Raw genomic sequence first — 144,179 nt, forward strand, 5'->3', positions numbered from 1 at the left:
TCTGTGTCGCGTGCCTCTGAATTTGTATGTTTTTTCCCTTGTATGGGGCTTTGTGGCTACATCTACAATTTGCAAAGATCAGTGTTTTCTAATTCATTAATTTGCTTGTTGCTGTTACCATGGTGCTATTATTTGGCAGGCAGGGAGCACTTTTAACAAAGTCAAGCTGGAATTAATTTCTGCTTTCTCTCTGTTTCTTTTCCTTGCCCCCCCAGTGGGGAGGTGTGGAAGGAGCCAGCCAGGAATATTTCTTCTAGTGTGATGGGAAGTTGCTGAGTCTGGAAAAGGGGCATATGCCTGTAGACCTGTTGTTGTCAAGATACTCCGTTCCTTGTACCACAGCCAGAATCTCCTGAGGCAACGAGTAGGATGAACCTTCTTACACTGACCCAATCCTGATGACCTGTGGTGATGGAGAGGGAAGGTAGGGCAGAGGTGGCAAGAAATATGTCTGTGAGGCATGGCAGAAGGGTGTGAGGCTGAGCTGGAAAGCAGAGAGGTGCCCCGTTCAGTGCCAACCGAGGGTGGGAGGTAGACACAAACCCCTGTCATCAAAGTGTGTCTGTGCAGCATCTGGGTCTGGGGTGGTTCCTTGTGAGTCGGTGGAAAGGTAAGAAGACAACCTGGCTAAGAAACCTGTTTCCTTGACACTCTTGACATCAGAGCATTTACCCTTTCCAAAGGTTATTTTACTAAATTGTGTACTAAAATATTTTATTGCACACAAATTCTGATTTTTCCAAGTACAGAACTAAATAAGATGTGATGCTGTCATACTAAAATACCCTCTGGTAAGCATACTGTAACAGATGCTTCTGAATGGTGTATACTGTGCCCAGGAACCGTGACTTTCAGGAGAGACAGCTGTTGTTGTTTCTTGAGTTTCAGCCTAATTAGAGCTACCACAGAGCAAATATGAGTGGATCAGGTCTCCAGAGCTGGTCTACTTGTATGTGTACAAGCTGTATGTGCAGTTTCAATGTCTGGTCACAGTAGGCCCGTGGTTGCTCTGACTCCTACCAGCAGACAGGAATTTGGCTTTATTTCAACAGGGCCATGTCAGATTTAAACTGTGCTGTGAACCTTGGGGCCTAGGTCCCTAGAAGCACAAGTTCAACCAAGAGGGCAATCTCAAGACCTCTCCAAAGACCTGAAGCAGGCAATGGGATGAATTCAGGAGGATCAGAGAAACATTTTTCTACTCAGCAGAGTCACTGCTGCAGGGGATAGCTCTGCTCAGGGGGAGGCTAGGGGGTGCCAGAGTTGTTTGTCCTTCTTGTATCCCAGAAAATGCTACCCAAACTCTTCTCTTCAGCATGGGGTGGATGTATACTGTAAATCCTCTCCTCTCTTGAAATGTGCAAGAAATGGAACTGCTCTGCCCAGAGGTGACACAGATGTTTGATTCAGAGGGGCTGAAGTCAGGACAAGGACCACTCTTGTCGTGCCTTGAGCTTCCTGCCTTCCTTAGGCACTGCTGCTCTCATTAGTCCTCACCCATGCTAGAAACAAGTCATTGAACTCGCCATATTGTCAGACCCCAAAATGGCCATTCCCGCCTTGTACCCACCATGATCCTGCGGGGTGAACAATCTATGTGCCTTCATCCTGACCAGCATGTATAGTTGCTGTTAAGTAATATTTGCTCTGTTTCCTCATCAGCCTTTCACATCTTCTAAATCTGCAGTTGCCATTCAGTTTTTTCAATCGGTCTTCCAGATTAATTTCTGTGATACCTGGACACAGTATCCAACCTCACAAAACCTCATATTTGGGCAGAATCTGGCCATACACTTCATCTCTTGGCTTTGTGTTGATGCTTGATGTCATTACCCTGAATTCATAGCTGGTTGATCAAGTTTCTGTGCAGGTGACAGTGTTCACATCCAAAGCAATTTGAACTAGCCTTGACAGTAAGATTTTGTGACATGGCACTAGATGCTTTGCAAAATCATTACGTATCATAGTTGCCATCATCCATGCAATTTTTTCATACTCCCTTATAGCTACTCTCCATAGTGTCCCATTCACTTGGTGCCTGCTTTCCTTCCTTCCTTCCTTCCTTCCTTCCTTCCTTCCTTCCTTCCTTCCTTTCTTCCTCTATTCTGAGACCTGCCATATGGCTATTGTAAGTCTGGGATTCTTCCTCCCTGCCTTCTGCCTCCCTCATTTGCTGTAAGACAGTGAAATAATAATGATAATTATATGCCTTGACATACTGACTTGCTTAATAAATATGTTAATAGACATTGTTAAATACACAGAACGTGTTGCTAAGTCAGTTCCACATCTTGTAGCACAATCCTTAATTATGTAAATAATCACCCCCCAAAAAGTCCCATTGTGTTCAGCAGTGGTACATGGACGAGGCATTATTAAACATTCAAAACCAGGCCAAATGCACAACATAATGAGCCTATATTATGGTAACAATGCCTACCAAGGTAAATATAGGAGAGGAGAGGTAGATGGTGAAGAAAAATGCTGAGTATTTATCCCATTAACAATTTGAACCAGTTTGAGTCTTAAAATGAGGCCAGTAAGAGACAGCATTTGTACATACTTTTCCGTGGGGAATCAGCTTCGCATTTTCTTGGTCGTTAATTCAAACAGCAGCAGTATCTATGTTTATATTATGGGTAATGTCACAGGAATACATATTGTACAGGCTCTTATTTTCAGTTTAGTTCCTATGATCAGATCTCTATTCCAGTTCCATATAGTTATTGCTGTTAAAAAACCCAAATGAATAGTGTAGGTAACCAAAGCTTCTTATTAAGAAGCTGGCAGTATGGCCCTTTCTCTTGCAAATTTAATTTTATTGATAGCAGTCTCCATTCTGCAGCCCCATTCTTGAGGAAAATTCTTTTGGGAGGCGGACCAAAGAATGACAACTCTGAAAATAATTTTCACTTTAACGTCTCATTGAAATGGGGATTGTGAAGTTATGTGATCTTCAGTTAATTTGCTGAATTAGCCAGTGTCACTCTCAGAGTAATGTTGTCTGTCATCTGGCCAAGGTAATTAGCTCTATGTGCAGGGAACGAATACAAAACTTTGAAATCCAAGCTGTAAGCAGACTGCAGGATCAGTGTGAAAAGGAGTGATGGGGATATATTATTTCACTGGACTGTATTACTTCAAACACCATTGAACAAATTGACTGATGATGAGAAATACAAAACTTAAAACAGGGCAGCCTCATGGTATCAAGATCTCAGATGGGACAGAGCAAGAGTCTTGCCTTGCTTTCTTTCACATCTTCATGACCACTCAAATGCTTGGTTCTTATTTCAGGTGCAACTCCTGTACCCCTTTTAAAGTGAGTCTTCTCCAACCCTGTGGATATTAAAGGACTGCATTGCCTTGTGCTGCAAAACACGGAAGGTGTACTCTCTTCTTGTTTCTGCCCACCATTCCTGAAGGTCAGTTCTTCCTTTCCAGTAAGCCAAGTGACTGCATTGTGGGAAGAGATAACTCGCAGCCTCAGGCAGAGCAAGTTTCCTTTTCCTATCGGGCTTTCTTGGAACCCTGTATAGAGTTTTCTCAAGGTCCAGCAAGACCTATTAAACTGAGGATGTACAAAGCAATGCAGTAATTTACATCCAACAGCCATGATACTGGAGAAGACTCAATGTGAAATTCTGGCAATGTGTGCTTGAAGCCCATAGGATCAATCTTATGTTAGTCTGCACCAAAAGGAGCATGTCCAGCAGGTCAAGGGAGGCAATTCTGCCCCTCTGCTCTCCTCTGGTGAGACCCCACCTGGAGTCTGTCCAGCTCTGGAGCCATCAGTACAAGAAAGACATGGACCTGTTGGAGAGAGGCCAGGGGAGGCCACCAAGATGATCAGAGGGCTGGAACAGCTCTGCTGTGAGGACAGGCTGAGAGAGTTGGGGTTGTTCAGCCTGGAGAACAGAAGGCTCTGGAGAGAGCTTATGGCAGCCTTTCAGTACTTAAAAGGGGCCTATAAGAAAGATGGGTACAGACTTTTTAGCAGGGCCTGTTACAACAGGACAAGGGGTAATGACTTTAAACTAAAGGAGAGGAGATTCAGGCTAGACATGAGGAAGAAATTTTTTACAATGAGGGTGGTAAAACACTGGCATGGGTTGGCCAGAGAGGTGGTAGATACCCCATCCCTGGAGACATTCAAGGCCAGGCTGGACGGGGCTCTGAGCAATCTGATCTAGTTGAAGATGTCCCTGCTCATTGCAGGGGGGTTGGACTAGATGACCTTTGAAGGTCCCTTCCTGCTTAAACTATTTTATGATTCTATGAAAGCCTAACCAGGATTTCATCTGAGCTAAAGAATGTGAAGTTGAAAGGGAGGACAATGAATAGGTATTGGGATTATTACAAGAATAATTAGAATCATTAGAAGCCACATGCAAATGAAATGATTTCACACTACACCAAAAATTACTTTTCAATCTAACTGTTTTTTAATAACAATTATCAAAAATGTATCATAAAGGAAGAGTTGTGAAACTGATTGTTGTCTAAGTATCATAAATAACTTTCAGGTATTGAAATCTACCAAGTTCCCTTAATATTCAAGTATTCACAGCTTATTACAGGGAATAAAGGTTTCTATTTTTTTGATCTCTAGCTCTGTAAGCCATATTTTCTTCTTGTTTGTGCAGGTGCAGTTCAACTGTAGTCAGAAAGACTGCATTTCATTCGGAAGTATGTAATCAAGTAGTTGTTTAAATACCTTGATATTAAGTTAAAGCTTCTGCCATGTCCAGTCTGCTTGCATTAGCTTGTGCTCTCGTCTCTATGATGAAATAATTACACTGATAACACATAGATAGACTGTAAATATCTAACATATTCTGCACTAATTTATATTTTCAGTGATCTCATTTGCTTCCAAAAGCACTTCAAGGAAAAAAAATGGATGCAGTTTGACCTACAGTTTGATTATAACTGAGTGACTTAAAGCGATCAGATTTTCAATTACCAAATATTTGTGCGAGGAAGGCAGCCAAATCAGCCCTAAATTGGTCCTCCCTGAAATCTTGCATGTCAAGATTAATCTTAGAGAAAATATTTTAAACCATATTTTAAACCATATGTGCTTTCTCTGAAGGAGAAGAGGTGGATAATATCTTGTCCCACAGCGAAGTGTGAAGTTTGACTTCCTGGAAGGGTCCAGGTAAACGGAGACTTGGAAATTTCAAGGTGAGTTGCTGGTTTTGAATTTTTTTTCAGTCTTGATAATTTGAGACATCACTTTATCTCCCTTGCTTTTTTAATTTCCTCTGGTCTCCCTGTCTTTCTCTTACATAAAAGAGAGGGAAAAGGGTCACAAAGAGCCACAGTTCAGGTTTTCCACGAGTCGTGTTAGATTAACAGGAGAAATGAAAGAGCCCTCTGCCTTTTTCATCCTCTTCATAAACAGCCGCAAATTAAATCACTCATTTTTTTGGTTTTCAATAGCCAAACCTGAAATGATGGATTACCATCATGCCTAGTTTGTTTGCTGGTGCACAGGCCACAATGTGTGGAGATTACGTTGCAAACAGACTTTTCCTTGAAACAGATGCATAACAAAGACTCGCTACTTCTTTACAGTGGAGAGATGGAAAATCAGCATTTGAATTGAAGAATGTCTTGTATTTCATGTAACCCTACCCTGTGGAGGGATTATTCTCTGTAATTCAACAGGCTGAAGGTCTGATTATTACTACTGGAGACTGCCAAGATAGTTAAGTGATTGTGGATGTGCTCCTGCTTGTCAGAATGAAAGAAGAGGACTGCGTTCAGCTTCCATTTTTTTAGGCCTGTACTATGCCTCACAGTGACAGGGATGTGACTGCAATATTTGGAAGAACAAGGTCAGGGATTGTTAGCAACAGGTCACTGGGGGTGAGAGATCATGCTGCCAAGAGCTATAATGATCAAATTCATGAAAATGTTAAGATGCAGTTAGAGATGCAAACATTTTATAAAGCTCCATGCAGAACCAGCAGCATGAACTGAGCACATAAAGAAAAACCATAAGTTATAATTAAGATCCTAAATTGAGTGTTTACGTACTACATGCCAGCATGAAAAATGTTTATGTGTCATTTGTATGCAAATATGTGAAAACCCATATGGTTGTGGTCTGTTTGATTTTAGTCCAGGGTCTCTAAGTCCCATGAATAAAAAAGGATAAGTAAAATTTCTCCCTAAGTTCCTTTGTTGTTGACCCATGAAATAGCCTCTAATAACCAATGAGCTAATTTGTCCTGTCCCCTATAATGGAAAACTAAGTATACGTATGGGTAGAAAAGCAATGATAGCCTGACTTCCCTTCCCTGGAGTCAGCATGGCTTCATGCTCTGCAATGTTCATTCTTCTTTCCCTGAAGGAGTGAAGAACAAAGTGCTGTTTAGTGGCTACTTGCTGCTCATGTCATGGTTAGCAACGTAGCATACAATGGTTATGCCATGAGAAAATGTTTTTGCCTTATTTGTACAAATTAAGATAAATCCCAACTATTAAGTAAAGGCAAGTCAATTCCATATTTTACTTATACTTAGAAATATCTCAATGAATATAGACATCGGTGTAGGTATTGCAAACTGAATTAATGTGATAAGGGAGATAGAGGATATGATAAGCATAGTAACTCAAAATCATCTTTTTTCAGTTGTGTCTCAAAGATTTCTGTCACTGTGACCCTGAAAGGAAACAGCTATTATTTTAAAGGCTTTGGGTAAAGTTCTAGTCATGATGTCAGAAATCTGTGGGTGTTTCATAGAACCAACACAATTCAAAGAACAGACATTAAAACACAACGTTTTTAACTATGTGGGACCTGCTTCCCCACTCCCATGTGTTTAGCAGATCAATATTAGCTCCTCTACAGTCAATAGAGCGCACTGATGTAAAACTGCTGTGTGCATGTTCTTAATGATTCATAGTTTTGAAGCCCAGCCAGTTCTATAATTCAACCCTCGCAAAGACAAACAACCTTCTGCCAATCTGCCCTTTCTTCTCTCATCCTGTTATTTGTTAGGCGTCTGTAGCCCATTAACTGGCTTACTATGGTATTAATATGTGGTATAATTATTCATAGCAAGATCTGCTGATAAGAAATCGAATGCTCTGGTAAACAACTGACTGCTTTTTTTCCATGACATCAACAACAAAGTCAAATGGGGTACGGGAAAAAAGATAATTCCCAGCATCATGTAAAAAAGATTACATAGTTATGTAGAGGAGGGGAAAAGCTGCTGTTAAAGCACTGATTAGGAATGTTCTGTGTCATTTACAGCGTAAACATACCAGCATGTCTTCTGCTCACAGCAGGGACACATAGACTCATATAGCTGCTCACTACATGTCAGGTCTGACCAACTTTAAGAAACAGGTGGGGCTTCATGGTTTAGTTCTTTACAATTGTTTTTTTCCAACCCTCCTTCCAGATGGCAAATTTATCTCTGTAAGACTTAGGGTAATACTTCTTTGTGTCTGTCTCCTTAAGCTAAAAGAGTAAGTCAGTGGTAGCTCCGTTAGCATAAGTCAGCTTTTCCGTCTAGTCATCGATATCTGGGATTGCAAAATGCAACTGCAAAGCTAATACACTTGGTACTACCCAAGCATTAGTCTCACTCTTGGGTTATTCAGGGTACACAGAGTAGCAGTGACAGAAACGCTTGCATGCACCTGACCTACAGGGACTGTTTATTCCCCTTGTCTCTGCTGCTGCAGGTCCACATCTGCCCAGGTCAGCAGCTGTGTCTCTGAAATAGTGGCCATGGCTCCAGGTACGGTCACATGGCTGGCCACCAAGGGAGCCTGCCTAAGCCCACCTCAGCCCCATCTTTTCCTCCATAAAACCAGTGCCTCAGGGTACAGGAGATCACAAGTGGCTACTGGATTAATGTATGGTCTTTCACTTTCATGCTGCCTTTGCAGGTGTTTGCTGTTGCTCACCATCTGGGAAAGTGGGTTTTGGGGAAGCTCTTTGCATATTACAAGATGGGCTGAGCAGGTGTCTGTCTGCACGCAAGGCTGCTTCTTAGTGCTGTTTGCTCTTGTGTCAGTCTCACTGGCATAGGTGCAACCCCCAGAGTCAGAACATGCCTTCTCCTGTATTTCACATTATTGTAGCCTCTAGCTTTATTAGGGTTGCTTTGCATCAACAACTATGCAACACCAAAACCTTTCCCTCCTCTCCTTCCCAGTGGTTGGCTGACTAATAACAGGTTTTGAGGTTGAGATTAACTGTGATTAGACAATCGAAAACTCTGACTAATGCTGCAAACATTCGGGCAGCACTTCTTGAAATGGTAAGTGCCATTTTTAAGGCTTAAAATAATTTCCACTCCTTGTTCCTGGATAGCACAATCGGTCCTTTTTGTTTCTTTGAAGTACACTCAATAACTTAGTGCAAGGATGCTTATAATGAAAGGCCTCTCAGATACTTTCAGTAATTCATTCCCATTTTATATTTCAGGTTAATAACAATGATTTTCAACAATGGTTCAGAGAGGTTAAGTTCAGACATGACCCTTAAGCCGTCTCCCACATTTTCTAGGTTATTCCTGATCTTGCGGGGTTACTGCTGTCTTGAGGCTAGTAGCTTCAGTGCTGGGTGAAGATTATTTTCCAAGCCATCTCTTCCTCAGACTGGAACTGCCATCATTCTAGTATCTTGTCCAGCCAGTCAGTTAGCCCTGCTGCTCAAAACACGGGCTTTATTTCTGATCTGAATTCATCTCCTTCATCTTTGAGTCCTTGGTGCTTTTTAATGTCTTTTTTTGGACTAAAGAACTTGTCACTGGACTTGGCCTTGCTCTCTGAAAGTAATAACACCAGGTGAACAAATTGCACAGAAACCATCCTTTTGATGAGCTTCTGAAGAACTACCTATCTGGAAGTCATTTTTGAAGTGTCTGGTATCATTTTTGATGCCTTTTCCAGCATCAGGCTTTTCAGCACCTAAATAATTGCAACTAGTTCTGTAGCTGGTGTTCATCTTATGTCTGTTGCTTGCACAAGTAACACAATGTCCCTTACAGGAGGCCACTTTTTTTTAATTTTTATTATTTCCTCAAATCTCTACAGCATCCTGCTGAAGCTTCTTTTATGCTGACTGGGAAACCTGTCTAGCTTAAATTCTTTTCAGTGAGTTTCAGTTTGCGACTATTCTGATGTGAAGCCCTGTGGTTTCTCTGTCTTAGAGCAAAACAATGTCCCTGTTCATTTTCATGGGAGAGAACTTGTGTTTGCACTTGCCAGTGCACGGCATGTTTGAATGGGTTGGCTTACGAGCAGCTAACCTCTCTGTGAGTGCCTTTTGGCATGACTTCCCAGAAAGATTAGAGCTGTATTTGTCTAGTGCTGAACTGGAACTTCAGCATCAACATTAGCAGTTCTTAATACAATTTCAATTGTGCTGAACGTACTCTGAAAATTCTCTCCAAGTCCTGACAGTCCTAGAACTTTCTCTGATATCTTCAGCATAAATTCTAAGTTTTGACATGTAGAAAATAAAAAGGGAAAATTAAAGACACTAAGAAAAAAAAATAGAATCAGTTTTTAATGCATTATAACTTGTTCCATATAAATTTCTGTTGGTTTATACTTTTCTTTCTTGTTTTTAGTATCGGCAATTACATCCTTTGTCAGAGAATCAGGGAAAGAGTTTACCAAAGTTGCACTGGACTCCTTCTGTAGACAGATACAGGGATTTGGTGGCAGACTAGCATCCTTTTGCCCAGGACGTATTGCCTCACACAGTGACTTGGAACCTCATTGTCCTTTATGAACAGTCCATAGAGTGTCACCCTCACCCATACCCTGGCTGCAGCATCCTTAGATGAGCAGATATGCACTTCATTGGATCCAGTATATTTTTTTTAAGGAATACATATGTAGGAATTCAGCTTAAAACTTATTAATTATTATGTTTCATTAATGTATCTCTTGTTGTCTTTACATTTTATGTTTTCTCCCAAATGCATTAGTCTCTGACCCCTCCTTCTCGTCCTATTCCATCCCATTTTTTTAAAAAGAAACTTGTTCTTAATCCATCTTGTTTAACCTGCTCCTGAATTCTTTTCAAAGCTAAAATACAGGCGGCGAGAGGTAAGATCATATTCTCCATGGGAGCCTTTCAGCTGACTTCAATTGAAGCAGGATTAGGATCTGTTTAATCTGACCTCCATCCTGCCATGAGCTCTTGGCAGTTAAACATTTTTGCCCACACAAAACCCCTCCGGCTCTGCCGGAGCTCGACTCACTGAGGTTGAAGGCCATCATTTAAAACCAAGGATGAAGTGTAGATATTTCACTTACTCCTCTGGGATTCCACTGTTTTCTTCAGGACAATAGAGGCTGTAGCCGGTGTTACTTTGCTCCCAGTTGTTTCAAGGGTGATTGACACTGAAGTGCTATATGCACTTGCACAAGGAAAGACTTGATCTTTTCTGTTGGCTTTTCCGTGGTATTGATGTAACAAAAGACGTCTGTTAAGTAGGAGGGTGTGTGGGTGGGCCAACACAAGATGACTTTCCTGGGCACATATATCCCACCAGTTCTGACAAGTGTTTCAGCAGCTCACCTCTAACTATGGAAAGCAGGGCAGAACAACAGAGCAAGTGGTATGCACAGTGCAAGGCTAAGGATAACAAACAATACATAAGTTGCATGGATTTAGTTTGCAATGTTATGGCAACTTGGGTGTGAAACCTTAACAGCTCTTACAATAACATCAGATTATTTTTTTGCTGGAAGGATGCCGAAGTTCTGGGAAAGCCATTATGAACTTATTGCCTTAATTTAATATGATTTAATTTAATTTAATTTAAAACCATTCACCCTCTTATAACATCAGTCTTCACTGAGATAGTAATTTTGGAAAAAAAAATGGTCCAATTATTAGCTTATGTACTTGTGTTTATCTGCAGAGCCAGAACAGGAGCAGGAGATTTGAGAGGACTGTTCCTTCTCTTTGCTCTCTGATATCTCCCCGTCCCCTCTTTGTTTTCCTTCCAGTTGCCAGATCTGCCATCTCTTCTGTTCCCGAAAGGAAGGAGCAGAGGTGGTAAAGTATGCTCTGCTCTGCTCATGCACTATGCTCTGAATGTGCATTTGCAGATATGGAGGAGTATGAAGTACTGGAAGCGACACATAGCCTTTTCTTTAAAGCAAAGCAAAGTTTGCAAAGAGATTTATTAGTTATAAGCAGTGCTTGAAATCATGTAGCACCATAAAAGACACCATCTGACAAATATGAAATTCATAGGAACAACTGCAAGACAAATTTTCAAGTCAGACTCTTAAGTAAAGAAAAAAAATGATAGGGGTGCAGTACTTACACCTGTACCACAAATATCTCTAGTGAGGGGGCAAAGCCAGACTGCAGCTTTCCTCCCGTGGGAAGGTGCATGGTTGTGCTTGGACCCACCACACCCAGGGCAGGGCTGCAGAACCCAAGTGAGAGGTTTGATGGGTGGGAATTGGGTCCCTGTGCTGAGACCGGAGTCACAGGGGAGTTGCTGCAAGTGTCTGTCCTTGCAGGCTGCAGGTGGGCAGAGCTGGCTGGTGCTCCGGGGCTGTTTATCAGAAGACTGAAAACAAGATAATGCTGGAAAACACACAAGCCTCTGACCCTCTGGCACCAACACACCTGGATTTGGTAGCAGGAGGCTTCATGCTTCACTTCTTTTAATTATCCTACACTTCCCTTGGGATGCTAGGAAGATAAGGCGTGCCCACAGCCCAGTACCAGGGGCTCGATGACAGGCCAAAGTTTATTCTGAGGCATCTCATTTATATGCTCCAGCCATATCTGCCTTTTGTATTATTTATTCCTGTGGCTTTTCCACTTTAATCTCAGTTTTCAGAAGCTCCATTTTCTCTAGTTAGCACTCTGTGTTGTTATGTATCATGAGTCATGCCCCATATACGGAACAGTAACAGTGCATGCAAAGAGAATTGTACCAGCCAGCATATCTGAAGAAAACATCATTTTTGGAAAGTCGATTGTGGCCTGTTGCAGCAGAGCTAATTTCAAGTTCCCAATCTTAATGAAGTTGCTATCTGAATATTTCATTTTTCTAGATTTATTTTCAATTTTTTTTAGATTTTGAGTTCATGTGATTACAACAGCCTTGGCATCTTAAATACAGCAGAGCAGTTCTTTTCTGAAGCCAGCAAGAATGTAATTAGTATAATGTCCATTAAATGACAACCCAGTGTGTGGGTGTTATTCTGGGTGTTATTGGACTTTCATGACTTAAACTGAACCAAATAATGCAGATATTGTGTTAATCTTGCATTACAAATATGGATGAGAGCTTATTATGAACTTCTCCAATTTCCTCAAGATTGATGCTTTAGATCAACCCGGATCTGTGTACTCCAGCTAGTAGCTGAACAGGATATTTATGCAAAACTGTCATTGCATAAAATATTGAACTTTGATTAGAAGGTATCAAAGATTTATTAAAATGAGAATAAAAAATTCATAACTGGATGCTTCACACGTGGCAAAGGGATCACTTTTCAGCTTCAGGTGAATGCTTTTTTATTTTGCCAGCTATCATAACATGAACAGTACCCATTCCAAGATATATATATTTTTTTGCCCCTCTATGTATAAAGGTGAAAGGGTGAGTTACGACTGAGAGGATGCTGATTTATCTGGAAGCCACCACTCCAGGAAAAAAGTCTGTTCCAAGGGTCCAAGGCTTAACTTTCAAGAGGCCCCAGCCTTTGGTGGCTGGATGCCAGGATTCACTAGGAGATTGACATTCTGAGCACGGAGAAGCTGAAAACTTAGTCCTGGTTACCTCTGCCCCTATTTAAAGACTATGAGTTGTTCAGTAACAACCAGGACAGAAATTTTGACTTCTGAACATGTGACTGTCTCTGAAATGCAATTTCAGTTCCGTTTCCTCCTTTATTCTACAGAGTAAAATTTGTAGCAAGCTAATAGCATCAGTAAATTTCATTAACTTTTCATCCTGGACACCTTTCCTATCTTCTGCTGCCCTCTGAGATCATAGCTTTTTTGACAGCGGCAAGCTGGGATTCTGCCTCCTCTCCCGTGTGTTTCCACTGTGTTGCACTAGACCTTGGCTGAAAACCCAAATAGGCCCAACAATGAGGCACGCCAGACCTGCCAATATACACCACAACACCCTGTAGACCTGCTGCATCTTTAAAACATCTAAGTATATAGGAAGCAGAACTCATTGTCATGTTAAATTTTTTCTAATGAAGTTTTCTTATACAAGTGGCAATGTGTAGAAACTGAAGCATTTGATTTGAGATTTTACTTATCTTGGTGAAATTCCAACTCTGAATATGCCATCAGGAAATTTTTGCATGAGTATGGAACAAAAAAATTTTTAGTAGAGAATGTATTGAGCTCAACAAAGAGGCAAAATAAACCATGTGCAAACTTATTGTGGATAAAAGGTTGTACACCGGTCAAACCGTAGCTCCCAGAGACTTTTATGAGTGCCAGCTTTTTACTGCAGAACACAATAAAAAGTGTTTCATCCCCAGTTGCCCTGACCACAGGGCTTTTCAAAGGAAAGGCCGCATGAATCTTTTAAGCATTTTTAGGTTGTGAGCAGGTTTCAATGTGTTGTGTTGGCTCTGCAGAGAAGGCTATTTCATCAGCTTTTGGCACCTCCTCCAGAAAGGAGATAAAAGCAGGAAGTATTTGGTGGTATCACCTACCCCTGTAAAACAACAGTGTGAGTCCACAACAGATCTGGGAGGGGTGAGAGGTCAGTGAGAGCTTCCTGGGGAGTCCTTCACATAGAGGAAGGCTTATGTGATGAGGAGGATGGTGGGATTGGTGATAGCTATGCAAAAAGCAAAGAATGCATAAAACCAACAATAGATATAATGAGAGCTGTTGGAACTGTAGTATTCCAGGTTATATATCTGCAGTGTCCCCAGAGCCTAACTGGGAGAGAAAACTTTGTCACAGAGATGCATAATGCAATCACTGTCTGAAGCATTCTTCTTCTGCAATCTCAAAGGTGGCTGCTGTTTGGCTCCTGTTGCTTTATCTGTGTAGTACTGACATGGCTACCATAATTGGGAAGAAAGGTAGAGTCAGAGGTTTCCAGCTGAATATTTTAAAATAATGAATAAACTGGGATCATCACTATAAACCTTTTCCCCCGTTCTTTCACCACTTTTTTATAATAGCTTATCAATCATTTTCTACTTTTCATCTTGGTCAGCTAAGATTCCTCACTCAATTTTTCTTAATACCAGTTCAAATCTGTTGCCTATCACCTGCTACTTACTTTTGAATAAAGAGTCTGTCCTCATTTTACTCATTTCAATTAATTGCCATGCTTAAATGATCTTTTCCAATCCTCACTAACCCCAAGGTAATTCTTATCTATCATCTTGATAGGTGATTAATGGTTTTCCATTCCTGCAAGCAATGTGAAAGACAAAAGAGAAATAAGACAACCCAGAAAAGATTCTCCTTCTAACCTTTCTTTCACCTCAATCATTTCAGGAAGGAAGATGCGAAGGGTAATAAATGTTTCACTCTTATTCAAGGAACATCAGCTCTGTTGGTGCCCAGTGTTAATTACCTGAAAAATATTTAAATGAGTGAACACAACTTGAAAAGTCCTTTTCTCTTGTTGAGTTTGGCTAGTGGCAAAAATAAATGTATCTGTGCCTGCTTACACTGTTAACATGCTCTCCCTTTGAATAAGGTTTTATGTTACTCCCCACAATCCAGCCAAGACTAAGAGTAATTGCAACACGTTTTGTAGCTGTGATTCTAGATCTGGCCACATGTGTCCTTGGAGTTAATCTAATTCCGTCTACAGCAATTTACAGAGCACCAGTTGGGCTCCAGTTGAATAAAATTCACAAAGCTCTTTACAGTCTTAACTCACATACCCTGTCCTAGGTTTAATTGATTTTTATCACCCTTGCTCACTTGTTCTCAGCCCTCAGTGATGTGGATGAACGTAGATCCAAGTTGTTATTAGGCCATTGCACTCAGGCTGCAGGGGTCTAAATTTTCTTCATCTTCCCTAGGGTAAAATGAGGTTCCCAAATACATCTTGCCTATTTGAGTGATTATCTATGTCAGGCCTTATTGCTTGACTGTGATTTGACATACAACTGTGGTTGCTACATACCCCAAGTCTCCCTGTGTCATTCCCACCACGGTGGGAGCTGCCTCCATTCCTCAGCACCACCTAACCTGACGGGGTGAATGTCAGCTGGGCCTTCCCTCCCACAATAACCTCAAACTCGTGGTTAGCTAGCTTGTTTCTCAGACTGCAGATGAGTAGAGAGTCACCACTCCTCTGCAGCGCTGTGCAAAGCTGATGATCCTGTTTTGGGAAGAAGGGACTTGTGGTGATGTACAAGCTTAGACTCTCAGGAAGCAGAAATGGCCCATTTCCTTTATTTAAGAGTAATTTATGTCTCTGTTTTCAACCCCTCCTGGGACTCCGACTGTTTAAGGGCAGCCTTGAGTATGGCTTTGATATCACCTAGTGTGTTTTGGTTTTACTCAGACTGTTTCATTTTCTACTAGGCTGTATCTGGTGTGGCTGGGGTGGGTATCATGCAAGCTAGTTAGCAGGTGTCACTGATCAAGCAATGAACCCTGAAAGCAACATCTGTCTCATCCTACTCAGGCTCTCAGATGATAATTGCATCACTTGCTCTATATCTCATTAGCACTGACAGTTCTTCCTTCCCTTGCTCCCAAGGCAGTGGGGGAAAGGCACTTATCCCATCTGTGTTTGGATTTCCACTAAGCAGATGCTGAATCTTCATCTGCCACGGAGAGACACAGAAGCTACAACATTAGATGCTGCTCCGTCTACTTGTCAGATTTTTCCTTGACTGGTCTGAGAACAAAGCCACAGTGATGCTAATTAAAAGAGGGTGAAGTCTTTCTTACAATGGGGCATCTTTGAAAGCTGCCTATGAAAGTGGCTTTATTCTGAAGGGCCAAGGGTTATCTGCCTGTTTTTTAAGTTAAAACATGCAAAAAGCAGTACCCGGTAATACCTGCCAGACTCTTTGGGATTGAGGATGACCTGGCTGAGTCCAGAGATGGAACCACCCTGCAGCAAAAATGACCATTCTTATTATCTCTGCTACCCATGGATGCACTGATCTGGCAGGCAGAGGAGTTCACTCACAGACACTGCACTGTGGGTGAGAGGCTTCTTTGATGCCTTTGACCTTCTACATGTTGTTTCATTAATTGTTAGCATTAAATGTGACTAGTGCGCTAAGTGTATAAGGGATTTAATCGGGGCACTGAAGCAGGAAGACTTCCTGAAGAGCTCCTAAAACTCGAGAAATTGCACACCTTCCTTTTCAATTAGCAGTTTTTGTGTAACTGAAGTCTAAGGGGTGAATAAATACAGTGCTGTCAGATGGACTGTTTGTTTACCCCAGCATCTGATCCCTCAGCCCCTCACCTGCAAGAAAGACATTGAGGTACTGGAGCGAGTTCAGAGAGAAGAACAATGAAGCTGGTGAAGGGTCTGGAGCACAAGTCTTATGAGGAGTGACTGAAGGAGCTGGGGCCTGGAGAAAGGGAGGCTGAGGGGGACCTTATTACTCTACAACTACCTGAAAGCAGGTTGTAGCATGGAGGGTGTTGGTCTCTCCTCTCAAGTAACTAACAATATGATGAGAGGAAGTGGACTGAAGTTGCCCCAAGGGAGATCTTAGATTGGATATTAAGAAACACTTTTTCATGGAAAGGTTTTTTAGGCATTGGAAAAGGCTGCCCAGGGAAGTGGTGGAGTCACCACCCTTGGAAGTGTTTAAAAGACATGTAGATGAGGTTCTTAGGGACATGGTTTAGAGGTGGACTTGGTAGTGTTAGGTTAATGGTGGGACTCAATGATCTTAAAGGTCTTTTCCAACCAAAATGATTCAATGATTCTATGTACTTTAGGCCTGGCTGTAAGCGTGAAAGAGTGCCAAGTGAGTCTTTATAAGGGATTAGGACTGATCACAGTCCCTTTAGTCATGTAATTCACCTTTTCAGAGCCCATTTGGAGTCTAGGCATTTCTGGTTAAGGGGTGTCTGGATCCAAAAAAACCCAAATATGACCCTACACTTGGTTGCAACAGGAATGAATTGCAAACTAGGTTGCTGTGCTGGCCATCTTCAGATGGCCTGGTTGTGGTACAGGTAAGGTCAATGGGCCTGGATGCTGCCCAACTGGAGATCCGGCATTTTACATTCAGTTCAGTCCAGGCACTGCCGAAAACACAAAAGTGCTCATGAGGATCATTGCCTTCCCTGCCTTTTGCTTGGGCATTGGTGTTCAGAGCATGGACAAGGGTGTCTTCATGAACTTGCTATTTACCAGGAGACACTATCAGCATACAAAGCCTGGTCCCACCATCCTGCAGAGGGGAATTTCTCACTGTACAGAAGATGCTTCATAGGAAGCATCACTTTTGGCAGAAGGAGAAAAGCTGTGGAGGGGAGGCTTCAAGAGACTGAGCACAAAGACACAAGGCAGCAGCTGATTAGAGTATGGAGTGAGTGAAAGAGCAAGCAGGAGAGATTCACATTCACTCTGCATTTCTTGAGCTGAAATGTGGAGACACAGAATAATAAATAATGTGAATGGCTGAAAACAGATGTTTTTCTCCTATGTTTAGTATGCCTCACATAATACATGGGCCTTAGAGACCCAGACCTCTTCCAAAGGGGCAATAGGTAGCATCTGCTTTTCTCCTTCCATTAATGATCATGCAGGAATGGACCTTCTCCATCCCCAGTGCTGGTGGGAATGTGTCTCACAGCAGGCTCATATCCCTTTGAATTAGGGTTTCCGACCAGTTTGTGGAAGATACCCCTGTGTGAAGGCTGCTGAGATAAGGTCAATGCCAGCCTTGCTTTTTGGGGGCATAACTTGCTTGATTTAGTACAGACAGCAAACATTTAAGAGTGGATGTTTAAGAGTGGATGCACTAGATGGGCCTGAAAAGCTTTTCCTAGCAGGACAGGGCGTGAGACTCAGTGGATGTAAAATGAGGGTGGCTGGTGTGTCGATGAGAAAGGTGTTGCAGCCTGCCCAGATGGAAAAGGACCATGAGCAACAGCGGGGAGGAACCCCTTGCAGGAAGACACAAAGAACAACCACTTTCTGCAGCGTAGTTTGCAACACCACAGGGGTGTGCAGGGAGGACAAACTCTGAGGTTTTGGGAACTGCTACCACACTGGCTGCTTTGTCTGGCTTCTTTTTGCCTGGGGTAATCTTGATTATTTTTCTCCTGCCAGACACAGGGGCAAATAGTGGCCAGCCAACAGCAAGACTGACATGATCCTTGGAAGGATGGGCAGCTGGAAAAAGGCTCTGGTGGCATGGGCTGGGCATCCCAGGAGCAGTGTGAAGGTCTGCCCTGCCATTGTGCTGGAGCACCTGCAGCTCTGCCCATGGGCAAGAGCCTGGGGTGGGAGCTGCTGCCACAGCCACCTGGACCAACCCTGCCAAGGAGAGTGGACTAGGTGGAAAAGCCAAGACACATTGAAGGGATTGCTTCAGTACCACTACTGGACCGTTTCTTTTAAAAGTCTGATTTTAACCCACAGCTACCTCTTTTTTCTTTTTTTTTTTTTTTTTTTTCTTTTTCCCTTTTTTGTTTGTGATGCAAAGCTGAAACAACTCTCGGAGTCTTCCATTTTTATGTTGTCAGCCTCTGACCCTGTCAGCTGGCAAACCGCTGGTAGCACAGTAATTACTCAGGTGTTGATTTACTTCATTCTAATGAAAGTAAATTTATGTGCCCTTCTCATGGTGTGTACGTGGTGCTAACTAGCGCTTTTTAAAAAGATATATTTTAAGCCCATAGGAATGCTCCCTGGCTTCCTCTCCTTCAAGCCTCCAAGGAGAAGTTATTCTTTATTTTCAATATCTCATTACGTGAGGCAGCCAGGTCAAAGAGGTATGATTTACATGTTGTTCTGACAATGTTTTCAGACTTCAAATTTGTATGCAGAATGCAATTCTAACTTTGCCTGATGAATGACGTGCATTTAGGAGCAACAAGTATCTTGACTGTTGACAATGTATTGTATATTTGCAGTTTAAGTGCCTGTAACTCTGAGTTTACATGTTATATGGTTTGTCTAACAGAGATAAAACTTGTCAAGGTTAGACTTCTCTGTCCGTATAGACATCTGTCTCAGTCCTTGCCAGGCACCAATTACCATCCTAACGAGGCACTGAGCACATTAAGATAAGGAAAGAAAAAATGGTCAAGACAGATCTTTTAAGGACATGTGTTCTTGCCATTGGGTTGATGTTAATGAATGTAAGATATATTTATGTATGTTTATGTGTTGCTGGTACAGTACTTAAATAAAATTAAATTAATTTAAGCTTATTTGTTTGAGTAGATGACATTAATTTAGGTTGGTGTTGTATAGAATTCCTTGAGCCACTCAGGAGATGAACATACATGCTGACCTGAAGCAGCCCTACTGTGTTTTTTCTGGGACTCTTTTGTCGAGACTCTGCCAAATGTGCATTCCCCAGGCACACACAAATTTTCTATATAAAGAATGGTTTTAAAAATAACTCTCATGTACCCCTTAGATTCAATGTTCTTTTTAGCCATGGAAAACTCAATGTTGTGATGACATATATTCCCACTGGGGAAAATATTTATTCTCCTTGCTTTACAAAATGTAGTGTGCACAAGCTGGATGATAATTTGGGACTACATTTTTATGAAATATCTCAAATATAAAATTAAACATTTGTGTTTGTGTAACCCTATTTTCAGTAGAATAATGTACAGAAGTAGTGTACACGGGAATACCATTCACAGTCCTTCCTCCTTATATTTTTAACAGAATCTGATGTACTTTGTACTTCTTGACTTTCTTTTGTGCTTCTTTTCATTGCCTTACAAACTATTGAATAACTGTATGACCAATGAACAGAAAGGACATATCTGCATTTTGCTTTTTCTTATGTATGAATGAGCATGGCAACACTGACCCTGGCCAAATTTCACAGCCCAATGCTCTTCATTCTGATGGTTTGTGGCATCTCAGAATGTTGTCCAGCAGAAACACTGTGAAATGTTAATAGAAAATAAACCATGCACAAATATACTGGCCTAGGCATACACTGTGTGCTACTGTTTCTCTGTGAACTTGTGGGCTGTTGGTATTCTTGCAGGCAGGGATAGGCCCATACTAATATTCTTCATGTTCAGTATTTTATATTAAAATGTCCCTTATAGAGTCAGTTCTACATAGTTTTAAACTTATGCCTGTATTAAAGTGCAAAATGTTATACCTAGGAAGCTAGCCTTGTCCACCAGCCAGTAAAGGAAATTCTATAGAAAGAAAACAGGATAAAAAATGCACTTGTTTTCTCATTTCTAATAATAACCATTACTAGTAACTTCAGAGGCACTGAACAGACATATGGTAGCCAGAGGTATGTGTTACAGACATGTATGTTACACCTACTCATCCAGAAATTAGGGCTAGGAATTATTTTGCTCTGATAGAGATGTTACGTCTGCAGAGGTCACCATCTAAACCAGCTACCCAATGCTCCCTTGATTGTTAACAGGTAGAAACAGGCTCTCATGAGGCACAATTTAGGTTACACAAAAGGAGCAGTCCTTGGACAGATGAATTGTAGTACTGGAGTGCATGTTACTTTCTTTCCCTGGGGAAGGGGGAAAGCAAATTGATTTAATAGTTTAGTTGTAGAAACTTACAGTTAGATCAGATAAATTACATCACAGATTTTCAGGAGACCAGTAACACTGACCAGCCTTTTCCAAGGTAACAGTTGAACTTCAATCCCTGTGGCATTCAAGGATTCTTTTTTACGGTAGACTTAGATAGTATGAGATTGATATGGTTTATTGCATTTATCTAGTATCCTTTAGGAAAAGAAAGATGTAATTTGAGTACTCAATAAATCAGACTTGTCTGCACATATTTAAAATAAGTGTGTTGCGTTCATTTTCTGAAAACATCTGTCTAGTGTCATTTTAGACAACCTACATGACCTCCGGTGGCTTCTTTAAAAGGTCATTACTCTTCCAAACTGCCAGTGTCACTGCCTGCTGGCCCTTTGTGGGTTCCTCTAACAACCCAGTCTGCCTACAATGGCACAGGATGCTATATTTAGTTAATTGAATCTCAACAAATAATTACCAAAAAAAGGGCCTGTAATAAATGCCAAAGATACATAATGTTTGTAGGAATGTCTTAATTCGCCTGGGCAATGAGTCCACAGCTGATGGTGTACTGCAGCATCTGTCTCCAAAAGAAGTCACCAAGTCCAAGTGGCCAAGTGTAGAGAAAGATGATAATAATCTGAGATATTGTATGATTTACAGGTGGGAGGAAATAATGAATCAGGCAGCTCATCCTCAACTCATGTTGATCAACTATTCCTAGCACTTATGAAAATACTCTGTAGGCAGGTTTATGCTCTGATGAGATGTTGAATGGCTTAAAATACATTCTGATGTGCCAGAAACAAATGTTCAGCATGGCCCCATCACAAAACTCCAAGTCTACACAAGTGATATACATTGCAGAAGAACTTCTTTAGAAGTGGTTTGCTAAACACGGCAAGCGCAAGTGCTGCAGATTTTAATTGAAAATGCTCTGTAACTGATGGGTTTAGTAAATGTTCTGGAAGGTGGATAACTGAAAATGATGCAAAGAAACCAAGAAACATACACTTCTATTCTCCTTCCAACCATCATGTAGTCTTTATTAAGCAGAATATTAAATTAAACATAAACAACATTCATCTCCTAAAATTCAATTTTTCTGAGCATATGTCAGATAAAGTCCATTACATCTTCTGCCTGACTTTAAACTGCTTGCTAATGCAGTATCTATTGTGAACTGCATATGGTAGGAAGAAACGATGGGATACTCATCTGGATTCAGAGTAAGGCATCCAAAATAAATTTGAGGAAAATGACCCTAATTCAGCAAAGTGCTTCAGCTTTAAGCATGCAAACAGCCAATGAATCACATGCTTAAAGTAAGACTTGTATGTGCTTCTTGCTAAATTAGTAATAAATTATGTTTCCATATCAAACAGCAGCAAAAGCCCAGTAAAAAGACAAAACAAACAAAAGAAAAACCACAAAGAAAATATAACCATGAAAGCTTTGGTTCAGAAGTAATGCTTTCTCAGGTGTAATACAGTCCACATAAGGTCTGTTTTGCTTTCACTCAGTCACTTTATTATTTATTGCTCAGTATCAAAAAGAATCAAACTGACATTGATTAAAGGCCATTGTGAGTTGTAGGTAATATAAGTATAATTCTTTGAATAGTATGACGCACATTGTAGGGATAAATTGAAATCATAGAAGACTGAAATAGGAAGGAATCACAGTATGATGCAATCATGTAAACAACAGCACATATGTATAGATTAATACAGTTTTCCTTTGCCCACTTGACAAACAGGCCTGATCAAAAGTACCAAATATTTTAATTCTAACAGACACTTGAGTTTGTGTTTTGAATGGGTGAATGTAAAAGAAAAAATCTTATAAAGTAGAGTGGACTAATATGTTTTTATTTCTCCTCCTCTTGATCTTTAAGGCTTGTCAGTATCCTCTGTCCTCCCGCTAACTTCATTTATTACTTAGGAAAATGAGCTGCGCAAACATTCATTTTTTGCACTGAAAACCCCCATGTATAAATTGCTGATATTCCCACAGAAGATATGAAATCAGATACTTTTGATCAGCCAGGAGGACTTTAATAATTGGTATTAGACCACTTGCATTACGAAGGTCCAGGTTTCAGCAGTTGACACCCCTGCAACTTCCTCTTCTGCAGTTAAGTGATACGTAAGAGCTGCAAAACGTGTTTCTGAGAGGTTGAAGACTCATCTGCCCTCTGAACATCTGGTCATGTGTAGATTTGCACTAGGTTTCATAAGGCTTTGAGTAAGATCAGCTATTCAAATTGTGGAACCCAACTATGAGGGCTGTGCAACACATATTCAGACTGCCTCAGTACATGTAAGCAGAACTGATTGCTTGTTTTTAGAAACAGTGTCAACTTCGCAAATGCTTGTACTAACCTGGCAGCATCTGAATTTTATCTTGCAGTGTCAGGATTTAAGACACCAGTTTGGGGTTAATCGCAGTAAAGACTGGCATGCAGTCTCAGGCTGGTCAAATAAGGCATGAATTCAGCAGGAGCTTTGGGATAGGACTTAATCTCTACGTCATAATACATGCTAAGCTGTTTAAGTGCATTTAGTGCAGTTACATCCAATTAAATACTTGGAAATTAGGTTCCCTGTCTTTAACCATCATAAGGCCCTTGCTCTACAACAGAATTGGCACTAGCTGACATGTACAATTTGGTCAAGAGCCACAGGTCCCACAGACTGCTCTCCAGGTACCAAGGTTCATATGCGCAAAATATGTTTGAAGATGAAGACTTCAATGGACAAAACAGACCTGTCTGTGCAGTCTCACTGGGATGGAGATGATTTATGGGATGCTCACAGTGGCTTATGCCAAGGAGGAATTCATGTCAGTGTATTTACTGCTGTATCTGCAAAACTTCTATTTAGCAAATGGAGAAGACAACTTTGGAGTGTGGACACATTGCTAAGACACTCAGTGTCTTTCTGTCACGAGTTCTGGATTTTGATAATTATAGACTTCACTTCTATATGCCGTCTGTCCTTTCCTAGCATTTTCAGTCTTCCGGAGTGTTAGTTTACTGTTTTCTTTTTTATAAATAGGATTAATATATAAAATATTTTAAGTGCAATAAACACAGAAAGTACAAAATGTTTAAGCCCGTGGCTCTCTCCCAGCATTTTGTCCATTTTCTGTATCACCAGATAAAGGTGCAGGAAACACAGAGAGATGCTTCCAAGCAGGCTTGTGAATCAGAGGGCCAGCTATTTTTGTGAGCCATGATAGCAGCCATCACACCCGACATACGCTGACAGTTTTTGTTCATATACAGAGAAAACAAAGAACACACAAGTTCGCTACTCTTCCATACAGGAATGTTGCACAGAAAGAGAAAGCTGCCGACTTCCAGGGCACAGTGCATTTCTCGGAGTGATTTTCACATGGTGTCTCCAAACTGCTTTGTTATGAGACTAAACACCAGAATTAAATGCTTAAACCAATCAGTTGATATTGGGGACAAAACTGCAGAACCACAGCCATGCTTTACTACAAGCACTGGACTGTAGTATGAGGACAGTGCTTCCCTCCCACCCCCCCCAAATACACACTCCAAACAAGAAAGCAGTCCAACAGTTTTCTAAGACACAAGAACAGGACATGAATTTAGTCCTTCGGAACAAACTGTCTGTCTCCATAAGGGCTGTAACAACCATCTTCCACCAGAAATCAGCCCAGACTTTGTTTTCCTTACCTTGTTCCTGTTAGTATCCAAGGACCTCTCATTTCCCTAGCGGTTTCTTACTATGTTTTCTTTCAATCATTCCACTTATCTTACTTCTTAGTGTTGTGGCAGTCTAAATGTCTTTTTCTTCTTGTAGTTGCAGTTTTCTCACTGTTTCCCTGAACATCTGCAAGACAGCCCATCTGGGTTGACACAGTGTGAGATGAGGCAGACAGGCATTGCCAACATAGGGCTCCTACTGCAGCAAGCGGACTGTTGAAATCAGATGTTTTCTAAGACATCTATGGGGACAAAGCCTTTCTTCTTCCCACTGTATACTTTGATAAAGCCATCGTGCTCCTTTTCAGAAGTCACACAAATCTGAATGCAAAGAAAGTATGAAAAGAATAAACTCTTTGTTGTGATCAAGTGACAAATTATTCTAGACTATTTATCAAATGGGTTAGACATTTTGCTAGTTACTTCTATAAGAAGAACAATTCTTTTCAGACTCACTGCTTTGAAAAGAAACTTAAACTCATATATTTGGAGAACTACCTTTCCCCCTGCCTTCTTGAAGTGCCATGTATACATGTGAGATGTTAAAATTGTTAAGAACTTTGTAGTGGAGCAAAGATTTTGAAACTGGAATAAAGACTTCAGCCTATTGTAATGATTGTGACTAAGCTGTCAGTGTGTGAGAGGATTTGGTATTTCAGATCATGAGTGAGCTGTCTCTGTCAACAGTTGGTGGCAAAAAGGAATCATGATGCCAAGGTGGGTGACTTGTAGCAGCTGATCTGAATGCAAACATATTCTCTTCTGGATGTTCGAGGAGCCCAAGTACTTCTCAGATGCGCAAAGGGTTATGTTATTTACTCAGCTCTTGCACCTGCCTGTGCCTGTTTGTGGATACCAAAGTATTTGATCTGAACCCAGCTCTGTGAGTCTATTTGTATAACACCTGCTCCAAATGGAGGCAATTATGGTGAAAACATATGGTCTTTACAATAGTACAAATATTGCATCATGGTAAAGGTTTGCATGTCCTGAAGACTTTTGCGATCTCAGGTATTTCCATTTTAGGGCCCATCCTGAAATACTTTCGGTAATGGCTGAGCTATTTGAAAGCTTAGTGGCACAGGTACTTTTGACTGGGCACTTGAGCAGAGAGCCACGCAAAATAAAGAATTGTTTTCAAACATCTGTGCCAAGGAATGGTGTATTTCCTACCAATCAAACAAGGCTGAAAAATAGTCACAAAAATGATGGTCCTGTTGAGGCCGACTCAGTGATTTCAGTGCCAGGTCTTTAAAGCCCTCCGTCTGGACTAACACAAAGGCTCTGTCTGATATGTATTTATTTTATTTAATTACAATAATTTAGAGGGTATAAAATGAACAAAATGGCTTGAAAATGTTCCTGGCTAAATGCATTTCAGCCTGACTCTTCTGGATTGTATGGTGACACCTAAATACCACATCTGAATTCTAGGCCAACTTGTCCTCCTGTTATTACATACATAAAATTTACTAGCAACACTGATGCTTCAGAGGGAAACATGAAGGAGGTGAAGCTGCTTAATATTTGCCACCTCCACTATTTGGAAATGGTCAGGTGCATCTCTGTACCTGTAAACAAAGGCTTGGAAAGCAAATGGACTCATTATGTCTCTTACTTAAGCTACCCACTTAACACTAACTGAATTGGATCCCTGGGGTAGAATGACTGAGCACAGAGCACAGAGTTGACATGCAATTAAAAAAATAATGTATTGTTGTTTGGGCTAAATCACACGGAAAGTGTGGGAGAGGTATGGAACTGATGTCATTTAATTTAGCTACTGTTGCAAAAGAGCCAAGCTAATTTGTGCTGTGAATCCCTGGCACAGCAGCTGCTCCCGCTCCAGACACATCACCATTTGAAGCAGAGAGATGTAAAGCATATGTACACAGGAAGGTATTCCTGACCACTGCTAGGTGTTGGTCTGCGTCTCTGAGAAAGACTACGAAAACTTCAAGAATGAGAGAAAAAGCTTGCAAAGAAGTATTAGACTAAGGATGGTCAAGACTGAGATAGTATCAAAGAGTAGGAAAATGCCCCTTCTTGGTTGATCCCTACTGCTGTGTAGGAAAATGAGCCTTTGCAGCTTCTCTATAAATAGACCTGGCTGGTTAGAAGAAATGCCTGACTCCATCACTGTGCTTTCTTCCTAACTGAAGATGTTTGCAAGACCTCTAGTTTTTTGCATGGGCCAAAGAAACCCCAAGAGTAGTCAGACCTCCAGCAGGTCTGCACTGCTCACTAGCCATATGCTGCATTTCTTACTTAACCTCTGGTGCTATTGTGAGGACCGACTGCATTTCCCTGATGTCTTGTACTGTCAGCAGAATGATTTGTGGACAAAAGAAAAAGACTGAGCTTTCTGAAAACCTTTTTTTTTTGTTCTGCTGCTGGTTTGAGTGCTACTTGACATCAGTGGGAATGCTCTGCTATAGCAATAGCTTTAGATATTCACTGGGCATGAGGAGCACAAGGCCTTTCTCCAAGAACTTATCTCACTCTACATAGTAATAAATTGGTCTGAATTCTCCCAAATTCCAGCTGAAATTCTCTCACACTAATACACTAAGCCTTGCTTGTGTCAGCCCTGGCTGGCAGAGTTTTCTCCCACTCCCTCTGAAGGAAGGGGATGTGTTGGGGGCAAAGTGAGCTCGGCTACAATATGCCACAGTTTGCTAATCCTGTGTGACTCAGGAGGTCCCCTGGGGCTGTGGCAGCTGCTGGAGCTTTGCAAAGCTCTGGAGCTGCTCCAAATTCTGCAGTTTTGGAAGAGAAGGAACACAATACCATCTTTGGCTGCTTTTGTCCTCATCTCCTTTTGTGAGTGCTGCCAAGTATTTCACCCACAAGTTGCAGCCTTTGGATTTGCTTCTTGGCTTTCTTAGGTAGGTGTAAATCAGGAGTAACCCAGGTAAGTTCAGAGTGATATCCAGAGTTTTGGGACTTCACCTGATGAATCAGCTGTCACTGAGGACTAGCCCTGGTGACAGATGGCAAACATGATGATTGTGAAGGCACAAGGTGCATGGTTTGCTGTATCAAATTGGAAACTGCCTAGAATAGCAGCTTCTTAGGCTGGCATATTTTGGGGGAAGGCTGCTGCCCTGACAAGGTAAGCGAGCCATTGGGTACCCACTCTGCAGTGAATTTGGTAGTAACACAAATGGAGACAAACAGGTGTGTGTGTGTGTTTTCTTTGTTTGTTCGTGGTTTATTTTTTTTTTGTTTGTTTTCCTGAAAAATGATGCTAGGGATTATTTTCAGGGTAGGTCTTATTTTTGGGGAAACAGGGTAGTGGAGTAAGCCACAAGAAACCACACCTCAGGTTATTTCTTAGTCATGAAGTTATCTTCAGAAACAGCTGAAAGTAGGATCTAATGTTATAAAGTCACCTCCCTAGTATTTTTTTTTTTTTTTTAAAAAACAAAACACTAAAACCAAAACAAAAAGCTGTTCACATAATTACTATTGTCTGAACTTGTCAACCTCTGCCCCGAGGATTTTTTTGTCAGTGAGCCCCAAGCAGATGGGGGAGATGCTCAATTAGAAAATAATCCTCTAAGCTGCATGTCATTAATACTCTCCTGTTCGTCTAAGTCCTGTGCTTTGAATTTGGGCTCAAGTGGCAAATTCTCTTTGTCCAGGAGTACCTTTGAGCTTGCTCTAATTTTCTGCAGCTGTTTTTTGCTTATCTTCCCTCTCCTGTATATATTTAACCCATCTGTCAGCCATGGACTGGTTCTGATGGAACAGGAATTTGGTTATGAGGACAGTACAGTTTCAAGAGCTGTCCTGGAGCCCGCAGACAGTGACAGGTCAAGAGGTCTGAAAGCTCAAGTCTTATGTTTGTCTGTAAGAATGACAGCACAGGGACACTGAGTTTCTACATCTGCTGCTCCCCGTGCACTGAAGTTCTTGCCTATGTGAGCTTTGTGGTTGGAAACAATAAGTAGTTCAGTTTTCATACCCATTCAGTCATAGTGCAAATGATGATGACAGGCTTTATATCAGCTATTTCATTAGCTTTCAGACTGACAACTGGAGCTTGTTTTACCTGCGGCAGTTATTTAGGGTTTTAAAGGTGACTAAAGATGACCTGGACTAAACTGTATGCATACCGGGCTGTGCTCACGTTTTGGTTTCTTGTGAAACCTGTGCGTCACTCGGTATCTCTGAATGAATGGGGAGATCCATCCCTGTTCAGCAAGACTAACACCAATGGAAATCAGAGATAACTGAAAAAAGATCCTTTTTGCTTTAAGCTTAGCTGTGAAGTGCAGCAATTACAGCCAGGGAGCATATAAAGAGCTGCAACACCACTTTCTACACTGGATTTGTGTTCTAGGTGATTCAGTCTGAATGCATCAGGCATCATGATGCAACTGATTTTCAAAGGCAGCTGACTCATGCTGTTAGAAGTTTGGCTGCTTTTAGAGTATCCCAGGATGAAAAATGTGGGGACAAAAAGTAATTCCAAGGCAGTGAGGTGAAAACGCAGGTAGCAACAATGCATCCAAATTAATAAGAAGATAATCTGAGCCATGAGCGTCATCTGGGCCTGGAGACCTGTGCTGCAAGCCTGCCTTGTTGAGCCTAACCTCATGGATGTGTTTAAGCTCATTCCCGGGCTCTCTTGGAGTGGCTGGATCAAACTTGCACATAGCTGCCAGTATACATGTGCCTAAAAGTCACTCTTTTTGAAATCTGTGCTACTGGGTGTTGGGGTAGGAGGGAAGTTTGTCCCCTGAGCTGTGGTGCCAAGGGGACTGCAAGGCTGAGTGTTTTGGTTTGGAGGTTGTAGTCATCACAACAACAGCAGCCTATTTGCTGTCGCTGCAGAAGCTGGTTGAGAGATGTTTTCTGTAACAGGGCTGGTTTACATCAGTGACATTTATAAAACACATCCATTGCAAAATGCACCTATTGCATTGACCTTTATGTAAACTCACAGTCCACATTTGGATGAGGCAGAGAGTTTCTGATTTCCAGTCTTGTTACAAATGTCATGGTTTGGGGTAATTTCTGTTGCACAAGATCACTTGTGCATTTTAAAATCAGTTGTATTATTTAATCACAAAAAGCCCAACTCTAAAGTGTTTTGTATTAGTGTGACCATGTGATACTGTCAATGAAGGGCATGAATAGGTTTTTTAAAAGAGGTTATTTAAGTAGGATATTGCAACAAGAGTAAAAGCAGATGTTTAAACAATAGGTTATTATGACTTATTTAAAAATAAGGATGACCAAAAATATTAGAGGCATTTTAAGAGAGATGCTTTTCCAAATTTGATGATATATTAGATGTATATTTTCAAAATCGTGACTTTTTCTATCGTGAAAAGTGGTTGAAACAGGTCCTGTAGTCATGCAAAGAAGCATTTGTAAATAGTGTGGTAATGAATTCGGGTAGGCTAGAGCAGAAGTTACAGGCTGGAGAAAACTTTACATATCCAAGTGATGGCACAGTCAATTAGAGTTGGAAATTATGCAGTCAGTATTATGTGCAAGACAGCTTAAAAGAGTGAAAAGCCATAGAAACTGCCTGGTTTTGGTTTCCCTGTTAATAATTTTGCTTTATTGATGGCAGAGGCTAAGTCTGTCTCCCTCACACAGATTCCTGACTGAGCCCTAGGTGGCACCATAGGTGCCCAGTTGTCTTCTGAATTTGTTTCAGGACTCACAAATGTGTCAGTGAACCCTAACAACCAAGATGTTGATGTCTCTGAAACAGCACACTTTTTCTCTCATAGGATGGGTTCATATTTCATAATGAAATTTTGAAGAGATCCTTTGTGAAGACCAGCTTGTGCATATTGCTCAAGATGGGTGAGCAAATTGTGTTGTGTTTCTTTCAATCCTCTCCTTGAATATTAGCTTTGCCAGAAAGGTTTGAATGAAGCTGAAATGCAAAACATTATTCCCAGGGCATAAAACTGGCAAGTGATTCCAGAGAAAGACCTCACCCACTGTGCTTCAAACTTTGAAAATATCTCTGCTTGCCTGAAATGGCTTTTCTTAATGTATTCCTGTGACGTAGTTGATGTGAATATATTGCCTTTTTCCATACAAGATTAGACGATCTACCTGGGAACATTCATATAAGGCACAAAGGGGACAGTGACCTGCAGTATAAACCGTGGATAGTATCAAGCAATATACTGAAAATTCATATTATTATCACTACATAAGCTTTCCTATTGGCATATCATCCTTGCCTTTGTTGTCAGAATCGTTGTGAACTATTATTAGACCCAGCAGAATCTGACCCGGTGAATTAACATAGTAAAATGGAGGAAGTCACACTATAGTCACAGGAATTTATTAGACCGGTTAATGAGTTTTTCTAGCTAAAGTGAGACTTGACAGGAATTAGTAGTAATGAATGATCTCCCCTTCTCACTAATCTGGAACAAGCCAGTTCTTTGCACATAGTACGTAGTTTCTATCCACAGCACTCTGGACACTGTGCCCAGAGACAGCTAAAATGATGGGTTACATCCCACAAAAATCGCCAAATAGAGAAAAAAGGAAAAAAAAAAATCTGCTAACTTTTCTTATAAGTCCCATTCAGATGACTTTTTTTTTCTTTTTATTCCTTCCTTATTGCATCCTTGTTTCTGCTTCACATGGGAAAAAAAACAGTGAAATAAAGGACAGGAAAAAAAGAGAAATGGCTGAAGAAAACATAAAAGATATTTGATTTTGGAAATATAAAATTTTAGCATGAAAAATTCCCAATAACCATTAAAATGTTTTTCATAATAAGAGTTGTTCCACAGTCAAAGTAAAGCTGTTGTGCCAAAAATAAATAAATAAATAAATAAAAAGATAGATAGATAGATACATAGATAGATAGATAGATAGATAAATGTTGCCATTAAGGCAGTGATCTCCATGGAGGGCACATGTCTCTCAGGCTGGCTTGGGGACTCCTTTTGTTCCTGCCCCCATGCTGCTGCCATGTGCTGGCCCTGTGCATGCTGGCAGTTTTTACTGGGGGCTATTATAGGGAACTCAAACCCGGTGTTGGGGGGCAGGGTGAAGTAGATAGGTGTCGGTGGCCTCACTGTGACTGTTTGGCCTGGAAATTACTCCAAATGGCCCTGAAGCTATTACATTTGAATGTTCCCTTTTTGCGTAACTTGTGCGAGGGTGGAGTGGGATCTGTTGCCTCCACTCCTCCTCTCTCCCATCTCTGTATTCATGTGTTTGTTCAGTCTGATCTCTGCCCCTTGTTGCACACCATATATTTATTTATTTTTTCCACTGAAGCCTCTCCCACACAGAGTGAGAACACCATTCACATTCAACCTCAGCATTTCTGTGGGTTTGAGATAGGGCTGAATAAGTTTCCTAAAAAAAAGAGGATGTAGTAGACAGACAGGATGGCCTCATCCCTTTGTTTACCTCCTGCCCTGCCAGAGACCATGATGAGCTCATGACTGCAAGCTCCCTTGTGAGCCTATTATGAAATAAGGACAATGTGACGTCCTTGTGCTTAGATGAAGCTGCCAGACCTGCTCACTTGGAAACTGTGCTTTTGTGAGAAATGAGACAAGAGACTGGGCCCTCACTGTTTGCAGCAGCAACCACGTGAGCAGAGAGGGTCTAGTATGCCCACTGACAAGAATCACAGAATCACAGAATGTTAGGGATTGGAAGGGACCTTGAAAGATCATCTAGTCCAATCCCCAATCCTGAGAAGGGACTCAGACCTCGACCATTCCCTCCTGTTGGCATGCCCTAATTCCCACATTACCATTTCTCCAGGCTTTGCCATCATGCATTGCTTATACTAGAGCTAAAAGGTGCAAAAACCTCTCATTTTGCTTTGCTTTGGCATTATTTTTTCCCTCTGTGTGCACATATATAAACAACCAAAAGAGGTGCTGGGTAAAAAAAAAAAAAAAAAAAAAAAAAAAAAAAAAAAAAATTAAGCACTTTTTTTCTTTTTAGCAACTTTTGGCCTGCCCAACATACTATGTGCACAGGGAAAATTAAAATATATTCAGGTTACTTTATTGCCACACCTTCTTTAAAAAGCTGTGTATATCCCAGGATTGTTAGCACTTGTATGCCACAAAGCAGCAGCAGCAAAGGTACAGGTTAACTTTATTCACCAGTGAAGTATTACAGAAATTCAGTGTGGAAAAACCTATGGCCCTGAAGACTATCCTACAGCTGAATTCTGCTCTGCTTTATTAAAATCGGTGGCTGTCCAGGCACTGTAAGGCAAACAGTTCCTGGTGATGTGACATCAGTTGCCAAAGGAAAAGAAATATCTAATGAGGTGAAGAACATTAGGCTTCACAAGATGCAATAAGAAAAATCTAGCTTTCTGTTTTATTCAGGTGTCAGAGAAAAGAGGCTGTGCCTTGCCATTCTATTTACATGGGCTTATGCCACAAACCTGACTGCCCCTTCATGTAGGTTTTGAGCCCTATCCTTCTCTTGCTTTACCTCAGCAGATATTTAAACCCCAGAATCACTGGACTTGGCACTTGATTGCATTAAATGTCTGGTAAATATTTAAAATCAGGTTTAAATTCATATCATAGGCAGGACCCCATAACGGCAGCCATGACTTTTGCTTTGTGAACCCACCTGAATGACACAAAGTAGGAGCTGCTGAAAGTGCATCAGGGTGAACAGACCTTGTGAGTCCTTACTGTACGTGGTGCACTTGAACTCACAGCAGCACTTGTAGTTTAGAATAAATTACATCCTGTAGAGAGGGTGTGTAAGTGGTGACACAAGCAATTAATAATCAGACACTTTGCAACTGGTGAATGAGAGTCAAATTTAAGATTTACGGGTTTGTTTGGTGCTGTCTTAACTCTGCTCCTGCTGAAGCCAAAACAATGAGCTGTGTGCGAGGGAGCTACCATCTTTTATTAGATTAGATTTAATAGTGAGGAAAAAGTGAGACTGTTTTTCAGGAACACAAGGTCTACCCCTAAGAATGTGTGCTTTTCAAGCTGTCCCTATGAAGTCAGTAGGAGAGTGCATAATATGTAAAGTACCTTTACAAACACCTGTGAGACTGAAAATTTAGACCACATTAGGCAGGGAGTATATATTTGCACAAGACCAACGCTGCTTTTAACTGGCTACTATTACCATACAAATAACAAATTTTGCAGTAAAATTGCAGTGAACACCATCTGCCTGTGCTCTTTTCGCACAACTTTCCCTCCAGTCAGACTGCTGGATAATCAAGTCAGGTGGGGATCTGTCACAGGGGAACTTACCTGGTTCTCTTTCAGAGTTATCTGTCCCTGTTCCTTGCAGCCAATGAATGTCCTGATACACCTGTAAATCTTCTCATCGTGTTGCACTCTTTGAACAAAGTTAGCAGGAAAAAATCCAGTTCTGTCATCAATTTTCCCCTGTGGAGGAAACACATTGATACAAGAAGGTCATTAACACTAGAAGCTTTAATACAAGTTCAGTATTGTAAATAACATATTTTTCACTTTGGAAAGAAAACAGATGGATATAAAATAATTATCACATACCTTCCACCAGTCTTCATTGGAGTCTTCCAGAAGAGTGATCATATCCCCTGGCCTGTCGTTATAAGAGGAAAAGTGGATGAAGATGACTCTTTATTATTATGCTGCACCAGCTCCTACAATTACCTTAAATAGGAAGGTGATCCTTCCTTGGTCATTTTGTGTGAGCATTCACTGCAGGTAGACTCAATGAGGCAGCAAAGTATTCTTAAATCATACATGATAATATAGAAAGTCTCTGTATATTTGGGCTAGATCTTTACTTTGAGAACATCTTGAACTGGATTTTTTGAGTCCTGTTTAATAAGAAACTGTTTAAAATACAGTCCCTATTTGTTATAGGCATTATCTTGTTACTTCAAGACATTTCACATTGTTGGGACACACCACTTTATCATCTGTGTTTTGAAGCTGTGATTGCAGAAGGAAGGCAGCAGGAAAATAGTTCTATTTAACTGACAAAGGCAATTAGTCAGCAGGGATATAATTCTGCCCAGGAATGTCTTTTTGATTTGAATGGGACATATTTACCTTTATAATGTGTAGTGTAGGGTTGTAATTGCTAAGTATCAGCATCCAGCTGACTAGTTCTTAGACAGAGCTAGAAGAATAATTTAACTGGAAATGCTAATAGCAAAATGTGCTGAGCTGATTTTGTACAGGTAGTTGAACCATTATTTGATCTCCTTAGCCCCATTGGTGGCACTTCATCAATGTTATTAGGTAATTATAACAGTGCTGCATTGTAGAAAGTAAGTGGCAGCCCATTTCCAACTGGATTAACCTCAAAAAACTCTGTTCACTTGATAAGAGGCATTTCTTTGATCTTGATAAAATAATTATTCATCTTTCGTTGCATTCTATTAGGCTCAATGCGTTGTTGAGGTATGAGCACAAGTGCTTGCAAATGCTTCTGGAGCATGTGATGGATAATGGATTCAATTTAACAGGCTCTGTCAGAGCACGCGTGGAAGATGTGAACCTGTCCATGATGCAGATGCAGGTGGGGGTGGTGGTGGGCCATTTGGTTCACTTACTCGGTGGTTATCATTGCTACTGACAGCTGGAGAAGCACGCATATATTCTTTTAACACTGCACAATCTGAACCAGAGTTTTCCAGCTTTCACATAAACCTGCTATCACTGGGGCAACAGGGTAGGTTTTTCCTCAAGCTCTCCTCAGGAAGATGATCCAATGTGGTTGGAATAATTAATAGTTGTTGAGGTGAGAAAGGAAGCTACAGGAAAAAGGTCAACTTAGTATCCCAATCATAAAAGATTTCTTCCATGGGAAAGGACATCTGGGTCTCTTATTCCAGTTAATATTTAATATAAAGCACTTAAAGAGGTTTTGAGGGAGCCCACCTTGCCATTTCAAAGTGAATAGGTTGTAACACCATTGGAGCCACTACACTGCAAGGAAGAACACTTTCAAAAATAAGGATTTAGAGAGCCACATCCTCCAAATACCCTTCAGCTTGGTGGTTAGAAAAATACTTTAGAAAACATAAATTTGACTGTCAGAGAAATGTGGCAACTGAACTTAAAGACTCCATGTAAGTGGTCTGAGAACTGAGATTTTTAGATGTGAGACCTGTAGATTTTGCTTTCTGACATTTTTAGCACAGGGCTAACATAGATTTATTTAATCTCCAAAAAGGATTCAGGAATAGAAGTCCCAGCTGGACCTATGTTACTCCTGCCTAGACAGGCTGCGAATCTCTGAAGGTGGGAAACCTGCTTGGTCTTTGCTACTTGTTGAAATCACTCTCAAGTCTCTTCCTTTTCTTCTGTGAATCACAACTCTGGATAAGCTGTCTGCACTACATCAGTGCTCCAGATTTCACTAGGTGGCAAGATAGGCACTTATCAGCCCTAAAGTGGCCAGGCAGCCACTGATGATCATTGTAGGTCCCTTCTAACTCTCTATTATTATTCTATTCTATTCTATTCTATTCTATTCTATTCTATTCTATTCTATTCTATTCTATTCTATTCTATTCTATTCTATTCTATTCTATTCTATTCTATTCTATTCTATTCTATTCTATTCTATTCTATTCTTTCATTGCAGTGTCTAAAACCTGGAGTTGCTTGTGTCCAGGACTCTCTACTTATTTTAACATAAAGGCATCTCTTATAATAAGCTTATTACTGGAACATCCTGTTTTTGTCAGATCTTTGGAAAACCTGACTGACTGCTCCTGCAGTTGAGGAAGAAACCAAAGTTGTGGCAAGTATTAATTGCTGCTGAAATCAGGGCTGGCACCTCTCTGCTGCAGTAATTTGCCATCCACTTGCAGATCCTCAGAGATGAGCTGAGATCCCCAGAAATCTCCCCTAGCTCTTCTTCCCAGCTCAGCTCTCTGCCCTGCTACTTGACTTCATTATCTTAGGGCTGAACAGTGTCCGGCTCATCCGTGACTTGGGTTCCTAAACAGGGCTTGTCAGTCTTGACAACACTGCTATGCTGAACCCATCTCCAGCAACTCAACTATGTTAAATGAAAATTCATGCAACTGAGCAGAATCCTACCTGTCTCTGTAGTGACCAAACAACATTACTAGATATTTGGCATCCATTATGAAACAGTGTTGACTGATGTACTACTAAATTTCTGGCCGTGGGACAAACAACACTGCTATAGCTGAGTAACACTAGTCTAAAACCTGGTTGGTGTCTCTGGAAAAGCCTGTTAGTCACAACAGTCCAGGTTGCAGCTCACAGGTTGCTTTTTCACCTAATATGGGAGACAGGAGAATTTTTGAGAATTATGTGGTCTCTGGTTTGCTATGTCTTGATGAGGATGGTCGCCCAGTGCAGGATTCTCTGAGTGGTGTTCCTCTTCTTGGAACAAACGCAAAAGCTGAAATATACCTCTACAGGAGCAGGACACAAAGTGGAATCCCTCAAGCAGAACAGCTTGCGAGTTGCACTAAAGGTCACCATATGCTGTGGTTATTTCCTGAAGAGCTGAAATGCCTGAAATAATGCTTAGGAAATGCCAGCAAAGCAGAGTGATAGAGAAGATTATGATTTCTGCCTTACAATCTACCCATTAGTTCCAGAGAGATGAGAAAACACAGCTGGGAACAGCCAAAAGGCTTTCAGTGAAGGAGATGCTGTTGAGAAGGGCATTTCTCTGGCAATTCCCTAAATTCTGTGGCATGTGCATGATTATTTTGATGTAGGGGATGCATTGAAGTGGGCTAACACATTTCACGACAAGAGCTCTAGCAAGACCGTACAAAATATGAGTAACATGAGTCAAACTAACTGCACTAAAAGAAAATAAATCCTTTCAATTAATTAGGCTTGGATTAGACCTTGTAGTGCTAGTAACTGACACAGAACTGAGGAAGGAAGTGTTAAAAATTATAGTTAACAAGGTTATTTTGCGAAGATCAGAATGTGTCTTTCTCATGCAAGCACACTGCCATCCAGCAGCTGGATATCATTCTCTTTTCTCACACATAATCTAAATGTGAGGGAAAATCAAACAGGACTGGTAAAACGTTCAGCATTAACATGAGAGCTGGTGAGGAATTTCTAGCCAAAAACTTCTGGCTGAAAAAACAAAGCAACTGAGAACTGAATATTTTCTAGTTGAGGGCCATCTTGCTCCTAAAGTGACATGAGTGTTTTTGGTGTCCTTGCCAAAACAGTTGTTCACCACTTTTGATGTATGACAATATATTTGTATCTACAAGTGGATACCTCTATACAAATGTTTAGTACAAATTTCAGAATGAATCCTTCCTCCCTTGAAGTTCTCTAAAGCCATATGAGCCTTGGTTTCCAAGGGTGACATCAACTAATAAATATTTTGGGGATTTACCTCATCTCCAAGTCTTCATTTTCTTGTGGTACAAATTTGTACAAGGCAACATAGGTGTTCATTTGTAATGTGCTTTTATAAAATGGTCCCTTTAGGAAAAAAAGAGAAAGAGAAAATGTAAATATCTGTCTTGTATGGAAATTTGGTTCACTTTTTTAGAGATGGAGAAACCAGTGCCTGCTCTTGAACATGAGCCAGAATCACCTCATTGCTTTCACACCTTGTGGGACTATAGCCCAGATATACTACGAACCATTAAGGTAGTAACTATCTTCATTTAGACATAAAACTCTTTGAACCCCAAGATGAAACTCCAGGCTTCCAAAGAACACAAGCAGAAATCTGCACAAGTTGCTTTTTTTGGGTGAGATCTTAAAAATGAGTCTGTCTTTTACTCTCTGTTAATGTATGACTTATCAGCCCAGTAGTGTATTAATTACTGGCACTATGTAAGGTGTCTATTATACAGTCCTTGTTAGAGATGGAGGTAGATTTGTGCAGCACACAGATCTGAAAAACAGAGTGGGAAAATCACTTTCTGAAACAGAAATCTGCTTGCACAGAGAAGGCTGCCTGCTCTCTCTCCTCCCTTTCTCTACTGGTAATCTGGAGGGGAAAAACAAACAAACAAAAACACAAAACAAAACCCAAACACCTAAAACAACCCCCACAAAATTTTCCAAATAATATCTGTAATTTTTACTGCAGTTATATTGTAATACTGTGGCCTGTGCACTGGATCTCTTGTGTTCACAATATCAATTTGTAATAAACAGATGAACATAAAAGGGACCATAATGGGTAAACCAAAGAGCCATCCAGTCCCGTGTATGGCTTCCAACTGTGGCCAGTGGCCCAGAAACAGTAAAAGAACGTAACAGTCAGATATCTGTGCTTCTCCAGAATAGTGCCACAGCAGACCTACTCCAGGTCCTCAGCTGTCCATAAAAACAAGTCTCTTATATGACATCACATTCCCATTGCATTCTCACAAAATGTATGCCCATACCGGGGAAGGTATACTTTTTGTTTCTTCTCCAAAGTGTTCTGTGCCATTTTCTGAGTATGTAAACACTGAAATAAAGAAAATACATGACATTTTAGGAATAGTTTATGACTCTTCACCTCAACAGGATCACCTTTATTTTGCTAATCTCTTTCTTTTTCCCCTTACTCTCTTTTATCCCGTGTGCTCTCCTCTGAACCCTTCTTCAGCCCCAACAAGATCATGTATACCATTGGCACATGGCACAAAACAACCTCTGTCCTGAAGAATTTACAATTGTAACAAATAAATCATTTGATCAGATAAATAAACACACATACAGCACTGGGAATAGAACCTAGGTCCCCTAATTGCATTAATATTTAAAGTCCAGCAGCCTTTTCCTCACACTGAATGGTGCATTTTCATGCTTAGGATGAGTGGTATTTCCATTTAAAAGCACTTGCAAAACCTGATGACCACATATGAGCAATATTGTGGCAAGTTTGTATGCAAAACCCCTTCTTCCCTGTTTTTGACCCTCTGTCTCTAAATGTCTGATAGCCTTCTTTGATCTCTCTCTACAGCAGTCCCTGCCTGGGTGGCACTGGCCTCGCACTCTGATTTTACAGGATGTATCTGAATTTCTTTCAAATCAGGATAGCTTATTTGAGACACAGGCCTGTATGTATGAAAGTTTGCTTCTAAGTTAGTAAATCAGAAACTCACAGAATAAGACAACAGTCACAGCACCTGACATACCCAATATCAAATCAGTTATCATCTATTTTAATTTCTTCATGAGATGACTGGTGCCTGTCCTTGGTTATCTCCCTAGAAAAACCACAGTGGCCTTATTACATTGACTGAATTCCCCCTTCACATTTTAAGAATTGCCTGCTGTTTCTTACTTCTGGATAAAGTCTGAACACAATTTTAACAGCTGGAGTCTTTGAGCAGCTATAATAGAACCATCAGCATCTTCTCCCACCATTTACCTCTGTAGGTGTTTTGAGCAGAAGCTGGATTTTGCAGCCTCTAACAATTTGGAAATCTCCAAAATGGTAATAAGTAGCAGGCTGATTGAGTGCATTTTCTTTTTGTGTCTCTGTGACAGAGTTACATGTTTTCAGGGGAAAGAAGGTGCCAGGGAACACCAAACTGCTGAATTTCTTTCCTCCTTTGCTTTTTCGCTTGCTCACTCTTTCTTCCATTAACACATACTTCTGTTGCTTTTCTACATTGTAAATGACAACCAAACAAAGACAATTTAAAGAAGTTTTATGAGTGAAATAAGAAGGATCCTTGGGGGCAGGGAGTTGTACTTAGACACTGAAAAAAATGCAGTGTTCTTGTAACACAGGAAAGATAGCTAAAATGACAGCCACAGCACACATGAGAAAGATTTTGTATGAAGTGACATTCATGCATGAGCACAGAGAAAAGCATAAGTTCTCTGATAAAATGTAAGAAAATATTGTAGTCATAAAGTCCAATGTGTGAATGTGAAGGCAGCATATGAGATGATTCCTGAAACATTTAACCTGAAAATGCCCCAGGTTGTGTCCAGCTGACCTGAGGGTCCCAAAGTGCTCCCTCACCAAACCCTGTTGTAGAAGGACTCTGACCCTGCAGAGTACCAGAGGGAAAACCTTAAAAAGTAAAATTAATTTCCTGTATCTTCTAGTATAGGGGTATATGTATATCTGACCTCTGTATAAAGGGATGTAAAATGCTGTCATTACAGTCTGGCAGTGTTTACATCCTACTCATAAAATCAGAGAATCATAGAATCATTTTGGTTGGAAGAGACCCTCAGGATCATCGAGTCCAACCATAACCTAACTCTAGCACTAAACCATGTCCCTAAGAACCTTGTCTTTGTCTAAATGCCTTTTAAACACATCCACCACTTCCCTTGGCAGCCTATTTCCAATGCCTGACAACAACCCTTTCCGTGAAGAATTTTTTCCCAATATCCAATCTAAACCTCCCCTGGTGCAACTTGAGGTCATTTCCTCTTGTCCTATTACTTGGGAGAAAAGACCAACACCCTCCATGCTACAACCTCCTTTCAGGTAGTTGTAGGCGGCGATAAGGTCTCACCTCAGCCTGCTTTTCTGCAGGCTAAACAGCCCTAACTCCCTCAACCGTTTCTCATCAGACTTTTGCTCCAGACCTCTCATCAGCTTTGTCACCCTCCTCTGCACTCTCTAATGCCCCAGTGTCCTTCTTCTAATGAGGGGCCCAAAACTGACCACAGGGTTCAAGATTGGGCCTCACCAATGTTGAGTACAGTGGCACGATCACTTCTCTAGTCCTGCTGGCCACACTATTCCTGATACGAACCAGGGTGATGTTGGCCTTTTTACTCAAATTACCATGCTTTTTAGGAAAAGGAGTTAGGGAGGCAAACAGAAAAAGTTCTGGTGAATGAGGAACTTGGTAACCAGGAGCATTTTGGACTTGCAGAGTGTCATTCACCAAACAAAGTGGAAGTATGTCAGTAGCATGTTTGGAGTAATTTCTGCTCAGTGAGAGAAAATAAAGACAAGTTACTAATGCACAGCCCCGTCAGCTGTGGAGCTGACCCAGCAGGCGGGGAGGAAGCTGGTTTGTATCTCTGTGTTTTCTGGGAAGTGCTCCCCAAACCTGGGTTTGCAGGGAGGACAGCTCATGTTTGACTCAAGGGGAAAGTGATCAAATCCCTGCTGATAACAGGTTCATACATATCACTTCAAGTACATTCTGTTACAGATTGCAATTCACAGCAGTGAAGGAGTGTGACTGGCTTAGAGGAGGCTTAAGGGCTGGAAATAAGGCATGCCATCTTACAGTTGTAAACTAGGAACCTTTATTCCATAGTATGTGTGCCAGGGCCTGAACGAAAACATCTTCCCTTGAAGTTGTTGTCACAGGAGTTCATAGGAGAAATTACACAACCACACATGTGCTGGGTTCTTTCACCCTTCTGCAGGCTGTGTCTTTTCTGCTGTTTCCTTTTAATCAAAGAGTCTCAAATGTACATTTTCCTAAAATCTTATTTGGAGAAGACAGTTTGTTAATGGGAAAAAAATAGAGAACTGGAATGGACCTGGTTCATCAAAGCACTAATGTGGAAATTCCTGCTAAATTCCAGCTGAGGAGTGGTGAATCACTCTGTAACAACATTTTAATTTACTTTATTAAATTTTTAATCTCTGGTCAGCTCATGGTCTCTGGATATTACTAGGAGGCACTTGAATCTGAAGGCCATAGAGGTATGTAGTTCACGTCTCCACGCGACAGAAATCTATCTGTTTTCATATTTGTTTGCCCTAGCAGCAGACAAAAAAAAAAAAAAATCAGGGATTTTTGCAGTCTGAAAAGGATTTTACCATCTCCATAGCTTGTGCAAACAGAGTGGGCAGTTTATTAAAAATCTACCAAGAGGAAATTTTTGGAGTGACTGATGCATAATTTATACCCTGAGCCTCTGAAGGATGGATTGTAAAAGAGCCAGTGCTGATCAAAGGAATTGTTAATGTGCCACGGAAGTTATTTGGAGGTTTGACACATGCTGAGTTTTTAAACTAATCTCTTTGAGCAAGTTCCTTGAATGCCTCTCAGTGCATTCAGTGAATGCAGATCTCAGAGAAGAAAGTTTTCTTGGGTTTCAGAAATGAAATTACTGATTGACAGTGAAATAAAAAGTTATCTGAAAACTCAGACAGGGCCAAGTTAATCTTAGGTGGGCAGAATTAAGCAGTTGTGAAGCAGACTGAATCCTTTATCTTTAACCAGGTCAGGTCAAATTGCACTTGCAAGACAGAAAACCTAAAAAAATCTAAGTAGAAAGCAGATAATACAGATGGGATGTTCACAAAGTGAGAGGGAGGAAATGATGGAACACAGCGAGGATAAGTGATAGAACTGTGAGGAAAGGAATAAGAAGGTATCATAAAATCGGGATGGACAGCTGAAGCTGGCATTTCACCTACATGAATTGCTAGCAGTATGTAAGGAGCACTAGGAGTCTAGTAGAAGAAAGCTATGCTCACTGCGATGTATTTTTGTAACACACATCTCATGTGAGATTCAGGAAAGCAATCTTCAGGTGCTGTTGGAGAAATTGCTGTGATGGTCTGGGCCTGAACCAAAGGGCCAAAACCCTTTGTACTTACTGCTTCCCTCACCATTATGGAATTCAAGAACAGGGTCAAAACCACCAACACTCAGTGGCTGAGATTTCATTATTAAGCTCTTGATTGGTATGACAGTCTCAAAACCCCATCATACCAATGCTGTAAAAACATTGCTCTTGTACTGCAAAGCAGACAAAAGAATTGGGCTATTAATATTGCTGGCCATATACTACAGTTGTACTGAGAAGCTGCAATTATAATCAGGATTCATTGTGTTGTATATTTTACAGACATATGGATATTATATGATTCGTTTCCTGTCCCAGAGGTTATGGCATAATAAATAGATACATGTAGACAAGTCAAACATATGGAAGAGAAAGGAAGTACTATTTTTGTTCCACTTTGCCAATGTGGGACTGAAGCATGTGAAGTGATTTTTTTACAGTCATGTTCATGAAGCATAGGAGAAAGGGGATGGACCTGAACCTTGTCCAGTGTCAGGTCTAGATGCAACAAATCAAGAAAACCAGTGGCTTGGATTTTATCCAAATGGCAAAAAGCATTCCCCGAATTCTTGTACTAACTATGAATACATGACCCACTCACTTCCTACTTTGAACACCACAATGCTGCTAAAACATGGACGTACTATAAAAAAACCCATCTGTAATAAGTTGTACACCTAGGTCTGTACATCTGAAGATGCTCTCCTGGCCTGGCAGCACTCACCGCTGTTGCTGCGTTTCCTGTTGATGTCAAGGGTGCTTGCAGTGCTACTGCCTTCCTCAGGGACTTCTGCCAGGTCAGCTGTCTGCAGGGACAGAAAGAGCAAATAAGATGGGATAAGGCAGAAAAAGTGAGCGATAAAGACCACACCAGAGCCCTTGGGGAATGTAGTACTTGTGTGCTATCAGAGCAGAGCAAGTCAGCCTAATGGGGTTGCAGAAAATGTTGTAACTGGAGTTGCACAACAAATACCTGCTTCACTGGGAGCAGTGAAAACCCAGAAAGAACTCCAGACCCAAGTTTTCAGTCTGGAGTGCAAAGGATTTCTGCAATATGTTGTGAAGTGAAAGTTAAGGAGCAAAGGATTATTTTAAACAATGTGGTTCTCTGTATAAAACAGAAAGGGCTTAGGGGAATTTCTAGATCCTGCAGGTGTACTAAATAGCTGTCTACCAAGAAGACTGAACATAAATTGAAAATATTGACTATTAATTTATTAATCCTGAATACTCAGTAAAATAACTATATAATGTAAAGGTGATTTTAATTCTGTTAACATGCTGTGGAAGAAGTAGCTGGAGTGTGATGGAGTTGACTGAAGTCAGTCTTTAAATAGCTGCCCTCACTTTCTTTTTAAACAGTCATCTGGCTGGTATGGTTAGGGAAAAATGAAACCCTAATGTAGCTGTTAGAATTACTATGATTTCTTATTTGTACCTTATTAATGTCAATCATGATTAAGGACCCATTGTTCTAGGGTGTAGGGGAACGCAGGATGACATAATCTAAAGCCTCAGAAGTGTACTCTGCATAAGGCACCAGATTCCTTTGCTGGGTAGTCAGCTTCTCCATGTATAGCCCAACAGGAACCTGCTCCAAACAACTCTGTCCGAATCCGACCTTGTGGAACTTCAGTTTCTGAACTCTCAACATGTGACTTTTGCGTAAAACATGTTTGACAACCATAAAAAACCCAAACATAGAACTTGAGTCAGGTGTTCTCTCTAAACTGAAAAGCTGTATATCCTTATATGCTCCTAAGGTTTATTTATTTCTTGTTAACAGGATTTTAAGACACATGGAAGGGTTCAGCTTCACTATTCTATAACACTGTAGAATTCTATTTTACACATTGCTCTGTCCACAGCTTTGCAGACATTTGCCTGCCTTACAGGAAGAAAACCTAAACAAGGAACATTCGCTGCTTTTGTTCAGGCAACATAAAACCATAAAACCTGAATTGCCTTTTTTATTTTTTGTTTGTTTGTTTTTTAATTTTACTAGTGTGAACAACAAAGCTTCTTTTAGACAGTCCTTTGACAATTTTATTCCCCCTACCTAGTACTTTCCTAGCTATGTCTCCATCCGAGGTTACTAAGGAACAAAGAGGTGAAAAGTAGATTTATGCCACAGGTATCTATTGGTTCCCTTGTTTCCCTTGCTATTTTAAGAGTTTTCTACTTTACTGCTCTGTTATGCCTTTTTTTTTGGACTCAGTCTACTGCAGCAGGTCATGCTTGTCTTGCATCTTGCACAAATAGGTCACCCCTAGATGAGAAGGCACTGGAATAGCAATGCTAACACAGAATCAGTGTGAAGCATATCTAGGGATTTCTAGTTGCTGGGTGGAGAAGGGGAAGATTTGCTTTCTTGAAACAGTAAGTCCCAGCTATTTTTCGGCGCATTGCTATGGCATGTTCTTCATAGACAGGCCTCATAACTACTGATTAGCTTCATATTTTATTGGGTACTACTGCATATGGGTTGTGCAAGCGACTGTCTCTCCAGTATATACCTTATTTAAAACCTCCTGAAGTAACCTCAGCTGCCTTTAATGATAGTCAAGAGCTATATGATAAATAGGAATGATAGAGGTACAAAGCTTTTTTTTGAGAGGAACTGATCCATGAAAAACTAAGAAGAACTGGATTTACATCACCTCAAGTGACTTTTTGTATAAACGTGGGTTGCAGATGCACATTTTTGAAGAAGCAGTAGGTAGTAAATCTGGAGCATATGGCCACTTTCTTCTATGGGAAATGCAGAATTGAGGCTGAAAAATCACAGTGGGTGCCTCCACGCTGCTCAGTCATGTTAAAAATTCCTTGGCTCGTTCAGAACAGGACAGTTCTTTCTATTCTGTGCAGACATGAACAGCAGTCCTGGAAGCTTCATGGCTGTAGAGGCAGGCAAGTTGCCTTTGTTTTTAACTACCTTCAGCAGAAGCAGTCCTTCGACAGGCTGGACACCACTTGCGAGGCGAAGCAGGATCCCAGGTGCCACCACGTCCCTGATGTTCCTGGTTTAGTGACATGGCAGAACTTTGAAGCACTCCCCAGCTCACAGGGCTGGGGCACAGCCCAGCTGCAAAGCCCAGTGCTGCTGTGACACTCACAGCTGCATTGCTGCTTCTGCTTTGAGAGGAACAGAGCATGCAGAAGCGAGGACCACTGGGGAAAGATGTTAGCCCCTCTGCATTATTAACTACATATTTGCTGCTAGCTCACATACTCGGGTGCATTTTTTTCCAGGCACTAAGGACTCTATGTCACATCCCTGCTTTGGTCACTGGTCAGTGCCTGCTCCCCCAAGTAAAGCTCCATGGCCCCACCATTTGGAGCAGGGTTGTGTCAGCCCCTGTTTTTTATCCTTGTCTCAATCACAGGATTGCGCTGGCAGAAGCTATGGTTTCACATATCTGTTTATTCAGTTCTCTAATGTTTTCTGTTTTCCGTATGCAGACACATGTTATATTCTCTCTCAGCCTTAATACCCTGGAGGAATTCCCATAATGAACTTGTGTTCCTCATTCTACACCCACACCCCAACTAGTTATGATCAGCTCCCTAGGGCAAGCTGACACAGCATTCATGATTTCTATGCTTGAGTTGCCATTCATAATTCAACCTAAGCTTTATTGATTTAGAAAGCAATAATTACATTTGTAGAATTTCTGTTTCAAAGTAAATTAAATAATTGAAAGAAAGAACTGTAATCACAATGTGTCAGGTGGTAGACTCACTTTGGTTTTTTTATAAAGAGTGGAAATTACCAAATTCCTTTTAAGGTAGAAACAAGGGTGTGGAGAGGACATGTCCTTTAATGACTTTCTTGTAGATTTCACTTAGTTCTTGCTAAAATTTGCCTGTCTTCTTTCTCATCTGACACAAATGGATGTCTGTTTAGAGGTCACCTATACCACCTGAGGTTACAGTTCAGCCATGTGAGGGAGCATACATTTAAGTGCCAGGGAGATGTTGTACCAAACAAACAGATTTTAGCACAATTTTAAATTAGATGTGTTTGCTCTGAGGGCTGAAAACCAAGTCTCATCATGTCTCTGTGCCTTGTGATCTGAATTCTGAGGTGAGTGCAGGAGAGATTGTCAGATAATGTGGGTCTGAATTTTAGACATGACAATCAGCTTTAACCTCTACTGTATTTTGGTGTGATTTTTTTTTTTGGCAAGGTAGGGAGTGGGGGGGATCTTTTGGTAAAAAAGAGAGCCCTAAGCATAAGCTTAAGTGTCTGTTCATGAGAAGTGAGAGGGTATGAAATGTTCTTTCAACACCATGAATAAGCTCCTGATCTCACAGGTCCTAATACTGTTGAAATAAGCATTTCTGTAACTACGAAACTGGTAAGCATTGTTGTTGAACTGAGCATGGATTTAGCAAGGGCACGGCTAAAAGAACTATTGTTGCCCTTGCCCTCTTTTCCAGCTCTTCTGCCATGGTTCTGAAGAAAGTGACTTTTATGACAGGACAGAGTGAATAACAACGATTAACATAAAGGTGAAAATCTCCCTGTCTGGACAGAACAAGCTGAGCACACCTGCCTGTATTTGGGTTTTGGAGAAAGAAGCCCAAAACTGTGATACCTTCCTACTGAGTATACACTGGACAGAGGTGAAGGTGCCAGTTCATTGCCTTGTTGGAGGATCAGTGGCTTAATTTTGACTTGGCTTGTACTGTGGATCTCGTACTTTTAAATTCAGGCTCAGAGGACTCCAACCTATTTCTACCACTTGTATGAAAAGTAAATGTCCACCACCACCACCAGGCAGGATGTGTTTACTCCAGCTTGACAACTAAATATCTCTGTTCCACTTTTACATAGATATGCAAAATTAAAAGAATATAATTTCCTTTTCCAATCCAATAAAGAATAATTTAATTAATTTAATTTGTATTTTTCTCTTTTTCTCAAGAGTAATCTAAAAAATACTTAAAACTCAAGTTTGCAAAAAAATGTGTTTTCTGCTCTCATTTTGGAAGCTGGGAGTGAGGTGGCTTTTTTGTTTTTATTTTTGTGTTTTTTTGTTTGTTTGTTTGTTTGTTTGCTTGTTGTTTTTGTTTGTTTGTTTGGTGGGCTGTTTGTTTGTTTGTTTTTCAGTTTGAAATACAGCTTTTGTGAACTCTGGTACAAACTCCTGTGAATGAATATCTGTTGCTCCTCCACAAAGAAAATGGAAGCAATATGTGGGATACTTACAGAGTTTCTGTTGGGAGAGTCAGACCCACTTCCAGAACTGCTCTTTTTGGTTTTCTGAGCTAAGGAAGTCCCAAAACGGAGAGTTTCATACACAGGGTCAACCTTATTTCCACAGGCTGCAAGAGAAGGAGTAAAACATGCATCAGTCCCTTGAAGATATTTCTGGTCATGTTCCTGCTCCAGTTGGAGAAACATCTGCCCCTTCCAACATGTTGGCATGTATGCTTAGAAACACAAGTTGAGAGACTATCCTGATGAAAGGTATTTGACAAACTTAGTGGAACTGGCTTTTGCTAGTGATTTTCTGCGGCCCCTCTACTCTGATACAGATCATCCTCCCCTCATTCAGGCTCTTCTTGTCCCTGTCACTGCCTTGTCTTCTCTTCATTTACCTTTTCTAATCACCACTGATGCTGCCTGCACTGAGTTAAGGAAGACATATTACCATGAGGTTTTAATCCCTGTTTGCTGCCTGTTCCTACCACTGACCATCACCTTTATCTGTATACATAATGCTGCTACTTGACTGAGTTGGATAAACAGGATGGTCTGGATCTTCCTTAAAAGGTACTGACATCCTCACTGTGGGGCCATATGGGGTCTGGAGGCAGGTGTGAGTATGTACCCGCTGTCAGGAATGAGCTCCAGGTTGCTCAGCTTGGTCTAGAGGTAGCCAGAAGTCCACCACCCTTATTGGCATATGTCTGTTGAATTCTCATTTCCATAGGTGGCCTCAAAGTCGTAGAATTATATAATAGTTTAGGTTGGGAGAGACCTTAAAAGGTCATCTAGTCCATCCCCTCTGCAATGAGCAGGGACATCTTCAACTAGATCAGGTTGCTCAGAGCCCTGTCCAGCCTGGCCTTGAATGTCTCCAGGGATGGGGCATCCACCACCTCTCTGGGCAACCTGGGACAGTGTTTTACCACCCTCATTTTAAAAAAATTTCTTCCTCATGTCCAGCCTCAATCTCCCTCCTTTAGTTTAAAACCATTACCCCTTGTCCTATCACAACAGGCCCTGCTCAAAAGTCTGTCCCCATCTTTTTTATCGGCCCCTTTTAAGTACTGAAAGGCCGCAATAAGGTCTCCCCAGAGCTTTCTCTTCTCCACGCTGAACAACCCCAACTCTCTCAGCCCATCCTGATCTCCCATGGCAAGGAAATGGATGTCTTCAATTAGCATGAGCAAATCCAGTTCAAATCCACTTCTACAATACTACATTATCAGACTTCAGGCTCCCTTGAAGTACAAGGCAGCAGACATGTAGAATACAGTACATTTGTAGCAGGGTATAGAAGCAGGGAAATTTTGTCCAAAGTACAATGAAAATACTTGAGACTTTGAATTTCGATAAGAGCAAAGCACATCTCATTTTTAGGCAGTATTTTTCAAACTGTTTCTATTACTCCCAGCAAAAAATGATGGATGGTTTTAGAAAGAAAACTTAGATGAAATCCATACAAATCACTTTTGTTTTTTTTTTTTTTTAAAAAAAACAACTTCTGAAAACAACAAAGTAAATGTCTTCAGACAAGTCATTTTAAACTGACTGCCTACTTTGGGCTTTCACTTTTTGCACTGCCAGGCTTGCCTGGTCAGAGTACTGGTGGGGAGAAATATTTTCCAGAATCAACTCAACTTCTCCATTTCAAAATGTTTATTTTCAGGAATTTGGTTTTACAGTGAGCAAAATCTGGTCCTTTAAATACTCAGACAATGTGTAGACATGGTTGATAAGGAAAGATATGAGGAAAGTAAAAAGTGGGAGTGAAAAAGGACAGGAACCTAGCAAAGTCCCTCAAAAAACAGAACAGTGCTTTGAATGCCTCCTGCTGTTTTGATCTCTTTATCTTTTATCTGGTTCTTTCCAGCTCAGACCTTCACCTCAGTATTACAGTGTTTGCTCCCTTTTTAAGTCCCTACTTTGAACTCAGGTAGTTATTATTATAAATGGGGTAATTACTAAGAGGTGATATGCACAGGGTTTTGAGTGAAACGCACAATAAACACACCCTCTCCTCTTCCAGCTTTGTATCTTTGAAGTGGTCCTTTCCTGAGATGGCAGAAGGACATCCAGTCACCGAAAGGAGCTGGAAGGCTGCTGAGGGTAAATACCATGGCTGGAAGTCTGCCGCTGCTGTTGCAGAGCACTGCCAAAGGGAGACTGAATGGAAAAGCAATCGGAACCTACCAATAGGCATCACTTCTTTGATGCAGCCAAACTGTTCGTGAATGAGTAGTGGTGAGCTGTAGTACCGTCGAAATCCCTTTGGCTGGAGGGAGAGAAAGCAAAATCAAGTGAAGTGCATTGCTGCCACGACTGACATAGTAGAAATAACCTCGGCTCTTTGGTTAGTGACGTAACAGTGTGGTCAGGCTCGAAATTTGACTCCTGTTGTTGAGTCACTGTGGGGTTTATAAATCAGGGATTTATTTGATTTTTCTCCTGGAAAAAAACAATTTCCCGTATTTATGTGGAAGGAGGAGGGACTCATTTTCAGCCCCCCTTTTTCTTTTGTCTTACACAAAAGCAGAATTAATAAATTGCAGCAGAAGTGCTGAATCATTAGAGGTTCTGGGAAGTTTCCCTCTCCCTTTCTTCTTGTGTAATGTGAATTTGCTTTGTTTCTCACTTACTAAACATGTGACTATTCTTTCCCACCGTAACTCCAAATCCTCATTATCCCATGTATGCACTTGTGAAACCCAAGGAATTTAGTGCATTTTTATAGATTTTTCTAAGGTGTGCTGCTGACTGACTGCAGCTTCCCCTGTTTTTTTGTCTTGTAAGTCAAAAAACTCCTCAAGTCCTCACCAGATGAGTACCCAAACTGAAGGTGCTAACATCGAAGTCTTTGGAAATGCCATTTAAGGTACTGGAGATTCAGAAATGATCTCTCAGATTTCTAATATTTGTGGGCAGTGAGAACTTCCAGTTACAGTAATGAGTGAAAAAGCCTCATGGGGATGTATTTTCTGTATCCTATGTTCAGTATACATCAAAAAAATCATAGATAACTAGTTCTTTCGCTAATGAGCTGCAGCATGGGTTGAGAAGGAATGAGGGCAGTGATAAATTTGGTTTATTAGAGGAACAAATTCCAGATTCCCCAGCCTCAGTTTACCCCTCAAACAAACTAGATTCAGACACAACATGAACTCATAAAACTCCCAAGACTTTGCTGGTTGACTTCCTGCTTTAAATTTAGCCTCTACTTTTCTGCTTTTCAAAACTAATCACCACAAGTGCTGAGGCTGGAATCACGAAACATGTGAAACAATTAATGTGATTTGATATTTGGTTTGTCCAAGGCTTCACAAACCAACTTCCTATACCAGAATTGCCTCACACTAGGTCTAAGATTATGCTTGAAATGCATAAATATTTGCCACAGATGTATAAACCACAATAACATCACTGAATACTCTTGAAAAGATCTTTCCAGGGAGAGGTGGGTTTTCAAGCCCTTTTGAAGCCAATGCTTGACTTTTTTCATCGTTTCACACAGTAAAGCTGTTTAGGTTTATCTCATATTTGCCTCAGGTGCCTTCAGGTTGCAATAAATCTGAGAATATCTGAAACATGAGTATATGTATTCAGTTTTCATATTCCAAATCTTCATTTTTCCAGGTTACTTTTCCAGAAGTAACCAAAAGAACCACATTCCCATAGAAGTCATCAAGCAGGGCTAGAATTTTCTCAAACACAGTGTTCTGCCTTTGCCAATAATGAGAATTTTCTTTTCAGAAGGTGACTTGTCCACTAGGGTTCTGTGTTCGTACAGGGTTAAGTCTTCTCCCAGCCTCTCCTACTGAGAGATTGCTTCAAGCTCTGTAGTGTTTCACTGTGAAAGGTTTGGGTTTTCCTTTTAAAATTAATTAAGGTTTTTCATCAACCGTGACAAGGCCTGACAGTGGAGAAAACAATAAAACATAATTTGAAGGATTTTTCATTGGTTGAACTCCACTGAAACATTTTTAACTAACCTATAGTGTTCCTTGAGAGATTTACACTACAGCAAGCACAGTCTAAATCAAGGGAATTAATTTTGATGTTCAGCTCAATTTGGATTATGTAACTATTCTCATATCCACAAAGCAGACCAGATTTGTGTTTCATTTTTGTTCAGGTTTTTGAGTAGCAATTGCCTAAATGGATAATCAGGCACCGCCTGGCTTTGCTTTTTTCACCTCAGTAAAATGACCTGGTGTCAGCTCTGTTAATACACCAGCTAAATGCCAGCCAGGAGGTCAGGCACACAGGGCAAGTGGCTCCAGCACAGGCTGGTACCTCCCACCGCACTTGCTACCCTGAGCTGCTCACTTACCAGCTTGCCCATGCAACGCTGTTGTCCAATGCTGTCTGCACACTTGTGGTGGATGCTCATCTTACATGCCTTACAGCGCAGTCCGTGCTTAGCGTTTGTCCCTGTGAAATGCATGGAAATGATTTAATGAGACAAAAATCAATAGTTTCCATGCATTTAACAAATGACCTGAAAGAACTAAAGGGGAGGTCAGTTGCAGTAGAGTAAATACTGACAACATTCTTTGCCTTGCCTGCTTCTTTTTTAATATACATTTATACATGCACATTCTTCACAGCCTTTCCATTTTAGGCACTTCTCCCCAGGTTCTTTCCTAGGCTGTTACCGCTTTTAGATATATATTGGATTATGCTCCATTGTATGATAGTCTTATCAGTGACCACTCTGCCCCATAATCAAGCAAAACCCCTTTGCTGTTTCAAAAGGGCTTGGCATGAGAGCCGTGCGTGGTTGAGGGAGCCACTGAAGGAGCACCCAGGCACCAGAGCCACCCTGGGGAGCTAGGCCATCAGTGGAGGGACAGGTTTTGTGGGTGAGAGGTAGCTCCAGGGGTGCGTGAGAGGGCTAAGTCAGCTCCCTTACCATTGCCCACCCATGTACCCAGGGATCGCTGTTGTCACCTCCCTGGGCCAATGCTCAGAGGGTGCAGGAAGGGCTCCTTGCACAACCCTGAGCGGGGCAGCAAGGATGACATGGGTCTGACTTTGCTTTCCTTCACTGGCAGTGCAAAAGTTCAGTGCCACAGGTAGGGGAGCTCCAGGAGAAATTTTGCCTTACACAAGCAAACTTCTCCTACTTGGGCAACAGTAGTTCTACATTATCTTCAATGTGGACCTACTCTTAAATGACAGAACGGAGTCTGTTTTCTTCCAGGCAGGAACAGTCACTCTTATTCACACACCCATAAGATTTCCTAAACTATGCAGAAGCAGCTTAACTGCAGCAACTCTTTTGTCCCCATAGAACTGTACAAATGGAATAAGTAAACAAAATGTCTGTTCATTATCATCTACTGTGAGAGTGAGTAAGAGCAAGGTAGTAAAAAAACCCCAAAAAACTCTTTGACATTTTAACCAGCCCTCATTAGTCAGGCACAATATGAATATTAGTCAGCAGGATCCTTCATCTGAAATTACTCATGGTTATTTCACTAGTTAATGCCACGTACACACTGCTGACTTCATTCAGTGAAACACTACATCCGAAAAAAAAGCACTTCAGGGAAGAGCTCATCAAGTTGGTGACAAAACCCAAGCCTTGGCAGGACAGCTTTCAGGAGAAGAGGTCCCTGACTTGACCACTTTCAAGCCAGACAGAGGCAGGCTGGAGGAGCTGGGGGATTACTTAAGGATTTTTTTCAGCTATAGTTTCTTTTCCATAACGCATGCTCAAAGCAATATTGACTTCTGTAGCTTTGTGCTTTTATTACTGATGATGAAATGCTGAATCACCCTTCCTGATGGTCAACAACAGACACAGTGAGAAAACAGGACTTCCTCCACATTTTTTTTATTATATTTATAGGGTGGAATGGAGAAAAAGGAAAATGACAACACACTTTGCCTGTACAACACATATTTAGCATCAGTTCTTATACTGGGTGTAATTATCCTCTCATGCTGGTCTGTACTAGCATAACTCTTACCTGCTTTATCAAGTTACTCCTGAGATTTAGCTGAAAAGGCAGTCAGTCTCACTCTCTTCCAGCCATTTTAGTGTTAACATTACAAAGTGGATATTTGTCCTTATATGTTATAACCATGTGATCACAAAATCCACACATTTATCATTATAACTGCGCATCCAAATGATGGTCAAAATGAATGTAAAGTGTCTGTGCTACTCCAGCTTCTTCAGAACAGAAATCTGTGGCCATGTGAAAATAAGTGAGACAATAAATTACAAAAGAACACTATTTTTTATAATGAATGCCATTTTTTACCTGTGGGTAAGTAAGTACTGGCTTCAAAGAGAGGCAAAGTATTTCAGTCACTCTCTTGAGCCTACAAGAAATCTTTGCAAAACAAAATACAATTCCCTATAACTACCAAAAGCTTCAATTTTTACTTCATTGTCACTTCTAACTACTTGGTTTACTGTAGGACTAGGCAGCTTGGAAATAATTTGCCGGTATCTCCCTGTTTCCCACTGTAGAATAACTGAAGGGCTTAAAGAAGCAGCATTTATTTTGTATTGACACTTTACTATATCTCAAGCTCTGAAAATGTCAATTCTACAAGAGACATTTTCTTTTTCCCCAGGATAATTCTTTCTTCTTCAGTTTCTGATCTCCGTCACACTAAATCAGAGAATCAATGGCTAAGCTATTTCAAAACTGTGTACTGGAGGTTAGACAACTACATATTGGCAACATACTTAATCATAACCGAGGCACGGCCACAGCTCACATTATGGAGAATATATCCACATTTGATATAGGTGTAAAGGAGATCAGAGTTTGACTTGTTGCATCAGTTTTTGGCCTCCTATGTAAGCAAGCTTCTTGACTTTACATTTGCCTGAGTAGAGCTAGTTTAGGAAGGCATCCTGGTAGTTTGAAATGGGGATAAAACAGGCAGAACATGGATTTTGCAAACAACTTATGTAAAGCTGAGTATGGTGAGAGTCCCACAGTAATGCCAGTATTAGAGAGGTATTTCATCATGCCTACAGTAGTGGCACAGGACATAGCAACATGTTGAAATATTATTTGCCAATAAATTCCCCCAGACAGCATGAGAGAACAAGGAATCTAGTCTGAACATATATTGAACAGTAGAAAATAAGTGGTATTAATCACTTAAAGTGAAAAATGATTATAATAATAATAGTAATAGTAATAATAATAGTAGTAACACCACCACCACAATGGGACAGACTATTTGAGGGGAATTTGTATCATTTCACTTCTCAGCCATAGGGTACCAGAGCTTGTTTGAAGCTGAAAATCTCTCTGTGGTGTGTTTATTCCTGCTGGGTTAATCTTCCTGAAGACTGAAGCATGGAGAAAGGAAAAAGTAAGGAGAGAGTTCACATTTGTAATAGTTGCAGCAGTGTCTGGAATGGGCAACTGTTCCTGCAGAAGTAGTGAAATTGGGGATATTAAAATGCTTTCCTCAGGGACTTCTGGTGAACACATTCTGATGACCTGCAAGGGTGACCGTCTCTCTTGTGTTTGCTTCCTGCCGCTCTAAATAGCTGACAGCCTGATTGCAGCCTACCATTTATTCCCATTAGTAGATATTCCCCTATGCCAACCTTAAAGAGCAGGTGGAAGCTACTGGCAGAACATACTCACTGAAATGTCGTAGCGCACCTGGAATAATTTCAGTTTGTGGTGCATCAGGAATAGAGGAACTAAAGGCTTAGAAATTAAATTTGAACTTGGAGTAGCCTAACTACTTTTTCTTCTGTTTTTTGTTCAAAAGGGGAGTAGACTAACAGCTTTGATGGACTCTTTATTATTACATTCAAAAAGTAATAATTCCTCCTACTCTCTTCTCCAACGACCTTTATTAAGGTTACTTAATCATATTGTCAAATGCTGAGCATGCCAGAGCAAAGGTTCTGCTCAGTAAGTTTTTGATTGCAATCTAGGGATGTTGTTATCACTATTTTTATTCTAGGCACACTCCTTCATTCACTGAACAGAGTGGACAGTGTTCAATGAAAGGGGAAATCTACTCAATACTTCTTTTTCACTTTCATTGGTTCTTAAGCATCATCTCTTGAGTACCATATTAACATAATTCCAAGTACAAAGTGATTAACAGCCTCATGGGCTTTCCTATGGACTCACTGTCTTTGTCTCTTTATGCCTTCCAATTTGAGCACGTTTGCCAAAACTTGGATGGGATGCTCCCATTTGAGAGACTAATGGGTAAAACTGTCAGAGGTGTCACAAATATGGTGCTATTTGACCCAGATTCTGGAACTTAAATTCTAAAAATTGAAAGCTTCTAAAACCAGGGGTTTAGAATGGAAAGTACTGGACATATTTAGTTGACTCATTGTGCCCATAAACATAACTGTCAATGTAGCAATGAAATTCAAATTGGAATAAAACCACACATATATTTGCACGTATGTTCTCTGTGTCCTGTGTATTAATGTACCTATTAATTATCTCACAATCTGTAAAGGTACTTGTTCTGCAAGTGAAAAAGCCAAAGCTGACAAAAGAAACAGTGTTTCACTGGAAACAAATGAAAAAATTTCACATCAGGATACCTGAGTAGCTCTTAAATAAACTTACAAATGAGGTTCTGTCACAGACATTTTCTTCAGATACAAGCTAATGCATTCAGACACCTGGCACTGGAAGGGCTCCTTGTTTTGAGAAGCAGGTCATGTTTAATAACACCTTGCTAGAAATACTCTATGACTGGGTCAGCTCCCATTTGAATATCTAAACTAGTGGCTGGGTTTTCCAGAACAGCCATGGAAAATTGAATCTTACAGTGTTCTGATAGTCTGACCCTAAATACTACCAAAAGGACACACTGCATCACTTTTGTAAAGTTAAGGTTTTTTTAGAGGAAGCCTAAATGGGAACAGAACACCTCGATATAGGTGAATGGAAAGATTTGGAGGCAGAGACAGAAAGGTCATAATTTGAATCCAATTCTTTATGTCTGTCTCTCCTATAAAAGTAATTTAGTAACTACCCTGCATTTCAGGAAAGTGACATTTATCCTAAGGATTGCAAATGAGAATTATGTTTTTCATACACGTGCAAAGGGAACCTTTATCATCCTCTTGGGCAGCACAGCTATGGCTGCAGAGCTGTTGTTTCAAGGCTGAACATAAGATTAACAGCTAGAGAGGGAGGACAAGCCCTGCAGCCTGGAGAAATTAGAAAGAAAACTACAAATGATAGTAACAACATGACATTATGCTGACTGCATGAAGATAACTATATTAGGCACTTATGCTAAAATGAAAAGGAAGAAAAGAAAAGGATAAAGATTCAGATCTATAAAGGAGAGAAAGAAGAGAAAGAAACACAGACTGTCACCTCCAGCTAATCCAGCTGTGACCCAACCACTATTTTTTATTGTTCCAGCTGAGAGGAACGTGTCAGTCATAAATTGTTTTGATTTAAAGCTTTCATAAATAAATACATTTAAAATTACATATTTTCCATAGAACTTCAACTTCTGCTGTGGGAGGTTGATAAAAATAATGAGTGCCTTGCCCCTTTCTCCCCAAGCACATTTGCAATTGTCACTGGAAAGCTGTAGCTGTGCCAGAATTTATGGGAAATAGAGAATTTTAAGCAAGCTGGGCCAGTATTGTAGCAGTGAAGGGTTTAGGACATCACCTTAGATGGAGAAAGAAAAGTCCATGAAACGGCACTGGTGCCCCTCTCTAAGCTTTTGCACAACCTCCTCCCCCATCCCCTTCTTCATTTTGTAATTAATTGTTTTTGCGTAAAAGCTCTGATGTCGTAAGAGAGACTATTTTTAAAAATTCCTCTATGGCTACATCTTGCTGCCGCGGCTGGCTGCTGCTGGACAGGCGCTCGCCCTCCTCCTTCCCCTGCTCTGCCTCAGTTGAAAGCTGTGGATTCATCAGAGAATGGCATTTTCCACACAGGACATCCACACCTTTAAAGTTAAAAATCTTCTCCTAAATCATTAGGTTGGTAAGGATGAGCTGCTCATCCTTTTGCTTGCCTTTCCTTGGCTTTCAGCCTCTTTGGGTGCCTCTTGCCACCTTGGGAACTGTCCCCTTTCTCTGCCTCAATACCTGGCACCCTCCTGCTTCTTTTTCCTAACTGATGCTGAGACCCCATTGCCTGTCTCAGCTGACACTGTGGAGAGGACACAGGCCCAGATCCTCAGCTGGTCATCAGAGGAGCTATAGATCAGAGCCTGAACCCAAATTTCCCCAGCCACCCTAGGTAGTCGACCGCTGGAAGTCTTGCTGCCTGATGCCTGCCTGGTAATTCAAGATGATGGATGCACAGTTGCCAGGTGTGTTGACTGATACACAAATACTCACCTCACATAAAATTACCAGTACTATTAGCAATCCTCCCGTTTCACTTTCCACTGCTTAATACAGGTCTGAACAGATTGTTCAAAAAATAACAAAAAGAGGACGTCATAGTAATTTTGTGGTCTGCTGTGTATTGTTCCTAACTGGTCCACAGATAAATGTATTATGGCAGCTCTTGGCATTGTCATTTTTATGATTCAAGAGGATCAATTTTCCTTTTTTGAGGAAATGAAATTGCACTTTGCGGATACCCTTCCCTTTTGACCTGACTAGATAGTCTACACTCAGTTGAACACTGTGGCAAAGGCACTCCGTGCATGAATGACAGACATGTAGGTTGAAAATGTTCAAAATGCACAGAGAAAACTAGGCAAAAATCTTACTTCAGGAATTTTTCCTGAATAGTGGCAGCATGGGATTGACTTCAGTGTTTTGTTTCTTTGTTTGTTGGTTTGGGTTTGGTTTTTTTTTTCAGTTAAATCTGCCAGTTCAAAATGTGCAGACCCGTGGGTGGGTTAAATCCAGTAGCTCCTTGGAATGGGGGTACACTGTACAGGGACATCAAATAATACGTGGGAGCTAGTGGAGGAACCCCTCTGTTTGGGACTGAGCTGCCTCGTCTGGCCCTGACACCTTGACTGGAGTGTCCCGTTCACCTGAGCCCACCCCATGTCAGTCTAAACCAAATGGGGTGTGGGGAAGAAGCTGGGACTTGTATATTTATGTTCTGTAGAATAGGACTTGGTGTCAAATCATGGTACCTGTCCTGCCAAATTAATACATTTTAGATTATATGTTACTGAGAATTGTGGGTCTGTTTGAATGCCTATCTCACCCAACTTCCCCATAACAATAACCACTGTTTAAATAGCAAGAAAAGTTGCCATGTATGCAGGCAGCCTACAAAACAGTGCATAAAATTAGAACTGACTTCCTAGTGACATAGTTTTCTTTAGAAACAACATGCTGAGAAAAAAACTGAGGCAGTAATAGGCAGGGTTTTCTTCAAGGCTGTTACACAGAAGAAAAATATCCCTTCTAAAATAAAGTCCTTTCTAACTTCATGGTTTTAAATCATGCATATCAGTAAGAGGAAATGCCTTTACTCCCTTTGCATATCAACTCTGTGACTCCTTGACAAAACTTCCAATGCTGCCAGACCTTTTCTTCGGTGTTTCAGGAACAATGAGACTTACTTAAAATGCAAATAAACCTTTCCTGTCTTTTGGTGTGAAAGTGATTCTCATTCTTGATGTCTGGTGATCAGAAAAGGATGAAGCATACTGCCTTGTGCTGAAGAATTTGGCCACAAGAGGTTTTTTTGCAATGTACTTTTCACATATTCAGCAGCTTTGCTATAAATGTCTGTCCCTGAAAGGAAATAGCCACCTCCATACTTCTTAAAATATCATCTCAAGTTTTTGATCATCTAAATGTTAATTAAGACACTGTAACGCCATGATAAATAAACTAACAGCTAACTCTTATCTAAAGAGAAAGTCCCAGTCATCTAAAAACCAAGCACAATAAATCATATCTAACATTCTTTGCTCTAAATAAACTGAAACTGATATCTCAATACCTACTTTTCTAGACTGCTGATGCTGTGCTTTTAGATTTTTGAACTGGGTTGCTATGTTTAGAAGGAAAATAGCTCAAAGAAGATGGGCATAAACTTGCCTATGGGAGCTGATGCTGAACTGCTCCAGAGATGATGACGGTACTAGAGCTGAACAGGGACAAGGGAACATGGAAAAATTAAACCTGGTGATGTCCCAAAGGAAGACAAGCAGAGATCAATGGCTGATGTTTGTCCCAGTAATATTAGTAAATATAGTATATTTACTCTTCTTGAGATGAAGATGATCAAAGTCAGGTTTCAAACAAGATTACGTCGGCATGCTCAGGTTATTTGTACCTGTGTTCTTACATGTGTTGAAATGAAAAGCCATCCAGTCAAAGCCTTTTATTCTGTGTTTTGAGATGCTTTGAAAAAACAGTTGAATTTTGTAGGGCCACTTCTATGGGCCAAAATCTTGATCTTTCAAGGGCCCTGTACCATTATAGAGGAGTGGGAAAACAGATAAACAGTATCTCAGTAAGAACTGTGCTGCAAGACAAAGAGCAGGGCTCTGGGTTTGCTGAAAATGTGGCAAAAGAGTTACAGAACAAAATAACAATCTGCCTTCAGCAAAGGAAATTAATATCCTCTCTGCTCTGCTAATGGATTTTTAACTTTGCCTGTTGCTTACAGACCTCTGTCATCAGTGGACTTGGAATGAGAGGCTGCTATGTGCCAGAAGATTAGGATAGTCAATTAGGACTATAAAAGGTTTAGTTGAAAAAAATTCTGATATGTAAATAGCCAGTTGCTCTCTGGCTCTCTGCAGTTTCAAACTTACTGAGGTTTTTGGCTCTTTCCTCTTGTAGCAAAAATGCTTCCTCATCAGCACAACCTCTTGGCATTGTTCTTGGTAGCATAGACTGGCAGCACCTGCAGGAAAGGGCCTCGCACATGAAATGCTGACCTGTGAATTACCATGGCCACAATTCCTCTCCCTCCCTCTTTTGTCCAATCACTAGCTAGTGATGGAGCTGGGAAGTCGGGCGACGGAATGTAACTACGCAGGTCTCCACCTGAAATCTAGTGCGTTGTCAGGATCTGGCCACACACAGGCTTCTGCTCCAAAGCCATTTCTTGCCTTGGATCACAGGTAGCTGAGGAGGACTTAATCAGAAGCTACAGGTGTAAGTGACAGTATGATGTGCTTAGATTAGAGATGATTCAGGGCACCACAGTAAGCAGTTATAGCCTTTCGCTGGGATCAGTTTTCAGTGAAGTTATTTATGCAGTTAGTCACAAAGTGTTTGTGTTGTTTCTTTACAGAATTTTACAATCACAATTTTCTAACAAAGTGTTTCAGTTTCTTTTCCACAGAAGTTTTGAAAACAAAAAATTAAAAGGTCAATGAAACCTTTCGACCCAAGTTTTTTAAATTTCCTTTTTCCAGAAAAACTTACTGATTTAAGTGAAATCAAGTCAGTTGAGCATAAACACTTCTGTTTACTACTGTCATCTGCTCAAAGAGGCAATCTCAGCCTTCACTGTTACAATCTGAGAGAATTTATTACTTGACACACAGCAGCACTGGCCTAAAGCACACCTACAAGTACACTTCCACATGGCATCAAGTATTGCTTAAATGAATAATAATAACTCCTGTGAAATGACTGAACAGACGCTTCTGCAGCCTAGCAATGCAGAGAGTATTAGCTGCCTGATGGCGTCAACCTGGGGAGTGAAAATTGTGGACATTAAGCTGAAATGTTACCTTCTTTCTAAATATTTAAATAATTAAACAAAAAATTTTTAAAAAATCTGCGTTCTAAGATTTTATCTATCAACAGAAATAATTCAATGCATCACTTACAAACTGTCCATGATTAGAAAGTATTTGCATTATCTGAATTCACCCTGGATTCAAGTAGAAACAAACCAAGCCAACTCAAGCCATAGCTTTTGTCATCTACACATGTGGTTTGCACCAGCATGACTATGGGGTTTATTATCCAAAAGCCTGAATGAAAATATTGACCATAATTGTGTCACCACTATTATAGATAAGGAAACCCACAGAAGCAGCAACAGGCTTGGTAGCTATAGCTGTCTGGCCTGTACAATGATACAGCCTACAACAAAAGTTCAGCCAAATCCACCAGATAATGCTTTTAGCAAGACGATTTCCAGTGCAACAGGAGCTGTCAATGGGAAGTCACTGAAGGCATGATGGTGGGGGAGAGGGAGAAGAATGACATTTGAGACCCATCATACTCAGTGGCTGTTTATCCCATTGTGCTGGTTTTGGCTGGGATAGAGTTAATTTTCTTCACAGTAATAGGCCATGTTTGGGATTTTTGCTGGAAACAATGATAATAATACAAGGATGTTTTCAATATTGCTGAGCAGTGTTGAGGCTTTTTCTGCTCCTCACACCTCCCTGCCAGCAAGTAGGCTGGGGATACACAAGAAGTGGAGAGGGGACAGAGCTGGGACAGCTGACCCCAACTGACCAAAGGGATAGTCCATACCATATGACATTATGCTTAGCAATAAAATTAGGGGGAAGGCTCATGGGGGAGCTGCTGCTTGGAGACTGCCCAGGCATTGGTCAGTTGATGGGGAGCAACTGTTTTTATTTGCATCACTTGTCCTTCTTGGGTGGCTGTGTGGTGCTTAGTTGCTGGCTGGGGTTAAAATACAACACCCTTCCAGAGTTTATTAGTGGAAAATGGACTTCCATGCTCAGCTGTGTGGAGAGACTAGATCTAGCAAAACAGACCAAGCACCTCAGTGTAACCTCTTCTTGTTTGTCAGCTGTAACAAACATGGAAAGACAAAAAACATCTCACCCTGCAGCTGTAAAAAGATGTGCAGATGAACCCCTGATGATGCCAGAAAGCTGTGCCTGGGTTTACAGAGGAAGGCAAAGTGGTGGAAAAAAAATGAGGCTGCACATAGCAGCCTCTCATTTCAAGCCTGTTGATGATGGAGCTCTTTAAGCAACAAGCAATTTTAAATATTCATCCCTATGCTTCACAAAAAAAGAACTGGAGCAGCATGAAATCTATCTGGAGAGTTTCAAGTGCCACAGATCTTGAGATATGAAAGTTTGCTACACTTCTGGGAGGTGCAGCTAGAAAAATGGACAATATTAGCACTGTTACCTCATCAATACATCCAATCCTCATTTGGAGGGATCTTCCTGGGCATTAAATCTATAGCCTTTCTTTTTTGATTACAGAGGAAACCAAACAGGGACACACTGACCATGACACTGCAGTTCACACTGCTTCAGGAATTGTGCCAGCCACATGCCATTTCTTCTCTTGACTGGGAAAATAGAATTGTTGTGGGTTGTAAGGAGTGGGGGAAAGATATAGCCTCCTTTATTTTATTATTTCTTTTTCCCTGCTCTCTTTCTTTCTTGCTTCCAACCCTTCTGTTAAGCAGAAAATAATCTGGTAGTCAAAAAAAATATTTCAAGATTTTCAAGATCACTGCTTGCATGTTGTAAAGAAAACTACAGTGTAATCACAATTTTCAACTGTGAAGTGTGTCTGCAAAATTAGAAGTCAGGGAGGGGATGATCCATGTGTGTGCAGCATTTTTCAGCATGTAAGATAAATTTGTGTCAAAGAGGAAAAAAGTTATAGATTGTGTATACCTGGAAAACTAAAATTTAGGCAGTTTACAGCAGATAATTGCTGGAGATACATTTACTTGCATTCACATGTTAGTCACGAGGATCACTGCTCTCCTTGACATGCTTCTATGTTAAAGACAGCAATAAGCAACTGTGGGCAGGCATTTTACTCTGCATGATGGCAATGCTCTATTTCTTGCAAAAGCATGTCTGCTAATCGCTTCATTTCATGGCTTCTGCAACTCATAGCAAGGTGAAGCTCCTAATAATTTCCCTTCTAGATGATGCTTTTGTCATCTGTGTGGCAATGTAATTATCCACACTACAGCGATACTCTGATACACAAAGACTCTAAGGAGAAAAATAGTGTTTTTACTAGAGGTCAGCTTCAAAGAAGATACATTTGATTTGCTTATCTGAAAACACCCAATGTCCCATATGAGCTCAGGGAAAGTACATAGCAGCACATAAAAAAGAAATATTTTATTATGTTTCATCCCTAGGTCTTTAACAAACCTTAAGCTTAGCATTATGTTCTTCACTAGGGCTGCTCTCAGGAGCAATGGCCACTACTGATAAGGGTGTTTGGTGTTTTTCAATGTAGTTTTTGATCAAAAATCATCCTGGCTGACATCACATTAAAATACGGATCGCAGATGTACTGGAAATGTTTATTATTTTCCATCTAATTAGGTAGCTAATGTTGGTCAACATCTTTAAAGTCTCTTTTCTCTGAGGATTAACTGCGGTTTCATATTAATAGCAATTTCCTCAAAATTACAATGAGCTTGAAAATTATCTGGTAACAAATGTGAAACATGCTTGATGTTGTTCAAGGACAAATTAGAATTTGAAATATATTTCCACCCCCTTTTCTCAGCTAAGCAGTTCCCGATTATCCAATTTACTGATAACATTCTCGCCTCCTCTCATCGGAGGAAGCCTTCCCAGAAGACAAATACACTAAATATTTGCTTTTAAGTATGTTTAACTCTTTATTACCAAAGAAAAATATTAATTTAATACAGGGATGAGTGTGACCCTCTGTAGCTACTTTACAACTACGGGGCTGTATGAATTGGGTATTTTTTGTCATGCTTCTTGAAAATAGCAGATGTACTGATGTAGCATACCTGTACTACATATACCATATGTATTTCTACTTCATTCCATCTGTTCATCCTTACTTTATGTATTTTAATAGACAAACTACTCACTTTCTGGAAATTTTGCAGAGTCCAGATAACATTATCTATAGCTGAGTAGTCTATAGCTGTCAACTGCATACTGTACAGTTTGATTAATGTAGTACTTCATGTTTCCAGAAGGCTTTTGTTCAGCTCTTCTTACAGGGCTCATCTCAAAAGCAGGAAGGTCTAAACTCATGGAGAGTTATTAGGAAAGAAATAATAGGAGAACCCAGGTTCAATTTCAAGCTAATAGAGATGTTAAAATGATTACTTTGCATCTTCTTTTTTTTTTTTTTCAGATGTGTGTTGAAAAACACACTTTTGTTTCCCCTAAACCCTAGCACAGCAGGCCAGAGAGGACTGACATATTTTTTGCACTGATTCTCAAAAGTACTAGAAGATTTAGGTGCCCAGAGTCATTCAGCATCAATTCAAGCAAGAACCTAAGCCTAAATCCAGGAGTGGATTTACTGAAGGGAAGGAGGAGGGAGAGACAGGGACATCAGACCATTTAATAACTTATGGGATGGCACCTGGTACTAGTCACTGAGAAGGTTACACAACTGCCCCTTTCCCTCACACTCAAAACCAGAGGTAGCTGTGTTCAGCTGCTTTTGGAAGCCCCTTTCCATAGGGGAATTCTTTGCCCTCTTCTATTAATAATAAACACTTCCTCTCCCCCCAATTATATTGTAATAGCCTGTCATATGGAAAATAGATCTGGGAAGGCTCAGCTGTTACTGTGTGAGCCCATTAGAGAGGTGGACATGAAGCCTCCTCCGTAATCTGCTCAGGGGCATCTCCTGAAAAGGATAATGGCTCAAGCATTGTGGCAAAAACAGTTCATCCAGCCACAGGGGATGAGACATCCCTAGTAGCAAGAGATGGGACATACCTGGTAAGGTGAATTGCAATTTACATATCAATGATAAGCTAACAAACCACAGACAAAGACCAGCTGGCTGACACAGGAAGTGAGGGTGGTGTTGGAGAGCATGTTGTTCCATCTTCTGACAAGCCCAGCATAACACTAAGGGAAAAGCTGAGACCCTTCAAGATGGCCCGAGGCCCCTTTGGGACTTTACTGTCTTTTGTGATCGCCTCCCCGGTAATATCTGCACAAAAGACCAAAGATTACACAAGCAGGCAATCCAGAGGACTATGAAGGCCCACCTTGTGAAAGCGCTGGTGGCACCCATCCACCATCCTGAGGACCACTCCACTCACCACCAGAGGACACCGCACATCACTGGATCTGACACTACGAACCCCATCATACACAAAGCAGAGCCATAAGGATGGTGAAATCTTTCTCTCTCTCTCTCTTATTTCTTCCCTATACTTTTGTTTTCCTTTTTATAACTAATATAGTAACATACGATTTACAGCCCCACATGTGCCACAAACTTCTTATGTTTACCAATTGAACTTAACTCAAGTAAATTCTGCCACCAAATCATTTGCCGATTAGACCAAGCTGCAAAATAAAAGACTTTTTGTTTACGGACCCTAAGTATGTTGCATACTCTTTTCCAACCAAAGAGACCGACAAACTTGAGTCACCTCTCTCCCCACTCATACCTCTGGGCGGGATGTGACAGTTGATTAAAGCTCCAGAATGACTGGCTAAACCAGAACAGACGGTGGTGGGAGTGAGTGAATACTGAAGGGATAGTACAATTTCACTGCTTAAGCACTGTTTATTAGCAGACTGGAAGTAAAATATGCAAGTAGTTTATTAATGTTTTTACCTTTTTGCTTGCTTGTTTGTTTTCTACAGGTTTTTCTGACTGAATCCTACTTAGTTCCATGAGAAGGCAGGTACTGCGTAATTTACCTCCAGAGCTGCAAAGGTCTGGAGAATCTGCATCCAAACCACACACTCAATTGCCCTGAGGCCAACCATAAATACAAATATCTCAGGTGCCTAAGCCAGAGATGGCACGAGACAGAAGGATGTGATTTTGACAGTTACTGGACATTGAAGGCCACATTATTTTTTATCTTTCTGAAAGTTTGTGGCCCTCTAGCATGTCTTTCCAGGCAAAGATACTCCAAGATATATGTCAATAAAACAGGTGGTTGGTCAAAATTCTGTGTCAGAGTTCAGGTTAATCATGAAATGAAACTGCGAAGTACACCTTTGTAACACAAAGAAACATACAACTATGTTGTTACAATTGAGCAGCTCTTTCCTTAAAACACATCTTTAAAGGATTGACATTGAAGTCAGCTATTTTTAAAAGCAAAGTGGCTTATTTTTTTCACTACAATACTTAGATGGAAATACAATAATTGCATGAAATATGTTTAGAATGTGTGGAAAATAACATTTTTTCCATGTGAGTCAGTACAGGAAGTGAACTACAAATGAGTAAAATGTTGAGAAGTCTACAGATGGAGTTTTTTAAAAATACACAATGTTTTTCAAGAGTAGAGTACTGACATCATGTTTTATTAAAGAGTGAAGTATCACAGAGAAGACTGATGAAATACCAGAGTCTGAAGAAGAGCAAGAACTTCCTTTTGATCAGCATAGTTTAAGATTCTAATCTGATGCAACATTAATTTAATAGTTTCTACCTTTGCAGCTTCTGGTTTTGCCTCCCCTTTTTGGACATTGCCAAAGCCTATCACATTCTTGCTAAACACAGAAAATAGTAAATAACACCAAACTCAGAGGTGATCTGACATGATTTTTTTTCACAGTGATGTAAAATAAACAAACTGGTGTCTTCTACATAATGATCTAGTGATACATTCCATAAATACTTCGATATTCAAAATTTTCCCTTGCCAGGGTTAGATATTAAAATAGTAATAAATATTACTAGTGAGAACAGCAAGGATTTCTAAAGAGTCATACTGTGAAAGAATGTTCACAGGTGAATATATTTATGAAAATGTGTAACTCACCATGGAGCTGAATCCTCAGTCCTGAACTAACCACTGCTTGGAGCTCACAGTGGCAGAAAACTGAGTGGCAGAAAGGGGTACAGTGTCTGCTACAACATAGTATTGATTTGCTCTGAAATGATGTGAATTATTACTGTTGACTGCAGTATTAGAACTGACGATTGCATTGGAGTATTTGATGCTGCAAGAAGGCCCCATTAACATCAAATGGATCCCCCATGCACTCCTCAGAGCTCCCTTGAATCTGAATTTTTTTCCCTTCTTTCATTTGGCAGAAAACTACTACTTCTGTATCAAATTTTCCTTCTGTTTACTGAGGTGGAACTTAGCCCCAGTCTAGTACAGTTAGTAGGAATGCTTTGACTCCTGTTTTTAATGTGAGATATAAAGCACACTCTTAATACCTTTTTTTTTTTTTTTTTTAAATCAAATCAATAAACAGAGTTTCTTTTGAATATATTGCATTGCACTCTGGGATGCATGAAAAACCTTTGAATGAGTAAATCTGCATTATACTGATCCTAGTAAATATCTTACTCTCAACGGTGAAACCAATTACATGTATTTGGCCTTTATCTTATGACTGTACTTCTGTCAAATGAACAAACAGGCACACGTGTTGCATCCCAAAGGCAACATTTGGCTCATAGTCCCTAACAATCAAGGAGAGATGATGCACATATTTTTTGTAGGAAGATAATGTTTCACATTCCTTTGCTTTAATTTTGCTGTGAAAAGAGCAGCACAGGGAGCCTGCTGCCTCTGCTTTGAGTGTCCTGTTTGCTCTGAAGCTACAGACAAATTCCACCATGCTAGTGAGACTGAAGTCCCTACTGTGTGTCCATGCTCTGCACAGTTCATCGTGCTGCACTGTACCAAACAGAGCTGCTTAGTTCATAGATCAAGAGAGCCATTTAAGGTGAACCTGGAATCATTCTTGGTGGCAAAACTAAAACCATCTAAAGTCAAGACAGGATTTTCCTGGACTCTTTCCCCCAGTCTTCAAAACATGTATCTGTGTTTGCCTTTATTCTCATCAATAAGGAATTTAAAGCCATAGACCTATTATTCTCAAATGTCACTGCCAGTGAAAAATGCAAATAGAGAGAACAAATAGGCTCCATATTGCAAGTGTATATCCAGAGTCCCTGCACAGAAGTGATTTTTTTTTTTCAGTCTGCCTTTGGGAGCAGGCTTGACATGATTTCCTGAAAAGCTGCCTGTTTTGTTTCACCATCCCCATTACCAACAGTTGCACAACTTATATGGATTAATTGAGCTGCAAACAGTAACATCCAGATCTCCCATGCTGCTTAAAATACAATACAGCAGAACCAGGCATGACTGCAGGAAGGATCAGAGAGAAAAGTATTACAGGAATAAAGTAGATGTCCGTCTATGAAAATGAGGGCATCCAGACTCTAAGGCATTATAAGGTAAAACTCTTAACATCTTTTCTGCCATGCCTCCAAGTCAAGATGTGCTGGAGGAGGTCAGAGCAATTCACCTGTCTCAGCCTCCCACCAGACAAAAGATGTCACATTAGCTTCCTCAGCAATTATGAAAGGCTTCTTTCTGTAATGAAGTGGCTAAGATACAGAACAGAAAAGGGAAGCCATCAGAGAACAGAAAAGAACAAGAAAAAGTTCAGAAGGCAGGTGGGGTTAAAGCTGATGTTTTGAAGCTTACAGCTATGCTTCAGGACTTTCCTGTCCCAGGCGGGACACAGATTGCCCAGCAAAGGAGAAGGGCATGGGTGTTTATGCGCTGGAGTCACTCCCTGCAAAGTTTGTTGCCAGTAATAATCTGTCTTGAGCAGCAGTGTTTTGAAACAGTATTGCTGAGATGTAAAGATTTGTGATGATACTAATCTCCATACAACTTCATGAGAAGCTGCCAGAAATGCGAAGGACTTACATTTGCAGTACATAGTTGTGAAACTAATTTTTAACAGAACATCCATCCACATTACAAAAGGAGACCAGTTCTGGGCCTTCTTCCATACATAAAGTTATTTCAACTAACTGCCTGTCTTCAAGAGATCCTTTCAACCTCTGGACTATGAACCACACTGATATGGCTGCTTTATTCCTTCTCCTTTTGATTTGTTCTACCACTTAAAGTAGAGAAAAACCTTTGAAGACTGGAAAATAACACCAAAACTCCAGGTCAAAACTCCTCTGTTTCCCTGAATTCAATAGATCTGTGGTGCAGAGAGGGTGAAATCAAACCTCACATGTTTAATTAATTAATTTATGGAAGCAGGATTGTCTTGTGTCACATTCAATGCTCTACAGGTAGCTGCCTTTTCCTAAGAATGCAAGTTCCCCAGACAAGCGGGGGATACTGAACACCCTCCTGTGGAAAAAGGGATACAATTCTGTGATAAAGGTTGAGCAATTATACCAGCATCGGTCAGGAACTGACCATACTGTTATCTGAAAGGCAGTCACTTCCATGCCAAGGGACATGAGTTTCTTACAGTAAGCTAGACAAATTACAAACAATAGTTTGTGCTCAAAGACCTGCACTACTTCTATGTGAAGCTAAACCAGTGTTTTACACCTTGTCCTGTCCAAAAACCTGGAACTGGTGTCACTTTCCCACTGGTATATTGCCACTATGCTGGGACAACTAGATGACAAGTAGCAAGAAGACCAAATCATGTGCTTAACAAGCTTGCTGCAATGACATGAGTTTCTAGGACCAGACTTCTCAACAGCAACTCCTGAAGCTTCTTGTAGTGACCATGCATGTTCTACACCTCTAGTCACCTGCCACCACTTTTTTCCTGACCTCTACTTGCACAACACCATAGTTAATCTGCAGATAAAGGCCGTTTTTCTTAGGCAGTCTGCACAGCACTGAAAATTACCTTACAAGCAGGGCTCAGTATGGAGTTGTTCTCTGCACACCAAAGAGAATGATAGAAATAGCTCTGTATGCTGAGTATGTCTGTCATTCAGTCTCTAGCAGTAACTTACATACCCATGGAGAGTTTCAGAGACAAGACAGGGTGACCTTTCAAAAGTGTAATGTTTGTGTGAGACTTTGTGAAGTAACATGGATCAGGTAGAAAGAACCCCAAGAAAATCTGTAGTGTGAATTCAGCTGTTACAGAATCACAGAATGCTAGGGACTGGAAGGGACCTCAAAAGATCCAGTCCCCCCATCGGAGCAGGAACACTTACATGAGGTTACACAGGAACATGTCCAGGTGGGTTTTGAATGTCTCCAGAGAAGGAGACTCCACAACCTCCCTGAGCAGCCTGTTCCAGTGTTCTATCTCCCTCACTGTGAAGAATTTTTTTCTCGTATTTAAGTCAAACCTCCTGTGTTCTAGTTTGTATCCATTGCCCCTTGTCCTATCATTGGTTGTCAAGGAGAAGCTGTTATTAATATTCATTCTGTTGACCTGGTCTTCCAAAACCGGTGTCCTAGAAAGCCAACAGGCACACATGAGCAGCTCAGAGCCTACCACACGGGAGATGCCACTTCTCACGCAATTGTTACTTAGGAGATAAGTGAGGCAGCTGGGAGAGGTAGCCAATGGTTGACACAGTGAATGGGAACTCAGGGCACTGCATGGTGTGGGGGCAGACACAAGGAGCAAGAGAATTTCTGAATTACTGCTGCAGAAAAGAGCAAGACTTGCGGACACAAATTTACAAGACAGATTTATGCTGTTGCTGGTGTAACATACAACAGAGTTTGTGCTTGGTGCTCAGCATAACCCGAACAAGAGAGGAGCTTAACTCTAGCTGAAACCCTCACCTGTGATTTGTGGTAACAGCATGAGTCCACTAGGCAAGAGATCTGTCAACAAATATAGAACTTGTACTTGCCTATGGCAGATGTGACATAACTCCAGACCCTTTTTGCATGAATACTCTTGAGTAGACATCTGGGCTCACACAAATCACGGAAAGGTCATCCTGCAAGTTCTAGCACAGACACCCACACAACCGTAAAAAAATCATTTCTTACCAACAATCATGTGGTTGCAGACATCACAGAAGGTGGGTTTTTTGAAGATGTGCTCCTGGAAGATGTGAGCCTTGCTGTTTTCTGGCAGCTGCTGGGCTCTGGTGGGGGAGGATGCCTGACTCTCAGAACTGGGGAGCTGCCCGGTGCTCGTGCTCACCTCAGGCATCAAGTCTACTTGCAGCTTCACATCACTATTAGTCCTCTGGAAGAAATTGTCTGCACTTTTACTCCGCAAGCTTTTGGTCTTGAAGGAGAGCGATCGTTTCAGTTTCTGCAGCTGCAACAAATAAGCCAGTTACAATTACTACCTTTTCCTCTTCAACAGCAAGGTAAGGCTCCTGCTTTTTAGGGTGTGCTGTTGACAAGTGAATCTGGGAACCACTAGGAAACCTTGAACCACCTGAACAATAAAATTGACTTTGGAATTTAACTAGCAATACCAGAGCAAAGAAAATAGATCCAAATCAGAAAATACAGTGTTCTATATATTCTTTCTGACAGACAATAAACTTGATACCCCTAAAAAATGCTTCTATCGGTCTTTCAGATATGACAGTAAAGAGGTACTTCAGGTTGTTGAACGCATTGGAGAATATATCCTTTGTGTTCAAACATGAAAGATCTTAGAATATTATTAATCCTTGCACAGTCCTTAAGCAGCCTGTAAAGGCATTTCAGGAATAGCTGTTAAATGACATTACAAAAGAAGTTAATTCAGTCAATATATTTGTTATACTTAAAGTTCTTGAATTTGGCAGAAACATATTATATGCAGTTTTGACTGAGAAATTCTTGTTTTCTCTTATTTTTTTAAAGGAAAGAAGGCTAAGGAGCAGTAGCAGTATAATTAACTAGCCAATTGATAATGCATTAATTAACACTAGTTAACACACACATTCACATATATTCTTGTACATTGTATTGTGTATTGATTGTCAGATTATTAGGCACCACAAGAAGTCATTATTTGTTAACTCAAACTCTTTACCTGTGAACTGTCTTGTATCTTATCAGATGACCTCTCATCCTTCCCACCCTTATTTTATATAACGCTGAGAAGTGTGCTATCAGGATATCAGCTACACAGATTTGCAGGTTTGCCAACTCCAACAACCCACAAATAGAGAGACTCTGGTTAAAAGGAAAACCAGCTCTGCATCCACTTCACGCTTACTGTCTTTGAAGGGTAATACCTTTGTCTCACCTTTCACTCAGCATTATTCCAACCAATGTAAAATCATTTCAATCACTGCTGCAATTCTCTGGATGCAACAATATGATGCAACAACTGAAATTTTCCATGCTGTCTGTGTTACCCAGCAGGAATGGTTTATATTAGAAACTGTTTATGTTAAAAGTAGTGATCATCAGGAATCATAATTCACACAAATACAAAGGGAAGGAGTTCACATACTTTCCCAAAAAAGCATGGCACTGGTCTGTCATACTGACTGAGTGGCCTCGGAGCACTTAATCTCCCCAGCTTCTATTCCTGGTCTATCCATTTTCTTTATGAAACCACCCTCTTGGAGAGAAGCCTCAAGGTATCCTGCAGGAAAGCCTCTCTTCTACCTTCAGACACAGGCAGCTTGTTCTTGGAGAAGGGGTACACTCCAGTTCTCTTCTCCCTGTTTCACAACAAACTCCCAGAGTCTAATAAACAGGCGAAGAGTTGCCATTGCCTCCAGTTAACAGTCTCTGGGTTTGCCATATGGAAACAAACTGCGTTCTGCTCCCTGAGCTGTTTCTCCACAGTGACTTTGGAAGCAGACAGGGATCAGAGCCAGGGTCCCATCCCACACGTGCCACTCTCACCCTGGATCCAAATGAAGGAAATACTCACCTGTTTGCAAGAAGCAGTCTCTGGGGGAATGTGTAAATAAGAGCAATTAAGTCATTAAATGCCAGCTGCAGGGTAAGAGCATTTCTGGTTTCTGAAGCTCATTCAGCTGAAGCCTAAGTCATGGACTAGCTAAGCCCAAAACTCACTGTACAACAGCACCACCAAAATGTGAGATCTTTCCTCTTCCACCTGGATGTAAAGTCACTGCCTCCTGAGATCACTGAGGTTACTCAGGACTGAGTTTACAGGTCATGGAAGCAGGGGCTGGCCACTTGGGAAGAATATAAGGCTGCTGTTAGAGGATGTAGGAAGGCAGCTAGGATAGCCAAGGCCTCCTTAGAATTGCAGCTGGCAAGAGGGGTCAAGGACAGCAAAAAGAACTTTTTCAAATACATAGCAGATAAAACTAATACCAGAGGCAATGTAGGCCCACTGATGAATGGGGTGGGTGCCCTGGTGGCAGAAGATACAGAGAAGGCAGATTTACTGAATGCCTTCTTTGTCTCTGTCTACTCTGCTGGGGGCTGTCCTGGGGAGCCCTGTACCCCTGAGACCCCAGATGAAGCTAGGTCAATAGAGGAGTTCGCTTTAGTCGATGAGGACTGGGTTAGGGAGCAATTAAATAGTCTGGACATCCATAAATCCATGGGTCCAGATGGGATGCATCCGCAGGTGCTGAAGGAGCTGGCTGAAGTCATTGCTAGACCACTCTCCATCATCTTTGCCAAGTCTTGGGAAACGGGAGAGGTGCCCGAGGATTGGAGGAAAGCAAACGTCACTCCAGTCTTCAAAAAGGGCAAGAAGGAGGACCCGGGTAATTATAGACCAGTTAGCCTCACCTCTGTCCCTGGGAAAGTAATGGAACAGCTTATCCTTGGTGCCATCTCAAGGCATATCAAGGATACGAGGGTTATTAGGGGCAGTCAGCATGGCTTTACCAAGGGTAGGTCATGCTTGACCAACCTCATAGCCTTTTATGAGAATGTAACAAGGTGGATGGATGATGGCAGAGCGGTAGGTGTGGTCTACCTTGACTTCAGTAAAGCCTTTGACACAGTCTCCGACAGCATCCTCACAGCTAAGTTGAGGAGGTGTGGTCTGGACAATAGAGTAGTGAGGTGGGTTGCAAACTAGCTTAAGGAGAGAAGCCAGAGAGTGGTAGTCAATGGTGCGGAGTCTAGTTGGAGGCCAGTATCTAGTGGAGTGCCTCAGGGGTCAATACTGGGGCCAATATTATTCAGTATATTCATTAACGATTTGGACGAGGGAACTGAGTGTACTATCAGCAAGTTTGCTGATGACGCTAAGCTGGGAGGAGTGGCTGACACGTCAGAAGGCTGTGCTGCCATCCAGCGGGACCTGGACAGGCTGGAGAGTTGGGTGGGGAATAACGTAATGAAATTTAACAAGGGAAAGTGTAGAGTCCTGCATCTGGGCAGGAACAACCCCAGGTTCCGGTATAGGTTGGGAAATTACATATTAGAGAGCAGTGTAAGGGAAAGGAACCTGGGGGTCCTGGTGGACAACAGGATGACCATGAGCCAGCACTGTGCCCTTGTGGCCAGGAAGGCCAATGGCATCCTGGGATGTATTACAAGGGGGATGGTTAGTAGATCGAGAGAGGTCCTCCTTCCCCTCTGCTCCGCCCTGGTGAGACCACATCTGGAATATTGTGTCCAGTTCTGGGCCCCTCAGTTCCAGAAGGACAGGGTACTGCTGGAGAGGGTCCAGCGTAGGGCAACGAAGATGATTAAGGGAGTGGAGCACCTCCATTATGAAGAAAGGCTGAGGGAGCTGGGTCTCTTTAGTTTGGAGAAGAGGAGACTAAGGGGGGACCTTATTAATGTTTATAAATATATAAAGGGTGAGTGCCATGAGGATGGAGCCAGACTCTTCTCGGTGGCAAACAATGATAGGACAAGGGGTAATGGGATCAAGCTGGAACACAAGAGGTTCCACTTAAATTTGAGAAAAAACTTCTTCTCAGTGAGGGTGACAGAGCACTGGAACAGGCTGCCCAGGGAGGTTGTGGAGTCTCCTTCTCTGGAGACATTCAAAACCTGCCTGGATATGTTCCTGTGCGACCTCACCTAGGCGTTCCTGCTCCAGCAGGGGGATTGGACTAGATGATCTTCCCAAACATACTGTGATACTGTGTGATACTGTGATTACTTCATCTGCCCACTGACAGTCAGGAGCTCAGCAATAATTCACCCCTTTGCTCCCGAAATGCTTCTCACTGATGTCAGACGTAATTAGTGTAGCAAAACACAGAGAATTACAACACCAAAAGGTGACTGAAATGGCATTCATTATTGATTTGCCATCCACTTCTACAGTGCCACACGAAGTTAATTAAATTTCAAATTGCTGCTTCTGCCACAGAAAGAAGACTAAGCTGAGCAATAAAGTACTTGCTTTATCATGAAACAACTTCTTGCTAGTTTGGACAATGCACGTGGTACATTTTAGGAAACTTCGCATTTGTTATCCTCATCCCCTTCTCCTGTGCGTCATCATTTGCCAGCTAAGGGATGTACTAGCAGATCTTCCTCCTCCAGGCAGAAAAGCCAACAGTTTTCCAAAAAAGGGTAATCCAGTATTCAGGCTATGCATGTCCAAACATACGCATATACACTAAGGTGAGCATGCAACCACAACGTTCAGAGTAGGACGCCTATTCAAGAATAAGTTATTAAAGTTACATTCACAGATTTGGCAGGCATCCATGCACAAGCTAATAGTCCTCTCTGAGATTCCATGAGAACTGTCATGTGTTAATGTAATTAAATTTCCAGACAAGGTGGGCACCCTATTTGTTACCCAAATGCAGCTTTCATACTCATTTGCATTCAGGCTGGAAGACACCTACAAGTTTGGCTTGCATTCCATGTCTAAAAGACCAATGTAAGTCTGCAACTATTATATCCCAAATATGTTATATATGTACAGAACTGACTAGGCAAAAATGCAGAACACTTAGGCAATATTTAGTGTTTTGCACAAGTATCTACACACTTTGCTCAGTACTTTTTAAAAATATCTCTCAGATCAGAGTGGTTTACACCCATCTTGCATAAGTGAGAGTGTACAGAACCATAGAAAGTTGGCATCAGGTTTTGAAATTTGATCCAAATTTTCTTTCTCATACTAGGCGCACGAGAGAAGTTGAAATAGGGTACTGGTATGTCATTATCTACTCAGGAAACGTTGGCCCAAGCAAGGGCAAGAGATAGTTGTTGTACAAATAGCATAAATTGTAAAACAATAAAAGCTTAAGTGATTATTATGCTGCAGTCAAGAGAGCATCACTTCCCTTACTTCAATATCACCATCACCTCATTTTGATGTTTGCTATGGCCAAGCCCTGTATTTTTATTGGAAGCTTTCAAATGTAAATAAATAACAGGTATGTAATACATGCCTGATTTTGGTTTGCTGCAAAGAGATTTAGTGCACTTGTGATGCCACTGGCCCCTAATAAAGCTGCTGTAACATTCACCTGAGGCAGCTCTATCAATGGAGAAGAAAGTACATAAATTTTACTATTCATAATTTATTTCTGTAGAGTTAAATCTTAGGAAGAAACACTACTGAACTTTGGAAAAATATGAAACTAAGGTGGTTCTGCACTCAATACTTACTTCAGCACTTCAGTGAAAAATCATGTATTGGGACTGAAACAACCCTAAACCAAGAACAAAAGGATTTAAGAAACATGTGAAATAAATCACCAGTGTCTTTCATGTTTTCTTCCTCTGTAAGGAAGGCTAAAAGTTGGCTTTCATTTAATAAAAATTACATTCCCACAAGCACGAGTTTTTCTAGACTCATGATAACATCAGAAATCTTCACAACATTGACATGACAGAAACCTGAACCCTTAACATCAAATCCAGGATGTTCCTGTGGTTTGAAATCAGAGTCAGGAAAAAAAATTGTCTCTAGTTAAAAGCATTTTATCAGTCACACAGACTGTCAGTGAGTCCATGTACTAACCCTGTAGGCAAGGTAGAGATAAGCACAATAGCTAAACCTCAGAGCTCGATTAAGCTTTTTTTTCCCAGTATCATCCAGCACAATCTCCATCTTCCTCAGAGCTACTGAACATTCAGGCTTCAAGGGATCACGAAGCTCTCACAAACCACAGCTTATCAGTACTTCCCCTGTTCCTAATTCCCCTATATTACAACTCTTTAGCTGCTATAACCAGAAAACAGGAAGCAGAAAAAGGACAGCTGTTGAAATTCATACCTAGTGTTAACTAGGTGCCACCGCTTTTGATGTGAATGGGAACTGCAGTTGCCCTCACTAAGTCTTTATTTGACTTCAGCATTAAAAGCATGAAACTCTCTTCTGCAATTTTGGTTTAAGAACTTCCCATGGAAGCTGGGAAGATATCAGTGATTTGAGCTGTTTTATAGTCCCTAGCTTTGCAGTTACAAAAGATAATCTTCTACCCTGCAAAGAGTGATTCATTCAGGCTCTTAACTGCTCCCTGATATCTAGAAACTCTTTTGCCCTTGCCTCTCCAGCTTGTCTATGTTAGCAGTTAGCACAGATTGGTAAGAGTGGATCTAGAGACAGGAACAGGAGCTGTTATGGAACCAGCATACACACTTCAGGACACAGAGTACTCTGAACCAGACCAGCCTGTTTGTCCTGGGTGTATTGGGCGCACACCTGGAGCACAAGCAAACCCTCAAGTGATGCAGCCTGCACCACAACAATGACCAAAGTGGGGTGAGCAGTATCAGCAGGGAGATTGCTTTGAAACTGCACTCCCAAATCAAACTGAAATGCTAGGATACGTGTTCCCTATGCCATCATCATTTATTCAGCTCAGCTTCTTCATCATAGCTTCTCACAATTCACAGCTCAGGGAAAGCCTCACTCCCTCCACAGGTTACACACAAATGCTTCATTCCCCTTCCAGAAGCTCCCTTTTTAGTGATCTCAGTGTGAATGGTGGTTACTAGTATGACAAAATGTTTATTATGTTACACTACATTATATTAGTTTGCTTGGGCCATCAACTTTGGCATTCAGAGCAACCCTCATGGTGTCTGCCCACATCAGCTTATTTCCCAACATGGATGGTGTTATTTCCTTCTCAGTCACTGTGAACCATCCTTGCCAGGAGCACAGGCTCTTCTGCAGTATGGGGCCTACAGCAAGATTGTTTGTATAAATTTCCACAAGTAACTATCTTCCAGGAGAAATAAACAAATGAACATGGCTTATCAAGTACTTTAGTAACAGACCATATAACCAAGCCCTCATTTTCAGACACCAGCTGTCTGCCGTATTGCGACTGTGTTACCAATTAAAACAACAAAACAAAACATATATATATATATATATGTATATTACTTGTTCTTCTCTATCCCTTTCTTTACACTAGTGTTAACAATATCATTAGATGGATTACAAGTAAGACAGGGTATTAACTGAGTTGGAATGAGCTATGAAGCCAGTTTGACTCCTGCAGTTCTTACAAAATGTACCTATTTTGTTTAGCTATGCAGGCAAAAAATGCTCTGTCAGCAGGTTTCACTCTGCTGTGAGATAAACATCCATCTTCTGTAAGGAACAATTTCTTCTTCCTTCCAGCTTCTTAGAGCAAGTTTCCAGATTATTTGACTTTCACGTTATTATAAAAGAAGGACTCAAATGCCTCGGGCCTGAATGGTGTTGTGTAGCTTCACTAGAGAGCATGTCAGGTACATGGGCTATTATTACCAAAAGGGACTCAGACCAAAAGCCTTTCAAATAAGGGAAAGAACAAAAGTCTTGATGAATGACATCTAATTCTACTGAGTACAGCCCATTTTCTGGGCCAAGGAGAATTCAATTTGTATTAGCAACCCTCAGAACATACTTCAGATGTTAACTAGATTTGCTGAAGCACTGGATGTTACCAGGGTGTAAGCTAGACTGGTGGCATTGCTGGGCTTCGGCTGTGCTGATTAAGGGCAAACAAGGAACCAGCTCAAACAGAAGTGCATACTTTTGTTTGAGCATAAAGGCTAACTATTTTCTTCTTGAAACTGAGGGATACAAAAGTAAGTGATATTTGATCACAGACAAGAGCGGATTTTTTTTCTGTATTTGATTTGAAAATGCACTGCCTTGGCATTTTAATGAGCAAAAATAAGATTATTACGTGCCCAAAGTCAGTATGCAATTTCATAAATAATATGTGTGTTTGCCTGCTCATAAGAGAAGCACCATGTCTTACAGCATTAACAAGATAAATAGATATTTCAAACACTTAAGGGATTGGTATTGTTTATTGGCAAAGTGTCTGAGATAAAATTTGTGAGCAAAGCTGATTACTTTTCTACCTCCTTCTTTCTATATAATAAATTGTACAATACTCTACTAGTACAAATTGAATTAGGTAAACTGACTTCAATTGTTGCCGATTTATGCGGTTTGAGCATATGGTTTTGTCATGCATTTTTGTTTGCCCTAGCCAGCTTTCTTGGAAGCTGAATATTTCAAAGGATGCAGATAAACAGGGAGTACTCATTTTTGCAGAATCTGATATGTATTATATTCATGTATTTTCCCAAATAGATAGCACAGCTGGCATTAGAACAAATATGTTTGTCATTGTTGTAAAAAAATAAATCAAACTGTCTTCTTGAATACTGTATTGGACGAGTCAAAGGGGAGACATTTTCTATAATACCTAACAATAACATTGTTAGTGATTTATTTGGTGCCTCCAACTACTCTGGTTGGCTCTTGCTGCTCTAACTATCATCCTCAGATTCTCCTCCCTGCCTTACACTGTTTTTAAAATCCGCTCACTGATCCGCAAACATATTTAGGCTATAAACCTTTTCAGGCAGGGCTCTTTCTGTGGTTTTCTTTCACTTGTAGAGTCCTAAGTACAATGAAATGTCCCAATTTGCATGCTAGAGCGTAATAGCAGAAATCCCTGCAAGAGCCTCAGGGTTTGAAAGCATGAAATCTGAAGGGATGCTCAGTTGTTACTGCTCCCATGAATGTCACTGTGAATCACATGTTCTCAGCTCTCTCCTGATGTACTACATCCTTGGCAGATCTGCATTTGCATCTCTAAATGGTGGACCTCTGAATTATCAAGAGGTATAGTCTGTGTGTGTAGACAAACAGTGTATTTGTTTAGCAGACCTGTTCATTCTGTACAGTTCTCTGGTTTGGTTTAAAGCAAGCTGAAAAAGTAATCTAGTTCTCAACAACTGCTCCTGCAGTTGGTTTTAAATTATGTACAGTTTTGAGTACGTCTTATTCTAATATTGCAAGGAACCAGGATTACAAAATATGGGAGAGAAACATGAAATAAAGTACTGAAAGTTTTAAGGCCTGAAAATATGGAAAATTCTACCTTATGCTCCAAATTCCTTTATAGATCTTCTAAATTCAGCATCAGATGCGACAGGAAAAAGTAACACAGTCCAAGGAGTGACAGATTTGAGGAAACACAAACAATTTATTAACTATAACAACTGACATAAGTCTCAGGGAAATCCTTTTTTTGTCTCCATTATGTTCAGAACTGTCTACTTAGTCTTATGCCATAAAAATAGTAAATTCTGCGTTAGATATTCTGCAATTGTGACTTACCCTGAGTTCGTATTACCTCCCCTGCCAAATATTTTTTCATATTAACTTCAAAACACTCACTGTCACTTAAACAGTCTACAATAGTTTGTGAAAAGGAGGTACTATCAGCAACATAAGTACAATGATACTTGCATTCATGTCACATTCAGAAAAATTTAAGACATTTCTATCAAAATCCAAGTAAAATCCCACCTGACATATTTAATAAAATTATCTATTGAGCCAAAACTCTCAAATTGTGCATCTAAAAGAATGTTTGTTGCTGTGTTTTTGAATAGCCCTTGTATGTGTGTGTGTGTGTATTCCTCTTTTTTCTCTTAATCAAGCTGTATTAGAAAGAGTATTCTGAAACGAGAAGACTGCATATCAGAATTCTCTTCCTGAGACATCTAGCTTCTGTTAGTATTTCTTCAAACTATATAACTGGTTTGATTCAAGTCAAGTTTGGGGAAAATGCTTGTGATATCATTCAATCATAGTCTGCTTCTGGTAGAGAGGAAAGACAATGAAAGTTTTCAAACTTGGAGCATTTCAAGCTAACAACTCACAAGATCTTTCAGAGGAGCTTTACTGTAGCTTTCCAAAGTTTATCATGAAAATGAGATTAACAGTCTCAAAGTAAGATTTGCTGGGTTCATTGTGCTGAGCTCAATGATTGTCAAATCTTCCTCCTCCGTGGACATGTGCATAAAGCAAAACACATGACAAATCAAACTAGGCAACACTTCATCCATGACCAAAGCCTGTTGCTTGTTTCATGTTGGGGTTGGAAAATGTTTTGTCCCTTTGATTTCATCTCCTGCCTCACCTAGCAAAAGAAGGGCTGGTCCTCTCAGGAGCAGCGTGAAAGACTACAAATCCGGGATTTATATCCAGGATTATATTCTCCCTGCTGCTAAACAGCTGTTCCAACGTGGGTGGCACCATCTCTGGGAAATCTTTTATAATTCTTATGAAGGTGGCTGGTGGAATAACCACCTGCAAAACTCTGTGTGGCCCCTACCTCTATTTCATGGTCTGGCAACTGAATTGTCTCCAGTCTTTTCTCCTGAAACCTCACAAAGAAAGCAATCGATGGGTAGGAATAGTACTTTAATTTCTTAAAATCCTCTTGTACTTTCAACTTCAAGACGGCTATGTGGTTACAACACCTTGTTTCATACTTTGGGTTTTACCTGAGGCATCTGGTTGCTAAGCAGCCTGTCATCTCCATACTTTGCCCCCATTGGGATGAGGCGCATGTGTGGTTATCTTCTACCTCTTGACATAGAAGGAATTTGGACTCTTATCTCTCAGGTCCCTTCTGTGAATCTCACATTTTACTGCCCTCTTTGGATATCTCTTTTTCATTTCAGCTTCTAAATGGAACAGTGATTTCCCTTTGGTAACTCCCGATTTAGTAATTTACTGATCTTCACTGTGATGGAAGTGGCAAAATGAAATTTGAAGATTAAGAGTCTGTATTTCAGAGTAACAAATCCAGGCAGTCCTGCTGAGGTGAAAGAAGCTACACTGGTATCTATCTGTTATGAGTCTTCAAGAATAATAATAATAACAAGGCCTGAGTTTTGCTTCTTTTCTTCTCATGAATAATTTGCAGTGAATGTGATTGCAAATGTAAGATTAATCATCTCTGATTGTATCTCATGTCTGTCCATCTATGAAATGTGAATAATTATTTTCCACTACTGATCCTGGGAGAAATTAAAGCTCAATACGACCCCCTTGGACCTTTTTTTAAAAAACAAACAAACAAATAAACAACCAATCAACCATAAAAACCAGTGTTCTCCTAAAAAGTACTGGTCTGCTTATAGCAATATTTCAAAAAATTTATTTTACTCATTTGTTTTTGCTCCTTTTTTTTTTGCTTCTTGTTTTATTAACAGAGCTTTTTAATGATACTTTAAATGGTAGTGTGTCTCTTGGCTTCAATATGGAAATACATCTGGCAGGGAGGCAAATACTAACCAAGGGCAAATTAACATCAGCACCAGATCCCACATACTGTATAATCACATTTGTACCATCTTAAAACAAAAAGGAAGACTGAGATCTAGTGGGAGTTGTTATAGTTAATATTCTGTCAGTGTTTCCATTCCTACTTCTGGGGTTCCAAACTTAGGCTTCACAAAGAAAACATATAAGTGCTTAGCTCTACAAAGTTTTTGTCAGTGGGCCAAATCCTAAGGTCTTTGCTTACTGCTAACTCCTGCTGACTTCAGCGAGCATGTTTCCTGAGTAAAGGCTTGGGGTTTGGCTGGGTTGTTGTTTTGTTATGAAACTTCTTTTTAAAACTGTTTTACACTGTGCATTGAAGAAAAAGACTTTCTGCTTGCAGCATGAAAAAACACCTGGCCACATTCAGCATCCTGTTACTGGGCTGACTATTCAACTCTTACAATTCCCCTCTCTTTTTTAAAACCATCTCTGTCAATCTCTGCTCCTTCACAACCAAATACAGATAGATCAAGGAGGACGCCTATGTCTCTTACTTCATTTGTCTTTCCTGGACACTTGTTTCAATTTTTACTTGGTGTGAATTAATTCTGCCCAAACTTCTTACCTACCTGCTCTGCTTTAACTCTGAGATTATGTTACCTCATTTTCCAATCAAACAACCAGAACAACAGTGCCAAAATTTGTATTCCATATGGCTTATTGGCTTAAAAAGTACAAGAAGACCCATATGGTCCTGGTGTGGAGCCATGTCACTGCCTTGGCACCGTTGGCCTAGAGCTCTGGATCTGGGGGAAGTGCTGGCAGCACAGGCTGAGGAAAGGTAGTTAATTTCTCTGCGCTCCTCCATGCTTCACCTGAGTCCCTACCAAGTTTCCTCGATCTTGTGTTTCCACTTCTAAAGTCCTACAGCAGCTTCCAGACACATGATAAATGCTCCGCCAATTAAAATTTTTTCCTACCTTGATAATATCTTCCATGTTGTTTGTTCTGCATCCACTTTCTTACTGTTCCCCATGGCAGAGATCTGTTTATTTCCAGAGCCGGTCCAGATGTGGCACATTTTTCATTAAAGCTCTTCTCAAAATGCAACCTGTGGCATGCATTTATCCTGTTTAACACATCTACTCTAGTAATTTTCTACTTTTCAAAAAGTGCTTCCAAATCTTTTTGGGGAAAATTACGTCTGTAGTACCAGTTTCCAAGGAACCTGTTACTAGTACAGAAAGTTTCCATCTCAGTATCATGTTAGTCATGACCAGCAAAAACTGCATTCAATGTCCTACATAAATGTGTAATTTGATTATGATAATTGTCATATATGTGACATACAGTTACTTGACAATTTCTGGATGTGTTTGGAGACCTAAATACTGCTTCAAGTACTTGACAATGTAAATACATGTATTTGGAGATGTTAATTGACAAGAGTTATTATGTAAGAGATTTACCATACATTGTTGACTTTTTGCCTCAGGCTAATCCATTTCTTTAGTGTTTTTCCTAAACCTCCAAGCTGCTGACCATCTTTAGCCAGCTATTGTTTCAAGATCAATCCTTCAAAATAAAACCTATATTTTTATCTTCATCAGCTGCACAACTTTCCTCCTCAAATTACCTCCATCAAAGTTTCAAGATTAAAATGACTGTCTGAACTGCAAAAATATGTTTTTATACTGAGTTGACTTCATGTAAAAAAAATGGTTACATACAGAATACCACAAAAAGGCAGAGAATTTAAGACTATAACTTTCTGAAGAACTAATTCATTTTCTGAATGCTAGAAGAGAATTTTAAGTCCCTCAGAATCCTCTAAAGTTAAACTGTTCCCAATGTAAAATTGCACACAAACATCTCATAATTAAGAAAAAAAGAAGAAAGAAAAAAGCATGCAACACTCTCATGAGGTTGTGCTCACCTAACAAATGAAGCATATCCAAATTTCGTATTTTTCGTGTTGAGAGAGAAAATAGCTCTTGGTATTGACATAAGACACCAACAGATTTAATAGGAGTTACCTGGATAGGAAAGTGAGGGATCTTGAATCAGTGAAATACTGTGATGCTTTGTCTGACAAAAATAATAGCAGTGACTTCAACAGGAGCAGCACACTGCATGGGGCTGCATGACGGATGCAGGCAGGCAGAAGAGCAGGGGAACAGAAGAAGGAAGTGGAAAAGAAAGTCAAGTTAGGACAGAGAAGGTTTCAAAGACTATGAATAGTAATCCTGTGTAAAAGGGGGAATTTCCATGAATTGCCTCACTTTGCCTAGACCATTCAATGTCAGAGTAGGTACAATTCTCAGTATCAGCAGAGCAGTGCTGACTTATAAGGAGTGTGGCATATTACAGCAGAAATCAGAGCTACTGGCCACTGCTGAACTGAAGAGCAAGTGCAGTGCTAAGTTCTGAGATTTATATCCATTTTCTCCTGCCAGCATTTTTTTAATATATACAGTGGTGGCTATGAGTATGATTGTGCTGGAGGGATGATAACTCATGGAAAGGAGATTTTTTTTCCTAGAACTCAGCAGCTGCTAGTAAAGACCAAATTACGTTACCTCTATTGCTACTTGAGGACTATTGTATTTATTACAGTGTGACCTCTATAGTGCCAGAAAAAAAATAGGTTAGATTTCTCTTCTTGTTTAAAAAAGCTGACTTTTTTATTTTATTTTATTTTGTTTAATTTTTACCGGACTGAGTGGCTACTTCTTACAGCCAGCATCCAGTCATCGTTCTTCTCAGAGGGAAACAATACCTAAGATTTTTTGTTTTAAGGCTTGGCTGTAATTTTTTGAACCTCTGTGAAATGTTTATAATTTACCTGCATTCTAACAGGATTCAGGAAGGTGTATCACAGCTGTTGGCATTCATTTTAGCTTTGGTAATCTCTAAGAAATCATTTGTCCAGAGCATTTTTCTTGGATACCTGGCAGGAGCTGCTAGAAAAGCCAGTGCTGCGGAAGGGCAGAATTGCAGCCCAGGGATGTCTGTGAGAGCCTAAGCTGCTGGGGAGACAGGAGCCCAAAAGCCCTTCTCTGGCAGTGCAGTGGAAAAGGGATCCTCTCAGTTACATTGGTCTTCAACTACCTACCCAGTAAGGAGGAGACTTAGAAGATGGGAGGCTAAGAAGAAAGCTTCATTTCTTCTGCATAAGGAATGTTTCCTATTACCTTATTGCCTAGGTTTTAAATTTATGTGTAGTTCCCTGCATGTACCTATAAAGAAAACATGAGGTTACATCAAGAGATAAATAGATATCCACACACAAGGAACAGGCTACGTAATACCAGGCAACATAAGGAAACTGAAATGCAAATTCAGGCATCTCTTTGTGAATAAAGAAAGCACGGCTTGGGTATAGGTGAAAGGGGAAGTGCAAACTGTAGGGTTTGCTTTTTTCCAAGTGTACTTATGGCATGAGTGCCAGCATCCACACACTGTTTATAAAAGGTCCTTCCCCCTAACAGAAGAGCTACCATCCATTTTCTTAACAGGAATCTTTAAACTTGGCTAAGCTTGGAAACCTGCACATTTCTCTTGTAAAGGCAGATCTTGCACTGGCTCACTGTATCAGAGAGCCTGGTCCTGGATTAAAGCATCTGAGCGAGAATAGAAATGGAGAGGAAAGAGAGAAAGAAACATTGAAAGGCAGAGTGCAAGTGGGTGAGCTAGCAAAAAAAGTTAACTGTTCGTCTGGATCTTTACAGCCAGGAGGACAAAGTCCATTTGTCACTACAACTAACTACAGGAGACAGATCTAACTGCTGTGAACCTGCCAAAGACTCCTGTGTGCCCATACTTCATGAAACTAGTACATGATTAATCTTGTACCTACAGTTTAATAGCAGCACTTCACATTTTGCAGCCTGGATAGCCTCACATTTTTCTCTCTTTTTGTCATAGGTGCATAACTTTCCATTATAGGGGTGGCTAGAAAACAGCAGTTCTGCTTAGCAAAAATTTTCAAAGTTTGAATGATTTTGTTCCACATTGCCATAAAAAACAACTGCAGCCTTTCAAAATATCTTTGACAGAGCTGCGGGCAGAAGAGGGAAAAGTCAGACAGACTAACCTGCCAGGGGAACAGACGACTGACCAGATTTTGTAGGCAAGGTTCAAGACCTCGCTCTGACAGATTCACAGTGGTGTTCACCCTACTTAAATTTGGGCTTTTAACTCAGCTGTAGCTGCCTACTATGGTCAGTAGAAAAAGATTTCCCCTCAGAGAAGCTAATTCAGAGCATGTAAGGCAGGTTTTCCTCTAAATCATCTTTGATAAAAGAATTTCAGGCTGTGTTCCATTTACAACACAGGGAGACTGAACTATTAACTTAACCACATAAAGCTCCTCTCTAGGTCTCTAATTAGAGATGAGCCTCTTTAGACTGGAAATTTCACCCACAACCAGGGAAAGCTTCCTGGCAAAAGTTTACACAATCAAGAACACTGAACATTTCCTCAGAAACAGAAGTTTTGACATTAAAAAAACCAAAACACTTGACAAGCACACCTTTTGCTGGAATGTTCATTACCAGAAATGTTTGGCAAACCATTACAAGTCACCTTATGTTTATTTGTAAATAATTAATTAATTAGATAATTTGAATTAAAAGACGATGTATGAACATAAAAGAGAAATGAGCTACACATACTTAAATAATATAAAAGGTATACTGCTGTATCCTTGAGCTAATTGATACTGGTTGACAATTTAACAGTAGGTGCATTTTAAAAAGGTGTGTGGACCTGAATGTCTTAACAACTGGATCCTCAATTTAACTGCACAGAAGTCAGCGGCCCTCTTCCAAGTTTACCATGTTGAATTTTGCCTAGTATATTTTGTTTCTATGTGAGGACAGAGATGCCCAGTCCAAGCCTGTTTCTCACCCTGTGTATGCACAAAGGCAAATGAGGCTGGCTCAAGGTTTTCAGCTCTCTTTTCAATCCCAAGACATGTTCATTTTGAGAATCACTACCACAGCATTTAAACTGGCAAGGAAAATGCTGGCAAATCAATAATGAACAGTGCACCTACCTATGTGATGCTTGAGGAGGTTACTTGTATGCATCATGTTAAAAATCTGACTCTTGGCCAAAAAAAGGTGATGCCTCCCATCTACTATGCATAAGTAATGTTTGTAAAAACCAAATGAAGTTAAATATTGGGGTAATGGAGATGCAAGTCTAAGATTGTATTCAACAGTATTCGCTATAACAACCTGTCAGGTTGAATTTAACTTGAGCTGTGCCTCCATAGCCTACATTTCTTTGTCCTACTCTGATGAATAAGTTAAGATAAAAAAATTCTAAATGCTGATTTTAATAGCTTTGTGAATACCAGTTTACAGTATTTTGCTTTTTTCTGAATTAAACCTAATCATCAGTTACTATAGGTCAGCTGCATTTTCCTTTTTTATTCAGAGCACTAGACTTCTAAAATTGTTAATAAAGCAGTGCATGCGTAGCATTTTAATAAAGCTTTTAAATGGCACTCAGAAATGAAGCATATTATGTCTACAGAAAAGAAAGGCATTCAAGTTGTCACTGTTACTCACCTAAAAGACTCTGTCTGCAATTCCATATTGAACTTGCAGCCTCCTGCGGCTGGGAAACACCTCCCTCTCACAATGGTATTTTTAAGTTTCACCATTGCAGCCACTTCCATTTGATGGTGCTTAGCAAACCACTCCCATCAGTTAAAAACAGGTCAGCTAAGAAAAGCTGACCTGTCAATTGAAAAACTTCTATGAGTGCCTAGCACATTTATGCAAGAGTAAAGATATGAGACTAATTTTTTAAAAGAAATAAGATAATATGCAAAACATCTGTCATATTTAACTGTTGATGGCAAAGACACAAGAAGTCTGCTTTTTGGACATCCATTGTAAATACATTTTGCAGGGTTCCTGAGTTCTATTCCCTGACAAGGAACATATATTTTATCTGTTGGGCTGCCAAATCAAGGGAGTTTCCTTGAGCAGAGGCATATGTCAAAGGAAAACACGGTCAAGTTATTTCAGTCATTCATTCACACATAGATTTCTCATTTTCACAGCTGGTTCTCTTTGCTAATGAACACATAAAGTTTGCTTATGCTTCAGCTAGAATAGATATTCACTTGCCTGGAAAAGGTAGTGCTCATATAACACCAAGTGACCATTTGCCTATGCAACTGGAAGCTGTGCAGGACCAAATAATGAGTCAAGAATATTCAGCTCATGTGCTCACATCTGAAAGATTAGTCCTCTGCCTGACAAAAATGAGCATAAATTTATTAAATATACAATCTTCTCCCTATCAAGAATATACAGCAATGGCTCAGGTAGGCAATAGGAGAAATGCTCATCATGAAAGGAATTACAGTCTTCTATTGGGTGATTATGATTCACTTCAATTTAAATTAAAGAAAGTGTAAAGGAAAAATGAACCTCTAAGCCAAGTTTTGGATTTCAAGAGGATAGCCTTTGATGTGCTATGCTTCCTTGAAGACATTCCAAATCTTCAGCACTCTTGGCTCCCTGTGTTTTAGACCACATCATGCTTTGGAGTATGACACAAAAGGACCCAAGCTAGTGTCTGTCTAAAGGTATGAAAGTCTTAGCAGTGGTCCAGAAAGCAGTACAGCTGTGTAAGCAGGTCACTGTATCTGCTAACGAGTGCTGGCTCTCAGCATGTACTGAGTGCTGATGAGCCCACATGACCACGGGCTGTGAATCAGCCTTGGCCTTTGCTAGCCTGGAGGTACCAGGTTATAGACATGCTTCACTGATAAAGACGATTCATCAGAAATCGTCAGATACTTGGATATGTTTGGATGTGTAAGAGGCATAGAATTTTTGTAATTACTACCCGGAATATGAAATTAAAAGAAATAAAAAGATTCTGTGAACATGTGCTCCTGGCTAACTACATGAAAATGTTGCCTCAAAAAGGAAAGCTGGAATAAGAAAAGAGTCCACAAGAATGGTGGGGATGGGAAAAAAGAGAAAGAAAAAGAGAAAAAAAAACCTGCTATGCAAATAAAACTGGAGGTTTCAAGCAGAGTTCCTTAAGTCTAATTGTCAAGAAAAGCTGAGCGAGTCTTTGCAAAATGTATTTAAGGAAATGTCAATGGATTGATTCAAGCTAGGGAAAGCAAAAGAAAAAAGAGGCTGTGGTACAGTAAGGGTGGGATAAAAGGCTGGCTCAGAACTTAACAAATACTTCTTACTTTCTTCCCAGAACAATGATCCTGGGGCAAAGTAATAGGAATAATAGGAAAGAGGTTGCAGAAATGGATGGTGTGACATTAAAAAAACAGTTCAATGTACTTGCTGAGGTGAAAAGGAGAAAAGAAACCAGTTAAGCTCCCTTATGAATTTTTACTTTGGAAGTCTAGGAACAAGTTTTCTTAACAAGCTTTATCAAGTCAGAAATTATACAAAGTAAAATAGAAGTCTGTTTCAAGAAGTGGGAAAAGTGATTCCAGTAAATACAGATTTGTAGCTCTGACCTCAATAGTACTTGGCAGGAAAAAAAAAAAAAAAGCTAGGTCCCCCTAGACCAGTTATGTTAGATAAGATGAACAATTTTTTAGACAAAGAAAATGTTTTAGGTCAAAGTTGCATTCTGTCTATTTGGACTTCATTAAAATTATTGAGTATGCTACCAATAAGGAATCTATTATCTAAGACTGAAAAGAAAAGAAAAGAAACAATGAAGAAATTTTAAGACAAGTTCAATGTTCAAGACTGTTACTGTTGAAAGAAGTACTAGGTTGAAGGAAGGTCCTTAGGTAGAGCTCTTCAGAGAACAACACTGGCCTGTATTTTTATTTCTGAGTTTGATGCAAAAATTGGGCATGTCATAAGGCCATTCCTCTCTGACATGAAGTTAGAAGAATTGTCAAAACTGAGGACACCTGGGGCTTGAGGAATAAAGTAATGGAAAAGTGATGAAATTCAGCTAAGGAAATGCAAGTTCGTCCACCTGAGACCTGATCCAAACCACTCTAGATAAGGATAAACAAATCTATTCTATCCACTGGAAATGACAAAGAAATAGAACGCTGATTGACCAAGGGGTGAGTAGAAGACACAAACAGGATGCAGTAATGACCTTAAGAAGTATCAGAGACACAGTTTCTGTGAAAGTTAGTGAAGTGTTAGTGATACTGTGGAAGACCTCACGCAGAATACTGTGCACAGATTCAGTCACCCTTTTTCAGGAAAGATAATCCAAACCTGAAAACATGCACATATCTGCTACTGGAATGAGGTGAAGAATGGAGAGTTTATCTAATGTCAGCCTGGCTTGTTTAATCTAGAAAATAAAAGGCTAGGAAGAGATATGAAAGTCTATTCTTACATGATGGAAATCTGCACTGAGAATGGAAAAGAGATGTTTAAGGCAAACCAACATTATCAAAATTACAATGCCACACAAGCTGGCCAGAAATTAACTTATACTGGAATTCGAAGGGGTGAGGAACAGAGGGCATCCCTTAGCCAATAGAGCATCCAGGTGTTGGGAGACATTTTTAAAAGGAGTAGTAGTAAAACCTGAGTTCAACAGGATTACATTATGAAAAAGAATACTGCATAAGGCACTGAAATGGTGTGACTGGACTGTCTTCCAGCTTTGAAAACAGTGTGCTTTGTTTCAGTGAAAATTTGTGCTTTTTAGTAAATCCATTTTTTTAATCACACCAGATTTCAGTCATCTTTAGTCTCTGAAGGGTAATAGGCATTTTCCTCATTTTGGCAAGGTAGAAAGTTTGGATAGAAGAGCATGAACTGATCACATTTCTCTTTTGCCTTAGATTTCTTAATGCACCTAGGAACTGATGTGACATATAAATCAAAATAAAAAAAAAAAAAAACAAAAACACAAAAAACCAGTTTTTTAATTTGAAAAAAACTAAGAAAAAAGGTCAAAATAAATGTAAACGCAATAAGTCTGCTCCAGAAATTATTGATAGGGTAGAATATTACTTGCTTGCTCTTAATGAAATCTTCCTGTACATAATTTAACACTTCATCAAAACATATAAAAATGCTCGAGCTCATTTCTTTCCCTTAGTCTTACCTTCACAGTATATACTCACCATTTTATGCAGAGGCATGGAGGTAAGATTAAGAAGGAAAACTATTTTTTTCTTCCCCTTTCACAGGATCTCTTTTAGGCTGTTTGGTGTTCCTTTGAGACTACAGCAGTAGTTTACATACTGGATATTTATCACTGGTGTGGAGGGTGAAACACTAACTGTACACCATACTCCCTGCCTTTTTAAAATATTAATTGACAAGTAACCATCTATGGAGCCTCATAAAGTATTAAATCTTCAAGCGGGGAAGATGTCTGCTTAACAACATAGCACAAATCCTACATGATTTAAATCCCACACAATCCTATTAAAAATCCAGAGTTTTAAGCTGTTTACGTTAGTTCTGTATCTAATATTAACACCTGGTTTTGAAACCTCATGTAAGCATTATTACTCTATTGGACCAGCAGAACAGGGGAAAGTAAGTTCAATCTCTTTGACCAATGTAGGGATATACATAGATGAAGTTTACATCTTGAACATTAATGCTTAATCATTTTCTTGGCTTGCTGCTTTTCAGCAACTTCCATTTTATATATTACATATCAGGTTTGCTAGTGTTTGAACAATTGTGCTACATCTCCTGAATTGCCATAACTGAATTTGAAGATAATAGTCTGCATTTCCCTGAATACTGGCCACCGGACAGTCAGTGTATGGAAGTGTCAGACTGAGGCTTATTTATTTTGTGAAATAGATAGTCCAGATGCCATATGTATTTGGAGGTCTAGTTTATATTTTCTTTTTTAAAATTTTCTTCATTTTTCAACTAATCAAATTACCTGAGCTGAGTGTAAGCAATTCATTAGGCCAATTTATCTGTAGTTTAGAGGGAAGTTTGAAGCTATCACACCAAAGATGTGTGACTGCAGTACATCATAATTACAGGTGAACTTCATAAAAGCAGATGGAAATGTGCAAAGCTGTGAAAAAACTTTTGACCTTCGCAGGTATCCAAATACCTACAAATCAGTAACTTTTACAGGCAATGGCAAGGACAGGGCTTGATACCTCTTCTGGGGGTGTATGAGAGAGCCTGACAGAGGTTTAACACACTTAAAACGCTGACCAACCCCACTGGTACTAGCTCAAATGTCATAGATGCTCAGGCCCCCCTGAAACTTAAAAATGGTGAGGGAATTTTCTAAGATGGACTTATTGTCTATGAAAACTCCCAGCCATTATTCGCAATAAAGTGATGATAAAGACTTGATTCATATCTAAGTAAATCAGCAGGTGGGCTCTTTCCTCTTCATATAGAAATGTCAGTTAAATGTAAGAAGAACAAAGATAACAGAGTTACGTTCCACCTATGCCAAAACATAAAGAAATATAGCCAAATGTAGGAATCTTTTCTTTAGATACATATCCCCTGAAATTTTAGTTTTCTTTACTAAATTCCAAGGTACCTTTATATGAAACATCAGAAATAGGATCTCTTATTGCTGCCACTAGATTTCTGCTTATATTGCTAAGTAAGTGATTGTACAAGTGTGCAGTGTCTTTAATTGCTACTACCAGGAAGAAATTTTCCCTTAGGATTCATTAGCTAATGACTTCCTCCCTCACTGAGTTATAAATCTATAAAAGCCTTTGGCAAACTGATCATTTGCCTTCTTGGAAGTCAGATGTGATAGACCCAAACAGGTGGGAGCTGTAACCACAAACATACGCATGTAATAGAATTAGCAATTCAATGTATTTCTATGATAACCCCATAAAATTATTCTCTTAATAAACTTTGAGTATCTACTCAAGTCATACTTAGGTGTGAAGAAAAGGTTTCTTTTCAACAGTGAACAGATTAATTTAATAAATTAATGATTAGTTTTGCAGCTTTCCTAACCATTGAAGCTCTAGGGTTTTTAGCACAGTAGCAGTGTCTATAGTGCTACAGGATGGCCCAGTTACAGTGTGTTTTCTACCCTTCAGAGACCAATTTGAAGTTATATTAATGAAACAGTACACCAGAGGTGCTATGTGTAAAGCACTTGAGGACACATAATCCAATACACAATCACATTATATAACAATATATATACTATGCCAGAAGGCAACCATGTACTTAGAACTTTTAAATGGGTTTGCCCTTAGGGCCCAGGAAGTGTGGTGAACTGAAAAGTGTTATTTGAATTTCTTTGTTCTGAGCAGTTGTACTGAACTCCAGGTGTTAAGGTGACCATGATGAGGAGCACATGCATGAGAGTCTAGTTTTTGAGCTTTCAGCATCCACATGTGCACATCTGTAAATATGCTCCTAGTCCATAGGAAAAGGTGGTGAGAGGCTCTAGTGTTTATTAAAGAGTGAGTTGCCTTTCTGTGGCAGGGGTGTGTGACTAACACATGAGAGTCATTCTTCCAAATTTCAGTGACTTGGTAGCAGCCCAAAGTTCTGCCTCTCAAACTCACGCCCGTCGGGAACTGCTGTATCGCCTCTGTGCCACCTTCTGAGTAAAGTCTGGAGCGTGCTGGATAAAACTCTTTCTCTGGACTTTGGTACTACAAGGGACCGTGTGCCACAGTTGCCTATAGTTATACAGGACTGGAAGGAAGCTTGCTACATTAGTTCTACCTTAGTTTTTCAAAATTGTTTTTCTGCTGAAATGTTTTCAAATGCATTTTGAAGGCTGCTATTATCCATGTTGTTTCTGTTCTATATTTGGAATAATAATATTGTTTTGCCACAGAAACAAGTCATTGTGGGGTAATCAGATACTGCACAAACTGTTCTGAAGTAACTGCAGCAGGCATGAACTTGTTAACCTGTGCAACAGAGAGTAACTGAAGAAAGTGTGGCACTCTGTGGATGACAGGATAGCTCCCTCAGCAGGGAACACCTTGACATAGAAGCTTGCCCACAGGCCCTTGGCACACTGATTTATGCCTTTGTCAAAGTCTTTAGCTTTTGAATGATTCCAGTTCTTTTGGAAAACAAAACCAGCACAAACAACATCTTTGTGAAATCACTGAGAATTTTTCCATCCTGCTGTTTACTAGGACCAAGAAATGAAAGCTTATCTCATTACCCTAGCGATCAGAAGGTTATTTTGACTCTATCTACTGAAATGACAATACAGCATGTTTTCTGATCATATTTGCAGTTCTAAAATGTAAATACACAGATTATATGTTTACCAAAAATATCTGTATGCAAGTAATGGCATCAAGTGCACAGACATAGCTTTTGCCTATTCCAGTGTATCACTTCAAATGCTCACAAGACTGGAAAAATTGATGATAATAACATTTGATTATAAACCAGTTTGTGGTCTATTTGTTCTCTGGCCAGATGTGCCTAATTCCTGTTGTCATGCTTGCAAGAGCAGGGGTGCACCAACAGCCAGAAGGAACCCTACGTGCAGCACTTCGCTTTCCCTCAGCTAAGGATTCACGCTGGTCCAGTCATCTTGGGCACAGTGGTCTGTGACCCAGTGGGAAAGTCCCTTGAGCACCGTTGTCATGAAGTGCCTGACCATGTGAAGGGCACCTCGAACTCCACAACCACTTTCCTGGCACTGAGTAAGGACCACAACTGGGAGCACAGGAAACCTGCAGCCCGGCAGACCCTGGGTACAGCCCAGCACACATGAGAGGCTGGTGCTGGGAGCATGGTGAAGACTCCAGTTGCTTTTGGGACCTCACTGGAGGATTAGAGATTCGCACTGGCCAAACATCAATTCAGCAATTCCGTAGAAGTGGTCTTGAGGAGGCTTTAGGTACCAATCAAATGGATCCTTTTAGAACCTGGTGTCAAACCAATAACCCATTTACTTTTCATTTCCCATTAACTGGGAAGACTGCAGCAGTGTCCCAGTAGTGCTGAATATGTATAGTGAATAGTGCGTGCTATTGCTTCTGGGAGAACTCTTTTCTTTTAAAGAGACTGTTTTACATAGGGAATACCTTTGCTGTCCCCCTTGAAGTATAGCATCTAATTAAAAAAAAAAAATCCCAAAGCCCACGTCAGAACTCTTCCCACACAGGCAGATAATTTTGACTCGCTCTCCAGAAACCTAGCTGTTGGTGTGCAATAATGTCTTCGTACATTAGACCCAGACAGCCACTGCTTTTAAACTCAGGCCAGCACAAACCTTCCCTTTCAAGCAGCTGTTTTGCTCATACAGTACCTCCTAAGGCTCTACCCAGCTGCAAGCTCCTAGTGACAAGGACCTCCCTATTTTTACATGTTTACACAGCACATAGTGTCACTACGAAGTTCACAGGAGGATCCATCAGGTACTAGCATGCTATCAATCTTAAGTAATATGGGATCAGTAAGAGCACATTATCCAGGTAAGCTGAAAAGAATATCCATTATGTAAGGTTACTACTTTTCTCCCTTTGCCTCTCTATCTTCCAAGTAACATACTGGGCAGGCAGAAAAAACTTTTCATATGCAAGTTGTTTAAAAATTCAGAGGCCATGCCATTTAAGCTAGAAGTTGGCTTTCAGTAATGTGAATTAAACCACATTTAAACATTAATAAATAAAAGGCTGTGGGAAAAAAACAAACAAACAAGCACACACAAAAAAATCCCAAAGAAACAACCAAAAAAGCCAAAACAACAAACCTTTTCTGGGTGGTGCACACAAAGATTATTGTGCCAAGACTGTCACTTACATCCTGTTTCGACTGCTGGCTCATTAAACAATGAAAGTTCACTAATGGGTCTGCCAGAGAAGGTGAGGCAGGTGAAACACCTCAAGCCCCTGGGCAAAATTCTTTTCTCTGAACCTGTTAGGAAAAACAATCTCTCCAACCATGAACAAAACCCTTTAAGTGATCTGATGATTGGTGTGAAAATAGCTAACATCATCTTCTGACATCAAACCCCTTCCTGAGCCCCACCACTCCCCCAGGCCCTTACTGGAATTAGAAGGAGAAAACACCAGCAAAAATCCCCCAAACCAAACCTCTTGAAAGGCAGATATTTCCCCAGTTCAGACTCCTGAGCTGCTCAGGTGACAGGGAGAATTCAGAAGTAGGAGTGTCAGAACAGGCACCGCAATCAGAGGTGCCCCACAGCACTCTCCTGCTGATCCTAGCACAGGGCTCAAAATAAAAACCAAAGCAACACATCTTCTTCCAAAGCAAAGAAAGAGTTAAAAAAAAAAAAGAAAAAAAAAAGAAAAAAAATATCTTGTTCTCTGTGTACCTTTGATTCCTGGCTGGTAGTTGATGCTGGAGAGGGAGGCTGCTCTGTGCTCTCCACTTCATTCTCTTTCTCCACACTATCCACGCTGACTTCAGTCGTGCTGCTCGGAGGAATCATTTTACCTCTAAAACACTGCTACTATCAGGAAAAAAGCTACAGACCTTCCTTGCTTTTTTTCATTCAATGTACTCTTTCTTCTCTGCTTTTGTAGGGCAAATGAACTCCGACCACTCGGTTTCACTACATTTGCAAGATTAGAATTCTCTGGATTTTCTTTTTTTTCCTTCTTCTCCTCTTCCCTCTCTTTTTCCTTTCCCTCCTTATTCCCTCCCCTCCCCTGTGCAATTCTGCTGCAAGGGGAGCAAGTTATCGCTGGATCTGTAGGTCAGTGCTGTGCCTTCTGCGTTTTCCCCGATCCCCCTCTTCTCCCCGTGAAGCCCGGAGGTGTGGAGCAGAGTCGTGACTGTCAGCCCTGCGATCAGAGGGGAGTGAGCCGAAGCAGAAAGCCTGAGCCACGCACACACACGCGGGGCACTGGAGGGAGGAGTTGTATTTCTAATGCTGGGAGCAGCTTTGGAGGGGCATGTGCTGTCATAGTAGTGAAAGAAAGTAATGCGCGCATGCACGCACACAGAGAGAGAGGCAGGCAGCGTGGATGAGGTTAGCAGGCGTTTTACCTTTTAACAGGCTGGAGAAGACACAGTTGGGGGGGCAGCTTTATATTCTTACAAGTCTTTTCACGAGGAAGGACTCTAGAAACAGAGGAGAAAAATGAGACTTCCCTTACTTTGCCCCAGATAACATTATTTAAAATCCTAGCTACCCAGTGTCTCTAGATTTCCCGCCTTGCCTTACATCCTGGACTTGCTAGCAAGTGTCAGGACAGAGTCAGGAAAGAGTCACCTGTGGATCCACGTGTTCTTTGCTCCCCTCTCAGGCAGGGAAGCCCCGCTCTGAGCCATGTACACGCAATCTGGGTTGGCTGGAGCTCCTGCTATCGTGCATATCCTATACCTGTAGGTTGTCATAGCGATAACACTCCATCGGGCAGCAACAGAGCAGAGGCAGCCTTCGGCAAGAACCTGCTGGCTTCCCCCAGTGCTGTCATTCCCAAGGACGTGGTAACCAAAAGTCATGTTTAGGGCTGCAGTAGTGCTGGCAGAAGGTCAGCACGACTTTGCTGGCTGGCTCAAATTGCTTTATATTGCTCAAGTGTTTGCCTCAGATTTAAATCTGCTGCAAAGGTGCCTTCTGATTCAAGATCTGTATTGTGAAAGGTTGAATGGATGCACTCCCCACTAGATATATGCTTTGCAGAGCAGGAGCCACTCCATATGGCTGGTGGAGATGCCTTTTCATTTAAAGAAAACAGAAAAAAGCAACCCAAACATGTTTCCAATCAGCAATACTTACATCCTTGAAAGAGAGAAGAAAAAAATTGATGCTTAGTTGATCTGTACTGGATGTACAGGTGTTTAGAGGTGATTTGCTGAGGTCTGAGTCAGAGAGGAGCTTCAGTATCTTGTAGCTCTGGGAAAGGGTACCAGATTCCCTTCTGGTTCCACCCCTTAGAAATACAGCTGCTACTTGGAGCTGCCTTTCAGGCCCCTTCCACTTCAAATCCATGCATGTAAGTGAAGGCAAGTTTTCAAGATAGTAGGGGTTAAACAGATGAAAGCCAAAGCAGAAATTGCCCTGCAGCCTCTGTGTTCTTAATAATTATGCGGGAGCCAGGGAGAAAACACAGCTTTTCTTTGAATCCCTGGTGAATTTTCAGGTCTGGCAGTTAGATTGGGAAAAAAGCTTTAGTTCTCTGAAACAGAGCATATAGGATACCAAAATCTTCAGCAGGCAATAAACGTGAAATGCTGCAATGTTATTTGTACAGCTACTTCAGAGGAAAAGTGCATCTTAGGAGTCTGCCAGTAGAACCTATTATTTGGCCTGTAGTCGCTAACACCATTACAGAGATCAAAATGAGAGCTCTGGTTGCTGTTGAGGCAGCATCATTGACAACTGAGATTGAAGCAAGGAAATACAGAGCTCAGAGGGACATATTTGGCAGATAAGTAAAAGAATTTATTTCCAAGGGTTTGATTTCTAAAATACAGCAGTGTCTTAGACTGTTCTCTTCAGAGCCAGTGGAATTCTCTAGGTACAAAGCTCGTTTCTTCCACTCAGCAAGTGAGATTTGGGCTTTATTGTAAAATCAGCCTCTTAGTAAGAAGCATGGACTAGACACGGTCACAGTTTGGGAGAATTAGGGCAGCTGTGGGCACTGGAGATCCTGGCAGGGTGACAGCAATCGAATGCTCCAGCTCTGACAGAGGTATCTTTCCCTGATGGTCCAGGCCAGAACAGCCAAGTCAGGACCAGGGCATGGGGTCTTCTTCTGCTGTGTGCCCAGCAATGTGACAGGTGAGAAGCATGAAACTAATTTTTGTCCAGTTCCTCAGCAGTGTTGTGAATCAGTCTTTCCTGTTTAGAGTCTCAAAACCATTTTCCTCTGGTGAACCTGTAGGTCGCCTTTGAAACTGGTCTGGAGTGGCTGGTTAACAGTTAATGCTCGAACTGTTGTAAAACCCTGCACACATTTGTATGAAAAGCTTATAACGTCATGACTGTGTAAGTGACTATCATACCACTCTCTACTCCTTTTTTTTGTTGTTGTTGTCTTACCAAATTAGTACTGACACCTGCTGCACTCCCTCTTTTCTCCCAATTACTCACTTCTCAACCACGACTGATCTGTCAGTTTCTTGACAATTAGCCTGGGAAAGATGACTCAAACTTAAAATTTTACCAAAAAAGCAAAAAGGAAAAGAAGCTGGATTTCTTACATTTTTATTTCCTTCCACAGAGCTGGTTGTTGAGAATCAAATATTCGGTATAACAAAACAGACTGATCAAATTAGATGTGCCTACCTCTCCGTCTCTCTCCCACGCTTTCCTCCCAAGAAGTTGGACTTGTGATTATTGCCGATCAGTCTCTAAGTGAAGGCACCCGGCGGAAATGTGAGCACCGCAGCACAGTGCTAAACAAGAGGAAATTGAACAGATTCTCTAGTGAAAAGACAAGTGTAGACTTCTGGATGTGAGGAAAGACAATTTGGATGAATAAAACATGAGAGCCAATTCTCAGCCCCCAGCTGAAGTTGTTGCACTGTGTAAAGGCACTTGAATGTTGCCTGGATTCACCACCAAGCGTTCCCCTGCTGAGTGGTTCAAGGCTGACTGCATGGGTGCTATGCCTTGTCCGTCCTCCCTCTCTCCCGCTCTGTGGCTGCACATGCAAAGGTGGCAGCATGTGATGCAAAGCACTTCTCTGTGCTGGGACTCCAGCAGTTCTTCCTAAGCTCTGGCTGCAGCCAGGACAAAAAGAGCATCCCAGAGACTCCTCATACCAGGAATACGTGCACACTGCTGTGCTGCCAAGCCCTACCTGCTGTAGAGCTCCACGGTGGCAAGATAAAGCTGATGTAGGGGTTTTGTCCCTTGTCATGTTCTTTCACCTTCTTTCTCTGGTACAGAGATTCCTCTGAAATAATTGAATACCTTTCAGCAAAAGAGGTACATGTGTAGAGCTGGATTTCACCAAAGGAAAGATATTAAATCGGTACTTAACAAAATATGCTATTCCTGTTTAGACTCCCATGTATTTAACAGCCAAAAATAAGTAAAAAGGAGAGAGGGAGCTATAGGTGTCATTATTTACTGTGTAGTACGTAAATCCTCCCATACTCCTGACCAAAAAGGGCATAAGGGAGCATATAGAGACGACACTACTGATAAATGTCACTGGTTTAAACCATTACACACCTCTCTCTAGAAACATACAAAGCAGGGAGGAATCAGGCCAGTTGCCACCAAAGCAGAGCCCTTAAAGGAAAGATAAATTAAGTCTACTGAGAGTCCCCCTTCCAGGAGGATGAGGACTGAGCACCAGAGAAAACTATTAGACACAGAAAAAAGGTTGTAGTTCTGTCACTTGGAGTGAAAGTTGATCACTCTCTCCCCAAGTTCCTCAGTCCAATTCGTGAGTGTTCCAGGTGAAGACTACTAGCTTCATTTCTTGGTCAACTCAGTTTCGTCTTTGTGGAAACTGGTTAACCCTGTAGTGCTGTTTGTGATGGGAATTTTACTTTTAGCATGATGCATTTAGCCAGATTTACTGGTGGACATCTTCACTAGGCTCTCCTCCCAAATATCCACTATCGCCCACAGCTGTCTGCTAGACTGCAAAGACCAGACCACTGCTCGAGTGGAGTATCTGCCTGTGTTTCCAAGTAACAGGCTTGTTGGCACTTCTTGCCAGAAAAGATTGTACCAAAGGAGAGAAAACAATATTAAAATAGTATCAGGTGGCTGGGGTATTTTTTGTTTATAGTCACATACTCTTTGTTTGCTTTCAGTACCAACTTGGACATTCAGTGAGCAGCTAACACAGTAACAAGCCTCCTTGCATTCTGCTTATCAAAATGTCATCTAAAGTCTACAATCACCAGCTCATCAAGCTGGAAGCACAAGCTGGTCCACATTCTGAAAGTATTCCCAGTACAAATGGGATAGTGGTATTTTGCATTTTGACTAAAATGATTTCAAAGTACTTTTTAGAGTTAAAGTATTAAGCCTCCCACTGCTTCAGTGAGTGACTATACTACAGCAAACAAGCAACAGTGGAGGAAGCCAAACCAACAGATTTGTGGTTGTACTTAAGCAGGGAGAAAAATGAAACCTCTGGCTGAGTTTAAATTTCAAAACCCTCTTCATCCACAGCAATGCCACAGGGAGCGACGCAGAGATCACGATGTATCTTGGGTGACTTGAATCTGCCTTTCAGAGAGATCATGATGAGATTGAAACACCGTTACCCAGACATCTAGACCAGGAGAAAGAAGAATACTGCATCCTCTTGTGACAACAAGAAATGATGGAGAAGGGGAGAAGAGGATGTAATTATAAAAGATGGAATTTAGCCAAGATACAGCATGTAATATGTTCAGTCTTACAAAAAGCATTGCAATACCTTTAAATAACCAGCGACAGTCCCGACCTGATTTTACATCTCTGCTGGCAATATGATTCCTTCTCACTTTTTATAGGAATGTGATATAAAAAGAAAAAGCCCATGGAATCAGTAGCACCATTTCCTGCAACTCACAGATGCTCCTAGAAATTTCTGCCATTTAATAACCATTTACTGACTTGGTCCAATGTAATTGTAGCACCAATGCCCTGAAAGGAGTTCAGTGGGTTGCTGCAATGGTGATTTAGCCAGATACTAAATCCTTTAAGGGTATCCATGCTCCTACTATTTAAGGAGATCAAAAAGTTATGATAATTAACATCATCTCCTCCACTCTTTCTGGACTCTGCTTTAACCTTACTTCTGTTTCCTTGGATAGTCATTAAGACCTTTCCTGATGGTTCTCAGTACCTCTCAGAAAGGTCTGGCACGATCACAGGCTCTTGGTCAGCTCTGCCTCTTTTGCTCAGCCTTTTCCAGGGTGGGGTGGGAGGAATCCCCCACAGGATCACCACCCTGGATCTTGGGCTTTTTTTTTTTTCTGAAATGCTTTTGACAGGAGGGAGCTTTCAATCATCTCTTTCTTCCCTAGACCTTCCCTGACCTGAATTACCCCTTAAATTCGCTTAGTTGTTAGCCTTTCCAGGCATGAGTTGGGTGTTACAGTTCACAGGGCTTTACTGGATTTGCCTCAGGTTCCTGTTTTCTTCATTCGCTCTGGTATTGAATACCGTCATCATGAGCTATTTTTTTAGCTAATGTCAGTGAACATGCATTGAGAGCCACATTTTGCTTAGACTGTAAATAGAATCCAAAATAAGATCTGGCAAACATTGCCAGCATAGCTGGTGGTGAACACAAGGATATGTATATGCATTTCTTTTCATACAGATATCTTAAGGCTATGCACCGATTTTTAAAAGGCTGTGCATGCACAGTATTTCCTGTCTTAGGTAGTTACAGTGTGCCTGTCACTGTAATATTTAGGCACAAACATGCATGCTGAATGCAAAATGAAAATCACTGTCAACTGCAAACCTGCAACAGTTGTGCTATCATATTTTGCCTTGGAAGAAAAAACGATTTCTCAGTGTGCCAAAGGCCTTTGTCAGGAAAGTGGGGCTTTTCTACAGGGTGTGGTAGAACACAGTTACACACAGCAGATCTTTTAAATGCCTTCAGACCCTATAGGATGAAAAGCCTTGTAGAAATATCAGAAATTATCATTATCAAGATTAACATTCCACTCTATCAGATTAGTGCATGTGTCAACTGGAATAGAAGTGTGTATGATGACAGTTGCCAAAAATTATGTAACTTATTATAATTATCTATTACAGCTCTCAAACAAGAATAAAGAAAAATAAATGTTCATCCTGTTATAAATCTGATGGGAAAGTGAATATCCTACAGCCCAAATGCATTGGTTCTGTTCCTTGACCCCTGATAAGATGCAAAATTTGAAAGATATTGATGGTAGCTGGATTGTTATCTCCCTACATAGTTATCAGTTCAAAATATAAATGGGAAGTAATTTTTTAAGTGAATGAAAATTAAAGGTAAACCCTAAATACACTGCAGGAGCTTATCTATAATGACCTGTATTATTTCATTTAAAGCAACAAAAAAGTCTTAGAGTCCAGTGCAAAATAATAACGGGAAGATGAGTTTGCCTTCTTGGTAAAGATAAGACTATAATTAATCTATGAGCCTATCAAATATAATCATTACCTTTTTAAAAGGATTCAGGTCAATTTACATAGAAAAAAAAAATTAAAATCTCGCTATTAAGTTTACAAGCAGTGATAAAACCACTAAGCATTGTGTTTGAGAACCTTTCAAACCTGATTTCTTCATAAAAATAGCATCTATCTTTTGAAGTGTTCCAGTGCATACAACTCCTATATTTTGTTGCTTAGAGCAATAGGAAAGAATATGATCACTTCCATTTGCAATCTCCACACAGAGCATTCTGGAGTCACTGCTTCTTTTGATAAGTACACATCACTGCCTCTTGTTACTCAGAGAGGTCAAGCTCATCTGCAAGAGCAAATGATTTCACTAGAAAAGGTAGCCAAGATTTTTAGAAGTACAAATGTTAGAAAAGAAGAGAAATAAAAAAAATATTCTCCAAAGTATGAGTGTCTTTACCTTCCGTATTCATAACTGTTTCTATTTTTCACTGGATTTAATTAAAACAAACAACACTTAAAGTTTCTGTGTGTTTGTTAGTCATACCACCTGCATACCACTCTGTAATTGTCATTCTGATGCCTCAGAGTCTATGAAGTGTTCAGGCAGAAAAGGATTGCACACTGGACTCAGTAAGAGCTGGACCTCTCCTGCTGTTTCCATGGAATGGGTTATCTCAAATGCCTAATATAACAACTGAGCTCTATGGTTTCAAACTTTGAGTAAGCAGGGTACTGAAGTATGTAGCAGATTTTTCCATGTAATTGGTCATATTGATTTTGATAAGATATCTGAGACATTGAAAGTTACAATAATGATAATTTAGGTAATATATTGCTGTATGATTTTAAAATACTATTTTCATTTTATAGTCCATAATATTTCTGTATCTTATTGGTCTTTTTTACTGGACCATGAGGAAAGAAAAGACTACTGAGCAATGAGCATCAGGACGGCTGAAATCTGGAGGAAAAACAAGTCACTACAAATTCCTAGGGAGGGCTAACATTTGGATTGCTTCAATTTAGCCAAAAGCAGAACTGAATACAGGTGATTGGACGTGTAAATTCAGGGGACCAACAATAAAAGAAATCAGCAGTTTACAGCAGAAGTGACAACCATCATCTCATAATGTCAGGGATTGCTTCATAGAATCATAGATGTCTGATCTTAGGCATCACAGTAAAACAAACAAATAATCATTTTAAAAAGTGGATATGTGTCTACTCGGCCCCAGTGGCACTATAAATCTAACTTGGGCAATATTTGGCCATATTCAAAGATTTTGTCACCAAAACGTTCCATTTGCTTTCCCCTCTGCTCCCCTCCCTCTGTCATTCTATTATGATTAACAAAGTTCTGCTTTTCTGCACTGATTATTAGAAACTGGAGAAAGAAGTCTAAAAACATTTTTTTAAAAATAAAAAAAAAAAAAAAGCCCACAATGGTATTTGCAACACTGAAAGCTTAAACAAAGGCATTGAAGTAAAAAAGCAGAGGCTAAACAGTAGTTAAATATATATGTTCATATGCTGTATGCTTAACACAGTAATGGCTTCATATATTGTAGCCATGTTGAAGGACAGACAATAAATAATAGGCAGCAATACTCAGGAAAGGTAGGGGAGATCACTGCACTGAGGACTCTATACATCAAAAGAAGTAGTATAGAGAATAATCTGATTTCCAAAAAAATGTCTGCTGTGTATTTGTGTGACTTCCTAATGAGAGCTTTGTGTAGGAAATCTATTTTTATCTTCAACATAGTAAAGAAAAGAATGTGCAGAACTGTGAATGATATGCTTTAACTGTAGATAGTTGCTAGAGGTTATGACTTCTTTAGGATATTTTTTTTAATCCTATTGCTGCCAGTGGAGTTATAAGGGTACTTGCAATATATCTTAAAAGACATTTTGCTATGAGCTGACATACACTGTACTCATATCATCATGAGATTTTTGAACAATGTTTATTGGACTTTTCTGTTCTTTCACAGGTGTAAAAGCTGTCTTCCTTTGACCTGGACCATAATTGAGCACTTAGCTGAAAATCCTAACAATTCTCTAGTCCAAAACAGTTTGGGTCTGTTTTCCTTGTTATTATTATTATTTTTAATTATTATTAGGCACCCAAAAATTACTCCTGGACTGCAGGCTCAGAAACAAAAAAAAACACCTGGGGCTTGCTTCATTCACCTCATGTCTGTATTTTTACTCCTTAAAAAACCGGAGCTGAAAGCTTTATTCTACTGAACCAAAATTTTATCTGATCTAAATGAAAAAATTGCAAGCAGCATAAAATACATGATAACAAGCTGTTGCAAACAATTTTTTCAAGTCCTTTATTGTTAGGTGTTTGCTTTGCAGCTGGCAAATAGGCTATTAAAAAAGAGTAGGTGACAATATTCCAAAAAGACATAAATGATATCAGAGTCCTGAAGTTTGGTTAACAAAAGACAGATAAAGCTAATTTTTAGTTTAAAGAGAATGTATTTCTCTCCCACCCAGAGAGAGGCACAATTTGAAAATCATAGTAAAAGCTTCCATGCCAGTTCTAAAAAACATCTTCCCTGAGCAATGCAGCTTTGCACATAAAGTTTCAGTCCTATTTTTCTGTTGACAAGGGGGAATTATTCACATTCAACTACCAAAAGAATAAATATTGTAAAAGAGGATTATCTTAAAGTGAAATTTTGAGGATGAATGTAAAATCCCAGGACCACTGAAGTCAGTAAAAGGTCACAGGATTTCGTATCTGCAAACAAATCCAGGTGATTCCAGTTGGGCATGTCTGCTGCTATCCGAGGGAATAAAATGATACAAAAAACCAGGCCATAACAGTTATCTCGCAAACAGATCAGATAGTACTATTATAGTCAGCATGCAACCATTTTCCCTGTTAATTATATGCACCTAATGTCAGAGACCTAATTATCCAACAAAAAATTTAAACTCCTAAAAGAGCACAGGACTGAGAAAATGGAATACAGCCAAGCTTCCCTGAAGTTTTCAGTCATGACAATGTTAACCTGAGAAATCAGCATCAATTTTTAATGTTTGTTTTCCCCCAAAATGAAAAACAGAAAAAATAGTCCTGCGGTATATTATTTTCAAATGCTTACATCTTTCCAGTGCTTCTTGTACCATCTGACTGTATCAAATTACCCAGGTTTGTTTTTTTCTTCCAGTCACTGTGAGAGAAGCATCCTTGAAAACAAACAAAATTGCTTTCTGAAATACAGTTTTACACCAGTATTCATTTAACCTCTTAGAAGTCCACTGACAAATTCTCAGAGCCGTGAATATCAGTAACTGCTCTGTTAACTACTTCATCTCATCAGTTGTGATTGATACATAAAACAGAAATTAGAGTTTAGGTGAAATTTCTTCCTAAAAACATAAGTTTTCTCCTCATACGTGCTCAGCTTGTTTCACTTAATTCAATATATGAAATGGTGGTTAGGAGATCTTCTGATGACCAATATTACTAGGCTCCTTTCCATTTTCTGCCTAGATTTTCCCTGGACTGAGGACCAGCAATTTCACCCAACCTTTTTGGAATCACTACCCAGGTTTGCACAGCTCTTCCCATTTTTTCCTTTAAAAGTTGAGCACAAGAAAAACAAACAAACAACCCCAGAGACAAAGGTGAATGGAAGAAGAGGGAAAATTATGTGAAACATTCAGGTGCTGGGTTGGACTGGTATTGGTTGGTATTTAGCTGGGTTAAACACACATAGCTCAGCTGAGTTTAGGGAGATGTGTTAATTTATACAAATGGGTTTAGAAGCATGAAGTAACATTGGAAAGCAGGTAATCCACAAACTAACTTGCATCTGAAGATACACATGGCAGGTGCATTTTGATAGCTCTTATAATTTTTTTTAGATCAAGCCAAAAGTCTCTGTTCTCAACTTTTAACTTCTGTGCTACCAGAGGGCATAATGTGAGCTGAGGGCAAATTTATAGAAGAATGCACCAAAAGGAAGGATAAGTATTAATTTGACATTACAGAAACTATATTAACTACATCACCTGGGACCACAGAAGAGGCAAATTAATGGAATCGTTGCTCTCATTTTGTAAGAGTCTACCCATGAGGGACCAACTTGACAAAATATCAGTTAATATTTTAAATGACAAAGCCAAACCAATTTGTCTTAGCTGTCAGACATTCCCACTCAGAAAGGACAATTCCTGTTTTTAGCACACACGTTCCTATTTTCTGTATAGTCTGTCTCACAAAGAAGTGTAAGTATTCCAACACATTTCAGCACAGTTTAAAAGCCATGTCCCTATTTCAGCCTCAGGGGTTCCTATCAATTCCCTTCAAATGTTACATGTTGGTTCAGGAAACAAGGATTTTCTGCTTTAATTAGTCACCTCAGTTATCAGCTCATATTCCACTATCAGTCCTAGACATGTAAAAGATTTATATATTTCCCATAAAGTGAGCTTTAACATTGGGGCTCTTATCTAACAAACAGTTTGTCAGGGATCTCCGACAAATTTAACCTACTGGTTTTTTTTACTCAAAGAATACCACTGGGCTATAATCTCTATTGGGATTTATTGGCAGATGTAGCGAAGCGCGGTTGTCAGCTTAGGCTGTAACCAGCTGGATAGGTTTTCCTAGAATTGCTGCCCAGTGAGAGCAGTGCTGGTGCCTTGGCCTTGATTAAATACTCAGACCTGCTAGAGAGCCATCAACAGTAATGCTTCTTTGGGGACAGGTTCTGAATGTATGTGAGCATGACCCTCTTGAGCTGTGTCCAGAGGATCCTCCCTTCTTCCCGAGCTGGGGAAGGAAAGAGCATAGAGTTACAGAGTGATTTGTCTACACAAAAGCTGCGTGCTTCTGTTCAAAACACATGGACTCAGGAGTGGTCTGCTTTTTATTTGTCAAAAATGAACACCTATCCACCATAGACTCACTGGCCATTTTGCCTTGATGCTAGCATGAAGGTCTGTCAGTCAAACCGAAAAGGAATAAATGCTTTTTTACTCCTCGAAGTTCTAAATCAACCCTGTAAAGTGTCTTATTAATGACTGTTGAGCTTTTCCTAAGCCTAACTTTACAATTGTAATGACTTAGTCATGCTGGCCTGAAGACATTAGGTAATACACTCTGAAGACTCATACCTGTTTGCTTATTGAACCACGAAACACATCTCCTAATTCCCTCACTCCAAGGCCAGTGCAAACTACCTTTCTTCCACCCGTGCTCTACCTTGGCCTTTCATTGGCATAGCTGTGCATAATTTCTATCATCTCTTGAGACAAATCACTCCAGTGTTTATCAGTTATGACATGGACAAAGCCTTTCAAACCGGTGAGTCACATCGAGCCACATGGGCTCATAAAGGGAGGAAGGAATGTGCTTGTGGAAATGCTTTGCTTTCTTATCTATTGTGTGTCTGAAGTATGCCTCTTTCTAGGCAACTGCTCATGAGCGATGGTCTTTCTATTATACAAAAGGACGGAAAGCACTGGGTATATTATGTTCAAATGAGCTTTTAATTCTGAATGTAAAATCTTCTTGGATGTCAGCTATACAGAAAAGCACACATTTGAAATGGAAAAAGGATCAAATTTTGCACAGTGCTGCAGCTGTATCAGTTTCTTTGTCTTCCAAAAATGGAAGAATTTTATATATTTTTTTTAATTCCTTAAGAATAAATAAAGGTGAAAGAGCAGGTTATCGAAACCCCATATCTTGACAAGGAACACAGGGTTTAGGTTTAGTTTTGCTGCGTCAGTTACAGGGATGGTGGAATTCACTGCAGTGCTTTCAAAGCTAATGGCAGCACTCAAAATTTGCACAGCAGAATATCGGATTATGAAACACTCTCACATGCAATCAAATGAAACTGCAAAATATGTCTATAATTTTGATGTAAATCTGTCAGGTGGTTCATCTATTTCAGAGGAATGTGATTTCTGCAAATTTTGATTCACTTGTCATGAACTGCAACTTAACTGTTACAGAACTTGAACCCAGTATGGCATCTGATAGTTTAAGGTTTCAAAACTCTTAGAGCTATTTTCCTTATGAGGGTCAACAAAAAAAAACAACATTTTCCCATATTAAATTCAATGTTATCACAACATTCCTGTGACTTCTTGTCTGAGACTATAATGTAAGACCTACAGTTTCTTTGTGAGTAGGGCAATCCCACATTTAGGAGAGATTTCAAAATCCAACTTTATATATATATATATATATATATATATATATATATGAATGCTACAAATGCTTTTCTGGGCATGGTATGATGCACTAATTGTTTTGATTACAAGAATTACTGCCAACAGAGAATTAGTTCCTAGACTACCACTATGGAGCAAATAAGTCTCACAAATCTGAACATCTCAAAACTTAGGATTTAAAAGTCAAAACAGTATCTGAATTCTGCTTCACACCGTGCAGCCTCCTCCTTTCCCCTGCTTTCCTCTTGATTTTGTGACCCAGCAGTCAGACAGCTGGTTCCAGCCACAACCCCATCCCATCCTTCTTGCTTCTCCTGTGTAGCTTAACAAGCATCCCCTCCTCATGTGTTATCATGCTGCAGCTACTACAAAATCTATTTCTCACGCAACACTGGAAGCTGCATTTCTGAGGCCAGTGGTCCTAAGCAAATGTCAGTCCCTGGAGGAGAATTGAATGGGATCACTGAATTATGAAAGGGCCGCAAGAACTGTGGCCCAGAATTATATCTGCTGTAGCCTCACAGCCTCTGAAACAAACACAAGTCCTCTCAGGTCTTTTGTTTATACCTTCTACAATGCAGATTTAAAGCAATTCAGGATAGCCAAATTACCTTTAGATGGCAAACCAGATGAATGAGACTGTAGCAATCTCCATGTGCAGACCACTGTTACATAAAGGTCTTTCCAAGTCCTTAGTCTGTGAACATCCCAGCCATTTTTGCCTCTCAACACAGCCCAACTTAAAACTAGGACCTTGATGTATTTGTGGCATAGCTTGCCCCCAGCACACCAGCAGGACACACTTTACTTCTTCAGCATTACATTGGTCATGCATCTTTGCTTCTGTCTGGAAAAGTAGCTCACAAAGGTCCTCAACAAAGGTTCATTTAACACAAGGCAAATGCAGTTAGAAATAAGGACACTGAGCCAAGCACACCTCTCGATCAGGTTGGTTCGGTGCTGTGAACCAATCAGCCTAATTAGACAGACATGATGAGGAGCTACTGTCCTTTCTAGAAACACCCAACTGTGCACAGAGCTGGCAACAGTAATCAGTGTTTTATCTCAGACAAGAAGCAAAACAGTAGCACGGCAATTAGCACCGAATGACACTCAGGTGCAGAGCCTTGTGTATCTGTGTGTGTAGCACCCGGGAGTTTTTCTGTTGTAGTGAAACTGTGCTCCAGTAGCTTGGCTTACCAAGCAAAGAGAAAAAGGATGAAGAATGGAAGTAAATTCTAACAGAATTAATTGAAAACTGTCAAAACTGTGAGAAGCTAGGGAAAAAAAAAAAGGTCCATAAATGACAATTATATTCCTACAGGTTTATGAAGTTATTTCTGCTTTAATACAAAAAGAATCGAACAAAACTTCTTATTTTAAAATGTTGAAATAAGAGAAATAATATCTTTTCATGCTGTCGTATCTGCACACTTTTGTGAATAATCGTAGTTTCTAGTCCTTATGATTATGACTATAATTTAGAAAACATTAATTGGAATACTATACAGAGTTGAAGTGTCTGCAGTCACTGAAACAATAGCTTGGATGTGAATTACTTCATCCATCGTAGCATATATTAACTCTGAAGACCGGTAATAAGAATACTGTTACCATTTCACTACTGTTCATTTCATTTGAAATATCCAGCTAAAGCACATATCTCAAAACCTTGTATTCTCTCTAACCATCAAGTAATCAAGTATGAACAGATATTTTCCTTCCAACCTGTAGTTTTGCTGGAGTTTCTTTGAGAAAAATGTTTTTTTCTGATAAATGGTTTCTTTCTGCTCCTCAGAAAGGGTCATTTTCCGGTGAAATATGAATGTTCAATAAAAAAAAAAAAAATTTCTAATGCTAAAGTTGACTAAATCTGAATTTGGAGAAGGAGTTCCTTTGTAACATTGTGTATTGCATTTCCCTTGTGCCATGATGTTAACTGTCCACACACACTTTGTCTGAGACTTCAAGGACCCAGAAAACTGAGGGATATTTCTGCAAAACAGGTGTAAACTAAAGTTTAAGCTTAGCCTCAAACAGACTTCAGGCTCCTTCAGAATCTGGTTAACCTAGTTACAAGCTGAATTACATCAGATAAAAGCCAGAAAGCAGAAATGCTGGAGAGCTTTTTCACCATTCCTGCCCTCCCCCCGCCCCTAATTTAAAAAGAAACCAAAATTAAAGACTTTGTTTTCTCACAGTCTAATTCCTCTTACATATTGGCCAAGTTGGTGGTGATGTTGGTTTTCTTCTGTTCCCCCCCACCCTGCCATTCTTTCAGATGCAAATCTGGAAAGTAGTTCCCTGTTTCTAAATTTGTGTCACAGGCACAATGAGCTGGTGGGAGATGCAGGTAGTAGAATGCTACACCCTGCCCCCCCACCCCGCCCCGACTCCAATTAAAATGAGGGCCAGAAAGCAATTACTCCGTGAAAGTGTATATATATATCTGCAACCACTTGGGAGGGGTGGCATTAATGAAGAGTTTTAATGCTGTTGCCTAATTAGGAGAGGAAGAGGTAAGGTTAGCAGTTTTGCTCCTCACACTGATTCAAAGCATGACAAAGAGGAATGAGAAATAGTACTTCTAAGGAAAAGGAGGCCTCACTTTCGAGTTCGTGGCAACTATGTTTTCATCTGATGACTGCATGACAGATGGAAGGAAAAAGAAACACCCCTAAGAAGACACAACCTTAGAGAGTCTCACACATTTTAGAAAGCTGTGTCTTCAAGAAAAGTGAAACTCATCCCCAGTGGTTCTATTAGGAAAGGAGCCATATTAATTTACGTATTTCTTTTGAACCTCACTGCCATCCCATTACACTCTCCCCCTCTCCTCGTGTCTCACATTTGGGCAAATGCCAACTCAAAATGTGCGTCTCTTTGGGCTCTGGATGCTCTCCAAACTTGCTGGCACTTTTGTTTCTTTTGTCATTGAGTAGCAAGAATTTCAGGGGCTGAAACATCTCTGTTAATATAGTCTGGATCACTGTGAATTTATTTGAAAGGGCTTTTCATGCTACTCTTGATAATCAGGTCTCCATCCTGGCACTCACCGAGTGAACTTATGTGATCGTCTGCAAGGCAGGTGGGCTCTAGTCCCCAGCTCCTCTTCTCAGACAATGATACCTGTATGAAAAGCCAGATCCTCATCTCTTCTCAAGGAAGTTGGAGGAAGTCAAAATCCAAATCCACCTGTACTACAGGGTTTGCTAGGAAACTACATCCTCTGCTGAATTAAACTGTGCTTTACTGCGTGATATGAGTAGTTCTGCTCCAATTTACACAGCAGTTGCACTGCCTCATGTTCAGTTTGACTGGAAGAAGAACTTGAGACAGACCTTAATACAATTATCCTCACTAGGATGGACAGGAAACTCCAGTCTCCTGGCGTGGCATATGAGGCTATGTTATGCCTGCTGTTCATTAGGGCCTTTGTTTTAAATGTTATTAATCTGGCAGCATGTCTAGAGGCAGAGTATCCCCTACAGCTATTTTGGATCATTGGTGAATTTGAGGAAGAAGCATAACTATTGAATCATCTCTTCCTGCATCATTCTAGGTTTCCAAACACTTAGCAATTGCCCTTACACCGGCCAGCTAATTAGAATTTATGGGGCCATAGCCCTATGCTGAATGTGTGCTGTCTAGACAGACAGATGGAATAGGTTTATATTGGATGAAGAGGTACTTTATGTTGTTTATTAACAAAATATCCTCTTTGCATGTACTAATTATTTACTTTGCTACTGGAAAATATGCCACAGTAATATCAACATCGAGCAGCTAGCACATAACATGTACACTGAACTTTGGGTCATTTCAAGTACTGTTGTAACATTTAAGAATGAGAGTTTTAGGAATGACTACTACTCTAATCTATTTAGACTATGACCGGAACAAGCTCAATTGCTCTCAAATGCTAGTATCTCCTTATATACAATCAGGAGGGGTAAAGGTGGTAAAAGTAAATATTTATACATACTTCTTCCTCTTTTGCTACACAATTAAAACAAACAACTGTTTTCATCTGCCAGGCAGAAGGTATGTATACATTACAGTAAAATGGTACAAGCCTCTCTCCAAGGCTAACTGGTGATGTTTTTAAACATCCTCTAGAAAAAATATATGCTCAAGTGCTGTTATGTCTATACTGCCAACTCAAAAGGGAAAAACAACCTCAGATACCCTTCTGACATCTCTCAGTTGCAGACTTTTCCTCCCTACAAGCAGCCAGTTGAGGGGGTCAGGCAACAAGATTAATCCCTGTATTTTGTGTCGTTCAGAAACTGTTCCTTCACCCTTAATCTCATGAGGGAAAGCAGGGTGCTTAAGGAAGCCTGGAGAAGTGACAGGGCTTTCTTCCCTTTCCACTGTCCACACATCAGGTCCACACACACAGGACAAGGAGAGCACTTCTGATGGGGAGAATAAGATTGCACTCCCACTGCCTGTGAGTTGCTAGACACCAGCATCCAGCTCACAGGCTCCTAAGTGGAGCTGCGTTAGCATGCCAGGATCCCTGCTGCTATTGAAAGCCCTCTTATTAATTTTAGCTGAAGCTCAGCATGTTTCACCCATGCTGCCCTGCTGGGCACTCTGGCCAAAACTCCTATAGCAATAGTTTTGGTAAAAAACAAACAGTGGAGAGAAAGAAGACAACAGAATCTAAAAAAAAAAAAACAACTATCTGGAATCAGAAAGGTAATGAATATACAGAATGTGGGTACATAAAATGATGAACCTGTTTCTCCCAGGATAAAGTTACCATCAGTCTGACCTTCCTGTCATAACCTCTTGTCCTTCATACATTTTCTTCAGGAAGAGTTAAGACATTGAGCTACTCCCCTGGGATTTCAGCATACACAGACTTCCCCTTGGAGAACTATGTATGAATGGACCACTCAAATCCAGAGATCTGGGCAGCCCTTCTACGGACTTCAGAGACTGTAAACATGTACAGAGCCTGAATGCTCTGGGTGGGACAGACTTGCCGTGGGACAACTGTATAAACATCCATACAATAGACTAAATTACAGTCCCAAATAGAAACACAGATGTATTCACTGTAGAATCAACTTCCATATGAACAGTACGTCTGATATATCCAGCATGCATTGGGTTCACTCTGAGTAACTCCATATGTGTGTGTAGCTTGGGTGATACCTGGGCAGCCCAGTGCCAGTACCTGATGCTAATCTGCCATGAGAGAGTAGAGAATGATAGTGCGGAGTACTTGGTGCCTTTTTTAGGATACATAACATGGAAGATTTTATGATAAAATAGCAATGCTATATCTACTCAGCATGTGTCTGCACCACACGGTTGCTTTAGTTCTAGTCTACCTGGCTTATTTTAACTTGAGGCAAATGTTTCACTACAGGTTTGACTCCATTTTGAAATGCTTGCCTGCTGTGCAGTTCTTGCTGCTTGATAATTCTCTCCTGAGTAGACGACTTCTTAGTGTGTTTCCATAAGGTTGTCTCTACAGAAAATTTCCTGAAAAATAGATGTTAATACCAGCTGTAAGAACCAAAGGTAAAGATCCTGAATGTGCCAGAGACTACAAAGAACAAAGGCTCTAACAGGGCATGTGAGAACTTATTTTTTAAGGGGAAAGCGAGAAAGGAGTGAGGGATTTCAAAATTCTCTCTTTACATTATCAAGAAGGGACTAAAATAGCACTCAGTTCTGGTCTTGTAGTTTTCTGATTCAATTTTCTCTGCTTCCTCCCTATTTCCTCTTTCCTCAATCCCCATTCCTTCCCAGTTGCATGTAGGATATTGTAGTGGACTGATGGAGACTTTTTCTTAATGCTACCACTTTGTGGAAACAATACATTTCCTCATTACAAAACTGAAATCTTCCTTTTCTGTAAAAGGAACTGAAGAACCTCTCTGTTAGTTTTTATTTTAAGGTTAGCATCATATCCATGCAATGATGCATGAGCAGTAGATTAGTTGAGTCTATAAAGGAAATCTGAGATCAAGGGGACTCTCAGGAAATCCTCCACAACACCAGACTGTGGTGCATCATACTTGGAAAGAAGTGAGCCACCATTTCCAGCCAGCATCAACACTTGCACAGCTTTTCCTTCACCTTGTAGCCCACTGCCAGCATGCTTCTGGCCTGTGATCCCAAGTGCAAATCTAATCCTGTACCTTAGGAATGGCTTATACTAAAGCCTTGCCCTTCCAACGACAAATTAGAGATCCATCCTACCTTGTAGGCCAAATGTGAGTTTGTACCACCAACTGTTCATCTCAAGCAGAATATGTGGGGAGAGAAGGGGAATTTTAAAACAAAATAAAAAGACAGGAAAAAGGTGACTTTGATACATGACAGTATTAATTGTTGCTCATTATCAATAGACACTGACTCCTTTTTGAACACCGTAGCTTTATATTAGAATAACAAGGCCTGAAAAAAGCTGGTATGCTGACTGTGCCTTTAAGTACTTGCAAGTAAAAGACATCACAAACCACTATAACCTCAAGGAAATGAAAACCCCATCAAACAAAGCCAGCCAGATACATTGCCCTCCAGTTAAACTAGAAGTGAAAGTTCACTGACCTGAACATTTTTTTGGATTGCAAAACAAGTTTGATTTAAATTAAGAAAAATATAATAGAGAAAACTTGGCAACAAATGCATATAAACTTTGTCTGCTATCAGAACACACAGGATTCTTGCAATTCTCTCTTTGTGATAGGAAGAACTGGGTTTTCACCAAGTACATTGGACAATCAGCAGAAGAGTATCTGAAGTACCATTTCCAGGAATTAGAGTCTGTAAGTATAGGGGAATTTCTCAAATTCTCTCATCCCTTACCAAGACAGAGAACTAATTTTTTGTTTGTGTGTTTGCTTTGAAAACTAGAGAACTATAAACATCTTCCTGCTGTAGCATTTGTGGTGAAATTTTAAGCATCTACACAGTCCAGCTTCTTGAGCTCTTTTGAAAATCCAGCATCTTAGACTAGTGCCTGAATGCTCACTGTAAGTTAAATAAGTTTTGACAATCTGTCCCAGAATGTGAGGACCACATAACTTTTGTTCAGATTAGATTCCCAAAGATAAATGGTCTAAGAACCACGGACTTAAACAGGCAAGAGATACAAGCACTTTTAAAACTAATTAATGTTAAACCAAAAAAAGGAAAACTGAAAAATGTTGGGGTAGGAAGCTGGCCTTCTAACACATGTGTGTTTCCCTCCTTCTTGAGGGCATCTCTAGGTAGGACTCAATCCCCTCGCTTGACTTCAACCTCCATTAGATGGAAGAAGATTTTCCTGAAACTGATTGTGGGGAAGGTGATAGAGTTGTAAGTGTGCCAGCAGAAGACAGTAGCAGCTCAGAGAAGTTGAGCAAATGAACACGGCCCAGTTTAGGCGAAGTGGGACTGGTGTGTGTCAGGGAAGACCATAGTGGTTAAACTTTTTTATAGCTCCCTGCCAGAAGCAAAACTCATACCTATTTGAAACTAGTAAAACTATATGGATTGGGATCTACTGATAAGGAGGAGGAGATAGGCAAGGTTGAGATGGCAGCAGTCATGGCTGTGCAGAGAAGCTGAATAGGTCCAAGATTATAAAGTACAGGAGCACATCTGCAAAAAGGCATATGGAGATGGCCAACGTCACCCTGGGATCACACACTGAGATTTTGATCCCCGAGTAAACCTGGCTTCTGTACAAAGGCAACCTGGGTAGAAAACACGGTCTTCAGAGATGTGCCAGTTGCCTTTGCAAATGGTGAGTTCTTTAGGGTAGTTTGCCACCAAAGGGTGTGTAGCGGCCTTGAAGCGCTTCCCCCCCATACATAGCAGAGCAAGGGATCTTGTTATGCCTTAAATGTCTGGTTTTTGTTACTTTGGGAGGATAAGATGGATGGTTGTATAGGCAGACATCTCCCTTATCTTTACCAAGGTGTTGTGTTTGGCGGAAGAGATAGATGGTTATGGTGTCAGGTACCTTGTCAATTGCTGTGAAGGCCTCATGGCCTAATTGGAATTAGATGAACCATCTGTTGGAATACTAATTATCAGAAGAAACCATGAACCAACAGCTACCCCTGATGGGCAAGACAACTCACTTCTAGTCGGTACTGTGAACTTTCCCCTAGTCTGAAGACCCCAGACCCATTTCCAGAAAAGTCTTCCTAATTAGCAAGAAAAGCGAGCAGAGGGAGGAGATGAACTGCCCACATGTAAATGAACTGGGTTATAAAATGATCCCGCGTGTGGCATCATGTGTGGCGTGTATATGCTGTGCAGTGTGACCGAAGTCTTCAATGCATCCACCCTCCCTTCACCAGACATCGCTGGACTGATAGCCTGTGGAGTGGTGATATCTTACTGTCTTTCATATCTTAGTTTATATCTTACTCTCCCTCTCATATCTTAGTCTTCCTCTCTTTCTCTCTCTCTTTTACTTTTTCTTGAACATATAAACATAACATCATTTTAAGTTCTGCTGTTACAGTCCTGTATTATAGTTACTAATTGTTGCCAGTTCACTGTTTGCAGAAGTACTTTTGTTGTCAATGTATTGACTAGTTTTGTGATATTATAACATACTTTTGCCAAGTTACTAATTGCTACAATTTGTATTCCACCATGTGCTTTTAGTAAATTCATAATTGGACCTCCAGAGTGATCGTCTGTCACTCACTTTGCATTGCTGCACAGAATTACCCAGAGTTAACTCACACCTGATCTCATCTGTTGAGTCAGGGCATGTGTTGCTTTTGGAGTTAACTCATCCCTCATCCCATCTGTTGGGATGGGACAGGGTGGTGGCTGCAAAGCAAGTTAGGTGGCACGTGTGGATGGGACGTGTTTCTCCCATGGTGAGGGCAGTAGGAAAGGTGCCTGCAAAAGACAAGGCTTTAGCAGAAAGCCCAATGTTGCCACAGCCCTGTGGGTGGCCCATTAAAGCAAGGGATGGTAAGGACCAAGGTTTCTCAAGGGGCATGGTCAGCACAGTACTCCAGGGGTGCACAGCCCCAAAAGGAAGGAGTAGTTACCTTTCTGAGGAAGCAGCAGCCATGTTGTTCATACCAGTTCCTATTGTCAGCACAAAAGGGGCAAGGTGCACTTAAAATATATTCTGTGGACTCCCAACACGTCAGGTGATGTGCTTGCATGGCAGTTCCCAGAATTTCACATCAGGCAGACAGTTGAGGCATTTGGCCTTGAACTTGCTGCTGGGGATGTTTTTGCAGGACTATGTAGACACAACCACTACTATGAAATGTCAAAACGCTTTTCACTTCTACAGATTCACAGCCAGAAGCATAAACAGCAAGATCCCAGATAAGCTCTTTCAGTATTTTTGTATTATTTTGTACTAGTAAGAATGCTAGCATGAATTGTTTTTTTGTTTTGGTTTGGTTTGGTTTTTTTAAGATGACAGCTGATTTCTAACTAGATTGACAAGGAAACTGTATGATGAATTCCTGTTTCTGATTTTTTTTTTTCCTCACTTTTGATTAAGGTAGCCAAAACAGTGTATTTACTAGGACAAAAACACAAGAAGAAGATTAAAAAAAACAGACTTGCTATTATAGCAAATTTTATATCACTTCAGAACACTTTTCTAAAATGACATTTCTTTTCATGAGGAATGCATTAAAACACATGGAAGAATTAATTTGAACTCTCTGCCAAAAAAATAAATGCTAACAATTTAAATTCTTCTTTATGGTTGATTCCTTTTGGCAGGGGTGAAGGGCAGAAGGTTATTTTTGCTTAAATGAAACAGGTTCATCAAAGGTTGGCAAAATCTCAAAAGGTGGTAAGCTCAGGAATCAGTTCATAGAATCAGAGAACGGTTTGGGTTGTAACGGACCTTAAAGATCTTCTAGTTCCAACCCCACTGCCATGGGCAGGGACACTTTCCACTAGACCAGATTGATTAAATCCCTGTCCAGCCTGGCCTTGAACACCTCCAGGGATGAGGCATCCACAATGTGTCTGGGAAACCTGTGTCAGTGCCTCACCACCTTCATGGTGAAGAATTTCTTCTTTATATTCAATCTAAATGTACCTTCTTTCAGTTCAAAGGCATTATCCTTTGTCCTATCACTACATGCTCTTGTAAAAAGTCCCTCTCCAACTTTCTTGTAGGTCCACTTTAGGTCCTGGAAGGCTGCGAGAACGTGTCCCTGAGCCTTCTTTTCTCCATGTTGAACAACCTCAACTCTCTCAGCCTGTCTTCACAGAAGAGGTGCTCTAGCCTTTTGATCATATTTGTGGCCCTCCTCAAACAGGTCCATGCCCTCTTACCTTAAGGGCTCAAAAGCTGGATGCAGTACTCCAGGTGGGGTTTCATGAGACTGGAGTAGAAGGGAAGAATCACCTCTCTTGACCTACTGCTTACGCTTCTTTTGATGTAACCCAAGACATATTTGGCTTTCTGGGCTGCAATTGTATATTGTTGGGTCATATTAATTTCTCACAAGCCAAGAGGCCCAAATCCTCCTCCTCCTCAGGGCTGCTCTCAATCCCTTTTCCACCCAGCATGTATCTGTGTTTGGGATTGCCCCAACCTATATGCAGGACATTGCACTTGGGCTTGCTGATCTTAACGAGGTTCACATGAGCCCACTGGATGACGTCCCTTCCCTCCAGCTATTTGACTGCACCACACAGCTTAGTGTCAGCAAACTTGGAGAGGATGCACTCCATCTCACTATGTCACCAACAAAGATGTTAAATACAAATGTCAGTCTCAATACCAACCCCTGAGGAATGCCACTCATCACTGGTCTCCACTTCAACATCAAGCCATTGACCAGAACTCTTTGATTGCAACCATCCTGCCAATCTGGTTATAGCAGGATGAGGTCATTTGAATACTTTTCTGAAGTTCTTGCATTTTGGTCAACTTTGACAAATTATCTGTGCCTAATAAAACAGGCCATCTCATGAGCTTCTCAGATTCATCCTTCTAGTCCCAGACACAAAAGCAAGACAGTCAGCTTTCCATCTGCTATTTTGCAAATTCTGCATGAAGGCAAAAGTCCATAGCTGTAGGAATAATTAATCAAAGTCTCAAAACTTTTAAGCTATTTCTCAGCACAGCATTTGGAAAGATAGAACTGCAGATATAATTGATTATTTGGGGTTAATGACTGAAACTATAAACCAGTCAGCAACAAACAAAACCTAATTTGGATGAGCTGTTCTGAACTGTAATATTTCCTCCTCCAAATTCTCACTAGATTAAAAAAGAAAAAACATTTTTCAGAATTTAAAGTTGCACTTTTCTGTTGGCATTTGTTATCTCTTTCCTAAATTTCAATTTTGTTTATCATAATCTAAAATGTGGATTTGAAAAGAGAAAATGTTTTTACTTTGAAAATGCTGCATGAAATATGAAAAGGAATGTTATGATAAGGATCTTAATTTTCTCAAAGGAAATTTTCTTCTGAACTTTGTTTTCTACTAGGAAAATGTTTAGGTCACATAGAAACTGATTTTTCAGCTGGTGAACAATGCAGCTGAAAACTGTTGTCTAAGTCTAGTACTACAACCAATTTTGTCAAAACCAGTTAAGCTATCCTAAACTGATTTTGTAGGATAATTTCCAGATTTCTTAACATTTACTTAAAGGCTACCATCAGATATGTCATTCAATCAAATAGTAATTGTACGTTCAATTAAATCATCTGTATTTCAGTAACCACACATTTATATTAAGTATATTAAAAGCTCTGGTCTTTATCTGATTGCACAGTCCCAAGAGTTTACTAGCACCCACTAATGGGCACACAGTTGTTCCTCAGGTCCTCTAAATGGAATATCATACCATATATGAAAGATGTGTAATCATGGAAGAAAAAACATTTTTCATGTACAGTAATGTATTTATGAAATATGCTCACAGACAAATGCCCACACTTAAAATTTCGTGCACTTCAAAAATATGTGGAGGTGTCCTTAAGCAGTACATCTGACATACGTTTTAGGAAGGTCTACCAAATACCAGGACAGAAGAAAAATCCACTCCTACCAAATTACAATGCTGGAAAAGACCCCAAAAGAACCTGTATGTAACAATGTATAAAAACATAGCTGGTTGATAAAAATGTTAGGAACAGTGTAGATAGACCCAGTATGGCTGGGAGATAAAAAAACATTAGGAAGATAAAAGAAATGGACAATTAATGTAATTAATGTGTAAGCTTTTTTTTTTTTTTTTTTTTAATTTTTGGGGTTTTTTTGTGATATAAAGAAGAGGGGATAAAAAGGATTATAACCCCTTTATATCCTGGATCTGTGCTTTGTGGCAAGTACACCATAATGTGTTTCTCCAGCGAAAATCACATACACATATAAACTCATAATTAAAAAATATTTAATTTCTCTGCATTTACCTTCAGTTCACTGATGAAGCTGAAGAACAGTAGTGTGTAGCAGAAATCCAAATGGTCTGCCATTGCCTTGGGGCCTATTGAGGTTCTTTGGCATAAATCATAGCAATTTCTGCATCTAAGAGAGCTATTTTATTGTACTTGTCCATTTGAAGATGTCAACAACCTCATTAAAACTGACACTACAAGGTTGTGGCTCCAACTCATGGAGCTAGAATCTTCTTTTGGAGATGCAATTTCTCATTAGCCTTAATTAGGGCAAATTACCTGCTGCAGCTGTATCAGGCAACGCTAGCAGGTGGCACCATGTTAGACTATGCCTGAAATACACATCCAAGTCACACCTGTTGGTGCCATTGTATCTGCTGGGTACTAAACAAGATGTGAATGTTTCCCAGGGGATGTGAGTGTCCCATCTTTGCTCTGCTAAATGGCAGGTGGAAGAAGAGGTTTGGAGACTTGCATCTTCTAAGAGCAGCCCAGGACAGCTTTGCAGTTCAACACCCCAACAGCTTATGCAGCTTGACAAGAAGCCACGCAGAGGCAGCTGTTGTCCTTGCACTCTGTCTTGGGTTTGGAGTATTTCACCAAATCAGAATCCTGTTTCTACAAGCCTTGGGTTTATAGCTTTTTAGTTGTAAATTTAACTATGGCTGATTTGGGCTATTGTTTTCCCCTGGTAGCACATCCCAGTGATTCAGAGTCTGAAATGATTCATTTTAAAAACTCAGGGACATTCACAGGGGATTATTTCTGGATCTGACCAAAACATTCAACCATTGCAATAGCATCCTGAGGAGTCGTTTATACTAAGGCAGAGGAGATGACTGGCTGAGGGATCACAAGCAGCTGAACCTACAGCTCTGTTGAAAGCCAGTGTGAGGAAATGTTCCTTTGTGTATGTGCATTTGGCTGCTAATAAGAAACTGAAAAAGATGTTAAGCAAAGCAGTTCTATGACTCATTATGGTCTTCAATTTATTTTCTTCACCATCTCAACATTTCCCTTTTAGCTTTTCATCATTATTTTTGTATTTTATGACCAAAGTGGAAAAAAAAAAAAAAAAGAAAAATAGAAAAAAAGAAAAAGAAGGCTAGCAAACAGACACAGTGTTTTGGTTTGGAAGAATTTTTAAATTAGTTTCCCTCAAGGTAAATAATTCTCTATAACTGTTCTCCAACTAGCAACTCCCACCAAACCCACTAGCAATTTGTGGTTTTGGCTTTGGAAAAAACCCTAGCAGTAGAGAGGGAACAAAACTTCTATTTCAAAGGCATATAATACAACAGGCCCCCTTGAGCACAATGGTTCATTGCAGTGGGGTATTGTTCAATGTAACATCACCCCACTCAGCCCAAGGCAGACAAATTCTGCATTTAATAGAAGGAACAGAATCTCAACTGATTCCCCACAGTATGAACAACTGAATGGAGACAGTAGCTAAGTGTAGGAGTAGTCCTGGTTTCTCTCTCTTATCAATAGAATAGCTGTTGGCAGCATGAAAGGGAAGAACAGAGTGTGAAGTGACCACCTTCACCCTAAACTTAAAGGGAGTTTCCACACTCATCACTTCTTGTTTTATCATAGAATGTCCTGAGTTGGAAGGGATCCACAAAGATCATTGAGTCCAACTCCTGTGCCTGCATAGGACAACCCCGAAATTCACACCGTGTTTCTGAGGTTGTTGTCTAATTGTTTCTTGTAAACAGTCAGGCTTAGGGCTGTGACTACCTCTCTGGGGAGCCTGTTCTTGTGCTCCAACACCCTCTGGGTGAAGAACCTTTTCCTTATGTCCAACCTAAACCTCCCCCAGCATATCTTCCTGCCATTCCCTCTGGTCCTATGGCCATCTGTATAGTTTTCCCAGTGTAAAAAGTTGTGCAAAGTTACAGTGTATCTACCTTCTTTACCGGCAACTGTGCAATATTTGTAATCAAAAAGCCAATGCTTCCCACAAAACTGTCTCAAGCAAGATATCCAAGGTTTACTGTAACATTCAGCGTGAAACCAATGAAATTCAAAAAGATGAATGAGGCAGCACTCAAGAATAGAGCTTCAGGCAGACTAATTCTTGCTCTGAAGAAGGGGAGGAGAAGAATAAGATGAGCTTTCTTCATGTTTCCTGTGATCAGCAAACGTGTCTCAAGGAGAAAAGTCAGAGGTAAAGTCTGAAAGGCTCTGGAATACGATCTGGCTTTCTGTATAAAAACAATTTTGGAGTGCTGTTTGTTTACATTCAGTTTCTGCAGCTAATCCTTTGAATCCTTAGTCCTCAAAAAAAGTTGCATATTCTCATAATTTCATTTTCTATACTTATCTACCTTCTACATAGGAAATCCTTTCTCACAAGACAGGACACATACTTCTCCCTACACTAGGAGTTCTCATCAGTCAAAAGACTTTCTAAAAATGCTGACTTCTTTCTTTCTGGTGTGGGTCAGGACCCTTCTGACATTACACAAACAGCAATTTTACAGTCATGTTAATCGTAATTCTCTGACACTGAGTTTAGGAGTTTGTGACTGCTAAGCAGTCTGTCCACCCTCTATATTTAGATTCATAAACCTAACATCATTTGCTCAGAAAGTATCACACGCTTTCACACTCAGATTTGTCCTTCCATCCCCTGAGGATTTCACAGTTCTGCAACAGTACAAATGAGACAGAAAGGCTTAGTTTCCCCCTATATTTAGTCATGGAACAATGCCATAGTCTGAGATCTCTTTTTTCCTAAAAATTATGGCTTGCAGTAAGCAACTCAGCTGCTTTGCCCCTGATCCCACTGGAAACTTTGCTGCTGATTTCAGCACAGGAAGAACAGGGCAACCAGTTATATTTAAATTTGAATTACTTTTCAGATACAACAGTGATGTTCCCTCTACTCCATTATTTATTTTTTTTTTCAGCACTGGTCAGTAAGTTGATATAAAGAAAGGTAAAAAATATATATTATGGACTAGCCTGTTCTTTGCAAAATATCTAAGGTGCGAGACTTTAGACTCTTAATGACATTGAATTTTGTCTAACACAACTAAGCATTCTTTTTATCAGCCTAGATGGAATACCAGTAGTAAGCAATACTATTTTGCAGTGATGACATTATATTTTCATTATGGAAAAGAATGTAGTATTACTCTCTACTAATTGTTTCCTGTCGTGCATATGCACTTGCTCAAAGCTTGGGTCAAAATCTAATAGAATATCAGACAGGGTTAAATGAGAGTACAGATAATTAGTTATAACATTGATTTTCCTGTTTTTAAGTACCGGTTTGTTTGGTGATTGTGTATTTTTCATCAGGCTGGCTGCTTAGCATATGACAAAGCACAGGATACATTATCTGAAAACATGAAACAAAGGTAATCACAAGAAATGAAAGCCAGAGATTCTCAGCTACAATCTACCTAGAGAGAGTGCCTTGGAGAGAAAACTTATCTTACAAAAAAGGTAGAGCACAGAGAAAGATAATGACGAAATTATATTTAACTTGAAAGGTACCCGGTAAAATCAGGTATAGGATAATATCCAAGACATGCATCACAAAGGCTATATGGGAGAATTGTGTATATTGTATGAAAGATCTATCTTAACCAAATAACAAAGTTATTTGTGGATAACTTCTGTGCATAATTTAAGTACATATCCTATTTTTACACATGCACACAACTGGAAAAGTGACTGCAGAGAAATAAGCATAAGCTTTCTGCTCATCATGTGACATAGGTGGTTCTTCCAAATCTAATATATTTAATGGGAAAAGTACATCCTAAGCACTCAAGTCTGCACTCAAATCAAGAGGCTTGTAAGACTTGGGAGAGGTATGGTAGAGCTCAGTGAATATTCACACATTGCAAATCTCAGTGCCCAGAAGGGACAATACTCTGATTTCCAGTTTATGGCTCAATTGACTAGTATTTTAAATGGATGAGATGTCATGAGAGGAAAAGCAAGTCTGGACAGCGGAGGTGAGATACTCAAGAGGAAAAGGTTTCTGGGAAAACGAAAAGTAGTACGTAAAAAGTTACAACGTTACCACATTACCTCTACAAAAAACAAATTGAAACACAATTTTCAATCCATTCCCAGTGGGTTTTGTGCCCAGTTGAGACTTTTTAAATCCAAAACGGCAGCAATCCCTCTGCACATCTGGAAAACAACCATATCCATAGGGATATGTTCAAATGCTTTTATCTTTGAAGGTGGGAAAAGTTGCATTTTTATTTGTTGCACTTGCCGATAATATTATGTTTTACTGTTATTATACTATTAAAAAAAATCCCAGCACCTGTTGTAATTGAGAAATCACAAAATGTGTGTTTTCAGCAATTGTTAAGTGGGCCTTAGCACTTGGCAGCAAAGAAAAAATCACAGAAAAAGGAGTATGTTTAAGTTGATAACTCTGGCTCCATGAACATAGCAGTAGGGAAACAAGAATCGCTACAGAGCACCACTTTGAAAACAGTAAGCTGCACTCATTTGGTGTTTTTCTCATTGTTTGATCTGAAATATGAACACACACACACACACACACACACACACACACACACACACAAGTTATAATAAAAGCAGCAAAACACAGACTGGTAATTTCTTTGTCGATACTTCACCTAACAAGACCTGATTTCCAGCAGATCTGCATCTGAAGTGTGGGAACCTACATAGATGCAGCTGGCTAACACACAGTAAAGTCACCACCTCTCCCAGAGTGACACAAGATTGGATGTCCCTCTTGCTTCTGGCAAGTTTGGTTAAGATTTGCTAATGATAACAAAGTTACCAGGAATAAGTGAAAGGGAGGAGAGTAGTAGCCAGACGTGATTGTTAACACTTTGTCATCCTAGGAAATGCAGCAAAACCCTCTGGAAGATTAGTCTTCAACACCATTTAACGACATGAATATTAATTATAGCATTACTGAGTGTGTGTTTGTCCTCTGGACCAAAGTGACAGGGGAGAAGAGTCTGTTACAGCTCCAAATAAGGATGAAATAGTAGTATCACTGCCTATTAGAGATCTTGGTTCAATTCCTGCTCGCTCAGACAACATGGCAACCGTCACACTATCATAAATTATGCCAAAACCGATATCTTAGGAGCAGTTCTGGCAGCTTTCTCTACTACCTCAGTCTTAACTCTCTATTCGGTAAGTGGCAATATCTATTAAGTAGGCGTTAGTTAGGAAAATAGAGTAGAAACTGGAGGACTAGGCAAATACAATATGAAGGAAGCGTGGTTTTGTCTTCAGAGAAGAATTAGAGAGATGGCATCTCAGAGAGTAACAGCAGCACAGCCAAGTATTTTGCAAGTATGTATAAGACCTCACTATCAACTTTAATTAAAGTATTTCAAAACGCTGTGTAATGCACTTTTACTCATCAGCCAGACATAAGAAAAGACATGTTTTTCTACAATACTGCAAATAAGAGTGAGGAAAAAAATTAACGGTCATATCTTCATGCCTTTATAGGTGCTAATATAACAAAGTAGGAGAATTCAAAACCCAACATCAGCATTATTGGAGCATTCCTGGCTTCCAACAAAATTATTTGTTAAAATCTCATTTAAAATGCAGATCATTAAACTGTAATTATATAAATTTATTTCCATATTTTCCCTGTGCTTTCATGCAGGAAGCTGTAAACAAATATTTATAAAACATACTGCAGCTGTAATTAAAGAGATCAGAGTCTTGGTTGATAGAAGGCTGAATGGGTTTACATCAAAGTGTTCCTCTCAGAATCCCTATTAATTTAAGAGGCTAAGCTGATCATAATTTTTTCAAGTTTTTGAGCAAATCTGAAAGTGTTAGGAAAAAAGTGAAAAGATCTTTCTTCCCTCTAAACCTAAAATGGTGTAAATGCAAAGATTTGATTAGTTCTGTTAATTTTCAGTATTAGTTCTGTTAACAACTGATATTTCCAGGCTTCAAGTGAAGCTAGTCCAAATCTCTTTTGTGTGCTTTATCTTTGGTGTGGAGCTCAATTTTGGTTCTTTTAGCACTGTCCAAAATTTGTGAACCTACTTGTTGCTTAACAAATTGAGAGATTGCATAAGGAAACCTCCCCATTTTTGTGCTGAGGTAGAGAACTTCTAAAATGTAGTTTGGTCTTGGTGAAAGAGAGGAGGTTCTTGCAATGCAAAATAGTCACCCCCTCTCAAACAATATCAAGGGAAAAAGGATGAGCTGGACCCATGTTGCAATGGAGCTATGTCAAACCTGTATTTTTTCCTACAGAATAAAGGTGAACAGTAGAGCACGGGGTTTCTTGCATGTTGTGCAACGATCTTTAAATGAAGTGAAATTGTGCTCAATAACTGTTTTGTCTACTTGAATACAATAAATTAGACTAATCCTCTCGTCAGCTTCACTGACTAAATGTCCCATCCCAGACTTCCTTGCCTATGAAATCTCTAAGAGAACGTCTCTAAACAAGAGAGTCAATAAATGAAAAAGTCATTGAAGAACATCACTCACCATGAATATCCTCACTTAAAATACCCACATGGACAGTATTTACTGCCTTGTGCAACTAGATTGCATGCTATGAAGATGAGGAAGACTACCTTAAAATCCTCAGTGCACGTCCACATCCAGGCTAGAGAGGATGCCAGGGGAATTGTTTGCCCTGGTTTTGTGTAGGAAACAAGCTGAGGCTAGAAATTTGCAGGTAAACTGCGGGTGTCACTTCCCAGAAATGACAGCTCAACCTGATGGCATTTTAACTCCAGACCAGAGGAAGGAAGACCTTTTTCTGTCCTCCTTCCCTTTGGTGAGATTTCCATGGAAAGGGGAAATGAATGAGTAGGTCACAGCCAGACTGCAAAGCACCAGCCCCTCACTAGCCAAATATCCACACCACAGGCTGACCACTAATCCCTCCTTTTCTGTACCACACTCACCACAAAACCCTGCCTTGACATAGCTGAGCCACAGCTGCAGAAATGTGTTATGCAAATGAAATGAGAAACTGTTTTAATATTCTCTTTTCATGGGCTCTTTTAAATGCTGAGGACTCATTTTCTCAGTTTTAGGAAATCTGCTGGTTTGCTTTTTGTTTTTGAGGCACAATGTTAAATTGCGTCCACAAGTCAGAACACAATGACTACTCGTCTTTGTTCTTATTTTCCTTAACATGACACAAAAAAAATGAACAAAACAAAACATTTTGACTGACGTACTTGTGGTTTGTTCTTTTCTGCCTGCTATAAACAATGTTGTAATGAGTTCATTTTAGTTCATTCCCATTTTAGGGGTATTGTGAGTTGTACCACTATCTCTGCACTTAAAATGGAGCACACTTTCTGAATCTGGCAAAGGCTCCACAAACATGAAAAACTTAATTTAATGTGTCAATTATGTTTTATATTTAGATTACTTAATTAGAACCAGTGGGGAATTTTCTATTGGAACAACTTCTTGACAAAAAGTGTAGATTTTGTGGAAAGGAAATAATAAAAAGATTTTCAATAAGAAAAAACTGATTTTACATGAAGAAAAGGAAATATTGTGGTTTGTGCCTGTTCATCCAAGAATGTTTCAGTTCATCCAGTTAATCCAAAAGCATTGACTGCGTATCAGTTTGATAAAACATTATGCTGAAGTGTCCCTCATGTCACAGCATAGACTTGAGAAATATGACTTTGGGGCTGATTTCTTCCCCACATGTTGCCTTCCATAGAACTGTAATTCTTTCAGAATAAGGTTATATAGTACTCTTCCTTCTGTAGCAAAAATCAATATGAGACATTCCAGCACTTGCCTGTTCCTGTCCTCTGCCTCCCATGCCATCTGCCAGGAGATTGTGCTCTAACCTGGATCAGGGGGCTGATCCAGACTATGACAATAACTGAACTGGAAGCCTATTTTTCATTTGTTTTACATTGTGGCCCCCAAAATCTGCATCAGCACAAGGGAGTGGAAAGAGTAGCTGGGGACCAGAGCACCTCTGTCTGGCTTTAGCTCCAAGTGCAGCACAGCCTCAGCCTACCCCTCTGAAAAGCCCCCTGAAGCCATCCATCTAAAATAACTCTATTGATTCACTATACAAAGTAGATGGGAGAATTATGGAAGATGCATCCCATGGAATGGGTGCTCCATCTGGATGGAAATCCAGAAGGACCTGCATTCCTAATTTTTTTTTAAATTTTATTTATTTTTAAATTAATGGGCATGGGAAAATATGCTCTAATAAGTTACCTTGAAGTACTATGTAATTTCAAAGGAATCAATCTTTGAGTATTTTAATTGGAAATGCTGAAACATTTCTAAGTTGGGTGACTTTTGAGAATTTTTACCTCATAAGTATTCAAATTTTTTCGCTTTCACCAATTGACAAAATATCCTGTAGTTTTCTATGAGATAGAAATCCTTTGGGTTTTTATTTAAATGTCATTAGAAATCATGTATAAAATACCTTGTTAACTTTTGTGTAGTGCTTTCCAGTTAAATAAATACTCAAGGAGGATAACAAAATAAGCTGCAACCTAAATAGTATAACAAAGCAATTTAACATATTCAAGGGGTGGACTTAGCACTTCAGTTGTGTTTCAGGTAACTAGACTTCTCCAGCCTATTATGGGGTACAGGAAGTTCCCTAGTGTGCAAAGAAAGTAAAAAAAAAAAACAACCCAGGTTACATCAAATAAAGCTGATAGTTGTAAACGTGCTGTTCACAGAAAAATACACTTGGACACATAAGGTATTATCGGCTTGGAAAACATCACTGAAAGAAGCATCAAACAAAATATGCTAATCCCCTTTTCTTTTCTAAGCAGTTCAGCAAAATAAACAAATATGAAAAAATTTTGGGGTGTAAAAACATGTAAAAAAAAATGTTGCCTTTTTCTACTCCAGATGCTACTTGGTGATCAGTGCACATGGCTGAGCACAGATGTTGATGATCCACCAGAATAAATGAAAGATAGAAATGGAAAACACTTGCCATGCTCAGTGGCTGTGAGTAAATGTCTATGGTTCATAGTACTGCAAGACATTAATGGAAGAAGAAAAATTTGGGTTTCCTGCTGGGGATGTCAAAAAGACTGTTGTTCTAGTCCTTTCTTTCTTCGCTGTGCTGGTGTAGAGGAGCGAGTTTGACTATAAATCATCTTTTGCATACATAAGTTTATAGCACTCATCAGGTTTTGACACAATGTGTCCCTAGGCATCAAAAGAAAAATTCAGCGAGAACTGACTATATTGCATTAGGAAAACTAATTACCAAAAGTACAATCTAATTAAGATAGGGCATTCAGGGGACAAGATCCCAAAGCTAGAATTGCTTGGGGGCTGTAAGTAAAACACTGAACAAAGAGTTTCTAGTGTATAATATCATATAGCCTCTGTACCCCACATTAAACCAATGCTATTTCGCAACAATACTCTTGAGAAATCATTTCCCTGCATGTGATCTTACATGCTATGCAATTTTCTTATATAACATAATGACTCTAAAATATGTATATGAAGCATAATGTATGGGTTTCTGTTTCTACCGCCTGAGGACCTGTGTCCTTTTATTAAAGGTAATATAAGCCAGATATGAGCATAGATATAATACAAACAGTTCATACAAAGCCAGCCTAAGGATGTAAATAACAATATTTTGAAATTACACTTTAATAACCTCCACAGAACTATCTCAACATATCTTGGAAAAAAAATCAGAAATGAGCCATTTTACATGTTCAATCTGCAACAATTTATACTGAGTTTGATCATTCAGCTTTTCCAAAACCAACTCCCCTCAACAGTCTCCAGCTAGGCCACCCAGGTCTTCAGAAAACTTGCTCCTCATAAATACCCATGCATCAAAACTGCACTTCAGATAGATAAATGAAACAGACAATGAAATCTCTCACTTTTTTCTTTTTTTTTTTTTAAATCTGAGGATGATGAAAAGGTGAGAAGATATCAGATGGCTTGTCCAAAATCTCAAAGAAAGTTTCTGGAAAGTGAAGTTTGCATCTGATTTCTAGACTGTGCCTTCACAGTCGTGGGACTTCCCCTTCCAATGGCCTCAATATAGGAAAGAACAACGTGAAATGCTTGTAATCAAGTTGTGGTCTCTCAATTAATAAGCGACTTAAAAAGCTAGCAGAAACTGATATATTTAGTGGAAAAGGGTTAAGGGCATGGATTCTATCACTTAAAAAAAGAAATATTTTAATTACTATTATTGAAGAAATTATTAAGAAATGTAAACTCTCTTGATGACTAAACCATGACAAGATACAAACACAGCAATTGTGGCTAGTCATTCAAAACATACCTTAGAGTTTAAGCTGAAACAAAAAGCAATGTGGCCAGAAACGTTAAAAGAAAAAAGAACTCAAAAGCATTATCAGAAGATCCATCTTGGTACCCACAAAGTTATCTGGCTTGACTGTATAGGTCCTTTGAGGTTGATGTACTATATGTCTGGACTTGGAATACATTGAGCATGAACAGATGGGTGTGGTGGGAAGACTGAACTCGACCCCATAGAAGGTTTTTAACGCAAATTTTGGACAAACAGTTCTGGAGAAGTCTTGAATTTGGCCTATTCTGTAGCAAGGTCGGTCTCTAGCCAAGTAGAGAATCACAGAGCTGTCAACAATTCCTCTGTTGCTTTCATATTTGTTGACAGAGGAAATTTGGGTCATGCGAGAGAAAGTGGCTCACTTTTTTTTAAATTTCTTTTTATTTTTTTTATTTATTTTTTTTTTTAAAGTCAGAAGGCATGATAAGAAACTAAAGAAAAGGGAAAAAAAAGGTCTCTGGAAACTGGTTTTAATGTTTAAACATGTTTATAGATTTAAACATCTATTATGCACCAGATACTTAAGCTGTCACACTGAAACTGAAGTCAGACTGCAGAGGTTACTTAAATAATTGTGTACAGTAACAGAAAACCAAAATATTTCAGGCTCATTCCACTAATCCAGAATAACATATTGCAGTCAATGAGAACACTCTAAGTAGTAATTTTTTAAGGTAGTTGTCCTAATGAAGCTGATCTATTCCCCAGACCTGCTCCTGCGATACTCTTGTTCCCCAGGGTCAAATGTAGTGCTTCATGTAACTAATTTAATTGTCCTTCAAACTCAAAGTAAGCACCACTCTTCAAAACTGCAGTTTGTTCTTGCATGTAAACACATTATATGCACTGGAGAAATTACAGCAAATGAGCTCTGGATGTGTATCTGAATACGTCATTTGCTTTCTCTGGAAATATAGAATATTAATAACATTTTCATGCTAATGAAAATTTGCTGATGTTCTAAGTCTACTGAGATTTGAGACTTATTATCAAGATGACCTAACAGCTACTTAGTTTCTATGCCATTTTTATAAGCAGGATTAATAAAAAAAAATTGTGTGTAAGCAACACAGTCTGCTTTTTGAAACTAACAAATAAAATTGAAACCAAAACTTTATTATAAGGTACATCTACACCTTTATTCTACCTCAAACTAAGCATACCTGAAGTGACAGACTATTAGGAAATGAAACAAAGACTAGAGCCCCCAAAATCATGATCAGTTAAGTCTGAAAATCAAACAGCCATATCCCTTGCCTAGAGAAGCACAGTCTTAATGTGTTCCTAGTGAGAATATAAAAACACAGACTTTTTTTTCCTAGCCTATTTAATATAGCATGTCACCTTCCCCATCACTATCCTTGTGATACTCCATACTTCATGGTTTGGTCTTGTAACAACCAGAAAATTTATTCCTCTTGTTTTCAGTCAGCTCCTTCCCAACTTATTCCTGCTGAACATTTCACCTCTGATTTCATACAAAGCAAGGAGAGAGGTAACTTCTCAGTCCACATTGCTGGCTTTCACTGCTCCCCTGGTATATAAGAAAATAATCTTACTGTGTGCTTTCCTCTGTTCTGTGTCTGAATGTTGGAATGAGCAACTTACTAATAACTGCAGTATTACACTCTTATCCACCATCACTGACTTCCCTAAAACTCTCAGTCCAAAGGTTACAAAAAAGCACAAATCAGTGTCCATTCCTATCCTATCTCCTACACATTCACAATTAAACACAAATATTAGGCCACAGATGTGCTAAATTCTCTCATTTTCAACCAAGCATTTCCTTGCTTCTTCAAACTTGCCTTCATCTATCTTGCATTTCTACCCTTAACTCTGGGGAAAAGATATTTCTGACTATTTATATGGCGTATAGTATAGGGTGAACCTAAACCATACCTTGAGATTTTAACTACATGAATTATAAGTAATAACCTTTAATCTCTTCCTACATTTAAAATATTAGCAACTACAACAGTACTTCAAGCATTTGAAATCTGGGTTTTCCATGTATTTCACAGCTATTCAGCAGCATCCTGTACAATGAAAGAAATGGTAAAAGAGAAAACCAAATAAGGACACCTGTCCCAGAAACAGTTATAGAGAAGTGTGAAATTATACTAATAAGAGATTCTTAGTGGCAGCTTCCTGTTAACTCTTTTGACTAACTCCCACGGTCATGTTGACACATCTTGGAGTTGCTGTTTGTGAACAAAAGGCAGACACGCATCTCCTCTCAGTTAGAGATTTCCTGTTTTCACTCTAATATTGAAGTGAAATGGATGTAGATTTGATTAACTATCATACTTTGATCAATTGATCATGTGAATCTGGAAAATTTTAGCAGAGATAACTGGGGATTAATTTCTCCAAAGGCTTGACATTCATTTAATTGCCAGAAAAATATGGCAAGCTTTTCAAAAGGAGTCATCATGGTAGATACTGAATTAATCTAAAAATATGTTTTTATTCTTTTGAAAACCTTGCTGTAGACACTCTAAACTGGTTTTTCTTTACAATGTGCCCACAGACAAGTTCTCAAAGACTGAGGCTTATGGTAAAAAAAAAGTATTGGACTAGTTTCTTGGAAGGATCCCACTTCAGAATTTAAAATAAGAATATTTCTTCATCTAAAGATAGCATGGTGGCCATCAAAACAAATAAGTAATTAACTCAGTATTTATCCAAAAGGCCTAAGAGGCATTGCAAAGTTCTAATAGTTTGTATACATTAAGTACCATCAGGAAATTAAATGATCTAAAGACAGGATGTGATTTGAATTGGTGGACAGTGAACAAATGGCAGTAGACAAAAGCATTTTGTGTGTCAAGTATTTGTCATGTAATTCATTATCCTAAGAATATTTTCTGCAGGGGATATTCCAGCCTAATTCTGCACAATTCCTTGGATTTATGAAAATAAATAGATCCAGATAAGAACCACAGACAATCACCTATTCAATTGGGAAGTTTTGTTTTGTTTTGTTTTCAGTGTTGCAAACATTTTAACAAAAGCCCATTAAAACTCCTCCAATTTTCTCATGGAAAACTGATGATAATTTTCTCCCAGCTCATATGCACAGAATGTTTCATGCAACATTTCACATTTCATCTCCAGAAAGAGGCTGCATATCTACCAGGATGTTTAAGAACAATATTGCCCTGTTTGTCATATCCATCTGTATTTTGAAAGATTCAGGAAATTGTCTCTATGGTATAACTGATGTTTTAGGGACAAACAAATAAAGCCTCAGCTCGCTTGCTCAAACGGAACAAGGAGGAAACTAGATGTAGATTATTGAAATCACATCCAAATGAACAAATTTTATCCATCTATATGCTCTTAATCCTTTCTCCCAGAAAAGGCTGGACAAATATTCAGACACTTGACTGACCATTGTTCAGTGTGTAGTTTTAAAGAATCAAATTATCACCGTTAACAAGAATCTTAGTACTACATTATGTACACTCTTATGCATGTACTCTTTAACAAACTGTGTTTGAACAATAGGACAAAAAATCCATCAAAATGCAATACTATCAGACACAGATATACTAACATTAGTTTTAAGACTACCTTTTTCATTTAAGTGCTTCAAAAGCATCATGTTAGACAGTTGAATTCTCATCTAGGTCTCATACAAATCACTGGAAAGATGTCCATTGCCATTAAAAAGCTCTAGTTCAGAGCAGTCTATGTAAACTTCATGGATTTTCTATCCTAGACTTTATTTTCCTTCTTACTTCTCAGTGGTTACTTCCCATCACATATTGCATCACAGCATCTTACAAGCAGAGGCAGAATTTTCCCTCCTCTAGCATGAACAACTTCATGCTTTGCAACAGGGGCTGTCAAATCAAAAGTGAGACTTCACTACTCTGAACTATATTTGGGTTGATTTACTTCCTTTTATAAACAAACAAGCTGAAGACAATGTTTAGTGACCTGCTCCAAGTATCTTTAGTGTCAGTAGCAGAGATCAAGTCCAGTCCTTTGTAAACCTGTGATGAAATCACCATCAGTGCAGACCTGCCTTGGGTTACAATGGCAAAGGTAGAAATGGATGAGTATTAGTAGTTTGCCCAGTGGAGTGACCTAGTATCAAAGTCCTTGCTCACCACTTTCCACTATCAGAGTGTTTTAGTAAACATGTTGCATGGATTTTTTTAAATGCCTTTCATCACAAGGCAAGTAAAAATGTTATGAAAAGGAGACAGAGAGTACTGTAGATAACATGGTCACAAAACACATTTCTGAAAAACAACCTCTTTTGATCATGGTTGCTATCATTTCATTCTTGCCAAAACATTTAAAATCCTTTGGTGGAAGCCAAAATCACATAATTCTTTGCAGTCAGCGCCAGTGCTGGCAGCTCAGTGCTACCGACATCCCTCTGGATGCAGGTGAGCCTTTGTCTGGCAACATAACTGCCTATGTTCCTCTCAACTTATTTTCCATCTGAAACAGAGATGACGATTTTGCCTCTTATTAATTGTAAAGTGGCAAGAATCTTTAATGAGATAAACACAGTGTTTCTCAGAGGGCACAATAGTTCAATCTTTATGAGATGTCTCTAATTGCATGGCAGTACCTTAACAGGGCTGAGTTTTGTCACCGTGAATCAAGAAACAGATTGCTGGAATGCCTAGCACAAGACTTTGGATGCTGTGGCTTTCTCATTTGGATACTTTTTAGAAAAAAACAAGGCTTATTGTGTTTATACTTTCATTTCTTTCCCATGAACTGATCAACTGGCTACAGAGTAGTCTGAAAATTAGAGAGAGTATTACAATTACAACCATTGCAAATGACTCAGCTTCTGTAAACAAACCCCTAAATAAAACAGACCCATTTGGACCCTATTTCTTGATTTCTTATCCTTCAATCAAACTGCAAAATATTTTCCAGTTTTCATCCTGGATGCAAAGCGTAGAGCTGAGGTATGATACAGCTTTGGAAGAGGCCTGCAAGCATTATAGAAACAACTGGAAGGGAAAACTCTAGGAGCACAAGGAAGCCATGTCAGAGCTTCTCTCTGCTCTTCCCACTGGAGCCTGCATAAGGCTTAAGGGTGCAGAAGAATTTCCCATGTCTGTGACAGTATGAAGATCAACTGAGACTATGTCTCTATAGCAGAGGTGTCAAACTCATTTTCACCAGGGGGCACATCTGCCTCGTGGTTGCCTTCAAAGGGCTGAATGTCATTTTAGGACTGTATAAATGTCGGAGTAGTTACAGTTATACAGTCCTAAAATGACATTCAGCCCTCTGAAGGCAACCACGAGGCAGATGTGGCCCCCGGTGAAAATGAGTTTGACACCCCTGCTCCGTAGTGTAAATTAATACAGGCTAGAAGATGCCCTGACTCCTCTGGGAACCAAGGCTGGCCTTGAGATTTGGAACAACTTTCAAAACTTCCCTCTCTTACTCCTCTCCCCTAAGCCAGGCACCATAATAATTCAGCAATGCCAAATTTAAAGCTGCAAGGAGGAGGAGATAGAAGATCTAAATTGAGATGCCGCACAGTAAAAATAAACAAACTGCAAATGAGCTAAAATTCGGAGCTTTCTACATCTAACTACGGAGAGGAAAATAAGAGGACTGAGGTCTAAAGTTAGAGAGGCTGTTACCTTGACCTGCAATAGAATGCTATCTTTTATTTTTTCTTTGTCCTCCATTTAAAACTGGCACAAGAAGCCCACAGTAAAATTATTAAGGGACTACTTCAGAGGTTTTTTTTCTTAATAAATACCATGGATGGTGAAAGAGAGTAATGGGAAGAGATTTTAACAGTTAATAGAAACAGTAGCAAGCACACACTATTTACAGAACTCTGCCGGTAACATTCTGGATGCTTGTGCACAAATGCGATGTTTTGTCAAATAAGGTGCTATGTACTGCAGACTCAAGTTATCAAATAAAAATAGCAAAGATAATTTCAGCTCCATCCACAGCACTGGGAGTTGGGGAGGGGAGGAAACTGGAGGTGGAAAGGAATATTTGTGGAGTGGAAAAATTCAGAATTATTTGGGGGTGAGAAAACAGAAGGAAAGATTTATATAAAAGCTCTACAGAAACTGCTGAAAAGAACAGAAGACAGTGAATCCAAGCCTTGTCTGTATGCAGCCTTTGTGAGAGTCTGTTAGTCTATACATACAACGTTGTGTACCCCATTCCATCAATACAATTCAACTGCGTATGTGATTACTTTGAAACATTTGTATCATATGCCTTTGTACATATACCCTCTTCAGTCAGTAGCCAGAATAAACAATGTAATTATTAGGTCTGTGATAACTTGATGTAGACTTTTTTAAAAAGACTAGAAAAGGAATTACATGGAGAGCTCAGCCAACAGAACTATGAGGTACATAACGAGCAGCTATGGACTCAGCCAGCAAAAATGTTGCAAACAAATGGCGCAACTTCCTAGATGGGGAAAAAAATCTTAGACATCAGAGTTATCCTATGTTAGGATAGTCATAAAAGTTCATCTGAAATATTTTTAAATGTTGATTTGCTACACAAGTCTTGAAACCCACAAGTAAACACTTACTCAGTCTATGAGTAGCCAGCATTCAGTTTCCCTTAAAAAGGGAATAAAATTAAACAATCTTTATTCAGCCATTTCATTCAACAAGGAAAAGTCCACAAAAAGGTCTAGTACAGTTCAGCTATAATAGTTATATCCTGTCTGAATTTTTGGTAATAGAAATCAGCAACCCAAAGAGATAAGCCTAGAAGGAGCCAAAAAACTCATATGAGAAGAGAAATTCATTCTTAAGCAGATATCCATACATTTGGGCCCTCCATGCTAACAGTTTAAGAGCAATTTCCTCTTTTTAAATGAATGCCTGTGACAAAATAACATATGCTGAATTATTACAAATTCTGAGCAAAGCAGATTTTCCTACACTTGGTTTTCATGAATTCGATGAGGCAAATCTTTGTATCACACAATCTGTGTTTTCAGCAGAGTCATCTTCAAGGCAGCCAAATATGTCAATTTATGGGGTTTAAAAAGTCTTGGTTATAAAATACCATGTACACATTGCAGGGGATTTTATCCATTACCAAAAGATTTCTCACCACTAGTGTCCTGTTTGGGATGTTACCTGAGAATTCAATATTTCCTTCAGCAGTGAGGTGAGACCTTTTGGGTTCAAAACCACCTCAGTAGCCAGTCTAAGCCAATGTACAAATTTCTCCAGTGATCTAGAGTTTTTGGTTAGCAACAGCTATGTGAATGCCATAGTCACTCTGCTAAACCAGTGAGGATGTCTCAGGTGGGAGCAAAAGAAATCTTGGTCTTGTTGGTCCCTCTTAACATCCACAGAATATTCAAATTTCATTAACAGAAAGCAGTAAAACATTGCTCTTTTGTCTGCTGAAGTTACATGTACACTTGTGCCCTCACACTTTCCCCTTGTTACACATTTGGGATACACTTGTGGTGCCTCGGGGTCTCATGTATAACATGCATTTGGTCTCTTCCTCCTCAGTCATCATCAGTTTTAGGCCCAAAGGCCTCAGACATGACAACTGAATTCTTGTGAGACTGAAGTTCATATTCTTATTTGCTGCAGGAAGACACTGTGAGCCTAAACCACTGTCATACCCAAGCACAAAGTGCTTATGAGCAACACTGACTCTTCTAAATATAAAGGGGCAGAAAGTAGCCCCTTCTTTCTCTTACCTCCCAGATGTCTTTGTCATGTAACTACCTCCTTGGCACCAGTCTTGGCCAGTAGCAGTGATTAAAAGGAAAGACAGGTGAATCTGGAAAAGGATTGTGCAACAAAAACAATTTCAAACCAAAGTGGGTTTAAAAAGAGCACCACCATACAACTTAATATTTGTAGTTCCTTTTCAGTCTCTACTCTCTGGTTAACCAATCAAACCAATCAGTTGCAGTAACAAAACCGAACAAGGCCTCTCCTTCAGCTGATTCTTTTCTTCTACTTCCCAAACAAAGCCCTCCAAGACTGCTGCCAGTCACTCTACAGAGACTTTCTGTGGCACGTCCCACAATGAGCTTTGTTCAAGGACTGTGTAACATTACTCTGCCTGCTTTAAGGCTGCATGAACACAGCTGTCACTGGCTGAATTAAATGAAAAAGTGACTCATACTACACCCTTGACATCAAAAAAGGTGTGGGTTGTATTTCATAGCTCTCAAAAAGCTATGATTTCATACTATGTTTAAATAAAGAAAAGCAATGACTTGAGAACATATAAACTCTAAATGAGTTTATATGTTCTCTGGAGAGTTGGTTGGGGAATAACCTAATGAAATTTAACAAGGGAAAGTGTAGAGTCCTGCATCTGGGCAGGAACAACCCCAGGTTCCAGTATAGGTTGCGAAATTACATATTAGAGAGCAGTGTAGGGGAAAGGGACCTGGGGGTCCTGGTGGACAACAGGATGACCATGAGCCAGCACTGTGCCCTTGTGGCCAGGAAGGCCAATGGCATCCTGGGGTGTATTAGAAGGGGCGTGGTTAGTAGGTCGAGAGAGGTCCTCCTTCCCCTCTACTCTGCCCTGGTGAGACCACATCTGGAATATTGTGTCCAGTTCTGGGCCCCTCAGTTCCAGAAGGACAGGGAACTGCTGGAGAGGGTCCAGCATAGGGCAACGAAGATGATTAAGGAGCACCTCCCTTATGAAGAAAGGCTGAGGGAGCTGGGTCTCTTTAGTTTGGAGAAGAGGAGACTAAGGGGGGACCTTATTAATGTTTATAAATATATAAAGGGTGAGTGCCATGAGGATGGAGCCAGGCTCTTCTCGGTGGCAAACAATGATAGGACAAGGGGTAATGAGATCAAGCTGGAACACAAGAGGTTCTGCTTTAATTTGAGAAAAAACTTCTTCTCAGTGAGGGTGACAGAGCACTGGAACAGGCTGCCCAGGGAGGTTGTGGAGTCTCCTTCTCTGGAGACATTCAAAACCCGCCTGGACATGTTCCTGTGCGACCTCACCTAGGCGTTCCTGCTCCAGCAGGGGGACTGGACTAGATGATCTTTTGAGGTCCCTTCCAGTCCCAAACATACTGTGATACTGTGATAGATAATGTACCACATATTACAATTTTTTTGGCTATATTTTACAGGGTTCTGATATCATCCATCAGCATGAGGAAGAAGAGAAGTTCAGATAAACTTTCAGAAGAAGAAGTATATATTACAGGAAAAGCAAGTAAGGAATTAGAAACACAAAGCACTGCTCTCTTTACTCCCCAGGTCAGATTTTCTTTGGTAGGGTAGAAAGAATAACCCCTGCACAAGAAGAAGCTCACACTGTTTTTGTCTTCATCACAAACAGTCAGCCACATTTGTGCAAATGAGATATTAAGTACTACTATCCTTACATGGTGGCATCCTCACTTTTGCCCTCTGAAATGAGAGCAGTAGGTCCTAGAAATAGAGAATTGCAGGCAAGTAAATTATGGGATTAGAGACATACTTAAATTCTGCTTCTCCCCATTCCTCTCTTCCACTATTTACCCCAGATGTGTATTTTAAAAGTATTCTCTACTTAGACACCTCCAAATAAAACTGATCTCAAAGCAAAAATAGTAGACACCAGAAGTACACTGCACTGCTCATACAGTGCAGCACATGTCTGGAAATACCTTGCTTTTGATGAACCACTACGTATTTTGAAGTTATGTCCTTCAAGACACAATTCCTTCCTGCCAGTATTGGACACAAGAGAATGTGATGTAGAGGTTTTGAAACCAGGTTCTAAGCAAAAGTAAAATACTGCTTATGCAAAACATTGATGTCAGAAACATTTTGCTCCTTAACTCCTGCAGAAACTAAAAATAAGACAAACCACATTTTCTAGGAATACTGTAAGCTGTACGTACTCAGGGTACATAGTGACCACTTTTTCTGTTGAGAAGAAAGGCCGAAGATATAATGGTCAAGTTAGTAGTAAAGACAGACATGGGAAATCTTGATGATCAATTTCCTTTTCAGATGCTTCAAACTGCAATCTGTCTGAGAATCATCTTAATTTTTAACTCTGTTCCTTTGTTGTTACTGTTGATTCCAAATCAGCATTACTCATTTCAGATAAGATGGCAATGCAGAGGCAGGTTGAGGTAATATGGGAAGTGTTAGCCAGCTGATACCCTGGAGGTGTTTGGAAGACTTGATTCAAATACTTCTTAGGGTGATTTCGAACATCCATAAAGTCCCACTTCTTCCTAGTAACAAATAAAAGAGTGAGTCAACCAAGACAGTTGTAATTTATTATATGTACTTTGCACACGCCTTTCTGAGTAACTTGCATAATATTATCCCAATGATTTGCTATCTTTCTGCTTCAGTCTCCACCTCTCTGCTTTGTCATTTCTTCAAGTACCAATGTAAGCTTTAAGTTCTCTAGGATGTTATAATGTACTGAATAAATAACGCGCTTTCCCCAATATTTTCCCCATATTCCCTTTTTCTTCATCACAGCCCATTAAGCCTAATTATATCCACTGGAACATTCCCCAGCTACTCTCCATCTGTCAGAACAACCAATAGTACATTCTAGAGAAATGTGCTCAAACGTCTGCTCGTAATTCAGGTCCCACACAGAGATACAGCTACAAACTTCTTCCTCTGACACCCATATCAGGTCACAAAAAGGGTCAGGGAGAAGACGACACAGCAGACTTGCAGTCCAAGTTGCCTGCTTTCCTTGCCTGACCCCTTTCACAATATCAGAATTGCATAAGGAGCTAGAAGCAATGGCTATCATTTGTTTCAAACAACTATCTGCTTTCCCTAGAATCTTGTTCTTGACAAGATACACCACAACAATGCCAGACTTCAAGATACCCAAAGCTCTAGACTGAAGATTGCTTTCTAGATTCGTATCTTGTGCACCTTGGTCCTTGGAAAAACTCTAGGTATCCAAAATTCCAGGCTAAGCATTAATTTTTTGCAGTAACATAAAGCAAAATGAAGAATAAGAACGTAGCTATTTTCCAATACTAGATAGGGTTGAGATTGAGCTGCATTGGTTTTTTGTTTGTTTTTAGAACAATAGAATAATTTAGGTTGGAGTTGATCTGGTCCAGACTCACTGCACAGTCCAGGCCAATTTCAAAGTGAAGTTTGGTTATACAGACCCTTATTAATTCAAAATGGGAAACAC

The 144,179-nt window shown here is 40.1% G+C and overlaps 1 protein-coding gene across 1 annotated transcript; it reads right to left on the reverse strand.

Annotated features, from left to right (window-relative positions):
• Positions 1–22,205: 22,205 nt before the first annotated feature.
• Positions 22,206–97,949, reverse strand: STAC (SH3 and cysteine rich domain). Its single transcript, XM_005500015.4, has 11 exons — positions 97,422–97,949; positions 71,756–72,032; positions 52,456–52,556; positions 50,319–50,400; positions 48,126–48,241; positions 43,635–43,716; positions 38,803–38,867; positions 37,794–37,882; positions 33,959–34,010; positions 33,692–33,829; positions 22,206–24,758 (listed from the first exon to the last, which is right to left on the reverse strand). Exons 1-11 carry the CDS (start codon positions 97,536–97,538, stop codon positions 24,660–24,662), a joined length of 1,218 nt encoding a protein of 405 aa, XP_005500072.2. The 5' UTR covers positions 97,539–97,949; the 3' UTR covers positions 22,206–24,659.
• Positions 97,950–144,179: the final 46,230 nt, after the last annotated feature.

This window comes from Columba livia, chromosome 2, assembly GCF_036013475.1.
Source record: "Columba livia isolate bColLiv1 breed racing homer chromosome 2, bColLiv1.pat.W.v2, whole genome shotgun sequence".
In the NCBI taxonomy this organism is placed as follows: domain Eukaryota; kingdom Metazoa; phylum Chordata; class Aves; order Columbiformes; family Columbidae; genus Columba; species Columba livia.

Coding starts and splice junctions, on each gene's coding strand:
- STAC (XM_005500015.4), bottom strand. CDS start 97,538: ATGATTCCTCCGAGCAGCACGACTGAAGTCAGCGTGGATAGTGTGGAG. Junction 50,401..52,455: donor AGCGTTGCATGGGCAAGCTG/GTAAGTGAGCAG, acceptor CTCTCCCTCCAG/CCAAAGGGATTTCGACGGTA. Junction 48,242..50,318: donor CAAAGAAGTGATGCCTATTG/GTAGGTTCCGAT, acceptor CTTCTCTTGCAG/CCTGTGGAAATAAGGTTGAC.